Source organism: Neofelis nebulosa, chromosome 1 (genome assembly GCF_028018385.1).
Source record: "Neofelis nebulosa isolate mNeoNeb1 chromosome 1, mNeoNeb1.pri, whole genome shotgun sequence".
NCBI classification, from domain to species: domain Eukaryota; kingdom Metazoa; phylum Chordata; class Mammalia; order Carnivora; family Felidae; genus Neofelis; species Neofelis nebulosa.
Window position 1 is genome coordinate 120,923,403 of NC_080782.1, and position 144,179 is coordinate 121,067,581.

Below are 144,179 nucleotides of genomic sequence, written 5' to 3' on the forward strand. Positions count from 1 at the left end.
AGTCTCTCTGAAGAGCTCAATGGCCTGGGTGTGCAGACCAAGTCTTTAAATAAAGACACATGTGAAAAACCACAAGGGTAGAAGAAAGATATGAACAAAGGTCCTTTTTACCATAATAGCTGTGATGATGATGCTACAGATGAGCATTGACTATGACCAATCTGCTCACCTACACTCAATCAGATACTCCTTCAATTTCTTGTCTACCATTATGTTTCTTTTCCAAACTTTACACATGGTGTCTTCTTACATTCACAAAATTGACCCAAAATCTTGCAAAACTTCCACATATCTCCTTTTTCCTTTTCCTCACATCCCATACTTCTATCTAACTGGCCTCTTTTGGTGTTCCTATGGCCACTTATAACAACTGTTTGATTTCAGGCAATACCCATGAAGGTTGTACCCAAACACATTCAGTTACACCGATTGTCCAGTTGACAATACTATTTCCAAGTTGATTTACTATTCTTGATTTAATAAATGGCAACTTTAAAGAAATCAGATCAAAAGAGTAGCTTATTGGCTTTCACATCAACTCTCTCATAGCTGGTAAAGGATCAGTTCCTACTGCTCACTAAATGAATAGGTTATTTGATAGCCTAGTTCCATGCTAATTTTCCTACTTAGGTAGAGAACCACACAAATTCTAGGACAAGTACCTTTATAATCTAGAATATTCTTGAGTCCAACTGTGTAAATGTCAATTTGTGGATTTGAGAGTCTTTGCCTTTCTCTATAAAGATCAAAATGAAATGCATGATTGAATTAGTTATTGGGATAATTAAAGGTGAAAATGACTCTTAGCACAGAATATTCTGATAAACTGGTGAATTCAGAGACAATCAAAGTTATTTGGTCTTTAAAACTATACTTTTGGACAAGAATTATCTGCTTTGTTCGTGTGGATCATGTTAGCTACAAGGTTCCCAACTTTTGGCTTCACTTTGTGGTACAGACTTGGCATGGGACTACTTAATATTCTTTCCCCAACATATTCATTTTAAGCAGGAACTACAACCAGCAGATGATCCCTATTGAATTGCTCCTGCTTCAAAGATGAGGTTTTGCTGTACAGTGCCAACTCTCACTTTTTCCATATTACATAATTCTCTGTTCCCCAGAATTTCCATGCTGCCATGATATAAGTGGAACCAGGAGTGTGGTTTGGTTAATGCTTTGTGTTGATATTGATGGACTACGAAAAGCAGGTTCCTTATTGCCTGGCAACCAAGGAAAGTACCTCAGCCTACTGAACTCAGTATGGGTACCACTTGCACAAATGCAGCTCCATCACTGACTGGATTATTGTTGCCTTATTCCTGATGATCCCCAGTCATATTTAGTGCCTTCAGCCTACCCTGATGAAGCTTCTGATTGAAAGTAATGTTGTGCTGTTTTTCCCCTTTATAGTCTGAAGTTTCATCATAAAACCAGTGCCATAAATGAATCCAAAAGTCCTTATCTAATAATTCTGTTGTCAATGGATCTTGGATGAGACAGTTTAGAGTCACTGATGGAGAATGAGAGACCATTTGCTCATCCTCCTCGATATGTAGATGCAGTATTAAAATGTACTTGGTGCAGTATTTTTTTTACCATCAATTACCTTTTACAATTTGCATAAAAGTTAAGTTTCCACAAGAACAATTAACTTTCTTACTTTGTGCTAAGCACTTAATATATATTACCCATTTTAATCATCATAACAGTACGAGGAAAATATTAATATTATCCCCATGTTTAGATAGGAAAGCTGAAATTCAGTGAGATTTTGCTGTTAAGACAAAACTTCAAAGGTAGTTAAGTAAGTAACAGAGTGTGGATCAAATGCAGATTTACTAAATTGTAACACGTATGTACATTAGACCGCCTCAGGAGATTAAGAACCAATGCCACAAATAATATACTTATTTCTAAAAATACATCCTTTTCCCCAAATCAAAATAATTAGCAAAATGACCATCTTTCAAAATTTTCAGCTCCGAATGACCACTCACAATGATAAAACATTAGAACGTGTCAGGTCTCTGAGTAAACTAGAAGCAGATGATGGACCTCTGGTGCTATATTGATCACTTCAAAAGGAAATCAAAGAAAATGACCTAATGGGGATTCAATTTTATTTAATAATCGTTAGAGTAATATTACTGAGTGTTTACAATGTACCTATTCATCAGAAACAGGCTTCTCTGATATAGGTACCTTGTTATCCACATTTCAGCTCAATTAACTGGAATTCTACTGGAAGGAAACAAACTCAGCAGCTTTTTCTGTTACATTGTTAATAACCAATGAGATGAGTATTTTAAACCCGAGGTTGTCCAACTCAAAGGACGGTCTTTGGGCGTTTTTGGATTTACAAATCACAAAAGAAAATAAAAACTACTGGCAGGACAGTTTGACATTCGACAAAGAGGGAACCTTCTTAACACTCTTGCATTACCTGTGTAGCCACAAGCTGTTGCTAATAATCAAAACAATTATAATCGTGACCATAGGGGTTAACATTGGCCAGCTGTTTTACTGTCTGGTTACTTGGCCCACTGCTAAGCACTTGGCACATATCATCATTGCCTTGGAGTCTCACAGCCGCCCTGGGTTGCATGTACCAGTACTATCCCCATTGTATAGCTGAGTAGCATAAATTGCCCCAGGACACATGGAGTTGAGCTAGCAACCAGGTCAAGTTCAAACCCCAGCTTTCAACTTTGACACTCACCAGTCCTGCCCTCAGTCTACCTAAGTGTGAGGATATTTTTGGCTCTTTCTACTACCGAAAAGACACTTCTCTCCCAAGAATACTTTAGTCTGTGTGGACCCACCTTGGCACTGGGCACTATTTCGGGAGAGAGGGTAAGTGAGAGAGAGTATGCCTCTGTGGACAGGCAGCAGTCAGAGAGAGGGGCAGCCCACACTTGTTCGCATTAACCAAGGAGGGATGAATTAACCTTGGGCGATGGGATAACTTTCTCCAAGGGCCTGAGACGAGAGAGACTTAGAGCCAGTGGGAAAGAGGGAGTTTTACAGCCTGCTGTCTGCCCAATCCATCTGCAAGACGCAAGTTGGCAGGCACTCCCCTGATGTGGCTAAGTGGTGCCAAATACAATATCCAAACTGTGCAGCAACACTAGCTGAGCATAGTTAATGCTCTTGCAAACCATTACAGTTTGAAGTGGAATGAAAATTATCCTGAGAACACTTGCTCTGTTACCGTGAAATCATTTGTGGTTGACTCACTGAAGGAGGCTTGAAGGTCCCAGAGTTACATGACCAAAACTTACGTTTCAATTTTTCTGTCCCTGCTGACCCAAGGTGAGAGAACAGAGTGACAAAAGGTGACGTTACATCCCAGGAGCCAGGGGCCAGAGAAGGCCCTTTGTTACGTTGTTGATTCGGGAGAAGGGTAGCCAGATAGCCAAGCTTATTAAAATTGTTTGATAGAAAGCCAGAAGTGGTTTCTGGGTGAGACCTAAGGAACTCCCTTATTAGTTCAGTGTACAAAGTTCAGTGCTGAGGCTTGGTAACATTTGTTTTGTTGCTCTAAGAATCGTTATGCTCATTTCTGGATTCTTATTTGTTCAAGACCAGTAGTTTCAAGGGAACTTCTCAGTTCATAGGCGCTCCTGAGAGATGCTTACAGGGTACCTTTGGGGCTGGGGGTGCAGGAGTGGGGCTCCAGGCAGGCTCCTGCTACACCCACAGCAGCAAGCCCCTTCTGGTTCCTGTGTTTTATGAAATGGGGTCCTGTTGGGAAATAGCCGTTGTTATACCACCACCTTTCTTTCAGGGAGTACCCTGGTTTTCTTCTAGAAGTCTAACATTCTTTGTCCATATGTCTTGGGTGATATGGACTTCTCTACCGGATGCAGGTGCAGGGATGTACAAGACTCTAGCTTAACCAACCAGTCTCTGATTCATCTCATCTGACAGGCAGCCCAGGGAAGGGCACTTGACCTAGCTGGGGCAATGACACTGAACTTGCTCAAGTCCTGACCTAGCCCCACCCCTTTCCAGCTCACGGATAGGCCCTGAGCCACAGGTTCCTCATCTGTAACCTAGGCATGATGCTATTTATGTCTAGAAAGGTGCCTGGCAGGCAGTATACATTTTATAAAACATGAGCTATTGTTTGTGAACCCAGGATCACCATCTATTGCTCAGTTTTATTAGATCCTTCCTAATTTTCCACTGAACAGCCACCCTACATGCCCTCTACAACTTCCCCTCTCTGAAATGAAGATAGCAGCAGTTTCCTCCTTCTCAAGCCGTTTATGTCTCCACCCACCGAAACCCCTATCCAGTTCGCTTTCATTTCTCTTCTCCTCCTTCTCATTCCCATTCTTCACTCTGTGTGCCGGAGGGTACCCGGAGAATGTTTGCCTTCGGCTGGCCAGTTGATGCTCACGATACCACATTGGCCAGTGTGATGGTTCTCCATCATTTTGATGCCCCCTCTACCTCAAGATAAAATATTCCTTTTGTAGCCTCATCTTGCAGGTATAACCAGAGTTGGGTACAATGCCCATTTCCCTGGCCAGAATTCCAGCTCTTTCCAGTGTTTCCTTTGCTTCAGTTCACTTCAGTTTTGCCCTCTGCACATTTTCCAAAGCTCCTCCCACTGATCTTTTTATTCCTTAGTTGATGGCCTTTAGTACTTCCCTGCCTCACAGAGGCATACAAGGCAGAGAAAAACAGAAACCCTTTCAGAAAAAAGAGCTCCCTATGTGTTGCAGCTCTCTGAGGATATGATGCTTAATATCCTGACAAAGGAAGAGGCGGGTAGAGAAAGGAATGCATCTGAGGATGAGACAAGAAAAAGGAGACAGGTCTTTGAGCCTGGGAAGAGGAAAAGCCAGATGGCCATTCAAGAGCCAGAATCCAGTCACTCATAGGCCCCACCCCGAGGAGTTGGTGGGATGTAGAAGGGGTAGGCTACCTGGTTCCCCTGGGGAGGCTGATGCTGAGCAAAGATTCTCCAACCTTGGCAGACTTCCCATGCCAGGGATGGAGCAGGACAGTGCAGAGACTTTAAGAGAACTCCAGGCCTGGATGGTGAGGATGTCAGCAGCAAGCATGATGAGTTGGTGACTGCATATGAATTTAGTCTCTTGTGTTACCCAAGGAGGGGAGGGCCTGGACAATGAGTAACGTTAGCCTCCCTGCCACGCTGGCTGGGAGGAGCCAGACTTTAACTGAAATAAAGCACAGGCAAGAGATGCGGCCTTGCATACAGCTTGTACACTAAAACGTGCCCTGAGGATTGGTACCCGCGTGTCGGCACCTGCAGCTGAGTGTGAGGTACCAGTATGTGAGTGCATTTCAGCGAAGGTCTGCATCGGTGAAGGCGCCAGCCAGGAGCGTGGATACACAGAGCCTCTCTAAGGTAACACATTTTCGTCGGAGGTCCTGGGGTTAGCTTTCAGTGTGGGTAGGAGTGCCAATAGCCAAAATACGTCCTTTTGGGGAAAAAAAAAATCACTTCCCTACCCCCAGGAAATTCACTCAACATCATCTATCCGGAATTCTATGAAGCCAAACCCACCAATCAATGTCAAAATCAGAATGAGAGGAAACTTTCTGAAGAAACACCCTTCCATCCTCTCACATCATAGGTGAAAAATGGCTGGCTTTGTTTTCTTTGCTTGTGAAGGTGCAAAAAAAAAAAAAAAAGGGCAGATCATGATGCTTAGTCTCAAGTATCCTCATTTCCAGATGCCTTTATAGTTCCCAAGTTGTCCCATCAAACTGAGTTACAACCCTATTAAAATGCCACACTCAATATTTTTTGTCTAATCCCCTAATACTCCAATCCTTGGCTGTCAGCAGACACATCAGGAAACTCCCCTGCCCAGAGGATTCGGTTTCCGTTTGTTTTGGCCAGGGAAAGAAAGCACTAAAGAGAAGGGGAAAGATGCAGAAAGGCCGGGAGGCAGTGGGGAATCACAAGCCTTATTCATTCAGGCAGTCTCTTCAGTGACTGGCCCTTCGGGTGGCTGGCAGGCAGGCAGGCGGGGCAGGTGAAGTGCCATTTTGAAGGAGAGATGTGACCGGACTGAGAGAGCACCCATTAGCCACCAAGTGAAGGAAATGAAACCTGGTAACCTCGGCTTCTCACCGAGGAGAGGGGGAAGGTGGCCCTAGGGTAACTCGACCCAACAGATCCTGCCCAAGGACAATTATGGAACGCAAATATTTATAAATCCCATGGTTGTCTAATGCTCTTCAGAGCGCTAAACACACACACTGAGTCCCCACACCAAGATGAATGAGTTCTGCCTCTTAAATGCCCTGACCAGCAAGGACAAAAGGAAAGAAACTGTCAGATAAGGGTCATTTTCTCCGTCTTTTGATTATAAATCTCTGTAAACAGGCATTGTTTTCTGGTCCCAGTGTCTTCCTAATGGAGGCAGGTGGCTTTGTATATGGGGAGTTACCAATGTTCTGGTGGCTCTACCCTCTGCCCTCCCCAACCGTTATCTTAGGAAGGGATTTGAAGGGGAGCAAGAGGAGGAAGGGAAAAGGAGTAGACATTTCTTTCTTTCTTTTTTTAATGTTTGTTTATTTTGAGAGAGAGAGACAGAGTGGGGGAGGTTGCAGAGAGACAGGGAGAGAGAGCTCCAGGCAGGCTCTGTCCTGTCAGTGCAGAGCCTGATGCAGGGCTCAATCCCATGAATCATGAGATCATGACCTGAGCCCAAATCAAGAGCCGGATGCCTAACAGACTGAACCTCCCAGGGGCCCCAGGCGTAGACATTTCTACTAGATGTTGTCTTTCACTGTATACCTTCTCTAAAGGCACAGCATACATTTCAGCCCTGTGCTTGTCCCACATGATGTCTGGCCCTCTGCCTGACAAATGTGAGTGGGGTGGTGAAGGGCACCAGATGGGGTTAAAACAGGTGGTGCTGCTCTGTGGGAAAAGACAGCCAGCCTGGCTTTCCTCTGAGCACCACGTTTCCTTTTTTTTTTTGGAAAGGAAATACAGAATATTTTAAAAATTTTTTAATGTTTATCTCTTTTTGAGAGAGAGAGAGAAACAGAGCACGAATGGAGGAGGAGCAGAGAGAGGGAGACATGGAATCCAAAGCAGGCTCCAGGCTCTGAGTTCTCAGTGCAGAGCCCGATGTGGGGCTCGAACTCACAATCTGAGATCGTGAGCTGAGCCAAAGTCAGACATGTAACCAACTGAGCCACCCAGGCGCCCCAAGGAAATACAGAATATTAAGAAGTCTGAATAATTAAGGATTTATCAAAGGGACAAAGATGATCCATATTAGGTAATATGTGGCTAAAAACTACAGGAATTAATAACGTGGCTAGTAGGTACTCTGGAATTACTAGGATATTTCTTTTCTGATTAAATGCAAGTGGGGAACGAGTTGAAAATCGCCCAGGAGTCTTGAGTAGGAATCCTGAATGGGCAGCAGGAGCTCACCTGTTGTGTACCCAAGTAGGGAGGAGATAAAATGAAAGCTGGGGAAAATACCTCCCTGGAACACCTGGCCACACAAACGGGAAAACGTGACAAACTGTGGCTCCTTCCAGAAGCTACAAATGTAAAAATATTAAATGCTGAAAGCAAATGAAATCGGTTCCTGAGCTCATTGACAAGGTGCAGAATGGGTGATTGTCTGTCACATGCTGTAATTGTTATAATTGCTTGTGGCAATTATGTTGCCACATCCTGTCCACCGCATCTCCCCTAAGGTCTCTGGCAACAATGCTGTCTTGCTAGCCTGTTCTCTAACTTGCCTTGCATATTGATGTACCCAGATCCAGTATGCATTAGAAACCGTGTCATCATAAAATAAGAGAGGTTGGGATAATTGAGGATAGGAGTCAGGAAAAGTTGTATGAGCGGAGTCAGACTGCTTAAAAAAAAAAAAAAAAAACAAAAAAAACAAAAAAAACACCTCTCAGGATTGACAGCCAAGCAGTTAGCTGGCTTGATGGAATCAAAGTATAATATTTGACTCAAGAAGTGGCTGAAGTATGGTCCTGGACCAACAACATCAACATCAGCTGGGAAATGGGATAGAAATGCAAATTATCTAGTCTCTTGGCCCCACCTCCCATTGAATTAGAAACTGGGGGTGGAGCTCACAATGTATGCTTCAACAAACCCTCCTCACCCCCATCGATTTGGATGCCAGCTGATGTTTGAGAATCAAAGGACCAAGGACTGAGACTGATGAAGGAATACCACACAACGTCACCTCCTTATGTGTTTTCAGGGGGCCCTTGTTCTAGTGATGATTCTTTTGTTAAGCAGACCAACACTTCTCTTTTGAAAGTGTCTTCAGAGACTAGGTCCAGAGTGGATCTTGTTTCTTTATTTGTTTCCTTCTTTGGATCATTCTTTCCAAAAAGCCAAATCACACATGTCTTTTGTCAGGTTTTCAAACTCAACCTCAGAGGACAAAGCTTTCACATTGAGAGTGTTCAAAGGAATGTGCTTAAGGAGATTATTTCAGACAGGTTTACTGTGACTTTGCGCTCATTGTGCCCCTGTCTCTTCTCACTATTTTTTAAATATAGCACACATCTGGAACAGTCTGAGAATGTGGCTCTTCTAGGTAGGATAGGGCCCAAGTACAGAAGAACAAAGGGTAAACTGATAGACTACAGGAGACAACAGATTGTAGATCAGAGGCCATGTGCACCAAGAAATAGATGGATAAAGTTTCCAGTGCTGCTCAACTTGCATGATTTGGATTCTAAGGGTATTTTGACAGTGATGGGCCATGAAACAGCTGCCATATCCCAACAGAGACAGAGATGTGAAGTGGGGGCAAAATATCACTGAGAGCTAATGGGGTAGTTTGGGGAGCAAGATATCACTCAGGCTAATTCTGCAAATTCCACTCCAGCTTTCCCATTTGGCCATCACAGTGTTTTCCAGTGAAATGTAACCTGTGCATAAATAACATATGGGAAATATTGAGACTGTAATGACCTAAGGCATCCCCATACCATGCAAGTCAGGCAGTATGGCTGGATTTAAATGTAACTCAGAGATGTTTGCACAAAGCTCCCGTTAAAGCAATCATAATTGCCAATTTTTTAAAACCTCCTCATGTGGCTGTCCCTCTCCATTTTTGTAATAGAATAAGTATCAAGAAGGACAAAGGGAAGGGCACCTGGGTGGCTTAGTAGGTTAAGCATCCGACTCTTAACTTTGGCTCGGGTCATGATCTCATAGTTCATGAGTTCGAACCCCGCATTGGGACTCTTGGGATTCTGTCTCCCTCTCTCTCTGCCTCTCCCCTGCTAGCTCTCTATCTTTCTCAAAGTAAATAAAAATAAAAACTTAAAAAAAAGAGAAAGAAAGAAAAGAAAAGAACAGCAAAGGGAGAGGTTTGTGTTCTGATACTGACCAGATTTAACTAATTTCTTTGATAGTCCATGATTTACATATTCACCAAAACTTCCAGTAATGTAAATTTTATATCTCCCATGTCCCTATTTCTTATTGTAGAATGTTGTTAGTAAATGTTATTCTAAATCAATTACTTAGGGAAATAGAATTTTTGCAAAAAAGGAACAACCAAAAAGCCATTGGTAACACCTCATTCTATTCCACCCTGAGGAACCTCTGCCAGGATTAGTAAAGAGAGCAAATGCAAATTTGATCTGCCTGTCTGAATGATTAGACACTGGATTGGTAGGAAATGTGTTCAGCTCAACTGATAGCAAACTGATCATCATTTAAACACATAAAGATATGTTTATCTCTCATCTCCATTCACAGAGAAGCAATTTGCAGTCAGAAGTTTTCCTTCAAGGATTTAGATTTTTCTGTCTTCCTCATCCACCATCCTTGGCTTTTGCCTTTTGGCCTCATGATAGCAACTGAGCTGTAACCCCCACATTGTATCCGTGTCTCAGGCAAAAGAAGAGAAAGTTCAAGCAGACTTCTGGTTACGTCTCATTGCCAGAACTGTCACATGGCCATATCTGGCTGGAAGGGAGGCTAGAAAACCAGGGTTTTAGCATTTTAGACCTCTGAAGGAAAAAAGGAAAATGGGTCAACAAATCTAGAGTATATTATTACAGACATCATAATAAATAACAGAACTCTGGATTAATAGGTCCTAACATGTTTCAGCAAACATCATCAAGGGCTTTCTCCGGTTATAGGTTCATACAAGCAACTAATCATGATACAATGTGATAAAGACTCAATGCCAGGTGTGTAATTAGAGCCTTGTGTTTTGCTGGAGGGGCTCAGGGAAGCTCCAGTGCTTGTCAGGCTTTAATGGGATTTTGTTAAAATGCAGGCTTAGGATTCAGTGGATCCAGGGTAGGACCTGAGATTCCGTATTTACAGCAGGCTCCAAGGAGATGCCAGTGCTGTTGGCCCATGGCACACACCATAAAATAAATAAAGATGTAGGTCACAGTTAAACAGGGTCTTAACATAAGTAGGAATTCACCAAGTGGAGGAAAGAGAAGGGGGCACCTGAGACTAGAGAATAGTGTGCAAAATGCATGCGCACTTCCTCATTTATGCAGTTCTTTGCCATACTGTATGTATACGTGTGTATGTGTCTGTGTGTGTGTACACACACACACACATATATATATATATGAACTATATATATATACATATATATATACATATATACATACACACACACACATATATATATATATATATATATATATATATATATATATATGTATATATATGTAGTTTCTGTGACCTTTCCTTTGGTCATTTATGTTGTGATCTATGATGCAGGTTTGGCCCATTATGACCATTGAAAGACATGCGGTTTTATTATTACTGAAGCTGTCCAAGAAAACAAAGAAAGAGTACCATGTAAGATCTTAAAAGGTGAACTTCACTTCTTGAGTCACATCAAGAACTGGTCAAGGGCACAAACTATATAGATCATCTCTTAAATGTTATAAAACTAATCATAGTATAACTGTGGCTTGGGATGATTGACCAATAATTGTGTGACCCATGGCCTAGGAGAAACTATGGCCAGAGGGATGTCGTGCTTCGAAGGTTTTGAGAAAATCTGAGGAGCCACTGCCAGTGCATGATACCAGACATGCCTCTCTGGGGAGACCATATTGAAACGACCGCGTGTGCAGATGGTTCAAGTAGCATTTCCATTTCCAGAAGCTCATCCTCGACACTAAATGAGGAATGATACTATGGGGCACATTTAGAGACTAGCAAGTAGTTTTGATGTTTTGGAGTACAGGACAAGAGCGGAAGAGTGGTGGTAGATGAGGCTATTCTCGCGTCAGAATTAGATCGGCTTAGCCATGCTAAGTTCCATATTACCCTACAGGCTAGGGGAAACCATCAAAGTTCTTAGACAATGGAAAAACAAAGTCACATTTGAGCTTTAGTGGGATAATTTTGTTGACTATTCAGTGGAGAGATGCAGGGAGAGTAGAGCAGCTAAACTGGAGATAGGGTAGAAGGAGAGGTGGGGGGGAGAGGAAAGATGAGACCCTGAACCTGAGCAATGATCATAGCAAGTGAGAAAAGGAGCAAGATATAATGGTCATGTCAAAGGTAGGCTCACTAGCCCAGACTAAACTTTAAGGTGTGGGGCTTAGGGAAAAAGAGAAGTTGACGATGACCTTGAGACCAGAGAAGTTTGGACTTGTGTGTGTATTTTAATTAATTAACTAATTAATTAATTAATTCACATTTGAAGTCCTGCAGTCATTCACAGTCCCTTTATACCCATCTGCCTTATTCTTGGCCGCATCGTGTATCTTTGACACCTGCCAGAGACTGAAATCTTTTGAGATTGAGCACAAGAGGTTTTAGCTTGGTCAACAGGATGAATGATAGATAGTGCCTCTAACTGAGAGAGTTAATACAGGAGAGGAGCTGGTCTGTAGAACAAAGGTAATTCAGTCTATAGCTTCACCAATAAAAAGGAGAGAGTGGTTTGGCACTCATAGATTGAGAACTAGCCTGAACCTTGATTCACTTTTTCTGTGACCTTGAGCCAGTTCCCTTGGCCTTCCAGTAGCTATAAAGTAGAAGAAAACATCCACCACCCTGTGAATAGCTCCCCAAAGCCACTAGGCTCAAAACACTGATTCTGGCCAGTACACATTAATCAGTGTCCTCCCTCCCTCCTTGTAGGCATCTTTACAAGCCCTCATTTCCCTGCACACTCAGCTCTCTAGACTCAGAAAATATGTGTCGGTAACCGGGACTCACGGTGCTTCCCCAGAGCAATGCTGCCCTGTGGAATCAAACCTGAGAGGGGAAAATAACAAGTCAGTGTATCACATTTCTCTGGGACCCACCATCCGATTCCCAGTATGCAAGAATTTTTAGAAAAAGTTCAGTGTTTATTTTCATGGTTGCACTATAGACCTCTGGAAATACCACAGATAACCACAGCACCAATAACTACTTAATTTATTACATTTGTACATGCAGATGGAAAGAAACCAATCTTGGCATAAAGACAACTATAAACAAATGTAAATTACAAATCAGACAGTCAAATTGCAAATGGGAGTAGAGAAGATTCAAAATCTACCTTACGTTTTTCCATTCCCATGCAGCATTGTTATAAAATCTTTTTTTTTTTTAATTTTTTTTTCAACGTTTTTTATTTATTTTTGGGACAGAGAGAGACAGAGCATGAACAGGGTTGGGTCAGAAAGAGAGGGAGACACAGAATCGGAAACAGGCTCCAGGCTCTGAGCCATCAGCCCAGAGCCTGACGCGGGGCTCGAACTCACGGACCGCGAGATCGTGACCTGGCTGAAGTCGGACGCTTAACCGACTGCGCCACCCAGGCGCCCCTCTTTTTATTTTTTCCCCCACTAATATGAAGTCCCCCTTCAGTTAATGAGCTTTTGTTTTTTCCTCCTTATACATTCACGTAAAAAAAAAGAAAAACAGGCATGGTTCTAGGCTCTGGATATGCAAAGATCAAATAAAACTTGCCCCTAGTCAAATCATTAGTTAATCCTGTGCCTTGGGCAAAGTTTAGTTGTAAAAAAGAAATTTTTAATGGATGAGTAAATGGACTACTTTAACCTATTAAATGTCTCAAACTCTTTTTTGAAGAGTAAGGGGGGGGGGGGGGAGAAGAGAGCTTGCTCTTTTTAATGAGGAATTGTGACTAAACAATACTGAAGATGGAAAAAAACCCAGATTCTCTACTTTGTATCTTTTTAATCATTCCTTTGGTCCCTGATTATCTCAAATATGTGTTTATTTCCTCAAACTGGATGATCTTGATTCTATCAAATGTCTAAATTTAAATACCTAAACTAGAAGCCAAGAGGTAGTATTTTCCTTCCAAGAGGCACAGCTACTGTTTCTCTCTACCTGCTAACGAGTAGCCTCAGTAGATTTAGCTAAATTCATGGGCTTCTATTCGAAATCAGAACAGTGAAATCACTGTTTCCAGCTTCCTGAGACTCTAAACCTGGTTCAAGTGACTATTTTCACTTAGATCAATGCAAAAACCATCCGAATGGTGTCGGTACATCTTCTCTTGCCTCATCCATTCCATTCTCCACACCATGAGCAAAGTGGTCTTTTGAAAGCACAAGCTAATTATATTGACTCTGTGCCTAAAATATTCCCATTGCTCTCGGGATAAATACATGAATACATAATGTGGTCTTATACCCAGCGAGATAAACCCATCCTCATGTATCCAGAATCAGCCTCTACCACACTTTTCCCCCTATAATTGGCTGTTCTTGCCCCACATATCTCTATTTGAAGCAATCATCATAGGTGTAATTTTTGGTATTTTTAAATTCCTTGATGACTTGATAATAAACAACAAGAAGGCAGTGACTATCTCTTAAGGCTCCTAGTTATATCCCTAGTGGCTAGCATCAGAGCCTCACACATGAAAGACGTTAATACATATCCATTGTGGGGCATGTGGGTGACTTAGTTGGGTAAGTGTCTGACTCTTACTTCGGCTCAGGTCATGATCTCATGGTTTGTGAGTTTAAGCCCTGCATTGGGTTCAGTGCTGACACTGCAGAGCCTGCTTGGGATTCTGTCTCTCTCCCTGTCTCTCTTTGTCTCCCCACTTGTTCTCTCCTTCTCTTTCAAAACAAATAAATTAATTAAAAAAAATAGTATATATATCCATTGCATGAGTGAAAGAATATAGACCAAATGATCTATTGTTAATCACATGGTACTGATTTTAGTAGTCAAAAACTTATTTCAGGGATGAAAACTGTATTTTGTTTAATTTTACAGTAGATATTACCTTCAAAGTATTTCAAGTCTTCGAGGGTAGATATTCAAAGTGGTCATTGAAAGTATTTGTATTTCTCCCATTCCAGAATGGAGGGAGAGAAAAAACATAGTTATGATCTACTATCTCTGAAATTCTCTGTGACTGTCTGCATTTGAATGAATCTTTTCATCTTTAGAAAGAAAGTTTTGTCTGCAGAAATCATAAATGTTTTATAGAGTCAATCATTTTACAAATCATATTGTAGAAAACACTCTTGCTTCCTTGAATTTCATTTACGTATTGGCCCACCTTTCATAGTCCAATGCTTATGATACTAAACATTCTGCTACAAAGATGAATAAGATATCCAGCAAGGAGTGACGAACTCTTAAATAATACATAGAATAAAGATTGTAATATAAATGGATGCAAGTCTTAAATGAGGAGAGACTGATATGATACAAGAGTTTAGAAACTTATTCTGAGGTGTATGTGGCCAGAAAATCAAAGAAGTTTATCATACTTGGCCAGATGCTATTAATACTCAATGGAAAAGAATATCCTTTCTTTTGTGTTCCTAATTAAACATTGTATCCAATTATGGGGCACCAGCGTGGCTTGGTTAAGCATCTGATTCTGGATTTTGGCTCAGGTCATGATCTCACCGTTTGTGAGTTTAAGCCCTGCGTTGGTCTCTGTGCTAATAGTGCAGGGCCTGCTTTGAATTCCCCCTCCCTCCCTCTGTCTCTGCCTCTCCCCTGCTGGTTCTCTCTCTCTCTCTCTCTCTCTCTCTCTCAAATAAATAAACTTTAAAAACAGCAACAACAAAAGCATTGTATCAATTAAAATTTGCCCTGAATGAGAACTTGCTTTACCATTGCTTTCTATGTAACTACTGTTGCTCTTGAATGATTTTCCTCATCTCTGATCCTTGGCTCCTGTTACCAACTCTGTCTCTGGCCTTTTCCTTCAAATAACCTTCCAGTAGCCAACCTTGCCTACTCTGACACTTGTGCCTCCTGGACCATGAATAGAACCAGTCGATGAACTCTCTGCCTGTCCTCTTATCCACCCATTCCTTCCACATGATTTGTATATGCTTGTCATCTAGGTAGGGAAACAGACATGAACACAAGTAAACTGCTACACCAGAAAAATGAAACAGTGTTGTATGAGAAAGCACAGAGCTCGCACTTAAGAACATGGGCTCTAAAATAAGGAGACTGAGTTCACATCCTGGTGCTATCTCCTATTAGCTGGATGTAATGAAGAAAGTTTCTTAACCTCATCAGTAAATTGGAATAATAATGCCTATATCTTGAAGCTATAGCAAGTGTTAAATGAAGACATTTATGTAAGATGGTTAACACTGTCCAGTACATAGTAGACACACAATACGTGATAATCCTGACAGTGATGCATGAAAGGACAATAAACACATGTATCAAATGCTGCAGGAAATCAGACCAAGGTATGTCTGATTCTGTTTAAGAAGGGGTTCACAATGGGGCACCTGGGTGGCTCACTCGGTTAAGCATCCGACTTCGGCTCAGGTCATGATCTCACGGTTTGTGAGTTCGAGCCCCGTGTCGGGTTCTGTGCTGACAGCTCAGAGCCTGGAGCCTGTTTCGGATTCCGTGTCTCCCTCTCTCTCTGCCCCTCCCCTGCTCATGCTCTGTCTCTCTCAAAAACAAATAAACATTAAAAAAAATTTTAAAAAAGAAGGGGTTCACTGAGAGAAATATTTGAGCTGGATCTGGAAGGATAGAAAGAAGCGAGGAGGTAGATTGGGAGATTTATTTCAGAGAAGAGAAATATCATAAACTGAAAATAAAAGGTAAATTTAAGGCTTAAGAGTGTACAGAAGAAATAAACGATAAGCTAGCTTGAATCTTGGGCTCAGCTATGGATGATAGGGAAGAATCTGAATTAGATCTTGGAGATTTACCCAGACTGGCTTTCAATTAATGACATAAACTGAGTTAAAAGTCATGTGTGTGTAAAGTATATGCAATTAACAGCTTGAACATCATGAAATGGGGCCTTTATTAAAGGCTCACCCTCTTCTTTTCAGACATTTATATGGAGACCTCTAAGTGTTTCATGACTGTGTTTATCAGCTACTTCTCTTGTTGAAAACTCCTCTTACCATTTTTTTAATCCAAGTGCACATTTTCAGGATCTAACCAAAAGTTCAGATCCAAGTCATGATTTCTCTCTTTGCGTAGAGGCTACATTGCTCATCTGCACCTAGCAAGGGAAGCTCTTGAAAACTCTTACAAAACATGTTTTTGGTCATTACAGTGGAATCGAAAATTCTCCTAAAAGCTTGCCTTTTTGTGTCAATGTCTGTCTCTGTCTTCCCACCCCTTCTTAATCTCTGTGTCAGTTCAGCTTCTTTTATGATGGACACCCTCACTTGTGAGACTTTGAGTAATTTGGTATTTTGCCTATGATTGTTTTTAGCCCCACATACTCTATAAATCACCCAATACTTTCTATTTCATTAGTACCAAGCTGACACTTGAGAAACGTGGTTTGCTATTTTATTTTCCTCTCCCATTATTCATCCAGCCCCTCCATATGTATTTTTCTTACACATAAACCCAGTACTAAAAATACACATCAGTTGAAGGTTCTGCCAAAATACTTCATGAATGAGTAATACAACTTACCCGAGACCAGAAGAAGTGTGGGGGTCCTAAAATAAATCCCTTTGAAATGAATGAACCAATTTGTCTGGAACCTGACTTCATTAAGACATTATGAATAGCTATGTGGGATACAAAGCCAGCGGGTTGATATGAGGCTCAGCATACACAACACGTCAGCCTCCAAGAATTGGCTTCCCTCCCCAGATGTTGTAAGCTCAACCAGTGTTCTCAGGGCACAAGCATATTGCAGCCCCTGTTTTGTTTTGTTTTCATTCTTTCATTGTCCTAATCTTTATCTATAAATTTCATATGTATTTGTTTAGTTATATGTGACATATATGTTACTTATATGTAACATAAATCTGTATCTTCCTTCTAGATTGTAATTCCATGAAGGAAGACAGGACTGTTTTGCACTGTTTCCCACCGTGTCCCCAGCGCTAAATCAGTGCCTTGCACAGGGTAAATGTTCAGATTTGTTGAACTGATTTCAAACCCAAAGTCCAGGAAATCCAAACTAACAGCTAACTCCATTTTTGCTTATATGTCTCCTGAGAATAAAATAACAAAGATGGGTTTGGTTGATGAGTGCCTACTACAAGGCTAGTACCGTGCTACCACACTGAAATAGATTTTGCTTCATGGTCTCTAATCCCTGCAACCCCCCTGCATGATCCATGCTTGCATTGCCTCTGTGAATGAGATCGGTGATGCTCAGAGAGGTTAGCTGACTCACCCAAGGTCATATAGCTGGAAAGCAGAAGCCATAGGGTTTCAACCTACGACTACTTTATCACAGCTTCTCAGGTTTATCACTCTGCTACTCCTTACCATGTATCTTCTTGACATTATTAGGGTGTAACCCCTTTTGTATTGATCCTGAATTGAAGTTTGAGAAAGGAATTGTTGCTTTTAGTGGCTTGCTGCTCCTTATCTCAGTTGTTGCAGAGTTATACAGATGGCCACTCCTTCTCTGCCTCATCCCCTCTGGCTACTTCAGTCTTCCACATCCTTTGGGAAGAGCAAAATAAAACTGATCCCTTTAACAAAACTCAGCCATCTTTCCCAGGTACATTTCCAAGGAAATCTGATTGAACTCAAGCCTCACAGTAAAGCTCCACCATCAAATGAGCCCAGATTCTCTTCCTGCTCTTGAAGAATTTTACAATCCACATGAACTGTTTGGCTAGCTGCTTCAAGAGGGGTAAACTCTCCAGCTGAAAACAAAGCAGGAGGGGAAGTATGCCTTTTGCCTGCCGACCGGCATTCTTGTCTTCTGGATCCCATTCCAAGCCGATACCTGAGAGTTTTCAAGAGCTCTGGAACCATTCACTCCCCCAAGTGAGCCTGGAGTCATAGTACCATCCATCCAAATAAGGCAAAATGCTTCTTGTATGTATGTATGTATGTATGTATGTATGTATGTATGCATGTATGTGTGTATTTGCTTTAAAAAGGTCCCTGAGGGGCGCCTGACTGGCTCATTAAGTTCAGCATTCAGTTCTTGATTTTGGCTCAGGTCATGATCTCATGCTTCTTGAGATTGAGCCCCCTGTCAGGCTCTGTGCTGATAGCACAGAGCCTGCTTAGGACTTTCTCTCTCCCTCTCTCTCTCTTTCCCTCCCGCTTGCTCTCATGTACATGTGCATGCTCTCTCTCTCTCTACATAAAAAAATAAACATTAAAAAAATGTCCCTGCGTTCATGTACATATTTTATTTTTTCTAATTTTTTAAAAAATTTTATCGTAGAAAGAGAGAGCACATGAGTAGGAGAGAGGGGCAGAGGGAGAGAGAGAGAGAGACCCAGGCAGGCTCCACATTCAGGGCCGAGTCCGACATGGGGCTCGATTCCATGACACTGGGATCATGATCTGAGGTGAAAGCAAGAGTCAGACAAACTGAATGAGTCACCCACGTGCCCCCATGTACATATTTTAAATGTGCCTTATTCCGTTAGATCACCATTGTGCTTGTCTTGCCTTTATAGGATGGAATAAGTTCTGAAGAATTTGAGGAACTTCAAATTAATCAATGAGTTTGCTCCACATTGATATTTCACTCCTCTGTAATACTCTGAACCATTATTCAAGATACAGCAAGTATAACTTATGTGCAGTGTTTCCTGATTATCCAAAGCAGAGCATTGTCTATATACAAGTTTGCACAAACTCTACAGTGCACAAAATAATTATCTATTTCCCTGCTGTTTACAGATCACAGACTGTAAATACCCTGTGGTCAGGCATCATATCACATTAATTTCATATTCCTTTCCTGTCACCTGGTATTCAGTAGATCCTCAGTAAGTGTGAAATGCATTGTGTATACACACAGGTTTTTCATCCTCTTTTGAAACATTATGATTGACAGCTCACTATTTCAAGATCTCGCCCCTTCTGCTGTTACGCAGATATGGTTATAAGATCATTATTCTTTCTTGTATTGGGCTGAGCTCAGTGTCTCTAACACTTCCAACTTTGGTCCTGGTTTTGCCTTCTGGGCCTACCCAGGCGAAGCATGCTTCTCTTCAAATATTCGAAGACAGTTGATGTGCCCCCCTCCAGGCAGGCACCTGACCTGCCTCTACTGAGGGCCTTCATAGGACAGCTTCTGAACATTAGCCATCCTGGTTCCTCTTCCCAGGATAATCTAATGACCAAAATTCCTCCGAAAGAGGGCACCGTACCATGTCCCATATACGGTAGCACCACCGAGTGCTATGAAACTCTACCGAGCTGGACACTATAATTTTGAAATAACCTCAGTAACATGACATTTTTCAGTATTACACCAATTCTCTCACATCTTTTTTTTTTTTTTTTACCATAAGTAGGTCAGATTTCTAATTAATCCTGCTATACAATTCACTTTATAACCTTAAAAGTTCATATTTATCAGTGTCCAAAGATGTTTGCGATCTTAGGGTGTTTAGGTACAGAACACTGAACTGAGTCCAGTCATGTATTTTGGTAGTTAACTTACACACTATTTATGTAGCTGATACCCTGTTACTGATAAGCCTATAAATAATTAGGTTTTAAATAGTTGCATTCTGAGTACATTTCCAGGTATGTGCTGGCCTTCGTTCACTACTCTGGGTAAGTGCCAACAAATAACAACAAGAAAAACAGCAGGTTTTCATGCCCTGAACACCAGGCCCTGCACTAAGCACTTTCCATGCTTGTCAGCTAGGATGGGCTGGGTTTGCATGATGATGAACAATCCCAAATTCTTGGTGGTTTAAACAGCCTGTATTTTTTTTTTTTATCTCACTCTATGTCCAGTGTGGGAGAGGAGGGGGTAGAATCTTGCTCAACCTAGTCACTGGAGAGCCGGTTGAATGGAAGTTCTTTCTCAACACCTAATTCCTCATCATCATGAGAGAGGGAAGGAAACACGACAACATTTCTTTCCCTCATTGGTTCTAAAAGTCCCTTCCCAGAAGTGACACGTGCCATTTCTTCTCATATTTCATCAGCCTAAACAAAGTACATAATATACATATCTGACTTCATTGTTTGAAATTTCCATACCCAGAATGTAGTAGAGTGCCTGACCCAGAGTCACCACCAAGAAAATGTGTGTTGAATGCCTGAATGGATGGACAGATTGAGTCTTCAGTTAGGATGCCCCTGGTCCAACAAACCCAAGCTCAAAATGGCTTAAGACATGAGGAAACTTATTATCTCACATATTGAGAACTTCAGCGGGCAGCTCCAGAACTGAGTGAGTCTGAGGTTTGGGGAAGTCATAAAGGTCCCAGATCCTTTGGTCTTTCTGCTCTGCCATCCCCCAAGCGTGCTCTGGCCATCTCCCCACCCCACCCCCCCATGGTCATTAGGTGGCAGCAGCAGTTCAGCAACCATTATCCAATGACAATAAGACCCAGAGGAAGAAGAAATCCATTCTTTTGTGGGATCCTCTGTAAAAGAAAGGAAACCTTTGCAGAAGCTCCGCCAGCAGATTTCCTGTCATGTCTCTGTGGCCAGGGTGGTATCTATACCACTTGTTGGCAAGTGGCATGGGGCTGCTCTGATTCCTTTAGTCTAATCAGACCCATCTTCAGCTTTGGGATGGAGTCACTCTCCCCTGGAGTCATGCCAATGAGGAGGAGGGTGGATCCCCGAATACAGCTGGAGTCTTGTTAACAAGAAAGAAGGAAGGAGTGGATGTTAGGTGGAGCACGTGAAAAGTCCCCAAAGGTCTTCTGACATTGGCTGTTGTCACCATCAAGCTTTGATCCCTCCAGCTTTCTGGGTCTGTCGATGATCTGAGATTTTCTTTCATTTATTTCATCACCACCCATACCAACTTCAATTAAGTCAGAAGTTCGTTGTGACTGTGTTGGTTGTCCTTGCAAGGGCCAGATTCGTTTTATATAGAGTAACGTGATATCAGCTGTATAAAGTAAATTACTTCACATATATAAGGCATAAATGAAATATGATTTCTCCACAGAATCCTTGTAGACCTCCAGTCTACCAACATTTATATCACCTTAGTTACCACCTTGGCAGGGAGAAATCACTCAGCAATGTAATGGAGAGCATTAGAAAAAAAAGGCTGGCATGGATTCTCCATTACATGATCCAGGGCTCCTGGCCATGCCTCATCTGTGCTGAGATGAGATCACAGGCCTCCTTCCAGACTGTTCTCCAACTTACCGGGATGTCTCCCTAGAATCTGCACCTCTGTTTCATTCCCCACTGCTTCTGCTTCCCTGTCTGTCTCCTAATTACTCTCTGTGTCACCAATTAAATACAGTAGGCACAGTATATGCCCTGTTAGATTCTTTCAGACCACCAGAAGACACCTATCATAGTGCTTATCACACTATATGACTTGTTTCATTGCCAGTCTTTACTTTTTAAAAAATGTCTGTTTATTTTGAGAGAGAACAAGCAGGGAAGGGGCAGAGATAGAGGGAGCGAGCAGGTTCCATGCTGCCAGTGCAGAGCCTGATAAGGGGCTCGAACCCACAAACCACGATATCATAATGTGAGCCAAAATCAAGAGTCAGACACTTAACCAACTGAGCCACCCAGGCACCCAAAATACTTTAGATTAAACTTTGTTTGGAAGAGCCAAAAACTAGAAACAATCCAAATGTCCATCAACAGGTGAATGGATAAATAAATTATGGCACATCCACACAAGAGAATAATATAGTAGTGATAATTTATTAAAAAGCAGTAAAAAGGAATAAACTATTGATACATGCAATGGATGAATTTCACAATCATTATGCACAAACAAGGCAGGCAAAAAAGTATATATTTTTACATTAAATTCAGGAAAATGCAAACCAGCATGTACTGACAGAAAGCAAAACAGCGGTTGCGTGAGCGCGAGGTGTAAAAGGAGACATGGATTTTCAAGGAGCCTGAAAAAGGAAGTGACAGATACATTCTTTATTTATTTTCTTGATTTTGGTGATGGTATACAATGTGACAATTCTGACATGATCAAAGAGGATCAAGTTGTGTATTTTAAATACATGCAGGTCATCATAAACACGTGCAGGCTGTTGTATTTCCCTATTTCCTTACGGTTGTTTTTGAAAAGCCAGATAATGTAGGCCTGTGGGAGTCATTGGCACAAAGTTTAAATTAAACTCTGAATACAATGTGAGGCTACTAATGGGTTCTAAATAAAGAAAGGGCATGATTAGATTTAAAATTTTTTTTAGTATTTATTTAGTTTTCAGAGAGAGACAAGAGTGTGAGCACGGGAGGGGCAGAGAGAGAGGGAGACACGGAATCCGGAGCAGGCTCCAGGCTCTGAGCTGTCAGCACAGAGTCCGACACGGAGCTGAAACCCACGGACTGCAAGATCATGACCTGAGCCAAAGTCAGATGCTTAACCAACTGAGCCACCCAGGCGACTGGAACATGATTAGATTTGATACTTAGTGTGACAGAGGTGCTCACAGCATGTTTTTTAAATCTTAGGTGACCTATCCTCATACATCTCAGAATAAGGCAGCCACGCAGCACTCAGATAATACTTGTTTCTACTAATTGCTTTGGCTTTGGATTGGTCAGAGTATTTGCTCTCTTAAATGGATAGAAAGGTCAAAGCTGGAGTGGGGACACCACACTGATTTGGGTGCACACTGAGTAAGCAATGAGCAGAAAGTGTGAAACCAAACATCCCACTTCCCACAATAGATTGAAGAACAACTGACCAGCAGAGGCAGAGCGTATCCACTGGGTACTTCCTATACAAAGTCTGCAACATAACATGTGCTCTTTCTAAGTGTTCTCTGAGGAGAAATGACACACCCAGGAGACTTGAGGAAGCAAATCTCTGTTCCAGCCCTTTCCTAGAGGATGGGAAAGGAGCCAGGCAATGTTAGATCAGGAAGTCTGACGGTGATAGCAAGTGAGGATCCTAAGAGATGAATAAGGGATGAGATCACACCCCCAGGGGCTCAAGCTGGTCATCACCATTTGAGAGAGTGTGTGTGGCACATCCGAGAGCCTCAGTGGCCATTTTCGTAAAAGATGAAACACTAGAAGAAGGGATTGAGCATCTAAGATAATCAAAAACTTGGGATTTGAAAACTCCTCAAATCTGAAATCGCTACCCTAATGCCAACGGCTCGTTTAGGCCTCAAGTTTAACCATTAACGGCCAAGGGGTAAAAAGAAAAGAAAGACCGACTCTTTGTCAACTGCAACCTGTTTCTAAGGTACTTTAAAGCCCTTGAAGAAGCACTTTTGAACTATCTTAAACGAATTAAGTTGTCGCTGACAGAACCTTTTCTAACACCTGACAGCTAGCAGGCTGCTCTGGTTGGGGGAGAAATTTTACACATTGTTTTATCACTCACTTTATCGTGACACTGTATAAACAGTCTGACCAAACCAAGTATGTTGTCAATGCTGGGAAATGCTTCTTACCTCCCACTCTGACAGGAAGTCGCCACTGTTGGTTTAGCTAATAGAATGTCTTAAAAGTTCCTTTGACACAGCCACTGGAAGTTGTTTCTTTATTCTCCTCTTATTTGAAAGAGTGAGACCTTCTTTCCAAATGGTCACATTGGGGCGCATGTACGAAGTGCCTGCCCTGGGCAGGCCTGGAAGGACTCGGGGAGGTGTGCTTTCCGGCCAGAGCTATGAGGGTGCACACGGAGTCTCGGCTCGTGCATTGCAGTTGATATACTGCAGAATTGGTGAAATTTCACGGCTCTCCATGTCTGAACGATAAAGGCCAAAGAGAAGATTTTAAGTGGGGCCTATCTTTAAGTTAAATACAAATCCAGTGGAGAGAGAGGACCTAACTCAAGGAAAGGAAATAAAAATTAAAACATAGTTGCCTCCAGAATTGTTGTGACCCAGAGTAGTACTGCCTCCCTAAGATTATAAATTCCTAAAGATGAAGGGAGTTGTCAAAGTTGTTCCCCGTTCAATGCCCAAGAGACATTTTGTTCCTAGGAAAACAGAGACATAGACCCAGCTGCAGAAAAAAGTGAAAGACTGCCCTTAGGCTGGTTACTGAAGTCCTTCTTAGCTCCTCTCCCTCACTGAGAGATTGGGGTACAAGAGAAGTTAATTAACATAGATTTTCTCTGGCTTCTATATAAATACACTCAGAAAATGGGAAACTAAGTTTTGTGGAATTCTGAGTCATTCTCTGGTGCAAAATCATGAAAACTTAAGTTTCATAATGGCGGGGATCTTTCTGTGTATTATTCCTGACTGTATCCCCAGTGCCTGGTACCTCATAGATGCTCAGTAAATATTTTTGAATAAAATCAAGACAATTGATGTTCCAGCTTGTTTAAAAACATGAATTTCTGGAAATGTGTAAGAAAGAGGAGCTACTTCTGAGAAGTAATAGGAAAAGGAAATTTTATTTTATGGCTTTTTTTATGTTTAAATTTTTTATTGTGAGTTTGAATCATCTTTATAATTAGAGCGAAAGACCAGTAGTTAAAAATAAACCACTCTTTTGATGGGCACTGATGAGGGCACCTGTTGGGATGAGCACTGGGTGTTGTGTGGAAACCAATTTGACAATAAATTATATTTAACAAAAAAATAAATAAATAAAAATCACTCCTTGACTCCTTTTGAGAAATAGAAACAAACAAACAAACAAAAAAGGCAGGGGGGCAGGGGTGCCTCCTGGGTGGCTCAGTCAGTTAAACATCCAGCTCTTCATTTCAGCTCAGGGCATGATTTCATGGTTTGTGAGTTCCAGCCCCCGGCTTGGGATTCTCTCTCCCTCTTTCCATGCCCCTCCCCCCGCCTCAAAAAAATAAATAAACTTTAAAAAAAAGAAGAAGATCTTTCCCCTTCAACCTGAACAGCAGCCTTACCTCTGGGAGGATTAAGTTCAGTCTTTGAGGAGTGAGTCTCACAGGGCGTTTGTGTCGGTGCCTGTGGTTCCTAAAATCTGGTGAAATACTGAAGAGAGCTAGTTTGAGGTATATTGTGGAGTTAAAGAGATAAAATAAAAAGACTGAAGGCGTTCAGCATAAATAGGCGAGAATCTGGAGGCAGATTGCCAGAGTTTGAGCATTGCCCCTTCTCTTACTAGCTGCGTCATTAACCTTCATCAGTCAAACTTGCTAGATCTCAGTCTCCTCATCTGTAAAATAGAGATGTTGATAGAACCTGGTTCCTGAGGTTGCTATGAAGATAGAGCCAGTCGATACTATCAGGCACCTAGAATGGTGTCTGACACAGTAATCCACTCGGTGTGCATCAGCTTTTATTAATGCAGAGGAGCATAGGAAAAAAATGAAGGTAAAAAAAACACCATGTATATTGATGTAAATTCATATGCATCAGCCTGTCTGGGTTCTTTTATGAGAATACAGAAACCTAATAATACCCTTTTTCTTTCCTTTTGTGCATATTAAATTGTTCTCAATTAGACACAGGTACAATTTCATTTTTCAACTGGTAGATCGAAGGACAGCCCCAGAGGTGAAAAATAAAAGATCCAATGGTGAAATCAGAGTCTTTGCATTGAAGTGAGCATTGAATTTTCTTCTCCTTTTACTTCTAAACAAACACACGTAAGAGGAAAGACAGGGAAGCAAAAGTCCAAACGTGAAAAAAGTGACTACACTCCCATTGTGCATACAAATGACTTGGGCTGTGTTTTGTGAACACGCCTGTTTGTTCACTGAAAGGCAGATAATAATACAGATTTCAAAAGAAACGGCAGGGCTTACTCTAAATGTGGGTGGCTGGGTAGATTTCAGAGCCTAAAGCTTCAGTTTCTATCATCTGCCCACTTAGACTAATTTGAAGTCCTAGCCCAGTTTCCGTGATGGTCTCCTAAAGGAGGAAACCAAGAACAGAGCGGGCTTGTCCACCCCTCTTCCTGAAGCCACCTGGTATTCCCTCCATACTTTCTCTGCTGCCTGTCTCTTAAACATAGCTTTTCTGTCTGCTCTTCTCCCCCCTCAGGGAACATGATCCTGGCAAGTCTTCGATTCATCCTTCCCCTCACTTCCCAGTGGAAAGTATCTGCTCACCCTAAAGTAAAATCAACATTATGGGTCAAATCAATCCAAATGACTTGAAAATCAAACTCCCCACCCAAAGTCTTCCTTAAGTATCAGTTTTGGCTTTCCATCTGGCTGTTTTCTTTGGGTGCTAATCAGAAACACATTTCTACTGTGGCTCAGTCTTAGGGAGGAATATTTTAATCCTGGTTTTTTGTTTTTTTTTTCTTTTACTACATCTTTCATCACTGATTGTTTGGCTTTTCTTTTATTCCTTCCAAACAGAGACTTATTTGCACTATGATATATCACGTACTAAATAATTAAAACTATCTGGCCGATCTGTGTTCCTATCTTGTCTCATTCCCAGTTGCGTGCCCCGTGTTCCCAGCAGCCACCTCCCCTCCCCCTCTGCCAGAGGTGAGCACAGCCCCAGATCTCCCCTGAGTAACCACACAATCTGAATTGACCGTCTGCCCAGCAGCTCCTGCTGTCCCACTGGAACTAACAACCAGTGTGTTCACTTAATGGCTGTCCCAGAGAGAAATAAAAAGGAAGGTTGTCAGTGTGCAGAGCAAGAACAGCTCCAGCAAGCCACAGGGGGGTACCTTCTGTACCCAGTTTGAGATGAGTTGGCCCAAAGTTCATCTTTGCTTCTCCGTGAAACCATTAGACATCCCCATGAAATCAGAAGTCCTTGGACTTTTAGCCTCTAAGGGAATTAAGAGATAACATCAGGAGATAACCAGGCACTCTCTAAACACTTTACATAGATTAATTCATTCACTTCTCACAACAGCCCTATGGAGTAGGTGGCTTTATCACCCCCTATTTTAGAGGTGAGGAAATGGAGGCTCAGAGACATTAAGTAACCTGTCCAAGGTCACACAGTAGTAAACAGAGGCCCTGGGAGGAGAAGCAACTAGCCCACCACTTGAATCTCTTCTGATGTCGCCCACCTGAACCCCACTTTAGTGAGACTGGCAATTCTGTGCCTCTCCTGCTCCCTGCACACACTCCTTTCCTACCATTTGCACAGCTGTACTGCTCTTCTCCATTTGTCTCTCCCTTCTGGTCTTCTAGGCTGGGGACCCAGTCATACTGACCTGTAGATTCCCGGTGCCTAGCATATCCCTGGCACTTAATCCCACTGCAGATAGTTTTCTTAACTTATTTTATTTATTTTTTTTTAAATCTTTAATGTTTATTTTTCTTTTTGAGAGAACGAGCATGAGCAGGGGAGGGACAGAGAGAGAGTGAGACACAGAATCTGAAGCAGGCTCCAGGCTCTAAGCTGCCAGCACAGAGCCTGACACGGGGCTCAAACCCACTAACTGTGAGATTATGACCTTAGTCAAAGTCATACTTACCCAATGGAGCCACCCAGGTGCCCCACTTCTCTTATTTTAATTCTGATCACTGGGTAGCAAATACCAGGCATTCTGCACTGAGAATGCTTCTGAGGAAGACTGAAATCATTGGGGAAGGATTGATTAGCCATGGCTCTCTTGGGAAGGAGGGTGGCTGTACTTCCACCCCTTATTCACTGTCCCTCGTTCCAGGGCCAAGAACAGTGCACATTCAGCTTGTTTGGTTCGTTTGTGACTATTCTGAGTATTTTGAGTAGTTTTGAGTTGTCTATTCCAGTGGCCTACAGATTCAAGAATGTTTCACCCATAAACCCCAGCGCTTTCAGAATTACTGCTGGACTGTAATTCTAACCACACTGTCTGAGGGGGAAAAAAATCGCCATTCTTACAAGTCCTTTTGATTACAATACTCGGGAATATCAGTCTTTGGAAATTCTGCCATACTGTAGCAAATCAGAAAAAGACCAGGCAGGGCTATGGACAGAGATTTGAGAGTCTTTGTGCATGGCTAGACTTAGACGCCAGGGTAAGAGATGAGTGCGGAGAAAGGAGGCAGATCGCTGGAGCAAGTGTCAGGCACACAGGTAGGAGGAAAGTCTGGAACCAAAGGGGAAGCGAAAAGGATTAGAGAGCTTTAAGGCCAGTGCTCACCCAGTCCAAGTGCTGCAGAGAGTGGTACCAGGGCCCCATAATAAAAAGATCCGTCAGAAGCAGCCCCACAGCACACACCAACCAGGAGGGAGAGCAAGCACTGTCTACAGAGAATTTAAAAATAAAGTAACCAAATAAAATTTCATTGCCTTTTATTATCACCATGCACTGGCAATTCTACACAATGCCAGTGAGAAAATCGTCTTTCCCCCCAAAATCTCTTGTTGATCTAAATTGTAGTCAATTGTTGCACTTACTGTCGAGTTTTGATAATATATGTCTAAGATTCACATTAGCAGACTTTGACTTCTTATCTTTAATGAATGCCTTTGTATCATACATGGGAGCTAATTCAGAGAATTCCCAGGTATAAAATTGCCGCCTGCACTCTCTTCTTTTTTTAAATTTAAATTTTATTTTTTAAATTTACATCCAAGTTAGTTAGCATATAGTGCAACAATGATTTCAGGAATAGATTCCTTAGTGCCCCTTACCCCTTTAGCCCATCCCCCCTCCCACATCCCATCCAGGAACCCTCTCCATATTTTGTTTGTTCTCCATATTTATGAGTCTCTTCTGTTTTGTCCCTCTCCCTGTTTTTTTATATTAGTTTTGCTTCCCTTCCCTTAGGTTCGTCTGTTTTCTTTCTTAAAGTCCTTATATGAGTGAAGTCATATGATTTTTGTCTTTCTCTGACTAATTTCGCTTATGATGCCCTCTAGTTCCATTCATGTAGGTGTAAATGGCAAGATTTCATTCTTTTTGATTGCTGAGTAATACTTCATTGTGTATGTGTATATATATATATATATATATATATATATATATATATATATATATATATATATCCCATCCATCCTCTTTATCCATTCATCCATCCATGGACATTTGGGCTCTTTGCATACTTTGGCTATTGTGGAGAGTGCTGCTATAAACTTGGGGAGCATGGCCTGCATTCTCCTCTAATGTAAGTTTGTAACAGCTTAGAATTATTTGAATGTGCTTCAAGTGCAGCAGCGTGTCTCCAAACTCTTGCTACCACATATTCCTTAGTTTAAACAGAAGTTAGAAAAATTGTAAATGATAATACAGGGATCATAAAAACAGAGAAATACAATTTGAGTTTTTTCAGCTCTGCCAGTCTCTGTAAACACATGACATTTTTTTTTTTTTGTATTTAAAATTATTTGACGGGAGAACCATTTGGAGGCTGCTAGAACTGATCCCAAATAAACAAAGACATGGACATTATTGCAATTTCTGAAGTTTGTGATAAAGTAGTATTTTTATGAATGTCTGACAAATAGGTTTCAGAATTTTTCTCCATATCTGTTTCATACAAAAGTAACTTTTCAAAATTAAAAATTTTTAGTGTGTTCTTTTTTTTTTTTAATTTTTTTTTCAACGTTTTTTATTTATTTTTGGGACAGAGAGAGACAGAGCATGAACGGGGGAGGGGCAGAGAGAGAGGGAGACACAGAATCGGAAACAGGCTCCAGGCTCCGAGCCATCAGCCCAGAGCCTGACGCGGGGCTCGAACTCACGGACCGCGAGATCGTGACCTGGCTGAAGTCGGACGCTTAACCGACTGCGCCACCCAGGCACCCCTAGTGTGTTCTTTAATCAACCGTAAGAGAAGTTAGATCGGCAGATCTGCTTATCCATCCATAGATGGATGCAATATCTGACTGTAATACAAGGAAACAAACTGTAATACTTACATTTGTTTCTGTGGCAGGCCCATTAGTAGGTATGAGTTTTCCTTTTGTTCAAAAAGTACGCTGATGTAATAAAGATGCATTAGTCCATTTACCTTTCTGTGCATTGCAATACTATAATTTTTATATTTTTAACTGCTTTATGTATAACACTCTATTATACATAAAACACAATAACAGAAAATGTTTGCCTTCTGCATTTCTCTTCTGGCCACTATTATTCATTTTATTTCATGATTATTACTGAAAATAGGCAGTCATGTTGAGGAGGAAGAGGTTTTCCAGGGTGATCTCCGCAGGGTGTCAGGTATACTAGGTGTGCCTGTGGTGGTGGGGTGGGGGGGCAGCCTCACCTACAGGGACTCAACACAAGCAGATAAGGTTAATGAAAGGGTGCAGGCGATAGGGAAAAGAGTGTGTGCAGGCAACAGTGGGGCACAAGGTTGCCAGTACTTCAGGGGTGAGGGTTGGGTAGGAGTTTAGGGCAAAACTTGGTAGAGGGATTGTTATCTAGCTGTGGGACCTGGGGCGAGCACCAGGGCCACACTTCCTGTAAAGTGGTGAGGTGTAAAAGGCTGTTCCGACCTGTGATAAAGAATGCACTTTCATCCACCTACCAGCTATGAGCCTTGACCAAGTTATGCAATGTGTCTGGACCCGTACATAAAGTGAAACACAAGAGTGATAACAGGACATGCCATGTTCTACTGTTGGTAGAATTCGAGAACAGGGCTTAGATCAGTGCCTAGGCACAAAGAGCATGCTTCAGTAACAGTTGTGAGAATACCTTGGAGGGACTTCAGTGACGACAGCCTGTAAAGGGAAAGGAAGGAGTGGGAAGCAGGGATTCAAGTTCCAATCAATCCAGCCACACTTCTGGAAGGTAGGTCCTGAACAGATAGAGATGCTACCAAAAATGGAGATGGAGGGAGACAGATGTTGTGTAGCTGGTCGCACTTTCATTCTAAGTTCTCCAGCTCTTCTAGGAGGTCTCCTCCAAGCCCCCCTCAATGTATATCAACCCCTCTTATTTCCTATATCGTGCTTGACACTTGACTATAGTGCTTGACACTGACATGGTCTTGTTCATTGATTTGTTTACCGTCCTCTCCTTCCACCCTAGAATGTAAATTCCTGGAGAACAGCATTTTGACTGTTTTGTCCACCTCTGTGTCTGCAAAGCCTAGAATTATCCCTGGCCACTGCTCAATAAATATTTGTTAAATGCATTAATTGTTGAATTGATGTCATATACCCTCATTACCATGTAGATAAAGCAGTGATTTGAGCTCACTTTCCAGCAGGGAGAAAGAATCCAGGAGTAGGGGGCAACTTGACAACCTAGAGAGCAAGAATTATTAGGAGCTTCGGATCAAAAGCACAGGTGGAAGGTGAGAGAGGAGAGGATAGAGAATATTTCTTGCCCTGGATATCAGATTTCATCTAGAGCTGACTAATATCCCTCTAGCTTTCACTCTCAGACAGCTGGGCTCTGATACTTGTGTGATTAGGCACTTGCTGTAATTAATCATCTTTATAAAATAGCTCAGAGGATTATATCCAGCAAGTAGCCATCCAACCTTGTTAAAGCCTCGCAGCCTTTCATTTATATGCTGGGTTTGCTCCCTAAAATAAGCAGACTTTATCTTACTCTCTCAGCAACTCTAAAAGATTCAGGCATGGTTTGTGTGAATCTTGTTTAGAAAGCTCCATACGCACATGGAAAGAAGCTTTTTGGCTGAGATAAAACAGCTCATCTAAACATAGTTAGCAAAGTGAGTATTTGCATCTTCAGAAAGGAAAATGTCCACCTACAGGTAGGAAATTACAGCTAAGGAAGGACTGGCAGAAAAAAGAGAATTTCCCTGCCTTCTGAGTTTTAACACCAGTCATTATATACCATGAAGCACAGCATTTTGCCTATGGTGAAGGTCACACAGTTTACCCTGTATTTTAATGTATGCACATAGAGATGACACCTTTCTTGTGACATTTATCTTTAATATAGTTATTTACCTTTGGAAAGGAGTCTTATTGGAACACTTGGCAAAGGTAAAAATCAGTCCTTTATGACCATTGATGCAGAAATGAATAAAATTCTGGGATCTGCAGCAAACTACATGATAAACAATAGAGCCAACACTACAACAGTGATCAAAAGATCTTTTCCCAAATTTTGGCAGTGGTAAAGGATATAATTTAAACTTGTTTTTCAGTGTAGCAATTATTCATAGTGAAATAAAATTTAATTTGATAAACAATAAAAATGTCATGAGTGCTTTCTATGAAAAGTTAGGAAAGAAGACATCTGATTAAGTTACATCATCCCAATGCCATTAGGAGACTCACCAAGCCACCTCTGATGCAAAGGATCCAGATTTCATTTGCCTTTTTTGCATTGTAATATCATATTTTTTTTACATTTCTTTAAATTGGCATAACTGTATGTATGAAACACAACACAAAACTTTCACTTTCTGCATTTCTTTATTCCCAAAGAGTATTTGTTCAGTTGATTAATTTTTGAATTACTGCTCTGTGTCCTCAATTCTTTCTAATCAGCTTGTTTGTCAACAGTGAGAATCCAGGGATAGGGGGAAGCTTGAGCATACCGGAAAGCAAGAATCATTGGAAACCCTCATTGCCAATGTCTGCACTTATTCATTCAGCCAACATTTACCAAGCTCCTTTCCTGTGTGAGGCATTTTCATAGGGGGATGACCCCCTGGGGATGGAGGAGTCATTATGATGAAGACTCTGTGCTCCTGGATAAGCTCATCTAGACAGAAGGTAGATAGAGAAGACAGGAAAGCTGAGTACAGAGCAGTGGAACATGTTTAGAATCTGACAGAGCAATAGAAACAAGGGTAAGAGACTAAGGAGCACCTTGCATGACAGAAGGAACACAAGAAGAGCTTTACGTCATGAAAGCTTTCAAGATCGTGGCTTCAAGAAGAAGGGCATGGGCACTGGGGGCAACTGCTATAGCAAGAGACCAACCACAGGTAAGGAAAAGAATTGGCCTCTGGATTTGGCAAAATTCCAGCAGGCAAAGATATTGAAAAGAGAAAATTCAGTAGAGTTGTTGGGGACAAAAGCTACTTAAAGGAGAATGAAGAGAGAAATGGGAAATGAGAACGCAGAAGCATTAGGTTTCAACAGCTTTGATATAAAGGGAATTTTGAAAACAAAGCTAATCTATCTGGGAACTAACTGAGTCCACTTCAGAAGACACTAAGTCTGGAGACCCAGAACATCTCTGCTCAGCTCACCTTCAACTGTTTGTGGCCATACAGAAATTGAAGCCTGATACGTCAGATTTCCAATTTTTGAAGAAAATCTAGAAGGCCATATGTTTTTTTAACCCTTTTTTTAATGTTTATTTCTTTTTGAAAGAAAGAGAGACAGAGTGCGAGCGGGGAAGGGGCAGAGAGAGGGGGAGACACAGAATCTGAAGCAGGCTCCAGGCTCTGAGCTGTCAGCCCAGAGCCTGATGCGAGGCTGGAACTAATTGCGAGATCATGACCTGAGCTGAAGTTGGATGCTTAACCAACTGAGCCACCCAGGCGCCCCTAGTTTTTTAACCTCCCAATTGTACATGTTGACTCAAGTTATTTTAAAAATCCATGTGATAATCAAATCACATCTGTGAGCCAGATGGTTCAACAAATGAAAACCCCTGGTCTAACAATTAGAACTGTAGGGGAGGTTGGATGCCTGTCTTCTCCCGGTTCCACCTCTTTCTCTTTCTGAGTAATACCCACCTCACATACTTACTTTTCTGTATTCTGCTCTCAGAATGGTGGAAAGAATGTCAACCACTTGATTCTTGTCTAAGTTGTACCAAATAACTGCTTCCACCTTTCCTCAATTGAATTGATGAGTTGTTTTGATGTTTCAATTAAATATTTGTTAAACCAACAAAAAACAAGTAGAAAACTCAAAAAGCAATAGCATTTACCTTTTTTTTTCTCTTTGTGTTGAGAATACTTAAGATCTATTCTCTCAGCAAATTTCAAGTATGTAGTACAGTATATTCACATTGCTGTAGACCAGTTCTCCAGAACTTAATCATCATGCACAGCTGAAAATGTGTACATCTTGACCAAAGTTTCCCCATTTCCCCCTTCCCCAGCCCCTGGCAACCGCTGTTCTACTCCCTATTTCTATACATTTGACTAATTAAATTCCATGTACAGATGAGATCATACAGTATTTGTCTTTCTCTGAGTGGTTTATATCACCTAGCATAATGTCCTCGAGTTTCATTCATCCATGTAATCACAAGTGGCAGGAGGACTCCCTTCTTTTTTAAGGCTGAATAATATTTCATTGTGTGTGTCTCTCACATTTTCATTATCTATTCATCTGTGCATTAACATGTAGCTTGTTTCTTTGTCTTTGCTATTATGACTACAGGTGAATATTTCACAATGAATATTTCACAAAATAGGTGAATTTCAGAGGTCATCAGGTTGTACACCTTAAATACATGTAGCTTTTTATTGTCAATTGTACCTCAATACAGCTGGGGAAAAAAGATTGGTGGGAAATCACCCATAATATACATACACACTCCATGTAGGTAAGGGTACTTGGGCAGCTGCCGAGCATTCCAACAAATTGAAGATGCTCTACTCCTGTATCACATGCCCTGCACCATTCGGTAATAGTAAATAAATGTAACATTAGGTTAAAACAAAAAGCAATAACATTTACAGTAGCAGCAAACCAAACATCAAATACCAAAGCATAGAAAGTTAACAAAAGTTGTGTAAAACCTGCACACAAAAAAGCCCTCCAAAACATTATTAGCAGAAAGTGGAGATGATGTTACAGAAAGGAAGAGATATTCCATGTTCTGTGATTGGAGTATTCAAAATATAAATAATGTCAGTTCTTTCCCAATGGATCTATTGATTCAGTCGCTAGCCTTGAGGTAGTCAATCCCAACCAAAATTCCAAAATATTTTCCTTGCCAGAGATTTCCTGAAATTTAAATGGAAATGTAAAAGGCAAAGAATGCCAAAGTAGCACTGAAGAAGAACAAAGTTGGAAATCAAGATTCATTGGAAAGCTACAATAATTGAAACTGTTGTGTTGGTATTAGGCTAGACAAACAGTGGAAGAGAATGGAGAATACAGGAATAGATATATCCATGCATATATAATCACTTGAATTATGACAAGGGGCCTTTTCATGGTGCTAGGACAGTTAGATACTGAATTTGGGTCACAGCATACACAAAATTAATCCAGTTATATTTTCAATGTAAGCTTGAGAGACAAAACAATAAAGTATCTGTAAGAAAACAGTGGAGAATATCTTCATGATCTTGAGGTAGTCAAAGATTTTTAAGCAAAAAGCATTAAAGTATCATAAAAGAGGGGGCACCTGTGTAGCTTAGCCAGGTAAGCATCTGACTCTTGGTTTCAGCTCGGTCATGATCTCATGGTTTCATGAGTTCGAACCCCACATTGGGCTCTGTGCTGATGGTGTGGAGCCTGCTTGGGATTCTCTGTCTCCCTCACTGTCTACCACTCCCCTGCTCACGCTGTGTCTCTCTCAAAATAAATAAATAAACTTCAAAAAAAGTATTATAAAAGAAATGATTGATTAATTGGATCACATCAAAATAAGTTATATTTATCAAAAACTGTCTTTAAGAGAGCAAAAAGGCAGGCCAGAGAATGGGAGAATATATTTGCAGTACCTATACTATTTGAACAAAGCATTCATATCCAAAACACATACGAAATCCTGGAAAGGGAAAAAGGACCAATAACCCAATAAAAGGGGGAAATGGGCAAAAGATGTAAAAGGCACTTCACAAAAGAAGATATTTATATTATCAAAAGCAGGAATAGGTGATCAACAACATTAGTCATCAGAGAAATGCAAATTAAAACTGCAATGAGATATCAATACAGACCTACCAGAATGGCTACGATTTAAGTGACTGATAATTCCATGTTGCTGGCAAGTATGAAGAGAAACTGAAACTCATATAGTGCTAAGAGAACTGTAAATTGGTATAACCATTTGGTAAACTTTGGTAGCTCCTACTAATGCCAAACTATACTTTGGGAATTTACTCACAACCTACCAATCGCATTTCTAGGTATATTCCCAACAGGAATGTGTGCATGTACTCCCCAAAATATAGTCAAGAACATTAATAACAACATTACTTCTCAGAGCCCCAAACCCAAATATCTATTAGTGAGAGAATGAATAAATTGTGTTGTATCCATGTAATGCTATATAGCAAGATAATGAACAGATTTTAACTAAATGCAAGGATATGGATGAATCTCTCAAGCATAACATTGAGCAGGAGACCAGATGCAGTAAATACATACTATATAATTCCATCTACATAAAGTCCAAAATCTGGCAAAACTAATCAATGGTGACTAAAGTCAGGGCAGTGCTTACCCTTTGAAGGGTAGTGATTAAGAGGGGCTATAAGTGTCCTCTGGCATGCTAATAAAATATTCTTCCCTGTTCTTGGTGGCGGTGTTCCCGTTATGAAAATTCATCATGCTGGGGGCGCCTGGGTGGCGCAGTCGGTTGAGTGTCCGACTTCAGCCAGGTCACGATCTCGCGGTCCGTGAGTTCGAGCCCCGCGTCGGGCTCTGGGCTGATGGCTCAGAGCCTGGAGCCTGTTTCCGATTCTGTGTCTCCCTCTCTCTCTGCCCCTCCCCCGTTCACGCTCTGTCTCTCTCTGTCCCAAAAACAAAACAAAACAAAAAAAAAAAAAAAAAAACGTTGAAAATTCATCATGCTGTACACTTACAATCTGGGCACTTAGTGTGTTCTCATACGATAGATAGTTTTCTTTCAGAGACACTTAGTGAGCACCTATGATGCTCACATGGTAAAAGTGTAGTAAGTGTGGCACTAACAAGAGGAACATTGACATCATGGGACTTAGTACTCCGAGGGATTAAATGAGCAAGCTCTTTTAATGTAGAAATGACAGACCATTTTGAAGCTCAAAGACAGATGTACAGAAAACCCAAATTTGAGGACGATTCCTTCATCTGGGCATTTGTAAGAAATTGTGAACCTTCACATTCCCTGAGACTGCACTCACCCTTTCTTCCTCGCCCATTCATAAAGGCAGAGGTATTCTCTGCCCCATTCAAATCTCATCCTTCCACCTTTCCCCAGGTGGAGGAAATAATAATTTACACAAATTGCTATTTTTCATTTCCATGAATGTTTCCTCTTCTAGACTACATGTTTTGAGAGCACAGGAGTACTATCATATCCTTTAATCCTTGCCTAGCAGAGTACTTGACCTATAGTAGATATTCCATAAACATTAGCTGGATGGATGGGTGAATAGATACAAACATACAACTTCCATGTAGGATACTTAACATTCTCTCATTTTACATCTGATGTATCTTAAAAATACATTTGGGTAATCCTTCAGTCATTTTCTGGTATGTCAGTTGATTGAAGGCTGAGAAGAAGGGATATCTTCTGGTGATATAAAGGGTTCCTTTCTCATAATTTAAACACTGCCCACTATATGAAGGTTGAGTTATCTCAGTCACTAGGTGACTCTAAGTGACTCCAGCCTATGTGATCTGATTAGCTGTTGGCACCAAGCAACTACATGTACCTAAAGTCAGTACTTTATACCCTCAAAATGTTTTGTTTTTTTTTTGTAACCAATATTTCTGTACTACAAGTTCCTCACTGTGAACTTTCATAGCAAAGTAAATCAGGGCCATGACAAAAAAAAAAGTGAATTAATGACTTGGCACTAAAAATAACACCATCTGTAACCTAAGGACGCAGTCCTCCGACCTTGAAAAATATCTGATAGTCTTTTTTGGAATTATTTTTGGACTGTCTTCCCACAGTAACTTTCTTAACCCCCAGCCTGAATGGATCTGCAGCAATCAGCTGCTACCACAAGACCCCATCCCACTGGTCACTGTTGACTGGAAAAGGGCCTGGACACTGGGCACTAGCTGAGCCAAAGGGTTTGAAATTAGGATTAAGGGAAAGAGAGTTAGTCTCTCCACTTGACTAGTCTTCTAATGTCCAAGTTTGAGAGCCATGAGCCACCAGGTTTGCCATGAGGACTGGCAGTAGAAAAACAAGTCTACGGAGAGTAAGACTGAGATAGAAATGTGGAAGGAAGCAGAGAAAGAGCTGGAGAAAGGTCATGGCCTGAGTTCCCAATAGTTGGCCATTTTTTGGTATTTCTGAGGCCAGGCTGTGCTTCTTGCCACCAGGTTCCATAAGATAAGATTCTCTCATAAAAATATTCCTTTGTGTATAATTTGAGTTGGTTTTTATAACTTAAACTAGAATATCCTCAGTACTCTGTCTTCATTCTGTTGTTTTGTAAGGGGGCATTAGTGGATCTTGAATATTCTGTTAAATTTTGCTAAGTTTAATTTATATATGGCAAAGATTAATCCATGAACATGGCATAAGCATGTGAAGTGAGAGGTAAAAATTTGCCTCCATCTTCCGTCCCTAAATAACTATGCTTATCAGTCCCTTATATCTCTCCTAAGAAAGCTTTAATGAATACACAGGCAGATGTATTTATATACTTTTTTACATAAATAAAATCATTTTATAAATGTACTGTCACTTGTTATTTTAATATGGATATGTTCCAATGCCAGACAATATAGGTCTATCTTATGTATAAATTCCTAAATTACAGTTGCTGGGGCTCATGATTTACACATTTTTAAGGTCAGTGAGTATTGTTTAATTGCTCCTCCCAACCATAACTCTAACTTTGAAGAAAGGGGGTTTTAGAACCTCCTTTAAGTGTAGCCAGAAAGGATGTGGAGTAGTGAGTCAGACAAAGCACGGAAACACTCAAGTGTGAAAGGGAATACAGTTTTGTGTGACAGAAGCCAGAAAGATGTTCAATTCTTCCTCATCTGATAAAACCAAGGCCACTGAGTTCTTAATGGGCCGTATTGAGTCACCGCGGTATAGATTCGCATTCACCCACATCCTGCCTGCTGGAGTGAGGCGTGCCATTGAAAGCCCAAGCCCTCTGTGGCTGAGAATTCAGGAGCTCAGGAGATAGAGAGATGGGAATTCTCCCTCTAGCCCTCTGCTCCCTTCCAAAAGTCCTTCTGAACAAAAATGGGAAAACAGTAAGTTTGGCTCCATCATCTAAAGGTTAAATACGGCACTTAGTGGTTTAGAAAGCACATTTTTTCAGTCCTGATAGGACTCTGGGAAAGCTGAAACTACAATGCTTCTGGTTACAAAACAGGCTGCCTTTAAACAGTGCCACTTAGGTGAAATAGCTGATTTAGACCCCCCAAAATAAACCCTTTATTTGTAGCTAGTACAAGCCATTTGTTAAGCAATAATTAGCTTTTCAGTTGGGTATTTGGGAGTCATGGAAACACAGCTCCAGGGAACCAGCGGGGATCTATTAGGGTTTGAATCCTGCAGGATGCTCTCTCAGGTTCTTGGGTCAAAACCCACCATATCAGAGAAGAAGGAACTCCCCTTAGCTCAGAGCTTATTGAACATGGGCTCTTAGGAAAGAGATGAGTAAAAATTTCTGATAATCAATAAAGAGGTCCTAAATTAGCAAAGCTTTCTGCGAAACTTTGACATGTTAGAAAACCCTTAGAACTATAAAACTGGTTTTCTGCAACCACTTACTGCCTCCCTTGCGCATGCGCCTATGAGCGCATGCGCGCCCGTGCGCACGCGCGCACACACGTGCCACAAGTATCAAAGGTCATTCTTTTTTTTCTTTTTTTTTTTTTAATATATGAAATTTACTGTCAAATTGGTTTCCATACAACACCCAGTGCTCATCCCAAAAGGTGCCCTCCTCAATAACCATCACCCACCCTGCCCTCCCTCCCACCCCCCATCAACCCTCAGTTTGTTCTCAGTTTTTAAGAGTCTCTTATGCTTTGGCTCTCTCCCACTCTAACCTCTTTTTTTTTTTTTCCTTCCCCTCCCCCATGGGTTTCTGTTACGTTTCTCAGGATCCACATAAGAGTGAAACCATATGGTATCTGTCTTTCTCTGTATGGCTTATTTCACTTAGCATCACACTCTCCAGTTCCATCCATGTTGCTACAAAAGGCCATATTTCATTCTTTCTCATTGCCACGTAGTATTCCATTGTGTATATAAACCACAATTTCTTTATCCATTCATCAGTTGATGGACATTTAGGCTCTTTCCATAATTTGGCTATTGTTGAGAGTGCTGCTATAAACATTGGGGTACAAGTGCCCCTATGCATCAGTACGCCTGTATCCCTTGGATAAATTCCTAGCAGTGCTATTGCTGGGTCATAGGGTAGGTCTATTTTTAATTTTCTGAGGAACCTCCACACTGCTTTCCAGAGCGGCTGCACCAATTTGCATTCCCACCAACAGTGCAAGAGGGTTCCCGTTTCTCCACATCCTCTCCAGCATCTATAGTCTCCTGATTTCTTCATTTTGGCCACTCTGACTGGCGTGAGGTGGTATCTGAGTGTGGTTTTGATTTGTATTTCCCTGATAAGGAGCGACGTTGAACATCTTTTCATGTGCCTGTTGGCCATCCGGATGTGTTCTTTAGAGAAGTGTCTATTCATGTTTTCTGCCCATTTCTTCACTGGGTTATTTGTTTTTTGGGTGTGGAGTTTGATGAGCTCTTTATAGATTTTGGATACTAGCCCTTTGTCCAATGTGTCATCTTTTCCCATTCCGTTGGTTGCCTTTTAGTTTTGTTGGTTGTTTCCTTTGCTGTGCAGAAGTCAAAGGTCATTCTTACATTTTCTTGTGGTTTGAGTTTTGTTGCCAAATCAGCGGCAGTAAATGTTGGCACACAGAGGCACGCCACATTCTATGTCCGGTTGCCCTAGGTCTCCGTTGGGAAACATAGTTCCCTCAAGTGACAAGGGCTTTGCCTTGCAATAATGAGTGTTAAAAATAGATGTGTACCAGCAAAAGGAACAGCCATGGGAAGTGGGTTTTGGCATTTCCTTTGGTCATGTGTGCATCTGTTACCCGCCAACTGATTTCTAGAATGTGATTACGGATAGCTTACAGTAACCATTTTTACACCAAATAACCGAATTAATAGAAATATGTGACTCTTCAGAGGTATAAATGCAAACTATCAGGAAGAATCGAAGAAACTATCAGGATGATTTAGACCCTAAAATACAATAAATCAGCATAAGTTATAGGCTTAAATATTCAAGGAGTTTGCCTCCCTTCCTTCCTCCCTTATTAATCGACAGCCTTTCCATCAGTGATCTCATTCAGAACCGTAGAGGTAAGGCCATTATATGCTGGTGACTCCACAGCTCCATTTCCAGGCCTAGACCTCTCCACTGAGCTCAAAACTTGTGTAGCCACCTGCCCCTGACATCTCCAAATGATTGTGTAATAAGTGTCTCAAACTTAGAACTTTGTAGGGTTTTCTTCCCCCAAGAACCTATTTCTTTCCTGATTCCCCCCAGCAGAGTAATTGCGACCATTATTCACCCAGGTACTCAAGTTCACCCTTGATTTCACTTTTTCCCTCATATCCAATTCATCAGCAGGTTGACCTACCTCGTTCCATATCCACGACTCCTCTTCTAGCCCAGGCCTCCATTTGTCACCTGGACTGCTAAAATATGCCTACTCTGGCTCCTGACTCCTACCAACCCATTATCCCCTGCTAGAACCCTTTCATGTCTTCCCATCATGCTCAGAATCAAGTGCCTTAAGAAGACCTGAAGTAATATACAGTTTCCAGCTCCTACCTGCCGGCTGTCCCACTCCAGGGAGGCTCCATATGGTCCTGTGGCCTTGTTTCTGTTCCTCAGACATACCAAGCTTGTCTCCTAGGGCATCTGCTGCTTCTTCCTGGAATGTTCTTCACCCAGATCTCCACAGGGCTAGTTCCCTTTGTCACTGAGGTCTTATTACAACGACCACCTCCTTAGGCCTTACCTGAGCACGCAAATCTATATCACTCCTTCCATCCCTCACTCCTTATCACATCTGTCACATCACCATTTTTTACTTCCAACATGGTTCCCATCAGTACCTGAAATTAATTTTTCTTTTTTAACTTTTGTTCTCCATTTAGAAAGTGAATTCTTTGGGAATTAGGGACTTTTTCTAACTCCTTACTTAACTCCCAAAATCTTGCCTGAGTCGAATGAAACCTTGACTGACTTTGTAGACATGGGCAAAGACTGCCCCCGGCAGAATGAGGCCGTGCCACTCCAAATGAGAAGCATCATTATGTATTTGATCTCTGCCTCAGGTAGGAATTCTGGTTAGAGAAATGAAGGTTCCAGCCAGGGCAACCTGATAAAATGAGGCAGTTATGTCACAAACAGAAGGCAACTTGCAGCTTCATATTTCCAGACACATAAAGAACCAGAAAGCTTGTGACAGATTCATGTTTTCATTTATTTTGCAAACATTTATTGAGAGCCTGTTATATGCAGAGACTGGGGTAGGTAGTAAGAACTCAGTGGTAAATGAGACAGTGGTAGCCTCTGCTTTTGTGGAGCTCATAGTCTGATTGGGGAGACATGATACACAATTAACTACACAAGTAAGTGTGTAATTACTTTGTGATGGGAACTCGGAAGAAAACACAGGACACCATGACAGGGAGACCTGCATACTCTGGAGAGTCAGAGAAGGACTCCCTGAGGAAGAACTGCCATGCTGGGTTGGCACTGAGGCAAATTGGCAGAACAACAGGGCAATCCTTGTTCCTGTCTCGTTTCCCTTCTCCTTCCTTCTATTGCCAAACTCTTCACTGGAAAGGACAGCATTTTCTCAACATAAGCAGCACAAGGTCGGGTGACCCCACTGCAGGTGACAATTGGTCCTGTGTGACCTGCCTTGGGCAGCAAGGGGGAAGGCAGATGACCCACCTGAGTCAGCTTATCTCTGATAAGCTCACCCTTGTCCTTGCATATCCTCACTAAAAATCACTATATAGCCAAGAACTTTTCCAGTCAGGAAATGCCTCCATGACTAGGAAGGACAATATGGAGGACAATACCTCATTATTTTCCTCAGTGCCTGGCATTTACTCAGAGCTTCATGTGTACAAGCTAATGTCCCAAGCATTTACTTTCCTGACCTCTTTCCGTCTTCACCACTGTTGTGGTAGCTACAGGCATTCATGTCCCTTTTCAGAAGAGAAAACCAATATACCAGGAATTTAAGCAACTCACTCAAGGTCACATGAGAAAGTGACACACCCAAAATTAAAACCCAGGTCTGTTAGTACATGCTTAGCCACCACTCTTAAGCCATTTGCCTCTTGTAGAAATCAAACGCTGGAAGCTTTTCTAGAGCAATCTGATTTACTCAAGGAGTTGAATGAGATACATCTGGGGTCCTGCAATCGCTGATATAATTTGGAATGGAAGGAGAAGCCTCATTTTTATTCAAGGCTTTATATTACTTGATTTTACCGGATGTGAACCCTCCAGAGTTAAACTGTTTACTGGTTACATTTTGTACTTTCAAGGCACAGTGTACTTTGAAGATAAGACCTAATTTATTCTCAGAAAATTTATTTGAGTCAGAAACCATTGTGACCACTTTGCAGATAAGGCAACTGAGGCAGAGGAACAACAAACCAATTAGGGCCGAATCTCTTAAATTGTATCAGAAGCCAGTGAGAAACTACAGGTCCCATCTCCTGTGCTGGAGGCTGGCTCTCCAACATCTCCATGTCTGACCTTCCTTATTCACAGCATGAGGGACCTAGGCAAGGGCTTCTCTGCGAACTTCACTTTTCCCCAGATTCACATTACCCAGTGTCAGATGTTGTGGTCCCCAGTTAGCTCTGCCTGCCCAACAAGCATGCTCTTTTTGTTTTGGGGAGGGGGCTGCCCGTTTGCCAACATTCCTATGAGGACCCGCTCTCCCTTGAGAGCCCAAGGACAGCTCCCCATCCAGGGGGGTGCAGGCCCTGTGGAGCAGTACATGACCCTGCTGCCCCCAAAGGGACAGGTGTGGCTTCCCAAAGGAAAATGAAGGTGTCATTCAGCAAAACCCACCTATGCCTGCCACAAGGGATGTTCTTCAAGGTGCTGGAGAACTTACGCTTTCTCCAAACCTTGATGCAAGAGGCCCCAGGCATGGGTTCAGTAAGGTGAGCGATACTGTGACACAGGAAGGCATGAAAGGGCACTGCAAGGGAACAAAGGAAAATTTGAATTTGAGCATCTTGTTTGAGGTTCAAGGGGAGGCTCTGAGGAGCGGAAGCAGGCCATCTGGCTGTTCTTCCAAATTTTCTTCTAACTCTTCTTTGCTTTTGCTCCAGAGTCTGCACCAGGTGGCTATGTTCTCCTACTGTAAAAGGAAGGCTTATTTTGGGTTTTGGTTTTGAACTTTCCAAACGAAGCTATTTATAAGGAAGATCCCTACTGTTTCATCCTTCATTAGGGAATGAAGGAAAGAAAAGTGTGGACTAATTTAAGGCCACTTAGGCGAGAGGAAACAAATGTGACACCAAGCCAGAAAGGCACTGGTGAGGTTATGGAAGAGAACAGCAGAGGTTAGTCACAGAGGTGCCCAGAGGACCAGTTCAGGCCCTCTGACGTGTGTGAGCCAGCACAGTGGGTCTTCTTAATTAATTGCCAACATTTAAAGGTTAAAGTATTTCACATAAAAAGATTCTGCATGGTGACATTAGGCTAAACTTGAGGGGCATCTGTTCCCTCTGGACACCATCTACCTCCTCTGTCCTCCACATCTCTTTATGCCTACTCTCTACCGAGGTTGGCTGCTAGGCTCCCTAGAGCCATCTGTGGTTTGCAACCCCTGCTCTAGAGAGTTCTTCTACAAGGAACAGCTGCAGCCACCAGGAATCCATGTAGACATTTCTCTCAACTTTGATGCTCACCCTGGAAACTGAGCTACTCCTAAGACCGTTGTTAGAATCTGCATTAATTATCTTGTTATGCTTTGTGAGCCCTCACTTTGAGGAAGGGAGCTTAAATCAGTCCCCAGACTGGTTGGAGAAAATAAGATCCGTTAGAAATGGGGTTTACACTTCACTTAGGCTTCTGCCAGACCCAGGAGTTCAAAACGAACCTTAAAGAAAGGTGATTCGGTGTGTATGGCATGGAGTGAGGTCTGCCAGCCAGATGACATGGCCAGCTTCTAGGAAATGCCAAAGCCTGGATCAGGCAAGGTGGAAGAAAGGATGTGCGAGCTAAAACCATCAGCTCCACAAAGGAACTACAGAATAATACAGAAAAGTAACAAGAAAGATATCGGAAGTGTCTGTGCCCAAGTGAGGGGTTTAACATTCCTATTTCTTGGTGAGCTTAAGCAACTTTAGAAAGTTAGTAGCTAAATTTTAGATTACAGGATGAATGTTTTCAATAAATTAGTGCTTTCTTTGTATATTCATTCAGCAAACATTTATTGAATACCTACTGTGTGTCAGGCAATGTCCTGGGGTTTTGAAGGGCTGAGCATAGAGATGAGCAGGAGTTTAGTTTTAACTTGTTATTTTTATCTCTTTAGTTTATCGATATAAATTTTGGCCTAAGTTTCCCCTAAATCTCTGTAGCATATGACCATAAATTCCTAGAATAGTAATTTCAGGGTTCAAGTCAGAGTAGCCTTGGACACAGGTAGCAGGTTCATAGCATGGGAGGAAAACCACCCACTCAGTATACATATCACTGTATACAGATATTTGTTTATCAATTAGATACATATAGTGCATATAGTGTAACATATACTCTATAATATGTAATTAATATATTATATATATTGTACAATATAAAATATAATGTATATTAATATATAATTATAATTATTTATGTTAGAGTGTATTTTTATGGTATAAAATTTACAAAGAAGTGGACAATTTGAAAAGAATAAATTTTAATTTACTTTTCTTTATTTATTGACTATTTTTTTTAAGTTTATTTATTTTTGAGAGAGAGAGAGACAGAGAGAGTGAGTGGGGAAGAGGCAGAGAGAGAGAGAGAGAGAGAGAATGTCAAGCAGGCTCTGCACGGTCAGCATAGAGCCCGATGTGGGGCTCGAACTCACAAATCGTGAGATCACGACCTGAGCAGAAGTCAGATGCTGGACTGAGCTGCCCAGGTGCCCCATTATTGACTATTTTTTAAAATAGAAGCCCTAATATATCCCTGCCACTCTGCAATGAAGGGTCTCTGGGGTGTATCACCCCCTGATGAAGCCTGGATGAAGCCACCAGCTCCTAAAAATGTTGTGTGACTGTATGGTCAGATTATCACCTGTTCACATTCACAGGAATTTGGCTGGTCCTCACTGATCCAGTAAGTGGAGGATAGGATGTCAGCTCCAAACCTTCCCAAGGCTGATAAGATCCCAAGTAATCCTCTAATACACTATACTCACAGAGCACTGACTGATCTTCCCTAAAGTAAACCTGTTTATGGGATTCCACTGCTTGCAGCACTTGGTAGGCTGTCCTTGTGTTCAACCATAAAGCACAGAACCCAGAAATGTCCTTCAAGGCCCTGAGTCTATGGCTCCATCACCTCATCCACCCCATGGCCTCTCCCAGAGGCTCCTTCTTCCCCAAAGGTCCTTCACTCACTTTGCACCTTGGATGTCACTTCCTCAGCATCCCTTCCTTTACTTTCTCATCCCAAGTCCAGTCACCCATTAATGTTTTCTCATCATATTTAAATTTTCTTCCTTGACAGCAGTTATAATAATTTAAAATCACAAATATATTTGTATATTTCTGTTTGATGTGTGTCTCCACAATAAACTGTTAGCTCTCCAAAGAGAAAGAAGGTACTTGGGACATTTGTAGGTGCTGTGTGCCTAGCCCAGTAGATGGCATTTAGCATATGCTCAATGATGATTTATTAGAAGAAAAAGGGAAAGGAAAGAAGGATGAAATGTATTCCTTTATAAATATATAAGCACATACATATATATTTTCAGAGAACTGAGAAAGAATGAGAAACTTGCTAATAGATTCTGGCAAAAAATGTTGGTGAGCTTCCCTATTAATACCTGCCTGTGAGACCAACCACTAAATGTGTTTGTAAGTACAGTAAAAGAAAAAAATAGATCAACTAAGGTAGGCCAGCAATTTTTTTTAAGTCATTAAAAGAAGTAATTCAGGTGTTCTTATGTTCTTGGCTCCTAATATATACTAAAAAAACAAAACAAAACAAAACCGTTAAAAGACAGAATGATTCAATAAGGTGTAAGCAGCCAAGAAACATTAAATGCCTAAGTTATAAGAACAATATTCAATGATGATAAAAAAAGTTAAATAAAAATAGGAAAGAAGTGTTACCAAGATAGTAACATATTAGAAATACAATAGTAGTATTTATGTAATGATTCCTTTGTACCAGAAATTTTACCTATATTAATCTTATTCTCCTAACCATCCTTGGAAGATAGGCTCTATTTTTATCCCCATTTTATAGACAAGGAAACTGAGGCACAGTGACTTCACATTGCGCCCACAGTCTTGCAGACAGTAAGTGACGGCCTCAGAGTCCAGCCCAGAGCACCTGGGTCCCATCTTCCAAAGGTCTCAAGTATTGCACTGATACTGCTGCTTTTAGCAACATGGAAATATGTACACATACTGTAACACCTGTTGTTTCAAAGAGCAAATTTATTTTCACCCATGGCCCATAGGAACTTGATTCCAGATTTTTATTTCTATGATATTTTAAGAGGGCTGTTAATCTTTGAGGTTAACGCGTGTGTCTTGAAAAGGGAAGACTGCCCTGACTTTCTAGGGGTGGGTGGGTGAATGCCACCCAACAGTATAAATCTTTGGATAAGGGAATTCATGCACTTGGCAAATTTTGATTTTATATCTACTAAGTTGGAGTCACTGCTGGGACCTGGGGATTCAGCAGCCATCCAAATAAGCATTGTCCCTGTCCTCGAGAAGCTTCTGCTCAGGCAGAGGAGAGGGACACTACACAAGTAAGTCCTCAATGATGACTGTTGTGAGAGCAGTTAAGGAAGAAGGGTCGGGGTGCTGGGAGCAGGGAGAGGCCAGGCGTGGTGAGCAGCTAAGACAGGTGGTCTCTGGAGCATTTGTCTCGGCCCTCAGCATACGGCTGGCCCCTAGGCCAGAGAAGATGCTTCTTCACTCAAATCTTGCCCCTTCCTTGCTCCACCAGATGTGTGACCTTTGGCAAGTCAGGGCACCTCTCAGTGCCTCCATTTCCATGTCTATAAGATGTGGAGAGTACAATACTCATCCAATGAATGTAATGTGAGGATCAAATGAGACAATAATTGTATAGCACTGAGAGATTCTGGCTGCTATCATTATTCGGAGAAGTATAATAGTATTATCTGAAGACCAGAAATCTAAAGTGAATAAAATTGGGGAGATGTCAAAGGGAGTATCACTATGAGGGAACACTTTAAACAAACATCAATTTTCATACCAAATCACTAAGGGGTTTGCTGAAGCACTTGTAAGATCTACCAAAACAGCCGTCCCTGTATCTCTCCGTACTCATCCCGGCTCCAGATTCCCAGAGTCAGAGAGAGAAGGGTCTGTTTTGGCTTCTCCCTGAAATTTAATTGAGTGTTGTTGGTTTTCCAGACACCGCACATTGACATTTCAGAGTTTAATAAAGTTGCTTGGGAGTTTGTAGGAAGGGTCTTGGAATCCCCTCCACCTTTTGCCAGTTTTTCACCTATGATTATTAAGTGATGGTAATCATAATTGTAATTCTATATCCTTTGAAGTAAATTTGAAATTGAAATTTTTAAGTTTAGTATTTATTATTACTTTAAAACACAGCAAAGGCATACTTCCGTTTCACCGTGGCTCAGGAACATGTTGCCTTGACATTTATTTTGCCTGTGCCAGGTTTCTGGATCGAAGGTTCACTTTTCTGCATGAAACAGAAAAGACTCATAATGGAGGGAATCTCCCTGGGAGCACACCCCTTCCTTCCAGCGTGGCATCCCAGCATGTTCTTGGGGTTGTCACAGATGGCAGAGCTGGGGAAATACCCACCGCAGGGAACTACAAGGAGGCCAGGGTAGAAGAGCAGGGGGAGTAGATCCCCAGGCCTGAAGAAAGGAAGAGAAATATTTACACCTCTCCTCAGTCATGGAGTCAAGTCTCTCCAAGCATGCTCAGGGGGCCTCCTGAACCTTGAAACTTGGACTGAGTCCAGACACGAAGTATGGAAAGGCGCTTTCTGCAAGGTTTGCATGACCACCACTGTTTGGCCTCACTGTCATCTTGGCTGAGATATACAAGGCAGGTTCTGGTAACCGCTCCCTATGATTGCCATGCTAACAAAATTGTTTACATGGAAATTAGGAAGATTTCAGAATCAAAGGGCATGTGGACATTGTAATCAAGAACATGTCTTTATGTCCACAGCACTGTGCCCATATGGTAACGATTCCATCTGGATGCTAATTCTAAGTCAGTTCCTTCATGGCATGTTTCATAGCGCTCAGTGTTATTGTCTGTTTAGTGTGCAGTTAGCTCTCCATTTATATGAGACCACAGTATCAGCCTTCTGAGTAAGGAGAAAGATAGATCCTTTGTAGGGGTTGCCGAAAACACGCACGCACACATGTGCTAGTCAGATTCAAAAATCACTTAAGTTCTTGATGAAGAGACTGCCAACTCTGAACCAATAATCCTGAGCTCCCCATAAGGACAGATGTCCCCTAAGCAGTGGGGCTCATGCCAGCCCCATGCCAGAGACAAAGGGGCTAGAATTTACAGAAGGCAAAGGATTTTGTCCTGGGAATCACAATCTCTCCTCCTCAGGCTCCTGCCCCTTTAAGTAAATCCGCCCTACAAAAGAAAGATATGTTTATTTGTATTTTCAGTTAAGTTGACTATTTATCCACATTTCCTGCCGATGAGTCATTTATGCAGTTTACTGAGAAAAAAAAAACAACAAATTGAGAACTGAAGCACTGCAAAATTAAGGATCAAAGACGCAAAACTGACGTAAGCCCCAAATAGGTATGGGTTAAGAATTTAATCAGCAAACCGATCAGTCAGCACACCAGGACAGGATTGCCAGGGAGCTGTGTTTTCAATTTTTTTCTTTTTCCTGAAGTCAACACAGCCTGTCCCTATGGAGCACCTTTGTTGGTTTTGCTCATCAGATGCTTGTAAATAAAGGACATACTGGTATCTGGTCAAGGAACCAAATCACATTTGCCTGGGGTCCATGTGAGGAAAGACTCCAGGCTTACTGCATGTGATGCTTGTGTAAAAGGTGTATATGTTTGTCTCTGTAAAAAAGAGTCCTGAGTTGAGGGAGGACAAGAGAAAGATTGCTCTGTTTACAGTGTGCAAAGGCAGATAGAGGCATCCGTCCTCGGGGTGAGAGGGTTAGCTGTGCTTCTGGAAAGCAGACGCGAGATGCCCACATATACCCTAAGTGGTGAGGGCTCCATTGCACACGCACACTCATTTGTCATTTTCTACTCCAGGACCCACTTGACTGCACAGCCAGATGATAAGTGTTATTTTCATCTCTTCCTCTGGACCCATTTTATCCAACTTTTTAAAAAATCAGTCAGAGAGGCAGATACATATATCCACACAATAGCCTCACTAAAATATCTGAAATGATGAAAAACATCAGCAGAGAGCTTAGAAATGGATACACATAACATGTCAGCAGTATTACCTGTGTCAATCCTCAAAGCAATCCTGTAAAAGGCTTACCATTAGTACTCCCTTTTCATAAGTGAAGGAAACCGAAATGTGACTTGGCCAATGTCCACAGCAAGTAAAGGGTGGTCCATTTTGACTTGCGGTTCAAGTTCTTAGCCACTACTGCACTATGTCCCTTTGAAGACGAATCATTTCTGTCTACATCTCACTGTGTTATCATATCAAATCGTTTGTATTTTGAAAAAAAATTCTCCAAATTAAAAGCCTCTTAACATCACCCTAAATCCATAATCCATAAAGCACAGCTTTGAATTATCATTTACATTTTCTTTATAATGAACACAGGAAGAACTCTGAACTTTTCATTCAGCTGGTTGAAATGCTGTCACCTGTTCCTAACATAACAGTTGAAGTTACACAATCATTTTCCAGCCGCAGTCCTATCTCTGCTCTTATGACCTCCAGCCTTTAAAGGACCGTCCCCATGGAAAACCCACAAGGTTCTCTGGAACGCACACAATGCACCAGGTACACAGCTATGTTTATCAGGTGTGTTCTCACTGGTCTTAGGTGTTACAGATGTCTCAGCTTCCCCGAATGGAAGAGACACCTCTGCTCCATTCTGTTTCTCCATTTACAGAAACCACTTTCAATTATCCCCTCTGCCACCTGTTCCTTCAATCTCATTCTTCTCAGCTTTGCATACTTCAACAAGTGTAATACTATCCAACTGCAGTAAAAATTGCACTATTTTCCAAGGTCACATAGTGCCTCTGACTTCACCAAGGGTTATAGAAAAGGATCAGCTTTGAAAGTCAGTCCCTGTACTCTCTCCCTTCTTTGCATCAGCTTGGGCATCCCCTGTGCTCCTACTGTCTATAGACAATGACTAGTCTTGAAAGTGAGATAGGAGAATGACCTACATTAACCTTTATTTTCTAAAGCTCAGCTTAAAATATGTAGAATGGAATCAGTTACATGTGAACTTCCGGTTTGCAATCCAATAACCCACTCTTCTTAAATGTATATTCATCCAAAACCACCCTCCTCAGCAGAGCATTTTTTTAAGCTCTCAGGGGATCACTCTCTTCAACTCCCTGGGCCCCAGTTTGCCCACCTATAAAATTAAAGGAATGGATTAAACAATTTCTCAGGTCTTCCAGCTCTCAGGCACTTTGATTCTAATCTAGGTTTCCATTTTCCTACACTAGAGTTTTGATCCATCCATCCACCCATCCATCCATTTATTCATTCATTCATTGAAAAAAATGTAAATATGGAATGCCTGTTTTGCAGTAGACAATGTTCTAGGCAGAGGGATTTGGTGATAACCAGGATGAATAACATTTCTCCCCCATGGGGTTTATGGCCTTCTCTCTTTCATCTACCCCAGATAATATGAGAGTGTAAAGAAAACCCATAGTAGTGTTGACCCAATAATCTTGGATAATCAAGTGAAATCTGAGTTCAAATTCTCTGACTACATGTATAACCTTGGGTAAGTCACTTAAGCTCTCTGAGCTATTCTTTATGTAGAGAAATGGAGACCAAAGCCTATGTCATGGAGTTGTTATAAAGAATACAGATGTCTGCAAAGTGCCTATCACATAGTAAGTGCTCATTTATGATAGATGACATTGGTAATATTGGGAGAAGTAAGAGCCACTAATGCATCCTACAAGTTTCCCTTGGGCTACTCTCCTAGTTTTTGTTTAACTGATGAGATTGTTGCCAGACAGGACATGTCCTCTGAATTAATCAGAACTTTGCTGCCTACCTCTTTCGTTGAAGTACATGGCATTGCAATATAATTACCCAATGGGTTGTATCCTATACCACATTTCTATTGCTGTTGTAAAAAATTACCACAAATCTAGTGGCATAAAACAACATAAGTGTATTGTCTTATGGCTCTGAAGAACAGAAGTTAGAAATGGGTCTCATTGAGCTAAAATCAAGGTGTCAGCAGACCTGCATGCCCTCAGTAGGCACTGGGGGGAAAATCTGTTATCCTGACTTACCCAGCTTCTAGAACCCCTTCCTCTATCTTCAAACCAGCTGTTTAGCATCTTCAAATCTCTGACTCTGGAGTCCCTTCTACCTCCTTCCTCCATCCTGAAGGCCCTTGCAATGACCTTGGGCCCACCTAGATAATCCAAGACTTTATCTCCCTATTCTACATTAGCTGATTAGCAGCCTTAATTCCATCTGCAACCTTAATTCCCCTTTGCCATGTGACCCAACACATTCCAGACCCTGGAAATCAGACTGTGGACATCTTGGGGAGGTACCTTTTCTGCCTACTGCTTCTCCTCTCAAGGGTTCTCTCAGCCATCTCCAGCTTTGCATTTCTGTTGTTATTTCCCTAACTTTGCCTGTAGTCCCCACTCTGTAGAAACCATACCAGTATGGAGGGCCCAATAGGACCTTTCTGGGAAACAGACCCACTTCTCAGACCATGAGCCAAGGGGCCTGAGCCCTGGGCAATTCTTGGGTAGTAGGATGGATCTGCCCTGTTCCCGCCCTCCCTACTGAGAACTCATCTCCCACTGCTTCCTCCTGACTGAAGTATGAACACTTACATCATCCTGGTCTGGAAGGATGTGAAGAAGCCCCAGTGTTGCTGTGTTGCTGTGTTGCTGTCCTTCCTGATTTCCTGACATGCAAATTCTGAGCAAGATAAGTGGCCTCTGTCAGCATCTACGTTTTTAGGCGGTTGGTTCTGTAGCAATAGAAATTCCGCACAACTGGGAATTTCACTCTATGAGCATAGCAATTTTTGTCTGATTTGCTCACTAGTGTTTCCTAATATTCTAGAGCAGTGCCTGGCAATAAGATGTGCTCAATAAGTAATTGCTGAATAAGAGAATGAGTAATGAATTCATTCCACCCACTTTGCCTGGCCAACTTCCCTGCAAACTTCAAGCCTCAGCTTAAATATCACTTTCTCCCAAAAGGCTTCCTCAGACTGCCCACCCTCTTCCCATTAGATGAGATTCCTCCATTCTTTGCCTCTTCCTTCATTATGCTAATCCCTATTATAATTCACATAATGATTCTTTTAAGCACACGTTTAATCCCTGTCTCCCTTCTAGAATATGAGCTCCCTGAGAGCCAAGATGGGGTGTGTCATGTTCCCAGCTCTACCTAGCACCCAGCAAGTGCCCAGCACCAGTTAGGCACATAGTAAATATTGTTGCATAAAGGACAGAGGCTGCTCTACAAAAAAGATTTTATCTAGGAAGTTCTGTGGATCTGTAAAGATTCATCCTAAAGAGCAGCACATACCATCATTGTCCATGAAATACCAAAAAATCTCATTACAACGGCTTTTCTTCTTGACTCTTTTTTTTCTTTTTTTTTTGCTCAACGGCCTGACAGAGGTTTCTGCTTTCCCCACGCCCCAAGCATCCACACAGCTGCATGCTGAGCCCAACTTATTCAGAGAGACAGCTTCCTGTCACATGGGGGACTCCGGAATTAGTGTTCTGCCACAGCTGAGCAGTCACAAGGGCCCCGCTCATCCTCAGGTTGATCCCAAGGTCCAAACTCTCCAACACCTGTGTGGCCTCTGCACGTTCAGCGCCAGCTACCCGGTCGCACTCTTCCCAGTGGGAAGGAGATCAGTCTGGTTCTTCACTGGCATCTATAGGGATAGGTGATGAAGAGGGGGGCGGACTGGGGCTGTTACAAGACTTACTGCTGGGGATCTAGGAGAGAGGCCTGGAGCGCCAGTTGAGAGCCTGAGTGGAGAAGTACAGAGACCACTCAAGGTTCAGATAAATGCAACACTTCCTGTTAGTTCAGTGCTGTTTATCTCCAACAGGTCCATCACCATCTGCTAATGCCAGCTTCCCACCTCCATCAAAGGGATGGGTAAACTGTATCATTGGGATCGAGGATCTAATCTAACTGCATCAGGTTAGCTCTGCCACTTATGGCTTACTCATGTGAGTCAGGCATTTGAGAGCCCCGGGCCTCAGTTTCCTCACACGATGAAATGACCATAATGCCTATCGAGTGGTGCTGTTGTAGGGATCCAGGATTCATGAATAATAGTAATCACAATATTGACAGATAACAATGTGAGAGCACTTACTACTTACAGACGTTGTATGATAGCGTGATAAACTCTAGGTACATAAAATCACCGAATCCTCAAAACTCGCTTCTGAGAGAGAGAGCTTCTTCTTATTCCCATTTTGTAGATGAGGAAACTGAGGCTGCAAACAACGGTTCAGCCATTTGCCCGAGGCGCTCCGGCTGACACAGTGCCACAGAATCCATATGGCTTGCCATTACCCTCAGGGTTCGGAGCTCAGACTCCACAGCCCAAAAGCATAGATTAAAATCCGGGCTCTGCAGCATACCAGCCAGATGACCTTCCTCTGTCCACTCATTCCTCAACCTGGCCAAGCAACTCTGTGGAGTTGATTTCCCAGGCAGCATCCCGCTCATCTCGAGTGTTGCCCCGGCCACATGACTGGATAGTAATTTATAGGGAGGTCAGTTCAGCAAGAATACAGCCACCTTCATAAAGCTTTCATTTCTCCTCTCTGGATATATAAAGGCCCTGTTCTAAACTAGGCTTTTAATATCCTTCAGTGTTCCCCATACTTCAAGTTGGTCTTCTTCCAGACACAAGAGCTGAATATACTTTTTATACCTGCCCTTGTTATTCTGTGCTTCTGAAGAAGACCAGGAAGCGGGTGGGGTTCCCTGTGGCCCACAGAACTGCCGGGGGCGCTAACCCCCCAAAGGAGTCTCGCCACAGCAGCAGGAGAATTGGGAGGATTATAAAGTAAAATTGTCCCCAGTGGTAAAAAATTTGACCAAATAGTCAGTGCCTGCCTGGGTGTCTTCTCAGTAAACAGTCTGAAATCCTGTTTCCCCTGGAATTACCACCTTGTTGAAATTTGCTTTTGGTATTTACCAGATATTTTGAAGACCTGGATATGCTGCAGGAAACAGAACCCCACTAGGACACCCCAAGCTGTGCTGGCCCCACCCTACCCAAAAGCCAAAATGCTGGCAGCCTAAAACCCAAGACTTCTCTTGAGCCAAAAAACAGGCCTTTGCTCAATTTAAAAAGGCAAATGAGAAGGAAACTTCTGGACCAGGTGATAATTTCAGGGTGATTCTCCTTTAAAAACAAACACAAATATTTTTCCTCACCATGCTTATAAGGATACAGGAACCACATGGTAGGCTCCATCCTAGGTGGATTTAATCCTTAGGGACTGAATTGCAGAATACCCTCCACCTCATTTGCAGATAAGGAAAGTAAGGCTCAGAGAGGTCAAGGAACTTGCCCACAGTCACAGAGCCTGTGAGGGCAGACAGGACTCAGATGTAGGTCTGTCTGACTCCAAAGTCTAGTCTTCCTTTGTGCCTCTCTGAAAACTGGATTGATCGCATCTCTTGGGCCAAGAAACCCTTTAGCCCCCTCCACACTCCTGCCAAGAAGCCGCTTCAAAGATGGTTTGAACAAAGGAGAAGATGACAATGTACTCACGGAAGAGTGCCATGCACATTTTCACTATGCCTGCACAAGAAGGGACAGCTACTGGTGACAAAGGGAATGTTTCAATCTAATAATTGGGCTTACTGTCTGCATGACAAGTATAACTGGTTTGACTGATGTTGTCAGTGAGCTGTTTCAGGGAGGGATAGGCCCAGTTTTGTAGCTGAAGCAACTAGTTAATCTGCTGAGCTTTCCATTGTCACTGGGACACCACATAGAACCAAGGTGTTCAGCTCAGAGGTTTCACACCTTGGCATAAGCTTTGCCACGTGGCTAACCAACTGCCCAGAATTCTAGGTTTGACTTTAAAAGATCAGGTTGGAAGCCTTTTCCTTTGTAGGAATGTTCAAAATGTTCAAGGCCGCCTCTGTGCAGCTGAAACTTGCCAGCCATTCACCACTTCACTGGACATTATATTACTGCCTGATGCCTCCGGTGATATTTTGGAAACCATTGGATTTAAAAAAAAAAAAATTATTTGAGAGAGAGTGTGTGCAGGCTCCATGCTCAGTGCAGAGCCTAACGTGGGGCTAGATTCCATGACCCTGGGATCATGACCTGACTCGAAATCAAAAGTAGGATGCTCCATCAACTAAGCTACCCGAGTGCCCCATGGATACCACTGGATTTTAAAATATAATATTTATGTTTTAGCAAGAGTATTATGTGAATACATGCTTAGTGTAAAAATAAATTCAAATAGGGGCACCTGGGTGGCTCAGGTCATGCTCTCACAGTTGGTGCATTTGAACCCTGAAATGGACTCTGAGCTGAACAGCTTGGAGCCTGGAGCCTCTTTCAGATTCTGTGTCTCCCTTCCTCTCTCTCTCTCTGCCCCTCCCCTGCTTGCACTCTGATCTCTCTCTCTCTCTCTCTCTCTCTCTCTCTCTCTCTCTCTCTCTCCCTCTCTCTCTCAAAAATAAATAAATATTTTTGAGAGAGAAAGAGACAGAACACAAGTGGGTTAGGGGCAGAGAGAGAGGGAGACACAGAAGCAGAAGCAGGCTCCAGGCTCTGAGCTGTCAGCACAGAGCCTGATGCGGGGCTCAAACTCACGAGCTGTGAGATCATGACCTGAGCCAAAGGGCTTTTAAAAATTATCATTGGTATCATACTATATAAGTTATTCTAGAGCATGTTGTTTTTATTCAACAATCTCTTTTTATTCAGTATGTAGAGCTCGATATTATTCTTTTAAGCTGCTATACAGCATTCTGGAATTGATTGAACCATTTCCCTATAATTAGACATTTAGGTTATTTACAGTTTGTTACTGCCGTAAACAATGTGGTAATGAACTCACACTGTTATCCTTGTATATCTGAGGGAAGATTCCTTCATTGCAGGCACTGCAGTGTATGTTCATGTCCGTTTTTTATTTTGATAGAAAAATGACCAAATTACTTGTCCCTCTCCTCAGTAAAAAAGCAAAACCAAAACCAAAAACCAATACCAATTTCATCCCCAACCAACAGTACGTGAAAGAAAATGAAAATGGGCAATACTGACACCTCCAGCCACTGCATGAGAGTGGGTCTTTGCCAGCTAAAATGTTATTCTTCATACCAGAACTTCCTGGTAGCTGATAAGGGAAGTTACCTCTGGTTCCGCAGAGGCATTTGGTGAGCGGTCCCCTACTCTACTTTAGCTAGGCTCCACTGCCAGCTCGGGTTCCCTCCGTTTTGTGTTCTCCTGAGCTCTCATCTTTCCGTATCCTAACTGATGTATTCATATTGCAGCTCCTCAACTAGGGAATGACCTCCTCTGGGGCAGAAATGATGCTTTAGCTCCCTTTGTATCCCCAACACCTATCACGGTGCCTGACGTTTGTCAGTCCTTTCTGAGCTGTGGCTTGAATCAATGGTCCTAGGCAGGGAGGGAGAGGAAGAGAGGGAAGAAGAGAGAGGGAAGGAAGGTAGGCTGGTTCCCTGACAGAGCTGTGAGATAGAGTAAAGCTCTGTATCGAGTGGAGAGACTCCAGCTTGCTGGTCCTGCGGTACCCTGGAAATGTGAATGTTTGGAACCGGGGAGAGAATGTATTTTTTTTCTTTACCCAGTCACATACCTGACAGAGGTGACATGGCCCATCTCCATTCGAAAAACGGCAAGATAAATGCAAGATTGTTGAGACAGAAAAACCACATTCGTTTTGTTCTTTTGAGTTTTCCACTTTACTCTTTCCTTTTCCTGCAGCTGTGTCAGATTCTGGCAAAGCTGTGTGTGGGGAAACGAAGATCAGAGCAGTTTCTGCTTTGACGCCAAGGGTCTTTCCCAGGATCTGTTCTCTTAGCGCTCAGAGGGTTTCCTACCACCACGCTGTCTTCTTTCCCGCTTAATTTTCCAGGCATCCTGCAACCTTCCTGCCCACTCCCTCCTGCCTTAACTTTCTCTCCAATGCAAAGGAACCCCCTGAAGGGAATCCCATGCTCATTATTTAAACAGCTGGAGAACTGCTTTGTCTTTTCTCTGCCTACACGTTGTATACAGGACTTACAGGATATGTTTTATCATTGACTCTTGAGCTGACTGAGGCGATGCAGGAAATATTTAAAATTTCCCGACTGCAGTCAAGTTCAAGACACTGCTAGAGCCGCTCAGGCTGAACTTGCAAAAACCATATCCAAGGCCCATATCACTTAATGATCTCAAGTATAAGAGGAGAATCTATACATAAAGGCCAACATCCACACACAAGAGGAAGGAAAGGGGAAAAATGAAAGGAGGGGAGTGGATCCTAAAAGAAGGACATGAACCTTCTAATTGAGGACAAGGCAAAGCTGGCACATCTTATTTCATTCAACTATAATGATGGATCCGCAGGTAGCACCTTCTCTGGAAATCCCTCTGGCATGCTAGTTTAAATATGCTGCATTAATGCAAAGTAAGCTGCCTGTGTGTCTGGAACACTTGTTTTTCTGCTAATGACCAAATGTTTACTATATCCACCAGCTGCTTCAATACCCCAGGCCTCCGAGATGGCTGTAATGAAGCAGCAGCATTGGTCATCAGCTTCCCTCGGCAATGTTTAGTGCTTTCTGTTCATACCTACCACCTGCCACCCAGAGGGGCTTTGTCTTGTACGAGCATTCCTCTACCATTACCATTTCTGAATGGGAGCTTTGTGACTGGAAGACCCCTGTAGGAAGTCTCTATATTTGTTGTTGTTGTTGTTGTTGTTGTTGTGTTGTTTTCCTTCTTAAAATCAATTTATTCTTTTTTAATTTTATTTAAATCTAAGTTAGTTAACATATAGTGGGAAAGTGATCTCAGGAGTAGAACCCAGTGATTCATCATTTACGTATAACACCCCGTGTTTGTCCCAACAAGTGTCCACCTTAGTGCCCATCACGCATTTAGCCCATCCCCCCACCCACCTCCCTTCTAACAACCCTCAGTTTGTTCTCCGATTTTAAGAGTCTCTTATGGTGTGCCTTACTCTCTCCTTTTATCCTATTTTTCCTTCTCTTCCCCTATGTTCATCTCTTTTGTTTGTTAAATTCTATATATGAGTGAAATCATGATATTTATCTTTCTCTGACTGACTTATTTTGGTTAGCATAATACATTCTAGTTTTATCCACGATGTTGCAAATGACACATTTTCATTCTTTTTCACTACTGAGTAATATTCCTGTGTGTGTATATACACACACACACACACACACACACACACACGTGCACACACACCACATCTTCTTTATCCATTCATCAGTTGATGGGCATTTAGCCTCTTTCTATAATTTGGCTATTGTTGATAGTGCTGCTACAAATATTTGGGTGCATGTGCCCCTCTGATTCCGCATTTTTGCATCCTTTAGATAAACACCTAGGTTAATTACCTAGTAGTACAACTACAAGTAGTTCTGTTTTTAATTTTTTGAGGAACTTCCATACTGTTTTCCACAGTGGCTTCACCAGTTTGCATTCCCACCAGCAGTCCAAAAGTGATCCCCTTTCTCTGCATCCTTGCCAACATCTGTTGTCCCTGAGTTGTTAATTTTAGCCATTCTGACAGGTGTGAGGTGGTAGTATTTGAAAGCCAATTAGGAAATAAAAGTATTTTCTTATCTGGAATTTTTTTTCTGTCTTCTGTCTCCTATGCTGCCTACCACAAGCACTATCAGCTCTCCTATGCAAGGACATCTTACTAAATGCTATCCCCTGCTTTCTGGTTTTATATATGTATATTATATACATATATATATATATATATGTAATTGATAGAAGTATGTAATGTACAATAATATAGTAATTATAATTATCAGCACATTATGACCTATTTCATTTCTCCAACTAGTAACACATTTGAACTTCCTCAAAACCAGAAGTTCCTAGCCACAACATTGAAAGACTTGTTATGTGTACCAGTGCTTTTGGTAACATGTTGCTGGCACCCAACTCAAACCGGGTTAAATACTAAAAAGAATATATTAGCTCCTACCGATAGATAGATGATAGATACTTGATAGGTCCACCGTTGTGTGGACTTCAGACATGTTTATATATGGCTCCAGCCCCCTTAATCTGCAATTCTGTGAGTTGTGCTGGCTTTGCCTCTAGCTTACTTTGCTCATGGTAGCAAAATGACAGCAGCAGTCCCAGGCTTCACATCCACACTGCACTATATCTAGGAGAAAGCTTCTCTTCCTTTTCCCAGCCTTCCACCCCAAGCATCCAACCACAGTCCCATCTTTCTCTCCAGGGAAACACAGGTCACATGCCTTCCTCTGAGCAAACAGAATGTTCACAGGTTTTCTTAAGTCAATGGAGCCTACTCCTCAAGCTGGGAATGGATTAGTAGCAACCTAACCCCATGACTACTGTGCCCTGGGGGGGGGTGTGTGAAATGGGGATGAGAAGGCGGGCAGGAATGTCCCCCACACAGAAGGCACTGGAGGAAGAGGGGGAGAGATTCTTATCAGTGTCACAGTCCAGAAGTTTCCTTACTAATAACATGAGTGAGCTGAGCATGTGACATATTATCCAACAGGTATGACTCGAAAGGTTAAGAATCCCCGTTCTAAACCATCAGCTACTCAAGGGCAAGAATTGTTTTCTTTGTTGCTATAGCACATAACAATGGTGAACCGAGTTTACTCCTGGTCTCCCTTACCGCTCAGCTGCCCCCCTCTGTTTTCTCTCCTCTGACAGTATCCTCATGTTTACCCTCCTCTTTCCTAGACCCACATTCCATCTCCCCAAAGGTTTCTCATCAAGGAAAAGCATGTCTACTGTCCAGCCCCACCACCCTTCTCTGGAGAATGTAGTTTGGAAAGAAGATGATAAATGTTTAGATGCGTGATCAAGTGAAGTGACTTCATTAAGAGTGTCACATAGAGAAAGATGTGTTTCCTGTGTCAACAGCAAAAGGCACCCATCCATGAACTTAGATGCCATTTGTGAAGCCACGTGGCCAGACCTGGAGTTGCATTAGGCTTTGATGCGACTGGATTTTATAAAAGAAAAAGCTTTATTTAGACTGAACATGTGCCATTTGTCCTGCTATTTTAGGATATACATTTCCTATTATTTGTGTAGAGGTGATGAGTTAAAGCTGAGCTACAGGTGTGCTTTTTCAGTTCCCCTTGAGACAGGCACTTGGCAGAGACCTGTTTATATAGTCTGGGGTATAACCTGTGGCTATGGATTTCTTCATCTCATAGGAAGCTGGTCTAAATAGGACTACACTGGGTACCTGGGTGTTTCAGTTGGTTGAGTGCCCAACTCTTGATTTCAGCTCAGGTCATAATCTCAGGGTCGTGGGATCGAGCCCCACATTGGGCTCTGTGCTGAGTGTGGATCCTGCTCCAGATTCTGTCTTCCTCTGCCTTACTCCCCTACTTGTGTTCTTTCTCTAAAAAAATTAAAATTAAATAAAAATTTAAAAAATAAAAATAAACAGGACTAAATTATGATGTTTAGAAGTCATAAGCATGGACTGATGATGGTGCTCTCCCTTCTCTAATCAAAAACAAAAAAAAAAAGTGCTTGACTAAAAATATACAATTTGCACACATGCAGAAATCACAATGACTTCATTTTGGCTTTATGAATGGCAAGATGCTGAATATATTCAATTGATTTGAATTCTTTTCTCCCCTCCCTCCCCATGCCTCTCTTTTAGTGTCCTTGCTTTGCTGGTGGGATTTTAAGTACATACCTATTCTATCTTTTGAATATTCCAGCCATGGGTCTAGAAGGGAATCAGATAGCTACCTTTGCCCCAGTGAGGTTAGCTCTTCTAACCTGCTGAGTGAACTTTTCCTGGAAAAAACAAGAACAAACAAAAACAGAAGCCTTAGGGAAGCTTAGTTCTACCAAAAGCAGTGTTGAGTTCACCAAAAGAATCCAGCCTCCCAGACAGTGAACACTTCAGCTGCTGATGCGGTGACCTCATGGTAAGAGAAGTACCTTCTCTGACCAAGAAATATTAGGACTACTCAAGAGTCCATGTCCCTCAGCCCCACAGGATGGAGACCATCCAAAGCTCCATCGAAAGCCAGTCCTTCATCTTCTGTGCACTTGACCCAATCCCCTTTAGCTACTCAACGACAATGCTTCAGCAATTCTTCCCTCCCTTTCTTACATCCTCAGAACTCTCTCCTTTATACTGGGTCATTCCCATCAGCCAACAAACATGCCATTACTTCTTTTACCTTTAATAAAACTAATAACCTCCAAATCCTCTGAATCTACAGCCCATTTCTCTATTCTCTTTGGCAATCAAACTCCAAAAAACAGTTGTCTATTCTTGGAGACTAATTCCTTCTCTCCCATGAAGTCTTGAATCCAGTCCTGACATATATCCCCCACTCCCTCAAACCATTGAAAGAGCTCCCTTCATGGTTGCCAGTGACCTCCTGTTACTAAATCCAATAGTCGATATTGAGCTTTGACATTGGTTCATAGGACACCACTCTCTCTTGGTTTTCTTCTTACCGCCCAAGCTCTCCTCCTCAGTATCCATCGCTAGTCACTCATCTTCTCTGCAAAGTTGGGTTGCCCCAGGGACTCCATTACTTATCATTTTATACTCCCTCCCTTGGTGATCTCATTCAACTCATGACTTTAATCTTATGTTAACAACTCCAAGAATTCTATCTCCAGCTAAGACCTCTCCCCTGCATCTCAGACTCATAACACAGCAACTCAACACTTCCATTTGAATGTCTCATAAATATTTTTTAATTCAACGTGTCCAATGTGAACCTTTATTTTCTTCTTCCACTGACTCCCATCCCTACCAAATCTGTTCCATCCTCAATCTTCTCCATCAACTGAGATGGAATCCCTTTTTGCTCAAGTCTAACCAATCCAGCAGCACATCTATATTGAAAATAGAGCCAGAGTCCAGCCTCTCCAGTTATTAATACCTGGTCCAGACCTCCCCAGGATTACTGGCCACCATGCATCCACCTTGCCCTCTATAGTCTATTTGCAACACAGCAGCCACACCAATCCACAAAAATCATATCGTAGTACTCCAGTGGCAAAAGTGAAGGTCTCAAATATTTTGTCCCCCCTTTGCTTCCTGATTTCTCTCCTACTTCATTCCCCTGCTTAGTTCCACTGCAAGTACTCTGGCCTTCCCTCTCTCTCCCAAGCACATGACAATTTTTTCACCCCTGCAAATGCTTGCTGAAATGTCACCTTCTTGATGAATCCTATCTGAGCATCCAACTTCAGAGTGAAATCTGCCCATCTCCCCTGACTCCTAACCTTCCTTATGTTGTTCTGTTTTTTCCAAAGCATTTACCACTTTCTAACATGCTATATAATTACTTATTTTCAGTGCCTATTATTTATTGTCAGTCTCCTAACAACCTATGGAATGCAAGTTTGGAGGCAGGGAAGTGTCTGTTTTATTCACTTTATATCCCAGGTGCCTGGTGCAGTGCCTAGTACTTACTGGGTGCTCAGTCATTTGTAATTGATTTCTATTTTAAAATCAAATATTTTCACTTTATACATTGTGACTGTTTTCTATAATGAATACTTTCTTATTAAGTTCTTCATTTTTATTCTGGTATAGTTAATACATGATGTAATATTAGTTTCAGGTGTATGATTGAGTGATTCAACACTGCCTTACAACACCTGGTGCTCATCACAACATGTATACTCCTTAATCTAATTCACCTATTTAGTGTTTTTGTATTCTTTGGGTAAATATCCACTAGTGCAATTACTGGATCATAGGGTGGTTCTATTTTTAACTTTTGCAGAATCTCCATTCTGTTTTCCACAGTGGCTGCACCAGTTTGCATTCCTACCAACAGTGCATGATGGTTTCTTTTTCTCCACATCCTCACCAACATTTGTTTATTGTGTTATAAATTTTAACAATTCTGACAGGTGTGAGGTTGTATCTCATTGTAGTTTTGATTTGCATATCCCTGATGATGAGTGATGATGAGCATCTTTTCATGTGTCTATTGGCCATGTGTATGTCTTCTTTGGAAAAATGTCTGTTCATGTCTTCTGCCCATTTTTTAATTGGATTATTTGTCTTTTGGCTGTTGACTTATAAGTTATTTGTTTATTTTAGATACTAACTCTTTATTGGATATGTCATTTGCAAATATCTCTTCCCATTCAGTAAGTTGTCTTTTAGTTTTGTTGATTGCTTCCTTCACTGTGCTGAAGACTTTTATTTTGATGTCATCCCAAGAGTTTATTTTTCCTTTTATTTCCAGGAGACATATCTAGAAAAATGTTGCTACAGCTGGTATAATAGAAATTATTGCCTGTGCTCTCTTCTATGAGTTTTATGTTTTCAGGTACCACATTTAGGTATTTAATCCATTTTGAGTTTATTTTTGTGTATGGTATAGGAAAGTGGTCCAGTTTCACTATTTTGCATGTTGCTGTCCAGATTTCCCAACATTTGTTAAAGAGACTGTCTTTTTCCCATTGAATATTCTTGCCTCTTTTGTTGAAGATTAATTGACCATATACTGATGGGCTTGTTTCTGGGCTAACTTGTTCTATTGATCTGTGAGTGTATTTTTGTGTCATTACCATACCATCAAAAAGATTACGACAGCTTTGTAGTATAACTTGAAGTCTGAAATTGTGATGCCTCCAGCTCTGTTTTCCTTTTTCAAGATTGTTTTGGCTATTCAGGGTCTTTTGTGGTTCCATACAAATTTCAGGATTATTTGTTCTAGTTCTGTGAAAAATGCTATATTTTGGTATTTTGATAGAGACTGCATTAAATCTGTAGATTGCTTTGAGTACTATGGACATTTTAACAATATTTGTTTTTCCAATCCATGTTCATGGAACATCTTTTCATTTGTTTGTGTCATCTTTAAATTCTTTCATTGGTGTTGTATAGTTTTCAGAATACAGGTCTTTCATATCCTTGGTTAAGTTTATTCCTAAGTATTTTATTATTTTTAGTAGAATTATAAATGGGATTACTTTCTTAATTTTTCTTTTTGTTGCTTCATTATTAGTATTGACAAAAGCAACAGATTCCTGTACACTGATTTTATATCCTGCAACATTATTGAGTTTATTTACCAGTTCTAGTAGGTTATTTTTTATGAAGTCTTTATGGTTTTCCATATATAATATCATGTCCTGCAAATAGTGAAAGTTTTACTTCTTTGTTACCAATTTAGATACTTTTTATTCCTTCTTTTTGTCTTATTGCTGTGGCTAGGACTTCCAGTACTATGTTGAATAAAAGTGGTGAAAGTGGACATCCTTGTCTTGTTCCTCATTTTAGCGAGAAAGCTTTCAATTTTTCAGTATTGAGTATGATGTTAGCTGTGGGTTTTTCGTATATAGCCTTTATTATGTTGTGGTATGTTCCCTCTAAACCTGTTTTGTTGAGGGTTTTTATCATGATTGGATGTTGTATTTTATCAAATCCTTTTTATGCATCTTTTAAAATGATCGTATGGTTTTTATTCTTTCTCTCAGTAATGTGATGTATCACATTGATTTATGAATATTGAACCGCATGGCATCCTGGGATGCCACTTGACTGTGATGAATTATTTTTAATGTATTGTTAGATTAGGTTTGCTAATGCTTTGTTGAGGATTTTTGCATCTGTGTTCATCAGAGATATTGGCCTATAGTTCCCTTTTTTTAATGTCTTTATCTGGTTTTGGTATCAGGGTAATGCAGACCTCATAAAATGAATTTGGAAGTTTTCCTTCCTCTTATATTTTTTGGAATAGTTTGAGAAGAATAGGTATTAACTCGTTTTTAAATGTTTGATAGAATTCACTGTGAAGCCATCTGTTCCTAGACTTTGGTTTGTTAGGAGTTTTTCATTACTGAGTCAATTTCATTGCTGGTAATCAGTCTATTGAAATCATCTATTTTTGATATATGATTAATGCTTTTATGTTTGATTCTATGTCCCATCCTATATGGATAAGTGACATACATAAGACCCTAATTTCATGTCTTTGTCACTGTCATGTGAGTAAAAATATATTCATATTTTCTCTCTAAATGAGAAGGACTTTCGAGCCCCATCTCTCCATATCCATCCTAAGCATCATTCCTGTTTTGGAATACCACAAGGAAATTAGCAGGGGATAATGAAAATCAGAACAAAAACAACAATCTGTTTCTCTCCAAATTGCAGAATTTGTAGTTCAAGCACTTTAGCAGTGGCATAATGGTTAAGAACACAAGCTTTGGGGTCAGACTGCCTGATTTCTTTTCCTGGGCCCAGGACTTATGAGGCTTCCATTTTGTCTGTTGTAACCCTGTCATTACTCTTTAAATTGTTGTTGTTCCCAAAATAATTGGATGGAGGTATGGTAGGCAGCATCATGGCTCCCAAAAGATGTCCTCATCCTAGTCCTAAAATCTGTGACTTTGTTATGTTCCATGGCAAAAGGGATGTTGAAGATGGAATTAAGCCAGAGAGATTATCCTGGGTTATCTGAATGGGTCCAGTGTCATCACATAGGCCCAAAAAAGCAGCATAGGAGGAAAAGAATCAATGAGAAGAGGCAGGAAGAGCATGACATGCAAAAGATTCAACCCACTGTTGCTGGCTTTGAAAATGAAGGGGTGATAAGCCAAGGAATATGGGTTGCCTCTGGAGGCTGAGAAAAACCCTAGCCAGAGGCCAACAAGGAAACAAGACCCCATCCCTACAAGTACAGGAAATGAAATCCAGCAACATGAATGAGCCTGGATGTGGATTTTTCCCCTAACACATACCATTTATTGTGTACCATATACTCCTGCAGAACGGCTTTCAAGTGGGATGGTGTGACTATAAACAAGCACAAGCGCCTCAAGTTAGACACCATGCTAGAATCTTCACACGCATCATCTCATTTAAAAACACAGAGAGACTGGGGTACATGTATAGCAAGACCTTTACACTCGGGGTAGAACATCAAGAGTTGGATTGTGAAAGGGAAAAAATCACACCAGAAATCATGGCTGAGGTTACTTGATTTCACAATTACAGTACTTTTCATTAAAATCTATTATTTTTATTATAAAAAGATTTCAGGGGTGCCTGAGTGGCTCAGTCATTTGAGCACCCAACTCTTGATTTTGGCTCAGGTCATGATCCCAGGGTCATGGAATCAAATCCCTCATCAACTCTGCACTGAGCATAGGGCCTGCTTGGGATTCTCTCTCTGTCTCTCTCTCTCTCTCTCTGTCTCTCTGACTCTCTCTCCCTCTCTCTGTCTGTCTCTCTCTCTCACTTTCTCTCTCCCTCTGCCCCTTTCCCCCACTCACACTCACAGTTTCTCTCTCTCTCTCTCTCTCTCTCTCTCTCTCTCTGTCTCTCTCTCTCTCAAATTAAAAACAAAAAAATTGGGGTGGGGGGCATGCCTGGGTGGCCCATTTGGTTAAGTGTCTTACTTCGGCTCAGGTCGTGATCTCATGGTTTGTGGGTCCAAGCCCTACATCAGGCTCTGTGCGGACAGCTGGGAGCCTGGAGCCTGCTTCAGATTCTGTGTCTCCCTCTCTCTCTGCCCCTCCCCTGCTCGCTCGCTCGCTCTCTCTCCCTCTCTCTCTCAGAAATAAACATTAACATGTTTTTTAATTCTCAAAGATATAGAACAGAGACTAAGATGACAAAAATCAATTTACCCATCATCCCCATCAATCAGATGTAATAGATCTTACCATATTTTACTCAGATCAAAACAGAATAGCCCAGATATGCTGTAAGCCCCCAGGTGGCCGGCCAGCTCTCATCCCCTCCTTACTTCCTCAGAGGTAGCCTTCTTCTCTAAGTGGTGGAAATGCTCCCTGTTCAGGTTTTCACATTGTTACTACATATGCACATACCCATATCGCATTACATAGTGTGGGTATTTCAGCCTTACAAACGGTAATGTGCTGTACTTTGCATTCTGAAACTTGCCTTTTCTACTCCACATTGGTCTCCATGCTTATCTACATTGATATCTATAGATCTAAGTTATTTGTTGTAGCTGTTTGGACAGCATTCTATTGAATGAATTCACAACAGTTTATTTGCTCATTTACATATTAATAGACATTTAGCATGTCTCCCCGTTTTTTGCCATTACAGACACTGCCATAATCAGCTCTCTCATACAGGTATTGCTGTGCGCATGTGGGGACTGTCTCTAGTTTATATATCTGTCACTCACATCTCGGAGAGAACTCTTGCCACAGAGGTCACGTCTGTCTCTGCAGCTTCACACCTCCTGGCATTGCCAGATGTTCTGGAAAGTACTTGTCCCGATTGACCCGCCCAGAGCAGCACTTCAGAATTTCCCTACCTCGTCACAGCAGTCATTATCATCAGACTTTTAAAACATTTCCCTGAGAGTTATGGAATTGTTCTTTTACTTATACTTCCCTAGTGAGGGTGACCATCTTTCCATATCTTAACTGGCCAATTTCTCTCTTCTAGAAATTTCTTATTTATATCTCTTGTCCATTTTTTTTTAATTGAAAGGTTTGTCTGTTTCTGGTTCGTTTGTCACTCATTACATAATCCAGAAACACATTCTTTGCTCATTTATGCATTACAAGTATCAGAGCACTTGGGTGGTTAAGTGTCTTGACTCTTGTTTTCAGCTCAGGTCGTAATCTCACAGTTGTGAGATGGAGTTCCCTGTCTGGCTCTGTCCTGATGGTGCACACCCTGCTTGGGATTCTCTTTCTCCTTCTCTTCCTGCCCCTCTCCCCAACGTGTGTGCAGGTGTGTGTACTTACTCTCTCAAAATAAATAAAAATTAATAAAAATCGAAAACATAAGAACTACAAACATCTTCTCCCAGTTGATTTCTTACTCAATTTTATTTTGGGTGCCTTTTTTAAAACAAATGTGGAAACTGACTTAACACAGACAAATTTATCAATCTTTTCTTTTGTGGTGTGTGATTCCTGGGTCTTGTTGGTGAAACCCTCTCTATCTACCCTCAGAGGATTCTTAGAGGTGACTTTGAGAACATCAAGGAAGGAGAAAGGTGAGAAGGGGCCAGATTTGTAAGCTTTTCTGTCTCTGCTCCACTCAGAATAGCACCTCATATGTCTGTTTTATATTTGGACACCTGCATAGATTTGCATTGAAGAAATTTTCTTGCAGTTAAAAAAAATGTTTAACTTTGAATATTATTGCATTTGCACAGAGATTCCTGTCCACCAAGACAAAAAGAGAAAGATCATAAGTTACATGAACTCATAAGAGAAAATAAAGAAGAAATATAATGTGCCATGTAGCTTTTGTTTGCTGGGAAAAGGAGGACAATGTCCGTTTTCTTAGAGAAGGAAGCTGTTAGTACTAAGTCCTAAGCGCAATGCACCCTGTGGACATTGGTGAAGGAGGAACACAGAAATAGCATAAAGAGTCATTTTCAGAATGTTCAGGAAGATTCTCTTAGGGCCTTGCTAACTAGCAGGAGACAAAGAGTTCATCTCAGAATACAGGGTCCTGTCAGAGCTTTACTGAAATAAGTAATACGTGTATTCTGGCCACAGCCCAAGTCACAGATCTGCTGTGAGCTTCACATAAGACTGCTTATTGGTGCCTTGCATCTGGTAAATCAAAGGGTCTGGTAGAGAGAGCAATTCTCCCCTCACCAGGCATCCACCCTGATTTTCAGCCTCTGTTCTCCTCTTCCTTCACTCTGGTAGGAGTAACAGAACCTACTATTTAATGAACTCTAATCCTTCATGTCTCTAAAGATGTGTGTGTTCAGCAGGCTATAAAGGTACAGTAAGCATCCACAAATCACTTCTACCTTCCAGTTTATAAACCTTTTCCCAGCCACAACTCCACATTTGTGAATTTAGTTCCTGTTACCACATGTGGAAATCTAGCTCATTCTTTATTGGGTGATGGCTGGATAGCCTTTATTAGCTGGATGATCTTATTTGGAAATAAATACACATGTCTTCAGAGATATGTTTCTATGCCTAGCAAAAGTGTAAAGCCAAAAGAATAAAACATTTTACTTTAATATTAACCTGGTTTCTTCTTTAACTCTTTTGCTCCTCCTACATATTTATATTTTTCCCATAGTTTTTCTTTTCTTCTCTTTTCTTTTCTTTTCTTTTCTTTTTTTTTGGGGGGGGGGCTTGTATTATGGTCTCATTATACATTCTCTGTGCTTAGTCTCTATGATTATGCTTCACTTTGCTTTTTTTTTTAAATGTAATCTGCTTAGGTTTAAAATGATCTGTTTTGTCAAACAGGGTTAGCACACATGATAATATGTTTCCTGGCATCCTGCCACTTCCCCATCACCCAGCTCTGTGGATTTAAGGCTTGATTCTTCAGGAATGTGTGGAACTGTTCTGAATAAAGATAAAGTAAAGAATTCAAAACTCTTCTCCCAAGAAAGGCATGCAGAGTGATTTTTCATACCTGTACAGTAACAAGGCTGAGTGAGGCATTTCCTTTGAGCAGTAAGAATATTAGAATTAAGTACCACTCAGCCAGATTTTTCTGTCCTCACCCTGGGGTATGTATCAGAGGAACTTCCATTGTGTATTCATCTGTGGACATTTCCCCCTGAAAGTATTTGTTTCATGGGGCTGGAAACTGAACCAAGCAAAACGAACACAAAGATTTCTCTCCAAATTGTAAGAGACCTGTAGGCACAGCTCTAAACAACTCCAGGGCCAACACACATACAGCCTCATGTGTTTCCTCACAAAATATCATGTATCTCAACTTCTATGACTTTCAAAGTATAAGGGAACTAGATTCACTCATTACTGTTAAGGTCTTGGCAGGCAGGCAACAGAATTCCACTCATAGGGTTTCATCGAAGAGTGTTTGATAAAGGAATTATTTATATGGTAAATGGATCCCACAAAGGATGTGGAAGCTTCAGGGACTGCCAGTGAACAGCAAGGAGACATTTCCAACCCTAGAGCTGAAGAGGAAGGGAAGGCAAGGGTGTTGCGGAGCCTAGTGAGAGCAGGAGGACAGAGCTGCCTGGCAGGAGTTGTGGTCAAAGCAAGTGTGGCCAGTTGGCAGTGGGGAAATGAAGAAGGGGCAGTCACAAAATAGTCCAGCTCCTCTCCCTTTCTTCTTCTTGTCTCCTCTTCCATTGGCCAAACCCAATCAGCAAAGCCAGCAGGCTAGGGAGCCAAGTTAGGTAGCCCATGGATCAGTCTGCTGGGACACAGAAAAGGGTAGAGAAATGCATGGCAGGAAAGGCAGGGTTGCAAGTAGGCAGATGGAAAATGACCAGCACTGGGGTTAAGTGGGAGGAGGTTTGAAATTTGCTCAAGACTGTCTTTTTAAAGACAATCTGATTTAGTTCGTGAGGCTTGGGATTATAAATGGCTTAATTTGTTTGTGAGGAAGCACCTCAGTCTTCTGAGTGATCTGGCCTTGCTGAGACATAGGAGCTGAGAGTCAGCTAGAAGTCTACTGACCTGTCAGAGTGATAAGTGTTTGAGCTAGAAGGGACCTTTCAGAAAGCATCTAATTCAACCACTGCTCTTTAGAAATAGGAAAAAATGAAGTCTGTAATGTTTCTTCCTTCATTCTTTCCTTCCTTCTTAAGCAGACAAATATTTATTTGATTGCCTACTCTGTGCCAGGTACTATTCTCATGAGAATTCAACAGTGAGCAACACAAACTCACATCGAGCTCACCTTCTAAGCAACAACAGTAACAAAAATATATGATAGGTCAAAGGGGGATATGTGCTGTGATGGAAAATAAGGCAAGATAAAGGGTGAGAGAGCCATGGAGGACAGGAGATGGGGTTTCTCCTTTATTCCATAGACGTAGAAGACCTCTTCAGTTGGCATTATTTGAGCTAGGATCTGAAGAAGGTAAGGGATGAGCCATGTGGACATGCAGGGCAAGACCATTCCAGGCAGGTGGGGGGAACAGGAAGTGTCAGGGCCCCCTGAGTTGGAGCACGCTCAGCACAGAGCTTGGTGAGACAGGAGGGAGGTGATAGGAGGTGATGCTGGCAAGGCAGCTGTGAGCCAGAGCTGAGGAGCCTTGAAGGCTGTGTGGAATTTGGTTTCATTCTGGGGTGATGGGAAGCCATTGGAGGTATCAAGAAGGGCAGTGATATGGCCCATGTGTTGAAGCAGGGTGCCCAGTGACAGGTTGTTCACAGTCATCTGTTCACAGTCACCTGGGGGAGGGAGGGGAGACCAGCATGGATGTGGTGAAGGTGGTGAAAAGTCATTGGCTTCTGGATGTATTTGAAAACAGAGCCACCTGGATTTGCTTCTGGAGGAACTGGAGAAGAGTGGGACACCAGAATCAAGGATGACTCCAAGCTTTCTGGAAAGATGGTGCTGACATTGCTGAGCTGGGAGAGGAGAAAGTTTGGTGGGGCAGGGATATAGGCAGGAGTCAGGTGAGGGGCTTGGAAAGCTTTAAAGTCTTGTTTAGATACCTGCCCCCCCCCCCAAAAAAAAACCCTATATATGTCTACTAATACAGACGTGTGTGTGCTTGTGTGTGTGTATGAAGCTCAGGACAGGGGTTGATACTTCTATAAATTTGGAGATAGCATTTAAAGTCATGCGAAGATGAGGTCATCTATAGCAGAAGTGTAGCTATAAAGCAGAATAAAACTTAGTGCAGAGCCTGGAACACACTAATAATAATGTTAATATCATCATCATCATCATCATCATCATTATCATCACCACACTCAGCACTATGTGCCAGGCATGGTGTTAAGACTTCCACGTACATTGTCTTATTCAATTCTCCTAGAGACTCTATGAGAAAGTCACTATCATCCCCATTGTACATCTAACTAAAGTGAGGCTTGAGGAATTCATCAGCCTGCTGAAGTCACACAGCTAGAACATGGCAAAGCTGGGAAACAAGCCCAGTCTGACTCCAGTCGAAGCAGCCAGCCCCAGTGTCCAGAGCAAGTTTGTGGCAGACAGTGTCTGATAAGCTTCTCTCTGTGGTACGTTGTCTCTGCTGACAAAGTTCTTTTGCTTCCATGCAGTTACTCAAAATGCAGAATCACACTGGAGCATGGCAGCATCCAGATAGCAAGCACACCCCATGCTCAGCCCCACTTTACAGAGTTGATGTCATTTCTCCTTTCAACATTATGAAGTGCTTGACTGTGTTCTGAGGCCAAGGTTCTGAACCACATACCTTCAGCGTCTCGCTGATGCTCAGCATGGGACCTTGCCCACAGAAGCTGCTCTCTCATTGTGGACTGATTGACTCCAAGTCGTCTGTGGTTCCACTAGCTTGGCTTGGGTGGTGAGGCAGAGAGTGAGAAAGGAAATGTTATACTCATGACTGGGTTTGTACATGAGGGCCAAGAAGAAACCCACCTTCTGGTAGTCACATGAGACAGGCAACTTCCTAGGTATGTCTGTGATACAGTGGCCTGTTTGGGAGAAATAATCACGACGGAAGACATGAACTGATGGGTGGTCAGCGTCCATGCTAGAGGCTCCGTTTGGTACCAGCCTCCTCTGGGGCATGGCATTCCCTGCCCCAGTCACAATCCTCTCAAGCATGAGGTTTTTCTGTGTTTTGTACCTAAGCAGACAGCACAGATAGCATCACTGTGAATCTCTACCACCAGCCTTCTGAAATGTAAACGAAACCATAATTGGAACCTTTCAAAGAGACATTTGGGTGAAGAGACTCTCCGTCCTTGGTTGTAAATAAACTGCCATCTGAAAAAGACAAAATGATAGCAATGTACCAAAATGTAAAGAGACACACACCTCGAAACACCAATGTGTCCAACACCGGCTGCATGATATATAATTTCCTCAACCTCCATTTCCCAAAGTAATCAGGAGCATGGGGAAAGGGGAAGAGCTCAGGCTTCAGAACCAGGCAAGCCCAGGTCTGAATCTAGCCCTGATGTTCCTGGGTGGTAGGTTTGGGCTGGGTGTCTAATTCCTTAGTGCCTTGTCGTTCTCATTCATAAACTAGGGAAAGAGGGAGAATAACTCTTAGTTCATAGAGTTGCTGTGAGGCTATAACGGATAGCGGCTATAACGGTGCACGGATAGCACCAATACAGGAATTGGGCCATCATATGGTATGGGATATGGTGGCTCTAGAGCTGCTGCTGATAATGTTGATGGTGGTTGCTATGGTGATGATTGTCATGATGGCACTGGTAGGCAGCATCCAGCCTAGGAGAGGCCTGGCATCTGAGGGATACAAACTGGAAGTCTGAGAGAGAATTCCTGCTTTAAAGAAGAATGTTTAGGGGCGCCTGGGTGGCGCAGTCGGTTAAGCGTCCGACTTCAGCCAGGTCACGATCTCGCGGTCCGTGAGTTCCAGCCCCGCGTCAGGCTCTGGGCTGATGGCTCGGAGCCTGGAGCCTGTTTCCGATTCTGTGTCTCCCTCTCTCTCTGCCCCTCCCCCGTTCATGCTCTGTCTCTCTCTGTCCCAAAAATAAATTTAAAAATGTTGAAAAAAAAAAAATTTAAAGAAGAATGTTTAGTGAAGTTTAACTAAAATACTTGAAAACCTAACCACCGAATAAACTGTTTATTAGTATCAATGAGGATATTTAACATTCGTTCGCTGTTCACTTACGTGCCAGGTGTGGCACAAAGTAGTGTATTTATATTTCATTTAACCCTCATGATACCCGTGTTGAAGAACAGAGTGTAGTTAGTGCCATGTCATTTTGGAAACCCAAGGCTCTGAGATGTTAAGTGTCTGCTCCAAGGTCACACATAAGAACTGAAGGCCTGCCTCGGAAGAGCTAAAGCAGGAATTCAAGCCCAGGGCTGAATTCCACATCTCCAGCTCATAACCACTGTACCATATTGCCTGTATTCTGAGCAGATATACAGTACTGTTCTAAAAGTAGGGCAGGCAGGGTGCTCTGAGATAGTAGACAGTACGTAGGGCTTATGCTGATGGTTCTTTTGAGAAATTCGCACCCACTGATAGAAGTGTGTTTGGTATACATGTGAGGGTTTGAGCTAGAGAATGCAAAGAAGCAAATCAGAGAGATACCTTATTGACCCTGCATAGTATTTCTGCACTTACAGGCAGGGGATTTCACTTTGGAAATCCAGATGTGTTGCTTTTTTTTTGAAAGTGGGATGATCTAGAAAAACTGGATCATATTCCAGAATGCCTTCAATTAACTGGAAGGCTGTTACCTCAAGCTTAGGTATATTTTCTTCAGTTTGCCCAATGTCTGGAACTCCTTATTTATTTTGCCTGCAAATTTTGCTTGTTTGTACACCTGACCTGACCCTATCGATATTTGAAGAGCTCCTGCTATTGAAGCTCAAACATGGAGCAGGGCACAGCTCAAGTTGCAGTTAACAGAGAAGAGGTCCTTGCCCCGTAGATGCCAGCACTGAAGAAAGTGAGAAGGACCCAGATGTCCCATGGATCACCTCCATCAGGAGGCCATCTCCACCCAAGGAAGATCAATCTTTTGCCATAACAATGGGAGGGTGTTCTGATCATTACACCATCAGCCAAGGTGTCCTGGTCACCCAATGCCTGTGCCCTCTGCCCTCCTTGCTGGCTATTGACCATTGGTTCCTTTCTGTCCCTTTCACAACATTTCTGCTACTCTTTGTTTTTACTGTGGACTTCCTCCTAAGAGTGTTTTGGAAGGCTATTTTTTTTATTGTTTAAAAATACCTTGTTTTCAACTCTCCACAATTAGTTCCTGAGTTTATGAGTGAGCAGGTCCCTCACAAGCCAACGAGATAATATAAAACCTCCTTGTAAACCTTTTGTTGAAAAGATGCAGGTGCAAATAGAAGTAGAAATAAGACATCATCTTATCTATATCGCACTTTATGATTTTCAGTACACAGTCACATCTGCTCTCTTGTTTGATCCTCAAAATAATCCCGTGAAGTGGGTAGAGTGGGAGTAATGTGTTCATTTTTCAAAGGCCACAGCTCGGAAGTGATGTGCTCTGAAAGGCTCAGTGGTCACTAAGAAAGAGAATGTGGACAAGTGCCCAGGTCTGACCTGGAATGAAGCTCCATGGCATAACTCACCTCTTGCCTCACCAATTAGTTGACCACCTTATCACGGACCTTTGCTCCGAGGGAACTGAAAAGTGAAATGCAAAGGCCAAGGATCTACTCATTTTACCTCCTTCTTCCTGTCTTTCCTTTTTCCCCTCTTTCCACAAATGGCTATGGAGCACCCATACCAGGCCAGGTACTGAGCTCATCCCAGGCAATACAATGAAGTCTATGTGAATAACGCCAAGTGAAGGTGGCTTGAATGCTATAAGAATGCCACTTTGTGGTTGCGTGACTTTTATGACTTTCAAAGCCATTTCACAGCAACCCTGTATGCTGAGTGTGTGACTCTCTCACAGATAGAATTTAGGCCCTGAAAAGCCACATGACGTACAGCTAGTCAGCTACAGAGCAGAAACTCAAACCCAGCTCTTAATACTTTGTGCTCAATGCTCTTTCCACTACTCATACTAATAGCACCTAGTATTGCCTGGCACATAGTAGCTGTTTAAGAAACGTTTAAAAAACATAAATGAACATCACAGTGTTTCTCAAAATGACTGAGAACATCTAACATTAACATTCCTCTTTCAAGGCCAAGAAAACAAGGCCTTGCAGGAATCTTGCAAACCTAATACTTAGTCAAAGCCAACAATGCCTGAAATTAATCACTATTATTTTCACCTAAAGCAACATATGAAGCTACAGAGATAGAAAAACAAACACCTCAGCTGTGGCAGATAACTGCAGATAAAGCTTTTTCTTAGGTTTGTTGACATTCTTCTTTGCCCAAGGACAATCTGTTAAGAAGAAAATATTTTCCCTATCTACCTCAAACTACATTCCGGACTCAAAGTCCAATATTGGATAGTAAGTAGTGAAGCAAATTGCTTAAACTTCTCAGGCTTTTTTTTCCCTAGGTGAGTTTCCAGATCTACTATGGGTAGAGTCCCAAGAGCCTCCTCCCTGGTTTTTGTTCTCTTTTGCAAAGTGGTGGGAGACACATGGGGAGCCGTTTAGTAGAAAAACTTTAACTTGCTTGGTTCACTCATCAGTATAGAAGCATGACTGAGCAATTCAAGAGACAGTTCCTGTGGTGTGAACCTTTCCTGTTGGAGGCCTGGCTGAAGGCCACACCCTTCACCTTGGGTGGATCCAAGAGGCTCTGCTGCCTGGCACCACTCTGTAACACAGTCCACCCTTCCTTGCAGAAGCTGGAGCCAAAGTCAGTTTTCCTCTGGAAAGGGAAACCTGGATCCTGGCAAGAAACAGAGTTGCTGTCTCATTCCCCAACTTAACAGCCTCCTCTTCCTTCTCCACCAGTTGGTTCATCTTGCTTTTATCCCATTCACCCATCTCTCCGCCGCTCCCAGAATTAATAGCTTCCACATTGCACTAGGCATGGAAGTGAGAGACAACAAGAGCATGGAGCCTATAAAACACAGAATATGGAGCTATAGAGAATACAATCCTTATTTTATATTTAAGCCTCTGACCAGGTGTCTTTTTTATTCTCTATTCAATCATTCAGTGTTTCTCAAAGTGTAATCACTACACCAGAAGCAGCAACATCACCTGTGAATCTGTCAGAAATGCAAATTCTCAGGCCCTACCCCAGACCCGCTGAATCTCTCTGGGTGGAGCCCAACAACTTGTAGTTTAGCCAGCCCTGCAGGTGAGTGTGATGAACATTCAAGTCTAAGAACCACTTGTTTAAATCTTTTCTTCTTCCCACTGAGTATCATCCTCCCAGATGGTATCATTCACCCTCACAAATCTCTCTTCTAATATTTATACAAATGGACAGAGATTTTGTGATCATAATAACTGATACAGAGTCTTAAAACTATATAACCTTTTAGATAATGTCAGAAGAAATGTCAACCTCTGAAAATCCAGCTGAAAGTACTAAGGTGTGGTGGAAGGAGCATGGACTATGATATCAGACAACCATAAGTTCAAGTCCACCAGATGTTCAAATGCACCTGCTAGCCTTGGGGTTTTAGTCTAATTATTCACACCTTCTGTACATTAGCCATAAAATGAGGATAACAGACAAAAGTTACAGGGTTATTATGAACAATAAGCACATGTGAAGTGACTATAATACACATCAACCACTCAGGAAACATTCCCTTCTTCTTCACCCCACCTCCAGTATAATCACAGTAGACATACACACACCTGCACCTTGGGGTGTATTTCTATACCAAGAAACACCAAGGCTTTATCAAGGAGGTCAATATATCTCCTAGGGCTAGTCAAAGACCATAATATGTCTATTGTCTAGTCAAGATGCCCAGCATCTTTCCTCAGAATTAGAATGTGACCAATATAAAAGGTTATCACCTAGTTCTTTTATTTGATCTAGTCTTATGATGACTGTCATCAGAAGAGAGTGAAACCATAAGAGACTCTTAAAAAAACTAAGGGTTGCTGGAGGGGCTGACAGGCATTAAGAGGGGGCACTTTTCAAGATGAGCACTGGGTATCACATGTAAGAGATGAATCACTGAGTTCTACTCCTGAATCCAAAACTACACTGTGTGTTCACTAACTTGAAAATAAATTAAAACAAAAAGAAGAAGAAGAAGAAGAAGAAGAAGAAGAAGAAGAAGAAGAAGAAGAAGAAGGAGAAGGAGAAGAAGAAGAAGGAGATGGAAGTCAGCCTGAAGCCTAGAAAATGGAGATTTTGTGTTTAAGAATTTATTAGTTTTCATCCAAAAGTATCCAACAAAAAGAAAGTGACAGATACTTTATCAGAGGAGCCCTAATGATTTGGACCCCTAACAAGGCAGAGGGGTAGTTCAAAACTTTTCCACAGTCTGGGCAAAACAGTCCTTTAAAATATCCTATTCCCTTTGTGCTGAGCCTGCACTAATAATTCATTGTCTAACGACTTTTTCTATGTGACTGATCCTAAGTTGTTTTTTTTTAAATTTTTTTTAACGTTTATTTATTTTTGAGACAGAGAGAGACAGAGCATGAACGGGGGAGGGTCAGAGAGAGAGGGAGACACAGAATCTGAAACAGGCTCCAGGCTCTGAGCTGTCAGCACAGGCCCCCACACAGGGCTTGAACTCACCGCGAGATCATGACCTGAGCCGAAGTCGGGCGCTTAACCGACTGAGCCACCCAGGCACCCCCTGATCCTAACTTTTTAAACGAAGCATGGGACTCTGCACATTGAACCCACAGAAGTAATTACAGTTGCTTCCCCCACCCCTAATATCCAAATGAAAAGACCAAGATTTAGAAGCTAAACCCAGTTTTTCTGACATCACCAAGACCTGAGATTCCACCCCAGCAGCTGAGCTCTTAACCACTAAACCTCAGATTCCTGATTCACTTTTCCACATAGCTCAAGATGAGGAAGTGAATCTCCGAGTAGTGGAGAGCAGCGTTCTACCCACTGGCAAGTTCTGTACTCCCACTACAAATCAGTCAGCTGCCAGCATTCTCATTTATAAATCTGTCTCCAGTTAGTATCTGTCTGAGTCAGTGCCTGGGAGCTTGATAAACTCAGGGACAGCTGATTGAATAAAGTTTCTAAAAATACAAAGGTGAGGATTAGGTCCTGTCCTGAGATTACCTCACCAAGGAAACGCCTACCTGAGCAGACCTGTTGGAGGCAGACAGCTACCCAGCCAGTTAATTTCTTTCATACCGCCTTAAATGCAGTACAATTCAGTCACAGCTATATAATACTAGACAATTCAGAGAAAAATTTAAGATGATTATGTTGGAAGGAACAAGCTCTAGGAGCTTTAAGTATATAATAAAGTGCTTTCAGAAATTCTATATTAAAGAAGGCAAATAGTTTTTATTTTAAGTAACAGATCCAATCAACTGGCATTAGTAATTTCCTGGGACTCTGCATTAAGAAGGGTCCTGAGACCCCTTCCGGACAAAATAGTAGAGAATGTCGTGATTGATTAGTGAGGTCTGCCATGATCACAGGAAGTTGGCATGGAAGTTCTTGTGTCTTATATTTTGTCAACCTTTCCCTTAATGCTAGAATCTCAATTGATGTTGACAATTACATTGAATGCAGTGTCCAATTAAATCTAGGTAGAAAATAATATATCTTGAAAAATATTTAAATTGTATGAAATTATATTGGGGGGGGGGGGTTACTTGCTGGTATATGTGCAAAGTTAAATTTACTTTTCAGTACTTTTGTCCCCAGAGATTAGTTTCCACCTTCACATGGTAAAATGCAAAAGGGAAACTTTCTTTCAGTGTAAGAAATGTAGGGGTTCATTTGGGTGCTCAGTTTTCTTGAGGACAGAAGTAGATGTTGCTTTTGAGACATGGGTTTATTTATCCCACATAATCACATAATCGTAAGTTAAACATTTTAAGGGTATAAAAAGAAGTTTAGGTTTTATTTTAAATGTGATAGAAAATGAGTCTCTTTGGGGCACCTGGGTGGCTCAGTCAGTTAAGCATCCAACTTGGGCTCAGGTGATGATCTCAGAGCTCATACATTCAAGCCCTGAACTTGGAGTCTGGAGCCTGTTTCAGATTCTGTCTCCTTCTCTCTCTGCCCTCCCCCACTCATGTTCTGTTTCTCAGTCTCTCAAAAATAAATAAACATTAAAAAAATTAAAAATAAAGAAGATATGTCTCTTTTATAAAGTGGAAACATAAATAATTTAAGTCCCCCAAAACTGCACTTCAGCTGTCATTATTTGCAGTTGATAAAACTGTGTACATATAATTATTTTTAATTTACAGATTGAAATTAATAATTCACAGATTTACTGATTCAAATGAATTAACTGAATACAGTAAAATTGGTGGATACAAAGTCAGTGTACAACAAAACCAACTGTTTCTATATATATGCCAGCAACAATTAGGAAATGAAAATTTTAAAATACCATATATAATAGCATCAAACAAGCACAACAGAAGGACAAATCTAGTGAAGGATGTATAAGACTTCTACACTGAAAACTACAAGACATTACTGAAAGAAATTAAAGGAAATCTAAATATTTGAAGAGCTCTTCCATATTCATTGATTAAAAGACTCAATATATTTATGCCCAAATTGGTCTATCAATTCAATGCAATCTGAAACAAAAGCACAAATTTTTCCCTCTCTCTCTCCCTCTTTGTCTCTCTCTCTCTCTCTCTCTGTGTGTGTGTGTGTGTGTGTGTGTGTGTGTGTGTGTGTGGTGCATGTACATGAAAAATAAATTGGCAAGTTGTTAGGTAAGCTTTAAGAAGAAGAAACCAAGAAGACTTGTATTGTTACCAAATCTTAAGATTTGGTATAAAATTAGAGTAATTAAGAAAGTGCAATAATGACATAAGAACAGACAAATCAATGGAATAAAATCCAGAGAAGACGTCCACATATGTCGTTACCAGATATTGGACAGTAATGGCATTACTCTGCAATGAGGAAAGGATGACTTTTACAATAAATGATGCTGAATCACTTGAATGTTTATATGGAGGAAGGGGAATGAATCATGATCCCTACCTCACACCATTCACAAAACTCACCTTCAGTTGTGAAAGGAAAAATAATAATCTTCTAGAAGATAACATGGGAAAATACCTTCATCACATTAGGATGAGCAGTGATTTTCTTAAACAGGACATTAAAAGCACCTACTATGAGAAGATAATTGATAAGGTGAACCACAGTAAAATTAAAAACTTCTGCTCATCAAAAGACATTGTCAAGAAAATGAAAAGGCAAGCTGCAGAGTGGGAACAGATATTTGCATAATTAACAAAGCACATGTGTTTATGTTTTTTTAACTTTCCTAAATCCGTAAGAAAAAGACAGGTAATCCAACAGAAAAATGGACAGAAGAGTTGTCCAGTTCACAAAAGAGGATATGAAAATGATCAATATAAGGGCTTAACATCTTCTCTATCAGGGAAATGCAAATTAAAACTACAATGAGGTAATACTACACACCCACCAGAGTCACTAAATTAAAAAACAAAAACAAAAAACTTGTAATTACAAGTGTTGATGAGAATGTAAAGCAACCAGAGCTTTCCTGTATTGCTGGCACATAGATTGGCACAACACTGAGAATTGTTTGGCACTGTCTACTAAAAACACATTAGCATGCTACGATATTGCCAATTTCACTCTTAGATACATAAAAAAAAAAACAGAAACATGCATATATGTGCACTGAAAGACATGTACAAGAATATTCACAGCAACATAGTTTGGAGTAGCAAAAAAAACAAAAACAAAAAAACCACAAAAACAAAAAACCAGGAGCCACACAAAAATTCATCGACATAAAATATATTGTGGGCTATTTGTACAACACAATGCTATATGGCAGTAAGAATGAATGTCTGCTTCATGTAGCAACATGGATGGATTCCATGGGTAAACATATGGTTGAGTAAAAGAAGCCAGATACAAAACAGCACATACTGCATGATCTGTATAATTCCATTCATATAAAACCAAAACAAAATTTATTGTCATAGAAATCAAGAGTAGTTCTCTTTGGGTGGAATGGGAATCCATTTGGCTTGCTGAAACTCTTCTATATTTTTATTTGGTTGGTGGTTAGGACAATGATTTCACCATAAAAGCTAGTTTCTAGTGACAGGAGTCAGAATGGTGGGAACAGTGAGTTTGAAGGGGAACACAGAAGATTCTGGGAGCTAGTGATGCTACAAGAAGCTATATATCTTGATAGGTGTGGTTATGTGGGGCCCCCATTTTGCAAACATTCATCAAACAACTTACAGTTTCTGTCCCTTTCAGTGTGGATTTTTTACCTCAACAAAACTTACCTTAAAAAAAGTTATGTTTTTGAGGGAGAGAAGACAGGAAAAGCCCTAATTAATATGGACTGACCATCTTCACTGGTGATAACAATAACAGAAAACATTTACTGAGCATGTTAACATATGCCAGGCACTGCTTTATATGGATGCTCTGGTTTTATTCTCACATGTCCCATGAGGATTGGTCCTATTATATCCCCACTTTACAGATGATGAATCTGGGGTTTTGCAAGCTCATGGGATTAGCCCAAGGTCTTAGTTAGTTAGCAGCAGAGCTAGGATGCCAGCCTTGATAGTCTGTCAAGTGGAAAAATGAAATTCAAATGATGTTTCTTTAAAAAAAAAAAAAAGAAAGAAAGAAAAAGACAAGGATGTGTGTCGCCGATGTCTGGTCATATGTACTCTTAGAAAGCTACCCACCATGCACCTGCCCCGCCAATTCACCCTCAGCCTCTCAGGCCCAACAGAAGGATGTCGTCAATCGGCTTTTCCTTCACACGTCGTCAGCCTCCAGGACTGGGGAGGGGCAGTGTGTTTGAGTTGGATCTCAGGGAATTGCTGTGGCAAGCTCTGGCTGGATTTTTTGTAACTGGAGGAGTGATGTAATGGTATTTAACCAGGCTGGAAAACAGGCCTCACCATGAGCAATGTGTGAAACTGCCCTCTGTCATTCCAGGCTTCAGACAGACCTTCAGCCCATCCCACCGTGCATCTCTGGCACACATACCCTTCACACCTTCTCTCCTAGCCCCCTGGAGAATGCTCTCTCTCAGAACCTCATGACTGAAAATGTTCAAGCCATTCCCAAGCACTGCCTTTCGCCGAGAACTTGGAGTTGTTCATCAACTACAAGCATTTCTCTGGTCTGAATTGAAAGTAAGATGGGGCACTTGGCTTGTATAAATTCTGTAGAAGTTTTTCACAGACCTTGTGGTGAGTGACCAATTTCTGTCATTTCTTCAAGACTGAAACAAAGCCAGTTAGCAGGAGGCAATGAGGTGCCTGGAGTTAGGAGAGGGTTCTAGCATCTGCAGATCAGAAGCCAGACTCAGGAATGTAGACCTTCAGCTCCCCTCAGAACAATGAACATGATGTTTAAGCAGCAGAAGACCCCAATATCCACTGTAAGTTACTGACATGGCTGAACAGTTCTTTTCCTCCCATTGTGTTCCAGGGTGATTCCATGAGATTCTTCTTTTCCTAAGAAGGCTTTAAGTTCCTAATATAAGTTTATCAATATTTCTAGGAAAATCGCCAGCATCCAAAGGTTCTCCTCAGCTAGTGATTTTCATTGGGTTCCATTCACCTTGACACATTCTCATTAATTACCCACTCATATTTTTTTATGTTTCAGTTAATTGCAATTCTTTTTATTTTTTTAATTGAGCATGGTTTACCCACAATGTTACATTCGTTTCAGCTTGTACCCACTCATGTATTTTTCTAATTAATTAATTAACTAGCTTATTCCCTCATTCATTTAACAAATGTTTATTCATTCCCTACTGTGTGCTTTGGGAAATTGGCTGTGAGCAAGGGACATTGTTCTTCTCTTCCCCAAGTCACACAGGTAAGCATTCCCAATCCAATTTTTATATATAACTATACATCTAGACAGAATTTACTGAGAACCTACTATGTGCTAGGCACTTTTCTAATCATTTTTACATTTATTATCTCATTAATTCTCACAAATCCCAGGAGAAATTTCTCTATTGTAGATGAGGAAACTGAGACAGAGGAGCTAAAAATAATTTCAGCCCCTAGCTAGTAGCACACACAGCTGGGATTTAAGCCAGGAAGGCTTATTCCATAATCCATGTACTTACCCACTTCAATATGTAAAAATATATGAATTGAGAAAAAATCTGGAAGGCTACAGCCAAATGTCAGTTGAAGTCATTTGTTATTTGGAGATAGGGAGAGGGTAGAATGACTGGTAACTTTTACTTTATTCTTGCTCTCTATTCTCTATTATCATCGTGTTCATGCTTGCTCTTGCTGTCTCTCTTTCTGTCCTCTGATTCTATTTTACTCATACGGTGAGAGTCGCTAAGGGTATAAAAGCATTTTAGAGCAGATCTGTAGGAGTGAGGCAATGGAAGAGGTGACTGGGGGGCAGAAGCTTGCCTTTGAGTTGAGGTCTGGCCCATGAAGACACCTTTCCCTCAGGAAGTACCACACAAGAAGGAGATGGATGTTCACCTCAGGATTCTTTCAGCATCCTCACTTCTTTCTGCCTCACTGGGAAGCTTTTTTGGTAACATTGCCTGGTATTTGCAAATAAGAATATGCTAAAGTAGGTAGGATTTTTAGTGACCACGCCAGCCACCTGAGAACAATGTGTACTCAGGGAACAAACATGTTGCATAATCAATGGCCCAGAGAAGGTTAACTGCACAAAAATATCTGCTCCGGAGTAAGTCTTGGTGTCAGCTCAGTCACTATGACAGGTTACCAGTAACCCAGGCTGCAGATGCTCCTCGCCCCAACCACAGCCCCGGTGTGAAGTAAACAATTACAGTATTCTTATTTCAGAGACCTGCTCTTAGGCCAATACCAGTAAGTTTGCTTATTTACAACAGCAGAGGATGAGGGCTGCTTCATTTGCTCAAAGGGAAAAAGACATAATGCAGTGTTCATGTGGTAGCAGGTATTTTCCCCTCTAGGTCATTTAATCTTCAAAACAAATGTATAAAGTAAAATATGAGCATCCCCATTTTACAGATGAGGAAATTGAACTTTGAAAAAGGTTAAATCACTCATCATAGAGCCGTTTTCCAGGAGAGGAGCTGATCATCAAAAGAAAAACAATCTTTAAAAAAAAGAAGAAGAAGATGGAGAAGAAACCTAAGAAAGATTTTGGTACAAAACACATTGCCAGCTCACTCATGTGGATGTTGAAAATGAAGAGGTTAAGGAGGACACCCATTCTTTTGAGAATTCATTTGCTTTTCATAAAGTAGACCTGAAACACCATTTTCTCACCTAATGATATATTCAGACCAAAATGCTACCTCCTGTGGCTCAGCATAGGTTATATTGGAAAGTTGTGTTTTCTTCTGAGTGCAACCAAAAGCCATGGAATGGATTTTGTGGGAGAACTGACCTGTCTGATTTGTGTTTAAAGGTCATGCTGGGTGCTGACGGGATAATAGATTGAATGTCTGTCTTCCCAACTGGACAGAAGATGATGTTCTTATTTGCTTTTCATTCACTTATACATGTCTGTGCCCACTCAAGTGTCCTCTCCATGAACAGTGGAGACTGTGACTATTTTTTCACTACTGTGTCATCAGTGGATGGAACAGCATTTAATCCAGATTTAGGTTCCTGATAAATATTGGTTGAGTGAATTAATACAAGAATAAGACATTGAATGAAGTACCACATTGTGTTGAACATAAAGTATGTTGAGTGCTATGAGAAAGCATAGAGTGCCAAGAAGGCATATCAAAGGAGAAGTTGACCAGGGATGGGAGTGTGATAATATAGCCTGTTTCTCTATTAGCTCAGAGGCAAAAATGGAGAGAAGTAGATTCAAGGCATATTGGTGACATAAAATCAATGATGCTTACAGATGGACTTGATATGGAGGCTGGGGGAATACGCTAGGTATGAAGACGAGCTTTGTTTGCTCAGCCCTCTAAACTGGACATCCAATTCAATTCAGGATAAGTAAGTGACTGTTTCCCAAGTTGTTTATTAGCTATTTGTGCAGAAAAACTGCAGCATAGCAAGGCTGATTTTCCAAATAGTGAGATTCTGTCCCTGAAAATAGGATGATAAGAGGGGTTATTTTTATATTTACAGGAATCAGTTGGTAGCAGTCTCTCTATGATGCTTTCTTCAATACTCCCTCCCTTAATCTCCTGATATTTCTATAAGGTTTCCATGGCTAGGTTTCCATGACACCACAACAGTTTCATCCATTCTGTCAAAATAAATAAATAAATAAATAAATAACTGGTCAGGGAAAAAAAAAAAAAAAACAAGCGTGAACCTGAATGAATGCACCGTCTCTCCACCCCACAAAACACATGCCCACACACACACCGTTGCTCCTAAGCACAGAGCTAGGTACAGATATTTACAACAATCAATCGCCTTGAATGCTTAGGTTAAAATAGCTTTCATATTTTAAAGACGTTTGTAAACCATCTGATTAATATTTATAAAGAGCAATTTCCAAGTTAAGTGTTCTTCCACTCTGGACTCTGAAAGTGATTCTCTTGAGATTCGTTGCTAAAGGCAGATGCTATTGTTTTACAAATTACACATGAAATTCCTCTCATCTTATCATCCTCAAAGACCTGCTATTATTTTATTATCTTGGTTTCAAAAGCCAGTAGCAAAGGAGATTATTTTCAGAGATGTGTATGAAGCATAGATTTCCCCTTTCCCTCAACTTCCTTGTTTAGAATTTGTTGGCTAGATGGCCCTCCTGAACTTGCCTTGTGATGGGTTGTATGTGAGATTTCCAATTTTTTTAACCTTTTGACTTCCTTCACCCATTTCTCATACTCCCACATCCATCCTCCCCGTTCCTCCCACCTCTAGCAACCATCAGTCTCTTCTCTGTATCTATGAGCCTGTTTTTATTTTAGATTCCACATATAAGTGAGATCATATGGTATTTGACTTATTTTACTTAGCATAATGCCCTTTTGGTTGATCCATGTTGTCTCAAATGGCAAAATCTCCTTCTTTTTTATGACTAAATAATATTCTGTTGTGGGGTGTGTGTGTGTGTGTGTGTGTGTGTACATATACACAACAATTTCTTTATGCATTGCTCCATTGATCTTTTTCTCTGACATGAATATTTTGGCTGAGCACAGAGAGTTCACTCACAAGTTTCATATCCACTCTCCAGATCCAAAGTGTGCCTTCTGCAACATAGTGGGCTTTTGAATCACTGCCGTGGTGACTGGTGGATGTATGTCTATGTCAGCGTTTCCAAGTTGTAAAGCTTAGATGACTAAACAAACAGCATGTGTACCCAATCACTTCCTCCTTCCTCCTCTGACTGTAGCATGTTGGGTTTTCGTTACATGGGTGCACCCGTAGATGGTGCACAATTCTTGTGAAAACAGTTGAGAGGCTGTGCTATCTTCTCAGGCTAAATGCTCTCTACAAGGCAGTAGCCACATAAAATACATCTAATCATCAAAATTCTTGGGGATTTAAATAACAGGGTGAGAGTACAGCAGCCTCTCTGACACCAGAGGTGTCGTTCAGAGGTCTCACAAATACCCACGCTCGTTGCCATTGTTCTCAGTTTGCAACACATCCAATTTCTATTGATTTTCTCCTTTGTCTTCATAAGTGTGAAGTTTTATTAGCCCTATAAACACAATGAAAGCCCAAACCAGGCACTTCCCTGGGACAGCCTTATGGGTCTAGCTGGAAAATTTGTACCTTCTTGATGTCTGCAGAGTGGCCATATACCTTTATGTGTCTCAGTTTCATAAAGGGCTTGATGAAGGAGCTCTGTGATGCACAGATCCCAAAAGTAAATGAACATGTCATTGTGAAAAATCTCTGGAACTGTTCTACCACAGTTATGCTTGGAACCCTGAACAAGAATATGAGACAATTTTAATAGACAGGTGTGTAAAATATAGCACAATGCCCCAGTGGCTTTTGAGCATACGTTTCCTTTTTGTTTTTCTTGCATATAACATGTATATGGGTAGGGGGAGCATGTTTGATCTTGCTTAGAACTCTTCAAAGTTTGCCCGTTGCAGCTGTGTCTTGCCATAGCTTACAAGGCCCTGCATATTACGGGCCCTGCTTTTCTGCACTTTGTGCTCAGTTACTTGATCCTTTTTCCTCTGTGGTTCAGCCACCTGGCATCCTTTCATTTCCTCAACACCTTCATCTCCCTTCCCACCCCAGAGCCTTTATATACCCAGTTCCAGTTCTGGACAACTCGCCCCACAAGTACATGTACACAGATATTCACCAACCACACTCACTCATCAACCACACACCCTCTTCTACCCAGTTAGCACCTACTCATCCTTCATATCTTAATTCAAGCACCACTTTTGCAGGAAAGCAACCCTCCCAGGTTAGATTAGGTTCTTATCTTATACCTTGTCATAGAACCTATTATTTTCTTTCAGAGCACCTGACTCAGCTGGCAATTATATAACCATTTGAGTAATTCTTTATCAATGGCATTCTCCTCCCTAGATTTTGTAAACCCTGTGCAAACACAGACTGAATCTATATTTTGTTCACCATTGTATCCTCAGCCTTCCACATTGAGCCTGGCACATAGTTGACCTATAGTAAATATCTGATGGATGGATGGATGATGGATGGATGGATGGATGGATGCATGGATGGATGGGTGGATGGATAGACAGATATGCTTAAGTACATGTGTGTGTCTGTCAGGTAATTGGGATATTGCTGCTGTAACTTACCAAGAAGATTTTCAGTTTTCTTTAATTGAGACTTTTCTGATAAACAGAAAGTAGAAATGACACTACTCTTCATATGAATCAACTTGTTTGCTAATTCTGCTTACGGAATCAGCATTCACTCAGTCACATAAACGCCACAAATGATTCATGGGCCTCTGGTTAGCATTGAAGGAAGAAAAATCTATTTATATGACTTATGAAAATCATATAAATACCATGTCTTGTTAACTATGCATCGTTGTTCATTTCACCTTAATCACAAAACAGCAATCACTCCTCTTTAACACCATTAACAAATCGTAATGTGCCAGAGATAAGATACTCAATAAACACGTGTTTAAATACATTAACAGTGACCAAGTGAGTGTTCCGTTACACACCCTGCACGCTCAGCAGCAGCCGCCCTCCCTCCCCACCTCCCCGGTGGAACGGCCTGTGAAATTTGGGACAGTTCCAAAGAGATGGGATGAAGAGTACAAATACGCATGCTGACGCTTACAGAGAAATGACATGGGAAGGTCCCATCACCCACTACTGACTGGTACAATACAGCTGGGAATGCATTTTTCATTGTGTACCAGATAATTCAAATAGTTGCAGAATGGACAAACATTGATAAAAAGCACATTAGGGAATCAGAGAGCTTAAAATAGTCAAGATTGCATACCAAGGTCAGGTTGAACTCTGGCTACTAACTGCTCATGCCCATCCAAAAGCTGGCTTAGGGAGAAATGGCCATAGTAATATTCTGCTAGTAAAATTACATTTAAATATAGAAACCAAGGCCTTTTATAATTACCTTATACTTTGGTTTCCAAGTATGTTGTCCAGTCTTGCCTAAAGGGTCCAACAGTCAAAGGAATCATGGAAAATCAGTCTCATGATTCGTGAAAATGCGCTCTAACGTATCCTATAAAGACTAGTGGTGAGCTCTAGAGCAATATATGAAAAGTGTCCCTAATGCAAGCCTGATTATCGTTTTCATTCCTTTTAAAATTTTTAAACTGAGAATAATATTTTAAAGCTTGAATTAATCTGCCTGGATTTGTCATCATAGAAATAAGTCTCCTAAATCTATGGTTTGTGTTACTTTTAAAAATAAAAGCTATACATGCTCATTGAGATATGTATCTAGATTTACATATAAATACAGGGACATCTATATAGGTAACTGCATTAAGTAGTACAGCCATTTATAAATTTAAAAATACCCTTCATTTGCTCCTTCTCCTGCTGCCTGTCATATCCTGTTTCCCAGAAAAACTCAGGGCTAACAATCTTGATATATTTACTTTTATTTTTACACAAATAGGATCCTACCATAGACACTATTCTGCAATCTACTTTTTTCTTTTAAGATGTATTTTAAATACATTCCTTCCCATTGAAGGAAGCTGAATGAAGACTGCACAAGACTTTTTGTCCCCATTGTAACCCTTTTGCAACTTCTTTGAGTCCATTAATATTTCAGAATAAAATGTTTTTTAAAAAGTAATTAGCTTTGGGGCGCCTTAGTGGCTCAGTCAGTTAAGCGTCCGACTTCAGCTCAGGTCATGATTTCACAGTTCGTGAGTTCAAGCCCCACATCGCGCTCTGTGCTGACAGCTGAGAGCCTGGAAGCTGCTTCAGACTCTGTCACCCTCTGTCTACCCCTCCCCTGCTTGCACTCTGTCTCTCGCTCTGTCTCAAAAATAAACATTAAAAAAAATAATAAATAAGTAAAAGTAAATAAATAAAAAGTAATTCGCTTTTGATTTTAAAAAAGGTATCTTAGTTATGATGTCACTTCGGCACATTATAACTGCCTCACTCTGTTGACTGTGTTATGAATATTTAATTGGATATGTGATAATTCTTGTCATTCGTCTCCTTTTGATGGGTATTTACATTGTTTTCCACTCCTCTGGTGTTACAGTAACAATGCAGTGGACAACTTTTGCCTACTTTTGCCTTTTGTACTTTTGCCTCCAGCTGTAAGGTAATTTGACACCCCACCTGTTTCAATTCTTCTTGTGTATCAGACATGTATCTAAACTTTACAGTCTCAGGTAATTGTGTCCACTTGTGTCCAGGGAAGTTTTGTATTAGCAGAGTCACATTGTTGTAAGAATTATCTAGTCAGAGCAGACATAAACAAATTACTGGAAGGTTTGTGCCTACTCCTGCAAGCTGTCTTTGCTTTTTGGCCACGGTTTCTCCTGGAGGGGGTACATGTTCACCAGATCTTTCCTCTGTATTCAGACGACAGTCTTTAGGACACCTGTGTGACTGAGCAGCCGTCAACCTTGACACACTCAAGCAAACAAAGCCATCTGCAAGTTCGGCAAAGAAGAGAGAAGGAGTTTCCCTAAGTTGGTTGAAAACACAGGCAAAAAATAATGAACTTCTAAAAACCAATTGCTTAAAATGGTGCATTTGTCAGGCCTTCTAAACTTAGCACCAATTTCTATTTGACAACCAATGACAGACTTCATCAGAATTTAATACTTCATCCCTAGCATGATATCAGACTTGTCTTGAATGTTAATACTTGCCACCATTACGCATAATCCATGTTTATATGTATTAATGGAACAAATTTAGGAGCTCCTACTATTGCTGGGCACTGTAACATAGATATTGGAATACAAAAATAACTAAGGTACCGTATGTACCCCCAAAAAAACACTCTATCCAGGATAGCAGTTCTTAACCACCTTTGCAGCCATAGTCCCCCTTGAGGACCTGATGAAACCATGGAACTAGGAAAATGTGCACGTGCATATATACCCAGAACTTTACGAATGATCTCAGCTAGTACTCCAAGCTTGGGAGCTAACCAAGTCTATGGACCTAGTTTAAGATCTCTTGGTCTGCTGGAAGTGCAAGATGGGCAACGAGAAAAATTCGAGATCATCCAGCTGGAAGGGTCCTCTAGTGAAGAATGTAGTCAATACCTTATCATGCTTCTCATTTGCAGTGCTTCCTTCTATCAGTGTTCTCCTGTAGTAAGCTGACCCCATTTCTGTCAAATAAGGCAATATGCTCAGAGAAATGATGTGACTGGCCCAGGGCCACTCAGCTATAAGCTGGAAGAACTCCAACCATAATCCAGGTCTATGACATGTACTCTGTTTTGGCAAATGGAATAGACTACTAACATGAAATGCCATGAGCATAATTTAGAAAACAAAAATCCTGGTGTCCATAACAAGTTGAAAAGTTCCGATCAGTCATCAGGATTATCTTTTAAAAGTATTCCACCGTGCCAGCCCCCAGTCTCTTTCAATATCTTTCCCTTTCTTACTTAGTACTTATTTGTTATACAATGAGTCCCCCCCTATTAAATTTTGGATTCCTTGAAGACAGGGGCTATGGTTGGTTTATTTCCACTTCCTCAGTGCCTAGCAAAGTGCCTGCCATAGTAGCACTCATTGTTCATTGAGTGAATGAAAGTTCATTACAGAAAAAAAAGAGATTAAAGAGACTGGCTTCTACCAAATGTGTTCCTTGGTTCACGTCCTGCCTTCAGAGATTATCTCTAGGAAATGAAATGTGTCATCAGTTCATTGACATATTACAGTATTTTTCCAGCATTTTTCATTCTCTTTCCTCTCCACACCCCTTTTCTTAGCTATCTGTGATATTTGATAAAAGTGGAACCAAGCTGGGCCAAGTCTAGTTTAAACATTCAACACTAAGCAGTCTTTCACTTCACATAATCAAAATTTTTCGTTATATGCCAAAATACAAGAAACATTAAGCAATAATTTAATTATTTAAATTATTTGCAGGGTTTGGATATTTTTTAGCTGGAAGCTTATAGGAAACAAAAACAAAAACAACAAAAAAAAAAGGAAAAAGCCAACTGTAGCTTACCACCTAACCCAATCCAAATGACAACTTTGGAAGCATTGTGGTTGCTGAAACAGTAAGTGAATGGTTTAACCCCTCTTGGGTCTTAGAAACCATACCCAGCCTTGCCAAGAAGGTCTGAGGGATTAAGTCTGCATTCTATTTAGCCACCCTGAACTCCTTGAAGGCAGAGTCTATTTTCGATCTATCTTTCTTTTTTTTAAAATATCGTCTGGCATATAGTGAGCACTTGGTAGTTTTCTGCTAAATTAAGTTGGATTTTTGCAAAATGTATACATGTCTGTAATACATGTTTATGTGGGTATACACATTGTATAAATATCCTATGTGAGTGGATATCCTAAAAGGGCAGGCTATGCCCCATATCATCCCAAACACAAACTGTAAAAAGCCCATAGTACTTATTTGTGTGTGACCACAGCTAAAGTCAGTTATGTTGTAGAATTCTATCTAGTATGTGCCCACTCTGGTGAAAACCACTCTGCATAGAACCAATTCTTTACAATAATGTCTCTGAAACATTTTCCTAATTCAAAGTATAACATGCCCCTTTATACTATCTATTTAATGGATACTTTCAAACTCAAACCATGAGTGGAGACAGTAGTACCCTGCTTCAGCCAGTAAGTTACGCTGTGCCACGTCGACCACCCTCTCGGACACGGAAGGCTCCCCTACACCATTGTGAGCAGACTGTGGTTCCACGTAGTGAGTTGTAACCCTGTATGAATAGCCTCTCCCTGCCATTTGTTTTAGCCTTGCTGTACAGTCCTACTCCACAATGGCTGATGACGGTGGGCTCGTAGTGGAGCTAGACGAAGCTTAAAAAAAAAAAAAAATCAAAAAGCCATGCAAAAATGGCAGTTTTATGAAGGTTCAGTGTGCTTTTTATTTTTTTTTAATTTTTTTTAACGTTTATTTATTTTTGAGACAGAGAGAGACAGAGCATGAACAGGGGAGGGGCAGAGAGAGAGGGAGACACAGAATCAGAAGCAGGCTCCAGGCTCTGAGCCATCAGCCCAGAGCCCGACGCGGGGCTCGAACTCACGGACCGCGAGATCATGACCTGAGCTGAAGTCGGACGCTTAACCGACTGAGCCACCCAGGCGCCCCAGTTCAGTGTGCTTTTTAGGAAATGGTTAACACAAAACAGAGGGCTGAAATCAGCAGGTAATGGGATTTGTGGAAGTTGAGCCGCAGCAGCAAGAATCTAGGAAACATCACTGTAGGCTGAAAGGGTCACCTGCAGCTGGGAGCAACCAGGGTCCAAGGTAGGCCAGGACACAGAGGAATTGGAGGAACCAGGAGAGCGATTGTTAAAGCACAATACTGCGACAAGTCCCATTTTCAGACATACACTCATAATTCCACCATGACATTCTTGAATTTCCTGCTAGAAGCACCTAGTCATTCTAGGAACAACAAGGTGGGCCAGGAGAAAGTTCTGACCTCCCTTCCTGTCTAGGTGGCTTTTGCAACAAGAGACACTGAACTGGGAGGAAACATTTGGAGTTACTAACACTCAACACGCAATGATTCCACTTTCTCTCAAACTACCTCTCCCCATCCAGGGAGTGAAATCTGAGGGCTCTGAGGAGGGGGGCCAGGCCATCTCTACACCTCTATGCCTTGTACTCTCTGGACCCACACTGGGTGGATTTAAATGTGGTCACTCTCCACCATCACCTAATTTAGCACCCTGGCACTTAATAAATATTTAACACTATCAAATGTGCTTGCAGGAACCAGCTTGGAAATGAATTGCCTCGTTTTTAAGCAGCTGCTTGGGAATTGTGCGTTTTACAAAAACTGAATTGACTTGTTAGTAAAAACAAATGATTCCATGTGTTACACGATATTTTTTTAGTGTTAGTTTCAAAGCCACATGCCCCAGAAAATAGATCCCTTACTAAGAAGGAATGACTCAATTTTTTATTAAAATGATGGTGTTATTCATCTGTTCATTCGGCAAATATTTGAGCACCTATTATGTGTCCAGTACTATTCTAGGCACTGAGAATGCAGTGGTGAACAAGGCAGACAAGCTTTCATGGTGATTACATTCTAAAAAGCAGAAGTAAATACACAAATAGATAGCTACATGATGTCATGTACTGTAAAGAAAAAGAAAGTAGGGAAAGGGGATTAAGAGTGAGAAGAGATGCCATTTAACAAAGTAGAAGACATCCCAGAAAAGGTGACACTCAAGTAGGAGACCAAAATAGAATGAGAAAACAAGGCATATGAGTATCTGGAGAGAGTTTCAGGGAGACAGGAGAACAAGGGCAAAGGCCATGTGATAGGGACATCCTTGGAGATGCTCAAGGGACACCAAAAAGCCAGGATGTTTGGATGCTTGAGGAGGAAATGAAAGATGATGTTGAAGAGGGAGCAAGAAGTCACATTTACCAGGGTGTACAGGCTGTGCTGAGGGTGCTGGCTATCATCCCAAGTGTGATAGGAAGTCACTGGAAGCCTTTGAGTAAGACATGATCGCACAGAACTCTAGATCAAACACCCCAAACAACTTTCAAACCATCCAAGTAAAAACCTTCTCTTTCCAGTCAAAGGGGACTAGATATTTAGGGAATCCCTCATATAACAGTATATCAGAAAGTGATGGACATACACTCCAAATGTATGCTGAGTTGCTTATATACAAGACAGATCCTTGGAAGCTAAAAATATGAGTGAAGAAGGTTAAGTAAGCAATGGAGTGGCATTTGCCACAGGCTTATCGGCTAATTCCTGGCGCCTTAAAATCTGTATTTTAAAAGGCTTTCCACCTAAAGAATGAAAGCAAACCCTGAGATAAGAGCAGAGCAGTACAGTAGATCATAAGACTCAGAGTTGACACCCCATTGGTTAAAAAAGAAAGAAAGAAAAGAACCATCATATAGTAGGAGATGGTGGTAATAGATGCCTGTTTGGGTTAAGGCCTTAGGTGGCATGTAAAAAAAATTTTTAGTATGTCTGAAAATTCCTAAATATGATACTGCAGTCATATAGATTTGGGACCATAATTTATAAAACTTTTGTGGCAAAAAAAAAAAAGAGAGAAAATTTAAATTGGTATGAGGTTAAAATTTCCCAAGAAGCCTGCTTCTACCAACACAAATCCTTTTGGGAATAAGATACATCTCACAGATAAAGTGTGTAAAAAATATGAGATCACTATCAAAAAATGCATGCAGAAATAAACCACAATGAATGAGAGATGACCAACTATAAACTACAAAAAACAACTACAAACTGTAGAATCAGACAAACCAAAACGTCTAGTAATATACAATGTATCAACTATAGAACATAAGATTATTTGAATAAATGTCTACATAAATAAAAGATGGTACTAAAGTTGTAACAAGGAAATAAACTATGGGGCACCTGGGTGGCTCAGTCGGTTAAGCATCTGACTTTGGCTCAGGTCATGATCTCACACTCGGTGAGTTCGAGCCCTGCATTAGGCTCTGTGCTGACAGCTCAGAGCCTGGAGCCTGCTTTGGATTCTGTGTCTCCCTCTCTCTGCCCCTCTCCTGCTCACTCTCTCTGTCTCGCTCTCTCTCTCTCAAAAATAAATAAACATTAAGACATAAGAAACTATCAAAACTGATCAGGCAGATATGAAAAAACAAACAAACATAATTCCTAGACATGAAAATATAAAAATTAAAAGGAGAAATTCAATGTAGTGTTGGCAAAACAAATTAGACATAATTCAGGAGAAAATTAATGAACTGGGAAGTAGAAGAAAATATCCAGAGAGAAGCCAAAGAAGAAAAAAGGCTATAAAAATAAAAGAGGAAAAAAATGAGAGCATAAGAGACAGAGGAAATAGTGATAAAGTCTGGATATACTTTCATTAGAGTTATGAAAGGACATCATGGAATAGAAATATTTGAAAAGGAAACTGACTTAGAACTTTCCAGATGATGAAATCGATGACTTTGAGTGTTTATTCAAATTCGAAGATCCCAAGCATGATTTAGAAGAAGGAGGAAGAAGAGGAGGATGGGAGAAGAAAAAGGACCAATGAGCTAATGAAAAGAAATAACGCATGCTTAGACATATAATGGATACTGCATCACTGAAAGCAAAGGGGAAAGATCTGACTGTGTAGTTTTTAAAAGTCAGGAGAGAACTAGAATCTTTTCTAATAATAATATATGTACCACTACTTCTAAAGCAGTGGTTAAAGGGAAATATACTGCTTATATTAGAAGATATGAAAGGCTATAATTACCTAATTATCTACTTTGAGTGTTAGGGAAATTTTTTAAGGATAGTAGATAGAAAGAAATAATAAATATAAGAGTAGAAGTTAACAAAATAAAAAAAACATTCAGTAGAAATGTTTAACAAAACCAAAAATTGGCTCTTTTAAGTGACTAATAGAAGTTACAATACACAATAATTTACAAGATTGATCAAGGTAAAAATGAAAGTAGGCACAAATAATATTATAATTGCAAACAAGAACATAATTAATATATGGTATAGACATTAAAAAGGTAAGAGAGTTTGAAAAAGGATTTGTACCCAAAATATATAAAGAGCTCTTGCAATTCAATAATAAAAAAATCAAACCCAATAAAAATTAAAATGGGAATATACATAAAGTACAGAAAAATTATTTTAAAAACACATTACAGAAGAATGAGTAAAGGAAATGATATCCAGCATCATTGGTCATGAAAAGCACAATAAGATACACATATATTAGAATGAGTAAATTCTTTAAATTTGAAATGAATGAATGAATGAATGAATGAAAGGAAGGAAGGGGGGAAGAATGGAAGGAAAGAAGGAAGGAAGGAAGGAAGGAAGGAAGGAAGGAAGGAAGGAAGGAAGAAAAGAATGGGGGAAGAAAGAAAGGAAGGGGGAAGGCAGGAAGGAAGGAAGGAAGGGAGGGAGGAAGAGAGGGAGGGAGGAAGGAAGGAAGGGAAGAAGGAAGGAAGGAAGGAAAGAGGAAAAGAAGGAAGGAAAGAAGGAAGGAAGGAAGGAAGGAAGGAAGGAAAGGAGGAAAGAAGGAAGGAGGGAAGGAAGGCAGGAAGGAAAGAAAGAGGGAAGGAAGGAAGGAAAGAGGGAAGGAAGGAAGGAAGGAAGGAAGGAAGGAAAGAAAGAGGGAAGGAAGGAAGGAAAGAGGGAAGGAAAGAAGGAAGGAAGGAAGGAAAGAGGGAATGGAAGAGGGAAGGAAGGAAGGAAGATAGGAAGGAAGGAAGGTAGGAAGGAAGGAAGGGAAGAATGAAGGAAGGAAGGGAAGAATGAAGGAAGGGAAGAGGGAAGGAAGGAAAGAAGGAAGGAAGGAAGGAAGATAGGAAGGAAAGACAGAAAGGAGGCAAGAAAGAAATCTGATAACAGCAAGTATGGCAAGTATGTGTAGCAACTGGAATTTCATGTATCACTAACAGAAATAAAATTGGTACAGCTACTTCAAAGAACACTTGAGCAGTCTAAAACAAATTAAGCATATACTTCCTATGTGACCTAGGAGTTTCACTTCTCAGTGTCTACCCAAGAGAAATAAAATCATATGTCGCCAGAGTATTTGTACACCATGTTTAGAGTATCCATACTACAAAATAGTCAAAAAGTAGAAAGGATCCAAATGGGCATCAACAGGAGTTGATGGCAGGCATCTGACATGTGACAGGAATATTACTCAGCAATAAAGAGAAGAAGCTACTAACACAACAGCATGGATGAATTTCAAAAACATCATGCTAAATGAAACAAGCAGTGTACAAAAGACCAAGTACCATATGATTCCATTTATATTAAATTTTGGAAAATGTAAGGGCGTAAAAGAAATATATGGCTGCCTCATGACAGGGATTGAATAAAAAAGGGTATAAGAATTATTTCTCAGGTGACCAGAGTATTCTAAAGCATATTTAGTGATATTTGCATGACCGAACGCATTTACAAAAACTCATTTGAATTCACACTTAAAACGGATGAATTAATGGCATTTAAATTACAAAAAAAAAAGATGCTGAAAATGAAACAAGATGAGAGGATATTATAAAAACACTATGTCAAAAATTTGAAAATGTATATAAAATGGATTGTGAAAATTGCCAAAACCTAGAAAAAATAGAACACTTAAATGGTACCATCATCTTTAATAAAGATCAGACTGTAGTTACAAATCTTCCTTGCATATGACATAGGCTCCAGACAGTTTTACAGGTGAATTTTACCAAATAGTCAAGAAGCAGATCATTTTAATCTTAAACTATCCAGAAAACGGCGGGGGGGGGGGGGGGAAGGTGAGAAGGGAAACAGTCTCCACCTACTTTTAAAGACTTGTAGGGGCGCCTGGGTGGCTCAGTCGGTTAAGTGTCCGACTTCAGCTCAGGTCATGATCTCACGGTCTGGAAGATGGAGCCCCGCGTTGGGCTCTGTGCTGACCGCTCAGAGCCTGGAGCCTGTTTCAGATTCTGTGTCTCCCTCTCTCTCTGACCCTCCCCCGTTCATGCACTGTCTCTCTCTGTCTTAAATATAAATAAATGTTAAAAAAAATTTTTTTAAATAAAGACTTGTATAACCTTGATAGAGAAACTGACAAGAGAAATTGGAGAAAGGAAAGCTACCCTCTAATCTCGTTCATTAACTTAGATACAAGAAATCCTAAGCATTATGTTAGCAAACCAAATTAAGCAAGGTATAAAAAACATAAGTCATAACTTAGGTTTTGGGCTAATTCCCAAAATGCAAATTTAGTTCAAATTTACAAAAATCTGTTAATGTCGTTCACCATATCATCTAGTGAGAGGGAGAAAACACGTGATCATTACAATAGATCAGAAAAAGGAGTCAATAAAATTTAGCACCCATAGTGATAAAACCTCTTAGCAAACTAGGAACAGAAAGGAGTGGTCTTAACCTGATAAACAGTAACTATAGAAAACCTGGAGCCACCACCATGTTCAGTGGAGAAACATTACAAGCACCCCTATTAAAGTCAAAATCAAGACAATGCCCTCCATCACCACTTAATTCAATGATATATTGGAGATCCTAGACAGAATAGCAAGCAGGAAAAAAGAAATAAAATATATAAGCATTGAAAAATAAATACAACTCCCAACCGATATAATTATCTACATAGCACAGAAATATCTACAGGCCAATTCTTAACATTAACAAGAGTTTAACAATCCTACTGGATAAAAGATCAATATACCAAAGTCAGTTGCAAGTCTATAGTTGCCAGCCATAAGCAGGTAGAAAATATTTATTTTTAAAAAGATAGCACCATTAAGCTACTAAAATACAAGGTATTGAAGAATTATTCCCACAAAAGATGTAGAAAATTATGTAGAAAATTATAAGCCTGTTGAAAGGATATTTATTAAGTGCTGACAATGTGCCAGGCACTCTGCGGGTAGTAGAAATACAAAGGCTAGTAAGACGTACTGTTCCCATTCTTCAGTGCCAACAGGCTGGTGACAGAAACTGTGCCCAAGCAAATGGATGCCACACCTTGGAACAGTGCAAGGGAGGTGTGTTTAGATACGATAACAGGGATGAATCATGGGTAGGTGGATCAGAAAAGAAGCATTCACAGTTGGAGACACTTCAATGCTTACTCTGCAGATGAGTAGGGATTTTCCAGGAGAGCCAGGAGAGAGAAGGAGTAGGCAATGCTTGCAAAGCAGAAGGAACAGGATGGGAATAGGAAAAGGCAGGGGACAAAAAACCCTGTTCTCCACAGTCATAACCAGCTCAACAGGGATTTACTGAAAATGCCATCAGCTGCCCCTCTTCTGACCTTCTTGGCTGTCATATCCATCCCATCCCATCTCTTCCCTCCACATCTGCCTGTTAAGCTATTTCCTGGACCTGAAGACCCAATTCACCTTGCTTTCCCTACCCTCCCATGTCACCCCAGTGTGATCCATCTCTTCCTCTGTTCTGATAGTAACTTGGACCTCTAATTTTAATGGCACTCCAGCTGCATTCTTCTCTTTTACCAAATAACGACTGAAGTATTTCTACTGCCTTTGCAAAATATCAAGCTGATAGAGTGGGCACTCAACATACATGTTTTAAATGGACTGTCATTGCTCACTTCTGTAGAGTTGCTCTTTGCAGAAGATTGTGATCTGCAGGAAATCTTCGTTGTTACATGACATCACGGTGAATGACCTCTGTCGAACTTACAGGGGGACCATCTAACACTTGGCCTCTCAGATCAACTCAACACTTTGTGCTTTAAAACAGTATGGGTCTCCTACCTTCTCACTGCTCCGTCCTCTCTCACCCAAATCCCGTGTGGGAATGCAGACAGGTTATTGACTACTGGGCTGCATTCTGCTGGTTAAAATGTTAGTTTGCATATCAGCTTGTTTCCACCTTTGCACTACAAAGCACCCTCACCTACACATGCACGGAAATCATTTGATATTTCCTGCTGCTGTACAAACTCTACATCATTTTTTAAGTTCATAAGTTTGCACACTTCATTGTAAATAATGCTGTTCCTTTTTAGGTTCAGAGGAGGTATGGAAGTATGGAGTAGTAGGAGGGGCACTGGATTTGCAGTTCCAGGAAAACACTGCTGTGAACTTGGGAGAAATGTCTAAAATCTTTAAATCTCTAATTTTTTAGGGCTTCTGTTTCCTCATCTTCAAGGAGGTGATAATGTCACTCCATGACCTATCTCATTTGGCTGCTATGAGGATCAAATAGGCCAGGTGATTGTGCTAGAAGTTTGAGAAGTGTAGAGCTCCCTTCCAGTCCCATCACTGTTATGAAGAGTAACCAACACAAGTTGGTAATCATTTCCCTTATCATGAACTTAAATCCTTTGAAGCTAGTGTTATCTACTTCAGCAAAATCAGCTGTGTTGAGGCATGCTCAGAAAGTTCATTGAGGACATCACCATTTTTAGATTGCTAAGATGAATGCATGAGTGAAATTTATCATCTTCCTTCAGCACCTTTCAGGATCACCCAAAGTCTATCGTTTTTTTTAATTGAGATATAACTGACATATAACATCATGTAAGTTTAATGTACATAACATAATTGGTTGGATACATTTATATTGCAACATGATTAACACAGTAGCGTTAGCTAATACCTCTATCACTTCACATAATTATCATTTCTTTTTTGTAATAGAACATTTAGCAACTTTAAAGTTTATAATACAGGATTGTTAACTATAATCACAATGTTGTACATTGTATCTCCAGAACGTACTCATCTTCTAATGCAAGTTTGTACCCTTTGACAATTCCCCCACCCCCAAGCATCTGGTACCACTGTTCTATTCTCCGTTTCTGTAAGTTAGGCTTTTTTAGGTTCCACATATCAGTGATATCATACAGTATTTGTCTTTCTCTGACTTCTCTCACTTGGCATAATGGCCTCAAATTCCCTCCATGTTGTTACAAATGGCAGAATTTTTTTTCTTGTGATTTAATAATATTCCATCGTGTGTGTGTGTGTGTGTGTGTGTGTGTGTGTGTGTGTGTCTATGTATATACCACATCTTTATTCATTCCTTCACTGATGGACACTCAGGTAGTTTCCATATCTTGGCTGCTGTGAATAATGGTGCCATAGACATGGGAGTGCATATATCTTTTCTATACCCTATTTTCATTTCATTTGGATATATAGTCAAAATTGGAATGCTAGATCATATGGTAATTCTATTTTTAAATTTGTTGGGGAATCTCCATACTATTTTCCATAGTGGTTACATCGGTTTACATTCCCTGCAACAGTGCACAAATGTTCCCTTTTCTCCACCCCTTCACCCACACTTGTTATCTCTTGTCTTTTTGATGATAGCCATTTTAACAGGTATGAGGTGATATCTCACTGTGGTTTTGATTTTCATTTCATCACTGGTGTTTAGTGATGTTGAACACCATTTCGTGTACTTGCTGGCCATCTGTATGTCTTCTTTTTTTTTTTTTTTTTCAACGTTTATTTATTTTTGGGACAGAGAGAGACAGAGCATGAACGGGGGAGGGACAGAGAGAGAGGGAGACACAGAATCTGAAACAGGCTCCAGGCTCTGAGCCATCAGCCCAGAGCCTGACGCGGGGCTCGAACTCACGGACCGTGAGATCGTGACCTGGCTGAAGTCGGACGCTTAACCGACTGCGCCACCCAGGCGCCCCGCGTATGTCTTCTTTAGAATAATGTCTATTCAGTTCATCTGCCCATTTGGTGATCAAAGTTTTTGTTTTTCTGTTACTGAATTGTGTGTGTTCTTTCTATATTTTGCATTGTTAGTCCTTTAACAGATAGGTGGCTTGCAAATATTTTCTCCATTCCATTCCATTCTCCTGTTCATTTTGTTGATCATTTCTTTTGCTGTGCAGAAGACTTTTAGTTTGGTGTCGTCCCTCTTGTTGATTTTTGGTTTTGTCATCTGTATTTTGGGTATCATCTCCAAAAAAATCACTGGCAAAATCACTGGCAAGCAGCGTTTACCCTACTTGTTCTTCGAGGACTTTTATAGCTTCAGATCTTATGTTTAAGACTTTAACCCATTTTAAGTTAATTGTTATGAGTATGTAGGATAGGAGTTAAATATCATTTTTTTACCTGTGGTTATCCAGTTTCCCAATGCCATTTCTGAAGAGACTATCCTTTCCTCACTGAGTAGTGTTCTTGGCTCCTTTGCCAAATATTAACAGACCGCATATAGGAAGATTTATTTCTGTGCTCTCTATTCTGTTCTTTTGGTCATGCATCTGTTTTTATGCCAGTACCATACTGTTTTGATTACTATAGATTTGTAGTATGGTTTGAAATCGGGAAGTGTGATGCCTCCAGCTTTGTTCTCTTCCCCAAATTTGGTATAGGAGGAACAATCCTCAACATAATAAAAGTTATGTGACAAACTCACAGCTAACATTATACTCAGCGGTGAAGATCAGAAATAAGACAAGGGTGCCCACTGTCACCACCTTTATTCAACATATACAACTGGAGCCATCAGTCAAGAAAAAATAAATAAAAGGCATCCAAATCCAAAAGGAAAAAGTAAGTCTCTTTATTTGCAGATGATATGATCTTAAATATAGAAAATCCTAAAGACTCAACCAAAAAGGAAAAGTGTTTATAAACAAATTCAGTAATGTTGTGGCACATAAAATCAACATGCAGAAATCAGTTGCATTGCTATACGCTAACAATGAAATATCTGAAAAAGAAATAAAGGAAATAATCCCATTCAAAATAGCATCAAACTCAATAAAAAACTTAGGGACAAATTTAATCAAGGAAGTGAAAGATGTGTACAATGAAAACTACAAGACTTTGATGAAAGAAATTTAAAATGCCATAAATGGAAATTTTTTTCACATCCATGGATCAGAAGAATAATATTGTTAAAGTGCCTATACTACCCAAAGTTTTATAGGTTCATTACATTCCCTATAAATTCCAATGACATTTTCCAAGAATTAGAAAAAAACAACCCTAAACTGGAACCACAAAGGATCCCCAAATAATGAAAGCAATCCTGGGAAAGAAGAAACAAAGTCTATTTTTTAAAAGAGAGCCATTGCTTTACATATATATATATATATATATATATATATATATATATATTACATATATATATTATATGTGTGTATAAATATATACTTATATATATTTATAATTTATATATAAATTAGATATATATAAATAATATATCCATTATCTGGTGGCACTGTTTCCAGTAAAACAAACCACCAGAATACATCCTCTTCATATTTCCAGAAAGATTACATAATAGCTCTAGGTTCCCTATCTGCTAAATGTTGTCAAGAGTCCCTCCTCAACCAACACCTGTCTGACATGCTAGAATCTTTCTTTAATTTCCTATTAAATATCTAGCATTTGAAGCTAGAAGTCATCGTCATCTCCTACTATTGTAATCCTCCATCATGCATTCAGACAGTGAAATACTATGAAGCTTTTTAAAATGAGATTTAAGATCTGCATTTACTAAGTTAAAGAGATTCATAATATGGTTAAATATTAAATGAAAAAAAAATAGTATGTTATGAAGCAGTACTATGGTATGATCTCATTCGTGTAATAGAAGATATGAACTTGTTTTATCACATAGCTAAAGGTCTGGATGGAAGTCAAACTAGGGTAATGATTAAGTGCCTAGACTTTAGTGTCAGACCCATTCTCTATTTGACTGGATGATGGTGGACAGGTTGTTCAATCTTTTTCCGTCTCATATTTTTTCTTCTTTAGAGGAGGTATCAAAAGAATTTGCCTTCTGAAGTTATTAGAAAGATTAAATGCGTGAAGTGTATAAAACATTTAGCACAGTGTCTGGCCCACAGTAAGTAGTCTATAAATGATACCCATTATTATGATGCTGAGTAAAAAGATACAAAAATGTCATCCAGTATTATCTCTGGTATAGACTTAAGAATGATCTTTAGGTACTTTTTTGGGCCCCATCCCTACCTTAGTCAACCATTCTAATGTGTTGACATGTACTTTTTGTATATGCATATTATGAAATAAGATTTTATAATGAGCTATTTTAATTATGTGGAACTATCATATTATATGTCTCATTGACATTAATTTTTTCACCAAGCATGATGTCTTTAAGACCCGTCCATGTTGCTATTCATACCTTTAATTCATTCCTTCTCGATGCTTTTAGTACTCCAGAGTGGGTGTCCTCAACATTTTATCCAACTGCTCTCTCAGCAATTGGACTCAGGGTGCTTCTGACTCTCCACTGCTACGGATAACATTGCAATGAATCTCCTCAAGCACATCCTCTCAAGGATCCATGTGAGATTTTCTTTGAAATACATACCGAGGGGTAGAATTGCTGTGTTTGGGCTATGTACATTCTTAATTTGCCTAAGTAGAGCCAGATGCTCTCCAGAAATGGCTAGTAGTCTTGCAATGATGAAGTTCCTTGTATCCCCACTTCCCCACCAACACTCGGCTGTATCCATCTTTATAACTTTTACCAGTCTGATAAACATAAAGCATTAACTCATTGTTGTTTTACTTTTCTTGGATTACTAATGATTTGAGGCGTTGTTTCCCTTCATATGTTTAGTTAGCGATTGAAGTTTACTCTTCTATAAATGTCCTGTTTGTATCATTTGTGTATTTTTCTATTGGTGTCGCTGCCTTTCTCTTGTTGATTTATAGAAGTTACTTGTGTTATTCATTTAGTGAGGTCTAGACATTGTAAATATTTTTCCAGTAATGCCTTCTGTGTGACGAATATGTGCATGGTGTCTTCTTTGAACAAGAAGGCTTAATGTTGATGGACTCAAAGTCATCAGCACTTTGCCTGAGATTTGTGGCTTTGAAATTCTGTTTGAAAAGCTTTTCCTTGCCCTTAGGTCACCAAGATATTTTCCTGCATTCTGCTCCATTAATCTTTATAGTGGTACCTTTACTCCTTCAGTCTTCACTTCATGTAGAGTCCACATTTGTATGGTATGTGAGGCCAGGATCCAGTTTTATTTCTGTCTCTGTAGTGAGTCAGTTTTCCCAATGTAGGCTGCTAGGTACTGACTTGTGATATCTTTTTCATCATATTCAAATTTCCACATATACATATGGGTCAGTGTCTGAACTCTCTGTCCTATTTTATTGGTCTATTCATCTGCTTTTTGTACCAGTACACCACTATTTTTTGTTACTATGGCTTTGTTGTGTGTTTTCATAGAGAGACCAAGCTCCCTCTCTATTCATGCTTTTTAAGCTTGACTTAGCCATTCACAAACTTTGTGAACTTTTTTCCCTCAATCTGTTAATACACTAACAGATTCATCCAAATAAACTTTAAAGCAACTTGTTACCATGTTCCTCAAATACCCCTAAGAAGAATTTTTTTAGGGTTGTATTGAATTTATCAATTAAGTGAAAGAATTGATGCCTTTGTAGAATAACATTAAGTTGTGTCATCAAAAAGCATAGGGTTTTCTTCATTTATTCAGATCACCTGTTATATCCCTTACTAATATTTTTTTAAAAATTTAATCTTTATTTATTTTTGAGAGAGAGAGACAGACAGAGCGTGAGCAGGGGAGAAACAGAGAGAGAAGGAGACACAGAATCCAAAGCAGGCTCCAGGCGCTGACCTGTCAGCACAGAGCCTCATGCGGGGCTTGAACCCACGAACTGCGAGATCATGACCTGAGCCAAAGTCGGACACTTAACTGATTAAGCCACCCAGGTGCCCCAAAGAGTACTTTTCTGGGGTGCCTAAATGGCCCAGCCGGTTAAGCGCCTCACTCTTTTATTTTTATTTTTTTTTAATGTTTATTTATTTTTGAGAGAGAGAGAGACAGAGTGTGAGCAGGGGAGGGGCAGAAAGAGAGGGAGACAGAATCTTAAGCAGGCTCCAGGCTCTGAGCTGTCAGCACAGAGACCGATGCAGGACTCAAACTCACAGACTGTGAGATCATGACCTGAGCTGAAGTTGGATGCTCAACCTACTGAGCCACCCAGGCGCCCACCCTTGCTAATATTTTAAAGTTTTCTGTTCTCTCTGTAGATACGTTATACATTATTCTATTAATATAATTAACTCCTAGATACTTAATACATTTCTTGATAGTGGGAATGATGTATTAGTATTTATTCCATTTCTCATTGGCTGTTGCTAATGCTAAAAAAAAAAAAAAATCTCATATTCAGTAAGCTTGGTTTTCTCACCCGTTCTAATAGTCTGTCTTTGAAATCTGTTGATTTTTCTAGGTAAAAGATTATATCATATGTAAATCAATACAACATTATCTCTTACCTTCTTTCTCTGTTAGTCAGCTTTCACTCAGTTATGCTACAATAACAAACAGTCCCCAAATTTCAGTGATTTATAACAACAAAACTTTCTTCCTCACTCATGTAACACATTGAATATATGTTGGCTTCAGCTCTGCTCTGTATGTTTTCTTTTTCCGAGATCCAAGATGAAGAGGCAGCTCTAATTAGGACCATACCATTCTTGGAGCAGAGGAAAAGCTCAAGGGTGCCAGCTAATACACACAACAGTTGGGAAAGCTTCTGCTCAGAACTGGCACCCTGTCAAATACATTCTTATTCACCAGACAAAACAAATCCCTTGGTCAAGCCTGGTGACAATAGGGTTAAAGTTTCCTCCTCCCAGAGGAAGGTCTTACAAATTACATGGCAACAGACAGTGAGTGTGCTTTTTCCTGCAGGGAAGGGGTTAGTGAATAATTGTGAACAAGAATATAACCTACCACCCCTCTCACTCTCATTCCTATTGTTTCTTTGTCTTTTCTTTAGCTTCAGCCAAGACCTCTAGTGGTAACAATGAGCATCCGTGTCTTAACTTCATCTTGAAGAGAATGAATCTTAATTTTCTCCATCAAGTGTAATACTTAATATAAAGAGTTTTTTATCAAGTTAAGGAAATTCCCTGCTATTTCTAGTACTAGGAGTTTTGATCATAAATTTGTGTTGAATCTTATCAAATGTGTTTTTATCTTGATTAATTTCATCACAATTTTCCCCATTAATTTAATACACTAGCATTTATAATAAATTTTCTCTGTTGAACCATCCTATATGTCTGAGAAAAAGTCTGAATCTTGATGTATTATTTTTAAATTAGCAGTAAGTTAACTAATATATCATTTACAATTTTTGAACCCATGTTAATAAGTACAAATGGCCAATTGTTTTCATTTATGTGTTGTCCTCACTTAACTTTGAATAATGCTATGCTAGCCTTGTAAAATGATGTGCATACATTTTGCCCTTTTTCTTTTTCTGAAAGCATGTGTGAGGTAGAGATTAATATTCCTTAAAAATTTGGTAGAACTTTCCAAAAAACCACCTGGGTTGGGAGTTTTTTGAGAAAAACAGAGCTTTTATCATTTTAGGTTACTTAATACATACAGGTGTAGTCAAATTCTATATTTCTTTTCTGTGTCAGTGTGGCATTTAATCTTTTTTTCTAGGAATTTATCCATTTTAACTAGGCCTTCAAAATTATTAGGCTATAATTGATCTTAAAATTCTCTATTATGATGGACAGAAATATACCAGAATGTTTGAAATTATCACCAAGAGTAGGATTAAGGATTATTTCTATGTTTTCATATGTTCTATGTTCTTTTTGTTATAGTCTGAATGTTTTACACTAAGATATTGCTTTTATATAATCAGAAATAACTTTGGCTCTTTCCCTTTTGAGTTGAAATTAATACGTAAAATTTACCTAGTCTCGAGTTATTTTCAAACACTCATGCTTCATCAGAAGAAGGCATTTGGTGAATCCTTGGGCAGACTTTGTTTCTCAGGCACTGATTTCATCTCTAAACAAGGGGAAAGGATTTCCAGGGGAAAACATAAACTGTGCGTGGCCCTGAATCTCCCTGTGCACTTCCAATGTTTTCTAAGCAATAATAATTAATAGGCACTATCTGGCCCTCTTGGATTTATACCAATTTGGTTTATATAAAAGGACATTTTTACCTAGCAAGCCCTGGGTACATTTTTTGTTTCTTATTTGTAACTGAACTCTTGGAACATCCATTGTTTGTTCTGTTTGCCCTTGTACTGCCTTCACTCTCCACTCAAGTATGGGTTTTATTAAGCAGTGTATATTTCATTTAAGGCCTCGGAAATGTACTTTTTGAGGAAACAGCTTTTCTTGGTATTTTGTGGTGAGTGGTGACTTATTTCTGTTTGGTCTTTAACATGTGTTGTGTGTGGGTCCTGACGATTCAATGAAGCTGTTTTCTGTTGAAAAGCTGTCAGAAAACACAAATCAAATCCAGTAACTGAATAGACACAGCCGAACAGGTTCAGCTAGTTCACATGCATTTTAAGACGAATGAAAAAGGGGTAGGGAGAGTATGTGTAAGGAGGGATTTTTCACTATCCTCCCTTTCAATTAAATGTTTTTAGTTCTCTAGAAAAATGTCTACAGTGTGTATGTGTGTGTGTGTGTGTAGAATGATATATTCAGAATGATAGATTCTTCACCCATCTTTGTGTTTCAGTCATACTGAAATAATCCTAGCCTCATTAGTACATTTTCTTCTCTTTTTAAAAAAAATTTTTTAATTTTTATTTATTTTTGAGAGAGAGAGAGACAGAGCACCAGTGGGGAAGGGGCAGAGAGAGAGAGGGAGACACAGAATCTGAAGCAGGCTCCAGGCTCTAAGCTGGCAGCACAGAGCCCGACGCGGGGCTCAAACTCACGGACCAAGAGATCATGACCTGAGCCGAGGTAGGACACTCAACCAACTGAACCACCCAGGTGCCCCTCATTAGTACATTTTCTTGACATCAATGAAGGAGACCACAGGACTCTGGAGTGAATTAATTTGGGAGGGACTAGAAAGCACACACAAAAAATTGTTTTCATTCACAGAACTCTCCGCCCTCATCTTCAAAAAGAGGAGGAGACCATGGTTTGGGAACGTGGCACATGGCAGATGTGCCCTCCTCCTCATTAGATGGAGGTACAAAAAGACTAAGGGAGAAAGAGACTGAAGGCATAGACCCCGGCTCTGCTAACCTTAAGCTGAGTGACCTTGGGCAAGGTATTCACCTCTCGGTTTGGGTTTCCTAATACAAAAACAGCACTTAATTCATGTCTTGTCCTAAGGATTAATGGAGATAATATATAGTAAAGCCCCATACTTGATATGGTTATGTCTATAACTTTTGTTTGTTTCCCCACTTGCCTCATCAGGGCAAGAAGTTTTGTTGGCTTTGTTTACTATAATATCTCCAGCAGCTAAAATAGTGCCAGAATTATAGCAGGTCCTCAACAAAAGCAACATTTGTTGATTGAATGCTGAATAAAAAGAACAAGCATTTATTTTAGTAACTAGAACATATCTGGCAGTAGGTGTTTAATGAATAGTACTACAATGACAACTATTATAGGCTGTAGAAATGGTGGTGGTGGTGGTGATGATGGCAGAAACCTGGGAGTGAAGTGCTGTGGTTCATAGCGAGGCTCTGGGGAGCAGGCTGCGTGTATTTGCTTCTGGAACATAAGTATGGACTCCGACGTGGATCTCACTTTGCTCATCTGTAAGATGGGTGTCATAATAATGGTATCTACTTCGTAGGGTTATTGTGAGAATTAAATTCGTTAATATTTTAAGCATATTTAGGATAGTGCTAGCCATTACTATCACATCTACTACCTATGTAGTAGATAGTAGGTAGTTACTAATTAGTAACTGCTATTAGGGGCTTAATTTTAAGGGAGGGCATTGAGGGAGACTGCCTCATCAGGAAGATACTATGTGAAAGAAAGAAAAATCGTCAAAACAATGGAAGATGCCATTTTCAATAGCCAGTAAATAAATACAAGAATCTTTATACCTAACAAGTAATCAGAGAATGGTGATAAAAACAGGGAAAAACACATTTGACCCATTAGATTGCCAACATGAAACACTGATAGCACCCAATGTTACCAAGAGGTGGGGCAACAGACACTTTTGTACATAACTAGTAAGAGCACAAATTGGGACTGTCAGCTCTCTTTCTCAATCTTTCCTCTGTCAGTTCGGCCAAGCCAGAGTAGAAGCCCCTTTGAAACCCAAAGAAGACTGGCTAGCAGAGAGATGCTGCAACCAGAGCTCCCAAGACACTGTCATCTCAAAGTCATGTGGCTGCCACGATTCCTGCAGTGGGAGTGAAGGCAAGACCCGCAGAATCATGCCAGAAGGCCATTTTGACTGTGAGGTGGGAACAAAAAAACATCCAGGCAGTTAGTCTGTGGCTATAACCTAGCTGTTTTAATCCACAGCCTCAAGAATAACACTGACAGCCATAGATCTAGACTGTTTTAGGAATTAGCCACTAATAATGACACCTTGTATTGACAGAGTGACTTATGCATTCTCAGAAGATTCTCTTTGCTCTGTTCTCTCGTAATGGGTTTTTCTGCTGAGTTAAGTGTCCCCCATGGCTCAGATCACTTTGGCTGTGATTTAGCTGGGCTCTCCATGTTCGTTGAAATACTAGATGCAGCCACCTGTGAGCCAGGTGTTTTGTGTTGTAAGGCAGTTTAAAATGCTCCCTTAAAATACCCATGACCTCATCCAGTTCCCCCTGGACATGGAAACTAACAGCTATCGAACCTGTATACGTCTGGCATTGTTCAAATGTTACCTGACACTTAATCCTCCCTGAAACCCAGGGATTTATATCCCCATTACACAGATGAGGCCACTGAGACTCAGAGAGGTAAAGCAAATTGCCTGAGGTTACTTACCTGGTCGGTAGACCTGAACTTCAAGCCCAAATCCATATGACTAAAAATCTGTGTCCTCCCCACCACACACACACAATTAAACCACCAAAGCCCAACCTTTAAAACAAACCAACAAACAAAACTATTTCTGAAACTGCATGAGGAAAAACCCATTTTCCCATAGTTGACTAGGATTAAATAGATTTGTGTAGCAAGCCTATTTAAAAGTTCTATCAAATTAGAAGCCAAATTATGTTTTACACTCATATCCAAGCAGTTAGGTGTAAATGTGATGATGACGTGAGGGGGGTGTTGGTGGAGGTGATGTCTTTTATTTGTGGAGCGCTCAACCTGTGCCAAGCACTGTGTATGCTCAGTGCGTTGCATTCTTGCCCTGACACTTTCCATTCTGACAATAAGCCAGGTGTGCTGTGTTGTATGGCACAAGCCAACCCAAGAGCCCAAGCGTACCCAGAGAGGACACAGCAGTCCCGAGATTTGGCCCCAAGCCCCCCGACTCCAGAGCCTTTGCTTTGAATCACATCTCTGCGCTTTGTCTGACATAGGGCACCGGTACAAGAAAACAGACCCTGGAAATATTCCACGAGTTTCCACTGCACTGATGGCCCATTTTCAGATTTATGTATTTCATTCTGCAAGGCTCAGACATATTTAGACACTTTAAGCTAATCATTACCTGTCACAATTTATCTGAGCTGTTCATTGTCAGCAAGCACATGTAGACTTCAAGACCCATTTGCCTTCTGCTTTATACCATGTTTTTTTTTTATACAGCCATAATATTAATAGATGGGCTCTATTGCTAGCAGAAGGCCATTTTTGTGGACTTCAATATCATATAGGTAGATTCTTGACCTAAATTAATGGGATCATTGCCTCAGTCTTCAGTAATTTGGGCTCATGGTCTTGCGCACAATTGAGACAAAAGTCGGTCAGGGCTGAGATGACACGGTGTCCTCCAAGGAATCGAAAAAGAGCTGAGCTGAGCCCTGCCCAAGGCCCGTAGATTCCAGGAACCTGAAGTTTAGATCCCCACCCACGCATCACCACCCCTGACAGGGAGCAGGGCTGCCCACTCGGTTACCTGACTCCTCACCTCGCGCTCAGAGGTCGTTACTATAGTGATGTGTGCCTGCTGTGTGCCCGCCAAGTTGGCGGCCACAGCACATACCTGTGGCATGGCGTTTCTGCTTGACTTGACAGCAGGCTTTTATACAAGTGGAATTGTAAGCTCTTATTAACAAACTTACACACAGTCTCCACTCTTTTCCTGCTAGAAGCAGCGTGACAGCCAGCTGTTGAGTCTAGTAAAGCATCCCTTTCATTGGGCCATTTGTGAACTATCCCTTCACTGAGGTGAGGTAGTTCTTTCTAATTCTGCCCAGTATATTAGTTACATGGTGGAACTTGGAAGGATGGCAAGGCGAGGGAGAGACATCTGCAAGTGTTGAAGACCCAAGTAGACCCAAAAGATTACTGTCTTTTCTTGAATAAGATGTTGCTTTCAGTCCACCCCATACCAGCCCCACATCTCCAATACCAAACTAAAATGAGTGAATAAAATTGTGAGCTAAAAGTCTGTCGCTGAAATAGAACAGGGGACTTTTGCAATTGCACCCTGGAGTATAATTTCCTTGAGGGTGGAAACTTTTAAGATTTGGTAATAGCAGTCAAAGAGACAGGAACAATGGTTTATGACTCACATCCAGCCAACAAGGATGGCAAACAGTATAATTTGAGGGGCACCAAAGGGCCTAAAATATGACAACATATCAGCTCCTAAAATTCCCACCATTAACTTCACTACCTACAGGCCTAGTAGACATGCTCATGATGTTTTTAGTATTACTCTTTAATTTTAAAATTAATACATGCGCAAGATTTTAAAGAAAAAATATTACAGAAAGTATACAATGAAAACTAAACTCTTTCCACTCCCTTGAGCCTTGATTCCATACTCCAAAATTACTATTAATGTTTCATAAGTTGTATGTCCTTCCAGAAATTGGGTAATGTATACTAGATGGATGGATGGATAGATGGATGGATAGATAGATAGATAGATAGATAGACAGACATATATGTATATATGATTCTGCATAAAAGTTATTCAAACAAGTAATATCACCTTATTCATATTGTCTTTACCTTACTTTTCTACTTAATACATTCTGGGCATCTTTCAAAATTAGCATTTTTTTTAATCTTCTAAATTCTTCTAAATAGTTGTATGGTACTTCCAAAGTCCCTCCTCCTCTAAGTGTGCTATAATTTAGGGGCACCTGGGTGGCACAGTCAGTTGGGCGTCCGACTTCAGCTCAGGTCATGATCTCGCAGTTGGTGGGTTCGAGCCCCGCGTCGGGCTCTGTGCTGACACCTCAGAGCCTGAAGCCTCCTTCAAATTCTGTGTCTCCTCCTCTCTGTGCCCTTCCCATGCTCATGCTCTGTCTCACTCTGTCTCTCAATAATAAATAAATGTAAAAAAATTTTTTTAATGTACTATAATTTATAAACATGGTCCCTTAATTATGGGTATCTGGATAATTTTAATTTGTTGCTCTCGTAAATAATATGGAAGTCAACATCCTCAAACATATCTCATTGCATATGAGGGCCTATATCCACAAGTATATCCATAAGATTGTTTTCAAATAGTGGAATTGCTAAAACAAAGAAAATATACATTTTGAATTTGAAAATATTGCCAAATTTATACCAAACCAGTTTATGCTTTTCAGTAGAATGCCATTCATACTTAATAGCATTCAATGCCATTCAGTATAATGGCAGCCATAAATCTCCCACATCTTCACCAACACTGAGTCTTATCAAACATTTTAATCTTATTAATTTCATTAAAAATCATTCATTTTTATATTATTTTTGTCAGTTTAGTTGCTTATAATTGCTTTGCTTTGTGTTTCTTTTATCATGACGTGGTAGAACCTCTTTTCATGATTATTAGTCACTTGTATTTTTTTCTGCAATCTTCCTCTTTGTAATCTTTGCTCATGTCTTTACTTTTTTCTCTTTTGTGCATTGAATGATACAATCTCTAAAGATAGCCTTTGTCACATGTGCAGCATATATTTTCTCCTAGCTTGTTATTTATCTTTTTACTTTGTGTATGGCATTTCTTACAATTTAGAAGTATCTCATTTATGTAGATAAATATACATGGATAAAAATTGATTTTTTTGTTTATTTATTTTGCGAGAGAGAAAGAGAGTGATCAGGGGAGGGGCAGAGAGAGAGGGAGACAGGGAATCCCAAGCAGGTTCCACACTGTCAGTGCTGATGCAAGGCTTGAACTCATGAACTGTGAGATCATGATTTGAGCCAAGATCAAGAGTCTGATTCTTAGCCAACTGACCCACCCAGGAACCCCAGTTTAATAACCGTTGGAATATATGTGTTCTAGTTAGACATTTGATGATCCCTTTTTCTGACTCCTAGAACCCATGTGATTCTTACCATGTATTTGACATGTAACTTTTACTGAGTTGTATTTTAGCTAACATCTGTGTATGTGTGTAGTGTGTGTGTGTGTGTGTGTGTGTGTGTGTGTGTTAATCCTTACAACCAGATTAAAAGCAACTTGAAAGCCTGGAGAAATGAAAGATTCTTTTTCATTCCCCACCCCATAGTGTCCAGTATCTAGAAAAGAGAAAGTTAGACTTGGGGGATTTCAAATTAGAACACTGCTAAGAAGAGTACCGTGTGAATCTAGAGACACAGAGGCCCTAACTTAAACAATGACCCAAAGGACAAGTAAGAGATTTCCCAAAGAAGGTATGAATGAGTCTCAAGATTAACCCAGTCTCCTTCCACCTTTTGCCTAGAGTGAAGATAGTTCCTAGTGTTTCAGGCTTTTGCCCCCACCTGCCTTCCCAAATTTATCTTGTACCACTCTTTCCCTTTTTCTCTATATCCTACACCCTGGTTTTCTATCTATGATTCAAATGCATGTCAAGTTTGCTTTTACCTAGGGCCTTTGCCCGGAATATTCTTCCCCTCAATTTTCACATTCCTGACTTCTCTTGTTGTTCAGACCTGCGGCAGACTGGGTTTTCCACAGTTGACTGCATTAATATATATTCTACAATGTGAGGTTGATACTCTTCCATCAAGAAACGGGGATCTATGTTGCTCCCTGTTGAAACTAGGTCAGTTTTTGCAATTACCTTAACCAACAGAATGCAGCAGAAGTGACACTATGTGACTTTCGGGCTAGGTCATAAAAAATAATAGTGTTTCCACCTGGCCCACTCTAGCTTGGGACACTCACCCTGGGAACCCAGCCACCACATTGTGAGACCAGGATACCTGGACAGACCCCATGGAGGTGTGCAAGGAGCAGTCCCAGTTAAGTTCTCAGCTGGCGGTGAGCATCAACCAACAGCCATGTACTTGAACAAACCCTGAAATTCTTCCAAGCCCAACCTTTTGAATCTTCCAGCTAAGCTCCAGACATGGTGACCAGAGACAGGCTGTCTCCAGTATGCACTCTCAGAATTCCTGACCCAGAGAATTCCAAAAGCATAATAAATTGTTGTATTAAGCTACTGAGTTGATGGGTAATTCATTATGCAGCCATAGTAACCAGAATAAGACCTCAGCTTAAATGAGCACAGAAGAGGGCTTCCCTGACCTCCCAATCTAAAGCTGTGATCTGCTTACTGCATCACCTTACTTAATTGTAGTCCTCAACACAACATTCTCTGCTGGTTTCCTTATTTGTTTGGTCAGTTTGCTTCTTGTCTGCCTGCCTCCACTGGAAAGTCAAGTCCAAGTGCACAAAGATCCTAATTCTCTTGTCTACCCCAAAGTCTTCAGCACCTCCAACAGTGCCTGGCACCTACTAGGTGATCAAGGAAAGAGAACTCTTTTCTTTGGGGATATGTTGTAGTTTCCTTTTCTGTGGCTGTATGTATACTTCAAAGAGTGGTTTAAGACAAATACAAATAAAAATCAGTAATAACCAGGAGATAAATATCTGAGACTTTTTAAAATCAGGCTTACAAATGACAGAGAGGGAAGAAATAAAGGAAAGTAAGGCAAACTCTTTAAACATTAAAATAGAAAAAGGAAGAAAAAGATCTTGCCAAAGAAAGTGATGTTTATCAGCCACATACACAACTGAATTCTACCCTTATGATATGGTTTGTAATTTCTTAAAAACAGTATAATCCTCCTTGTTTACTCAAAGAATAGCAGCATGTTGGTCAGAGAATTCAGTAAATGATGTGGGAAAAGCCAGCTCTTTGAAATCTGATTTTTTTATGGTTACATAGAATGTTAAACCAAAATTTTTCTCCATTCCCCTACTCATTTACCACTCTTTGCCCAAAAGTGGTTGGAATCAGTGACCAAACCGATGGAATATGAGAGAACCCATCGTGTATGAATAGAAGTCAGGCTCTTCGAAAAGCTTGAGTCTAATGGTTCTTAGCAATTGTTCATGAAGTAAGTCTGGGTTAGCCAGCTACCTAGGAAACTTCTTCCTGAGACAGTGAGTCTTAGAGCATCTAAAAATGTCTTGTTTCCTCCCTTGAACAGCACATTTATACTTTTGTTTTTGAAATCAAAACCACCCTTGCTATCTTACAAATGTTGGAGCCAATTAATGGTTTCATTGGCCTTTAAAGAAAGTATTGGAATCTCAGAAAGGAGCATAGAACTAGAATATTATACAGAGTTGCTAGGGTAATAGGTATTTTTGTGACATCCTTGGGAAAATGAACACCTAACAGCCATGAACTCGCAACTTGCTTGTGCCTATTATATCTTACAGCTTACAGTGATGACTTCTTGTCGCTAAAAAATGTTCAAAGTTCCTTGGCTAAAAAAGGCATAGGAGATGAGGCATGGCCTGTTTGAAGCTAACTATTCCTCTGGAATAATAATATATAATACATAACAAATAATGCCTTCCAGAGGATGCAGGATTAAAATGAAAGATGCTTAATCCTCTTCTCTTCCCTGCTATCCAACACTTAAGCATGACTCCATGGACCTTCATTATGTACCCACTTAAAACACCCAAGTTGATCTCATTTACAACTGCCTTCACCTTTCCTTCTTATTTGGCACCAATTGTGGAATTTTTATCACGAATCTCAGTTTCACTAAGATTCTTCACAGCCCTCTCCTTAAGTATCGGTTGAAAGAAGTGAATTCAAAGATTATAAAGTAAAATTACTTACCCCTCTCAATCATCATCTGTTGAATCAAAAGATAGCTGGGAAACTGACCTGAAAACAGGACTTGACCAATCATTAGAGCATGTCTTAATAAGACCAAAATAGTAGATACAAATATACCCATGAGTTAATTTTACTTAACTATACAGGATGCCTAAAAATTCCCTTCTAGCCTTTCTTCATGCCCTGATAGGAAGGCAATTAAATGAGGAGAATATTAAAATTAGTCAAAAAGCAACAATACTTGCTATGCAGCCATTGGGACCGTCTGCTCCATCCTGCATTTCCTAAGTTAGGTTAAGCCAGGTCTCCATGTCCTCTTGTGACTTGGATGTCAAACAGATGGTCTCTGGATAGGAGTTACCAAACCAACTGTTGGCTTCCCAATCTGGAACTTGCCTTCCTACAAGGAGACTAAATGGGAGCTAATTAGATGTCATTTACTTATAAATTCTAGTCACAAATTAGATTTTCTGCCTTCAAAGTTAATGTCCTTTAAGTGTTCCAATGCTTTTAACCCAACAATCCCTGTTTTCTAAATTTCCCTTCCAGTTCTTTGCCTTCTCTATTTTTACACAATTATTAGGAAAAAGTTTGTTTCAAAAACAATCAGAAAAGAACCCAAACCCAATCAGCCAAATAACCACAGTCATTGTCGTCGTCATCGCCGTCATCATCATCATCATCATCATCATCACCATCATCATCATTATCTTTATAACAGGATGCCAAAGGCCAGCCTGGTTTTAAAAGAACAGATTGCAATAAGCTTAAGATTCTTGAGAGTTCTGTCTGTACTAAATTGAAGCTGAAAAATGCACACTTTCCTTATTCCTTTGACCAAACTCTGTATCCTAACTCAAGAAAATAAGCTTTCAGGAGCTTTTTTGGAACAACTTAAATGGCAAGTTGAAAATCAAATAGCTCTGACACCACAGTGATTTTGATGAGTTAACTACCAATGTATATACCATATGGATGAAATTCTTCCTGAAATGCATGTGGGTGTGTTTAAGGGTAGAGTGCTTGGGGCAAAACACATTTCAAGCTTTTCAAAAACCCATTATTTGCAAAATCATTTGATGTACTTTTTTTTTTTTTTTTTTTTTTTTTTTTTTACTGATTCCAAATCTGGCCTATTTCAAAGACAAAGAGTTCCTGGTCTTTCTAGGCACCTTTCCTCTTTCTATATAAGCACATTCCTTCCTATCCTCAGAGAGAGAAAATGTCCAACTCCAAAAGCCCAGACTGTACCCACACCCTCAAGTCTAACAGCAAAGCAACACACTAGAAAAAGAGACACTGAAATTCACTTCCAGTGGAGTAGCTAATGGTGGGCTTCTCTATTCAACTCCAGCAGCCCACCATCACTATAGGATGTTTTGTAGCCACACCATCCTGTCAATGCATATGGAGCTTAGGGTTGAACCTTCTTTCGTGGATTGCTTTTTTTTTTAAGTTTATTCACTTATTTTGAGAGAAAGAGAGAGAGCACATGCAGGAGGGGCAGAGAGAGAATCCCAAGCAGGCTCTGAGCTGTCAGCATGGAGCTGGATGCAGGTCTCAAACCCACAAACCATGAGATCATGTCCTGAGCCAGAACCAAGAGTCCAACACTCAACTGACTGAGCCACCCAGGTGCCCCATCATGGACTGCTATTAAGCCAAGTTTCCCCAATCCCAGAATGTATCCCATCACTGAATTTTGAAGTTAAGTGCAGGGATATACAGTTATCTTTATGAGCCTTCACCTTGTTGATTTTGATTCATTGTGTAGTATTTTAAGATTATTCTGAATCCTGATTCAGTCAAATGCTCCAGTGGAGTTACGTTATACAAGAGGATTGCAGTCTAGTGTCAGTGTGTTTAGTGTTTAGTCAGCTATCACTGGTATTCTAGATAAGGCTCAGAATCCTTCTCAAATAGTGTTCCAACTCCTGCTACCAATCAATCTAGTTGGCATTTGAGATTACATCTATTCACTCTGCCTCCTGCTTTAGATGTTCCCTTTTCTCTTCATTAGAATTATTCACAGTGGGCAGTCAGAATTACAGTCTTTAATATCTACATGTGTCTTGAGCTAGATCTATTTTAGAATTTCTGCCTATGACAAGCCTACCCAAGTCATTTGAAAGCCATCTTCCCAAAACCTGAGACACACATGTGAGTGCCTAGAATCTCCTCACTTAATGGCAGGGTCACCTTCTCCAGGTTCTCATCCTTTCCACATCATCAACCAGTGGCCTGCTGGTCACAGGAAAAACAATGGTAAGCTCTTGGGGGTTTTTCCCATACTTTGACAAAATAAAAATAAATCGATAATTTATCAAGGTATATAGGGAAAAAAGCAATAGAAGATTAACTGTGGTTGCTATTCATACCAAACCACATGAAAAATGTGGAAAATACTTTCCTAATGACAGATTATATAGGCCAAAGGCAAGAGAGCACTGCTTGACCCATCAGCTAAGGGTCTCAACCAACTATGTGTCAATAATACCTCTTCTTGCTTTCTTATGTTCCAATGTCAAATTGATTTCATTCATCACCTCTAAGAATTTGTATACAGATTGTAAATCTAGTGAAGGCAGGGGTTTTAACTTATTCACCTCCACAACCCCAGGGCTGGGCATGGTACCTAATGTATATTAAATACTCAGTAAGTATTTTAAGAATGAATGAAAATGAAATTTAAACAATTACTCCCTATTGTTTCTTTCTGAAAAGTATTAAGTTCTTCTTCTACCAGAGTTTTTACATAAAAAGCAATTTGAGTAAGAATGAACAAGTTGCTCTATTTATTGAACTTGATTTTCTGAATTTAGCAAATCAGAACTTTTGAAAGCAAAAGTAGGAGTTACTGATTTCCTATCTTACTCACATCTCTCCCCACTCTTAATCTTAAAACACAGCACGTGCTCATGCACACACACACACGCGCGCATGCACGCACACACACGCACACACACACACACACACACACAGAGGAATGATGGAGACAGTGTCGAGAGCATATTATAATATTTTCTTCAGCAACTAAAGTGGATTTGCACACAAAACTATCCACATTGCCCCTTCTATCTTTCTTGTATCCAGGAATATTTTTGCTAACTGACTGGTGTGAGTTTGGCCTGCCAGTCAGCTCTGGAACCAAAGAGGAGCTAAGTGGCTCCCATAAAAACACAATCATCAGATTAATCTTGCTTGGCCGGGTACCAGTCCAGCTAACCATCCATTGACAATCTCATAACCTTCTGCATTCATCCAAAACAAACAAAACAGTGCCTGATTCTAAAAGGAAGAAGAAGAAGAAAAAATGAAATATTTCTGTCCCATTTACCTTTCAAATAAAAGACAAAATGTAAGCTAGGGTGTAATATGAAAAGCATGGGTTTAGTAAGATCACAGTAGCTAAGTCACCTTGGGTACAAAGTGTATATTTTTGAGTGTACCTGGTGCTTTCAAATCAGGACATTATAATAACTGAAAATTATAGGGCAGTGATGGAGCTTCGTGGCTCAGAGCACAGCCTTTGAAGTTATGCAGACCTGAGTTTCAGTTCCTGTTTTGTCACTTTCTTTCTGTGTGCCTTTAACACATTATTTAATCTCTCTGTGCCTCAATTTCCTCAGCTGCAAAGAGGATGCTAACAGTTTCTATTTCATGGGGTTGTTGTAAAAATTAAATGAGGTAATCCATGTAAAGCACTCACAAAGTGCCTGACATAGAGAAACACTTAATAAATGCCTATTATTATAGCCATGATTCTTACATTAATCCAAGAGGAATTGATTTGGCAGGAAGGTTGAAGGATGGCATAGAAATAGCATAGAAGTGTCGTACCACTGAGAACATAGCCTTTTTGAGAAATAAGCTACCCAGCAAGCCCAATCACTAATTACAATTCATTTGGAATGAAACAGAGACAAACATACCATTGTAAGAACCAGGATAGAAAATTGCTAATGAGGATTGAGACAGTGGTTTGAGGAAAAGGCAGATCAGTCTAGTGTGCTGTGGACAGAACCCTCTGGCCGGTGGTCCCAGACAAGAACGTACTGTGAAAGTCTTCACCATTCCACCCAAAAGCTGAATCAGAGTCCTGAGAAGCCAGATCAGTCCTGTCTTACATGTGCCTGCCCTTTGGTAGGCAACAACCTGGTGCGTGGGGAGGTAGACGTTTTACATGGGAACTAAAACCCTTCCAGGACATGCTATAAGGGAGGGTCAGGAGGTATGCTACACTAGGGGATCTCTCCATGGTGCCTGAAGTTGAGTGTCTGCATTAGAGGTCCTTGCAGTGGAAGCTTATGCCGCATGCAAATCTATGTTTCATTAATGTCTTTCACTTGAGATCCTACAGAGACAAGGTGGAGAGGCCCAGACCTCATGGAGCTCACAGCTTAGTTAAGTGGGCAACTGGACTGTGTGACAGTACGAGGTGATGAGTGCCGTGGTAGAGATATATACAGGGTATTTGTGGAGCTCAAGAAGGAAACACGTAACTAATCTTGGGGGGTGAAGTGTCTGCTTAGAGAAAATATCAATGATGGGATCTGAAGAATGAATAGGGTTAGAAAGGCAACAGGGGCCAGAGGGGGAGAGAAGGAAAGAGGGACGAGCATGGGCAGAGGTCCAGCGGAAGAGTGAGAGCATGGCATATTTGAGGGATTAAAAAATGGTCTGTGCAGCTGCAGGCAGGGAGCATGGAGCACATTCATTTTTGTGATGGATATCCAACATTAATTTGCACTTACTCTATGCCAGGCCCTGTGACAAGCAGACCCATTATGAGTATTAGCTCATTAAATCTGCACAGCAATCCTATGAGCTAGGGACTGTGGTTCACCTCATTTTACTAATGGGGACATTGCAAATGAGAGAGGTTGGGACTCAGATATTAAGTCCTGAGTCAAAGCCCTCACATCCTGTAAGTGAGCTGGGTTTTCTACCCAGGCAGCCTGGCTTGAACGTTCACACTGCTCCTCCCCGGGGCACAGGGTCCTGCCACTGCAGGGTAGCTCACCACAGAAGTTTTAAGACACAGGGGATTGGAAAGTACTCTTGTGGAGAAGCTCATATCTATGGTTTACCTAAAGCTAAATCAAAATAAACCTGCCCCCACCACCAAAATCTCCAAATATGCTTCTCAGTGATAGAAAGTATGACCACAGTTTTTTTACTTCTACAAATTTTTAACAGGTTTTACCTCTACAGGCTCCCATTCTTGCCAAGTCTCAGTTGAGACTATTTTGGAATCCTTTAGGTAGAAAAACTGCCTCATCTGAGAGGGATGTTCCATCTGGGACTCAGGCAAAGTTTCCAAGCGTGCCTGAGGCTGGATTCTCTCCAGATACCAGGGGAAGCGCCCAGGTAGCCATTCGAGAAAGAATAAAAGTCACTGTAACTTTTCTACACACAATAGCCAAATCGAATATCGGTCACTGTCAAAGTCCGACAGCACCTAGCCTAATGTCTTGCACATAGTAGATGTTTTAAGAAATATCAGTCATTAATGAGTAGGTAGGAGCATAAATAAATAAATGAAGGAAGTTTCTGTTGCTTATTTGTTTCTTGGCTTTCTCCTTAACATGGGGTATGATAGCGTAAGGAGAAATATGTCTGTCTGGGGCCAGAAGTTGTAAGAACAGATACAACTCTATGACCACAGAAGTCACAGCATCTTCAAGAGATCTTTGCACACCCATTTGACAAAAGCATTACTCACAATGACCCAAAGGTAGAAGCAACCCAAATGTCCATCCATATATGAAGGGATAAACAAAATGTAGTGAGTACATACAACAGAATGTTACTCAGCCTTGAGAAGGAAGGAAATTCTGACACACACATGCTACCACACGAATGAAGCTTGAGGACATTATGCTAAGTGGCATCAGTCAGTCACCAAAAGACAAATACTCTACAATTCCACCTTTATGAGGTACCTACAGTAGACAAATTCACAGAGACAGAAATTAGAATTGTTACCAGGCATTGGCGGGGGGTGGGGGGGGGGACGAGAGAATGCAGAGTTATTGTTTAAAGGTATAGAGTTTCAGTTTTGCAAGATGAGAAAGAGTTCTAGAGATGGGTGGTAGTGATGGTTACCCAACAATGTGGATGTACTTAGTACCACTCAACTGTACACTTAGAAATGGTTAAGATGCTAAATTTTATGTTATGTGCATTTTACCACAGTTTTTAGATTTTAAAGGCAAAATAGAGATGTTTTCAGATACAAAATAATTAAACTATTAAGCCTAATTTTAAGTATTGGCATATGATATTAATTATTGTATTAAATAACATGTTTTATATAATATGTAAGCACACTATAATATAGTAATTCACATAGCTGACACCTACTTTGCACACCATATTGTAATGTAATGATAATCTAACAATAACAATAATTGTGATTATAGTTAACATCTATTGAACACTAACCAGGTGCCAAACTTTATTTTAATTATTCTTTGCCTCATATGTTTATAATAATACTATCAGACAGCTGGTATTATTTTCTCCTATTTACAGATTAGGAAACTGAGGTCCACAGATGTTAAATAAGTCTCCAAAGGCACATAGCTGATAAATGCATAGCTGACATAAATGAATAGCTGACAGGTGGTAGCTGCTTTGACACATTCTAGCTAGACCAAGATGTTCAATGCACCTGACCAACAGTTTGGATTAGATGGGCCAGAGGTCCCAGTAATTCACAACCTCACACCAAAACTCTCCAGCTACAGCTGATCGATAATAAGAATAACATAAAAGGGGCTCCCAGATGCCTGGCACCAGAATGAGGAGTTTAGATGCATCATCTTGTCCAGTCTTCCCAGTAACGATAGGAGGCAGGTGCCACCTATTGTGCCCATTTCACAGAGGAGGAAACTGTGGCACAGAGAGGTCAAGAAGCTTTCCCAAGGTCATACAACTAATGAGTGGTGGAGCCAGGACACAAACACATGCAGCTCATGCTGGACTCTGTCCATTGACCATAATGCCAAGTGAGATGCCAGTTTCTTAAATTGTGATCTGAGATTTAAAATTTGTTTATTTTGAGAGAGAGAAAGAGAGCATGAGCAGAGGATGGGCAGAAAGAGAGGAAGAGAGAATCCCAAGCAGACTCTGTACTGTCAGCCCGGAGCCCCACACAGGGCTCAAACCCATGAATCGTGAGATCATGACCTGAGCCAAAACCAAGAGTTGGATGTTTAACTGACCGAGCCACCCAAGCACCCCATGATTTGAGACTTAACTTCTTGGCATTAGTCATAACAGTTACAAGAAGAGTTCATCTTAATTGAGCCCTCACCATAAATCGGGCTACATGCTTCCCATGTATTTGTTACCTCCTAGGTACCCCAAAAGGAACCTCTGAGGAAGGTCCTCTCATTGGTCCGGTTTCATAGGAAAAGAGAGCAGCCTAGGTCTCCCCACTAGCAAGGGGTGGAACCAGGATTCAATTCCAGGTGGTCTGATCCCAACTGTAGTCTTTAGAGACAACACCCAGAATCCTCAGAGTGTCAGAGCCTGAAGCATCTGAGACAGTTAGATGTCTCTAACTGTCTCTAACAGGAGACAGTTAGAAATGCAGCCTGTTAGACCCTACTGCAGAATGAATGAATGACAGTCAAGATGTTAACAAGCTTGGGTGACTGGTGTGCATACTGAAGCTTGAGAGATGCGGGACTATATTTCACTCCCTTCCTCAAAGGCAGGCCACAGGGATACAGCAGGAAGCAGTGTAGACCTGATCCTGCCTTCCAACAGTGTCCACAGGGTTGGAGGGAAGCCAAACAGACCACCAGACCGGCACTTTGAGTCTCAATCTCAGGGGACAGGTCTTGGAAATCTGTATCTAACAAGGCAACTCGTATGCTCTCTATAGTTGGAGAGCCACTCTTATCCCTGGTAAGGCTCAGGGGCAGAATCAGAAAAGGGAACACCAGCATCTTTCCTCCTTTTCCTATCACCCCAGTCCGTAGGGTCAGAGAGGCAGACTACAAGAAACCTCTCCAACAGGCTGCACAACTGGCAGATGAGGAATTGAATTTGTGCCCTCTGTGTGCATTAATTTAGAACATTGAACCTCAGGGATCCATGCGATGCTACTTAATGTGGCGCCTGAAGCTGCAGGCACTCCCGATTGATCCTGGGGGTATTGACTGGTCCCTATGGAAACACCTCTTGCCTCTGAACCTGCCTTGCCTGTCTGCCACACAGTGAAGGCCATTGCCCCCAGCACTCTTGGGACAGACAGTTCGAATATGACAGTGGTAGCCAGGCCCTAGGCAGACACTAACCAATACCACTAGCACATCCCAGCTGGGAACCAATTCCCGTCTGAGGTGCTGGCCCGATGCCTGGCTCCTAAAGAGTTCGTACACAGATCACTTATTAGCAATTCTCTGCCATTACTGAAAGCTCCTAACGAGCCTCAATGGAACGAACTAGGGGAAGAAATGCAGGCAAACTGTTCCCAGGACTTGGAGTTTGAAAAACAAAATCAGAAGAATGGAGAGGAAAGAAATAAGAGGGGTAACTTGCTTTTTTCCAAATAGTACTAACAATCGTAACTAGCACATAGAAGTGCTTTTACATGCTGCACTAAGGAATCAACATGTCTTGCTGAATTCTCCCAACAGCCTTGTGAAGTCAGTATTGTTTTAACTATCCCCATTTGACACAGAGAGGTAATCCTGTCACTTTATAGGAAATGAGAGAGAAAAGGACGAAAAGGAAGGAAGGAGAGAGAAGGAAAGAAGGAAGGAGGACAGAGCTCTTAGCTTTCTTCTGGGGTAGAAAGAAGAATAACTATGGAAGGCCTAAGGCAAAAGAAATTTCTCTGAGGATCAGGAATAGTGTAAAGAGAAACTAACTTTTTTCCTTAATTTGGAACAATTGAAATACTCAAGAGATTGATTCGTTTGTTGTTCTGTAAACTCAGACAAAAATAAGTTGGCTGAATTTAACCACCCCCAAGTAATACACACACACACACACACACACACGCGCGCGCGCGCGCATGTGCACGCACACACACACACGCACACCACATACATACGCTGTTTGTTTTCCTAATTATGACTTCTTGGGAATGAATGGAAAATTTGGCAATCCGATTAACTGTAGCTCATAATAAAATAGCACTAAATGGGTGTTTTATATGCTGTTTGTTTCTCATTCTCCTTGGAAGATTGTCAAGAGTTTAATGAAACTAATACTTTGGGATTTAGATCTCTCTTAACCAGAAACCAGAGCCTTTCCAAACTAACAACTGGAAATAACTCAAGTTCTTTTGAGCCTGTGGGATGTGCCAGGCACTGAGCTAAGTACACTGCCCTACTGAATCCTCTCAACAACCCTATAATCAAGATATGATTAATAATTCCATTTCACAGATCAGGTACCTGAGGCTCAGGGATTGCATAACTTGCCTAAATGCTAAATGGAGGAGCTAGAGTGGGTACCCAGCCAATTGTACTCCAGAGCATCCCTTTTTAAGCACTGTGTTGAACACTAAGCTGCAATAATGTTGGCACAAAAAAATCTTTCTTTAAATTAGGCAGATTGGTTGCTTGGTATGCTGTGGAAATACAAAAATATAGTTTGTCTAATTGTTTTTAATGATTGTACAGACTATGCTTCTGAAAGATATCATACCTTTCTAATCAGAGTGGTTTGACCACCCAGGACACTGAGGGAATGTTTGTTATTCTAAAATATTATTAAGGAGTCATTGTGCCACTCATTCTTTCAGCCTTCTCCCCCCAGCCTCTATGGGAAGTGCACAGTTCCCACCTGGGTCCATTGGGTATGGCAGATTGCTCCACGGGGCTGATGCCTTCATTCATCCAATAGATTCCAAGCACCTGAATGTGCTTGCCATGTACCAAGCAACATGCTGAGTACCCCAGGAGCTATTCATTAATTCTCCCAAAGGCCCTGTGAGGTGGGTGCCAGTATTATCCCGATTTTATAGATGGAGAAATAAAGATTCATAGTGGTTAACTATAGCTGGGTTTCTCACCAGGCCTGTCTGTTGACTCTGGAGCTCGCTCTCTCAAGCTCTATGTAATAGTGAGCAGGAAAAGATAGACACAGTACCCACCCTGAATAAGCTCTCACAACAACAGAGGAGATGTACATGAAACCACTAATTACCCAATTAATTCTTTCATTACCCAAACGGAAAGTACTACCTAGTTGAAGTAGAGTCCCCTGTGCATGTGTCGAACAGGAGCAGCTGACCTGGGGAATCAGTAAATCTTCCCGAAGAAAGTGATCGTTCCTTTTAGAGCTGAAGTGAGTAACAGCTTACCAGGAAAGGAGAAAAGGGAAAAGCATTTCAGACTGAGTAGAACAGCATATTTGAAGACCCTGATGTATTAAGAAATATTGGCATGTTGGATAAATACTGGCATTAGAAAGGTATGATGTCTCCTCTTATAACAGGAGATACAAGAATCTATTGAAACAACCATCCACTGTCCTCATCCTTTCTCTCATACCTCCTTGTGTTATTCTCTCTACCAAGAGAGAAGCTAGCCTCAGGTTAAATCCACCCACTATCAAATTCCTCACTGTGTGCCCTGTGTTGCCCAATAGAGTTTCTACACATCATTGATAAAGAATAAAACAAGTGGACAAGTGGGCATGAAAACTGTTTCATCCAAAGTCAAACAATGTACTAGGGAGGAAAGAATCTATAAATCAATTTTTCTTATCAGGTATCATATGTACAGATAGGTTTCGTAGCTGATTTCTTCAATATTTAGCTATAATTTTTTAAAGTATATGAACTAATGAGGAAAGACTAGTCTTTCCAACAAATGATGTTAGAAAAACTGGATATCCACCTGTGAAAGAATAAAGCTGGACTCCTCCTTTACATTATACACAAAATTAACTTAAAATGGATCACAGACTTAAATTTAAGAACTAAAACTTTAAAACTCTTAGAAGAAAAAAGTGTACATCTCTGTGACATTAGAATAGGCAACAGTTTCTTACATATGGCACCAAAGCTCAAGCAATCAAGAAAGTAAACAAATTGAACTTAATCAAATTTAAGAATGATTATTAAAAATGGTTTACTACAAATAGTTTGAGTTATCTCAAAGGATACTATTAAGAAATTGAAAAACCATTCCCTTAAAATGGAAGAAAATATAGATTGGTAAATCATATCTATCTGACAAGGAACACGCATCCAGAATACAAGAACTCTTACAACTCAACGATAGACAAAGAGCCCAATTTTTAAATGGGAAGAGGATTTAAATAGACATGTCTCCACAGAAGATAGACAAATGACCAGTAAGCACAAGAAAAAATGCTCAGTTAACATAATTAGATATTAGGGAAAAGAAAATCAAAACCCCCATGAGATACCCCTTCAGTCTCATTAAGGTGGCCATAGTGAAAAAGACATAATAACAAATGTTGGGCAAAGATGTAGAGATTGAAACATACATTGCTGGTGGGAATGGAAGATGGCTTGGCAGTGCCTCAAAATGGTAGACAAAGAACTACCATGCGACCCACCAATTCAACTGGGTACAGATTCCAAGGTATCTACCTAAGGGGAATAAAAACACATGCCTACATAAAAACTTATACATAGGGGCGCCCAGGTGGCTCAATCGGTTGAGCTTCCAACTCTTTATTTTGGCTCAGGTCATGTTTCCAGGGTTGTGAGATGGAGCTCTACATCAGGCTCTGTGCTGAGTGTGGCGCCCGCTTGAGATTCTGTCTCCCTCCTTCTGCCTCTCCCCTGATCACACATGCTCGCTCTCTCTCTCAAAAAAAGAAAAATTTAATTTTTTTATGCTTATTTATTTTTTGAGAGACAGAGACAGAGTGTGAGTGGGGGAGGAGCAGAGAGAGAGGGAGACACAGAATCTGAAGCAGGCTCCAGGCTCCGTGCTGTTAGCACAGAGCTTGATGCGGAACTCGAACTCATGACCTGGGAGATGATGACCTGAGTCAAAGTCGAAGACTTAACCGACTATACCACCCACGTGCCTCAAATTGTATACTTTAAATAGGTGAATTTATGGTATGTAAGTTATATTTCATATATATATTTTAAAATTCATATGTACCAGAAGTAGTGTCATAACCCTCAAGTTTACTGGAACAGCATTTTTTCTTTTCCCTTTTTACTCTCAGTTCCTAAGGAAAGACTCTGTTACTAAGTGTCTTTCTGCCCCTCCCCCTCCCGTAAAAGGTACTTCTTCCAAGATGGATGTATTTGAATGATGGTTAGGTCCTGTCTTCCCAACTTTCTGCATCTTCAGGCCTGCCCAGTCATAGTCATCTTCCTCCTAAGGAGCCCTGAAGCCCTGGAGAGTCCTGAATTATTCAAAGAAGGTTAAGATATTTTCCCTGTACTGTATTTCCATGGCTTCTATGCACCTCCTAAAAAGTCTGAACAGAAAGCTTGAAATAAATTTTTTTCGTAGGCCAAGCTAAGCAGAACAGCAAAAACAGCAACAATAAAAGCAATCCATTCTGAAGAATTCTAGTTATGTGAGTTTTTGGGTTTTTTTCTGTAGTCGCAACAGCAACTTTTAGACAGACTTGGGCCGCAGTGTGAGGAATTTAGGTTACACAAAAGTCATTTTCTTAGAAGCATTTCTGAACAGTGGGCTATTGAGCAAACATGTAAGTTGTCCTTCTATGGACATCCTTTGTTTGTCTGTTTGTTTGTTTGTTTGTTTGTTTGTTTAAAGATTTTTGTCTGCAAACTCCAAGCTACAGTAGGGTTAGTCTTTCCTTGAGTTAGGAGGGTGAACATAATTTCTTACATTCCCCGTCCTCCCCCTATTACCTCTATTTAATGGTTTCCCTTCAACTCTTTCAGCTCTCTGTATCCATTCTCTGTTTTACTGTTGTTCATTTTTAGCTTAATAACCACCTCATTCTATGCATCATCTCTGAAAATTTCGGGGAATAGCCATGTAAGAGAAATGCGCTTTTTGAATTTAGAACAGTACATCATGTGTATACTTTTATATTACGTCCCATTTGTGCTTCTCCAACAGCATTGGCCGAGCTCAGTGGCAAACTAAAATGACTGATGTTTTCCATTTGGAAAGGTTGGCTTATTTAGCAAATACATAATAGCGTTTATTTTAGTTGCCATTAAACATAGTTTGGTGCCTTTGCCTCCCAGACCACTTCGAGTCTTCAGCCTTCCAAGTTTGAGCTGTTTACCGTGGCCAAGAAGATTATAACCTCAATGCTTTTGCTTTACTTTAAAAAAAAAAAAAAAGCCTCTTCTTAACCCTGAAGAACTGATGAGCTTATCAGAAAAGCTCTGTCTTTAAGTTTTACAGGACAATTTTTTTTAATACCAGTACAGTCTCTAGCAGAGTAATAATAGGAGGTAATATTTCTTGAATTCTTGCAATGGCCCGAGGACTGTTTCAAGATATCGAGGTAGATGTAGAGAACACTGATTTATTTAACCCCACCAGTGACCCGATAAGACAAGTACTATTATTATCCCTGTTTTACAGATGAGGAAATTGAGATACAGAAAAATTAAAGCTTTGTCCTAGACCACACACCTGGTCAGTGGCAAAACTGGGATTTAAACCCGCTCCCAAGCCACAATGCCTGGTAGCAGGAGCTTAATAAACCTCTTTGAGTGAACAAGTGAAGGATAGAGGGTAACAAAAGCAATCTATGACAGCGAAATTCCATCCACTCACTCCACCCATCTTTTCCAGGCATTTGCCCTCCAGGAAGCCTCCCCAGATTACTAGAATAGAAAGGACATTGTTCTGTGTCCCTCCTCCCTGCTCTTTCACCTCCTTCCTAGTCCTGGGGAGACCTTGACAGGGGATGTATTTGTAGAGACAAATGCGTGCTTGCAAAGCAAGCCAGTTCCCAGGAACCCAGACATCAGTGTGTAATACACAAAATAAATCCATTCTTTGACTCATTATGTCCATAAAAATAAAACAGTAGGATTCTGGTGAAGCAGATAGGGATAGCAACAATTCTGTAGGAATCCCGGGTTCTGACCCTGCATTTTTAACTTTGTCTGTTACTAGCATTTGTAGGAGACCAAGATTGTATGACTAAATTGGAAACCCTCTCTTTGGTGCCTTGCTAATTAATCAGACAAATGAACAAGGTGGCTCTTTGTCAGTTTGCAAACCAGAAGTCAATCATTTCAGGTCAAAACTTGGTGGTAGTGGCTGCATTCTTTGTTGCTCTTAGCATACCTTGGTCATTTTGGGGAAAGTGTCAGTATGAGAGCTGAAGGTCCTGACAGAAAGCCTGCACCAACACTTGAAAAAAAAAAAAATGAAGGGGAGTTAAACTGAGCTGAGATCACGTGAGCGGAACAAAAGCCCAGCAACCTTGTCTCACCTTTTGGGAAATTTCCACTGAGCCTGGTTTTGAGCCACACGCTGAAAGCGCTAAGTGTGCTGCTTTACATACGTGAGTTCATTTCATCTTCCCTGCAGTCCTACAAGATTATGTATTGTTCTAATTAAAGGGAAGTGAAGTCAAGATTTGAACCCATGTCTTTTGAATTCCAAACCCCTCGTTTGAACCATCACACCTCTCTTACTTCATCATGCATCTGAGCATGAAGACACAACCTTGCAACAAATACCTTTCTGGAACCAACTCAACTCGTTTCAACTCTGGAACCAACTCAACTGTCTCCTCAGTAGAACGTTATAGGCAGTGGAAACCCATGGGTCAAATCAGATTTCCCTCAAGAGTCTGATTTTCCCACAGTCTGTTCTTTGGGAGTAAGGTATTATTTCTAGAACACTCCAGTTAATGTGTGTAGAGGATAACAAATTTATAGGAAGTGATAAATTATTTTATATTCTTACTGCAATGTTTTATTTTAACTCTTTTGCTATATTACACCTGAGTAATGAAATCTGGCTATGGATGCTCTGATGCTGCATAATACATCAGGTTTCCAAAATCCTGGGGGACCTGGGTGGCTCCATCAGTTAAGCATCTGACTTCGGCTCAGGTCACGGTCTCACAGTTTGTGAGTTCAAGTCCCATGTCCAGCTGTGTGCTGACAGCTCGGAGCCTGGAGCCTGTTGGGGATTCTCTCTCCTTCTCTCTCTGTCCCTCCCCCACTCATGCTCTGTCTCTGTCTCTGTCTCTCTCTCTCTCTTCTCAAAAGTAAATGAACATTAAAAAGTTAAAAAAAAAACAGAAAAGAAAAGAAAAACTCTTTCAGCAATGTCATTTCATTGGATCATTGCAGCAACCTTATAAGATAGGTAGATGGGAGGCTATTATTCCATTTCTACAGAATGAAAACTGAGACTTTGTCTTCCCAGTGTAGCCCAGCTGCTAAGGAGTTGAGTGGGCCCTGGCATCCACCACCTCTGCTTGACTCCCATATCAGTGTTCTTGTCACTCTTCCACATTGCCCCTCAGAGGTCCGTTCATAGGCATCTCACACAAACATAAATTGGGTTATCCAGTGCCCTGCCTCTGGCATGGCTTTCACAGACCAAGTACAGGTCAGTTTGACAATGAAAAATGAAAAGATCCTGCATACTGGTGGGAAGAAGTATGCATACTTCATACTAAGAGAAGAAAGTACAAGGACAAGGACACTTGTGGCACTTTGTAACAGCAAGAATTTAGAAAATACTCCATCAGTAAGTAAACGGATTCATAGTAGGGTAGTCATGCAATGGAATACTACACATCAGTGAAAATAAATAACCTCTAGCCAAATGCAGTGGTAGGAATGAATAACAAAAAGTTGAAAGGAGGCAGCGCGTGGGTGGCTCAGTCGGTTAAGTGTCCACCTGCTGGTTTCAGCTCAGGGCATGATGTCACGGTTCACGAGTTCAAGCTTCACATCAGAATCCGCGCTGACAGTGCAGAGTCTGCTTGGGATTCTCTCTCTCTCCTTCTTTCTGCCTCTCTCTCTCTCTCTCTCTCTCTCTCTCTCTCAAAATAAATACATAAACTTTTTTTAAAAGTTGAACGAAAGATCCCATTTGCGGAAGGATACATAGAGTACGACACTTAAAGTATGAAAATACAATATTATACATTTGTGTATATGTTTAACGAAAGTATTAAGAAATGTATAGAAATAGTAGTAACTAAATTCAGACTACTCATTGCCTCTAGAGAGCAGAGTGTGATCAGGGAGTGGGAAGCAGGGACTTAACACTTGCATCTGTAACCGATACCGGGGCTTTGTAATATTTTTCTTTATGCATTGATGCATGTCTTAAATATCTTGTAATACCTTTTTCAGAATGGAAATGAAGAAAGCAACCATTCACTCTATGAGCTTAGACTGAGGGCAGGTGGCATGCCAGGCATTGGGCTGGGTGTTGGAATACAGGGGGGACAGGAGGGGCGTTGCACCTGCCCTCGGACCCTCCAGTCCTGCAGACGAGACAGAAGCACGTTTACTGCTAGGAAACACAGGAGCTACGGGAGCTTGTGACCAGGAGGCTAATATAGATCGAATGACCTAGGAAATCTTCCAAGGGAATATGAAGCTCAAACTGGAACTAAAGAATGAAACGTTTTGGTTATTAGGAAATGGAAGAATAACCCACATTAATTCTACTCAAAATATCTGTGTCTGAAGCTCAGCATCAGAGTGAGCAAGGTGGAAAGTGGCCCGAGATAAGGCTGGACAATGAGTAGGAGCCAGATCAGACGGGACCTCACCCTCACTCCTTGCTAACATTTTCTTATTATTATTTTGTTACATGCCGAGTATCTTATGAATCCAGGAGTCTTTTACACTGCTACCCAAGAGGACTTGTTTTTAGTATAGCTGACAATGTTACATTACTTCCAGGTGTACCCCGTAGTGATTCAACAAGTCTACACGTTATGCCTTGCTCACCTCCAGTGTAGGTACAGACTCTCGCCACACAACTCTATTACAAGACCAATGACTGTATTCCCCATGCTGTGCCTTTTATTCCTGTGGGTTATTATTTCTGTAATATAGGTGGAAGCCTTTGTCTCCCACTCCCCTTTACTCATTTTGCCCATCTCTCACACGTCTCCTCTCTGGGAACCATGAGTTCTCTGTATTTATAGGTCTGTCCTTGCAAACATGTTAACTTGATGGAGCGCCAGTGATGTGCCTGATGTGGGGCTGCACGTTGGCAAGTATAAAGTGGGGGTGGGGAGGAGAGGGCAGGGAAGCAGAGCATCCTGACATGTTTCAGTGACTGCACTCTCTTGCTTGATCCAGAACTGTACCCGTATCCTTTCCTAAAATAGAAGCAATGTCAGCAGGCGAGGGCAGGGAGCAAGAGACATGGAGGCAGAATGTGTGAGCTGGCTGGGGCTTCCCTCCCCTTCCTACGAATGAATTGCTGTGGCAAGTTTCCACATTGTAGGTATTTTACAATTTGTCATAGGCAAGTTACACAACTCAGTTAGTGATTAAATTACCAACAGAGCTGCTATTTGAGTAAGAGAGGTTCAAGGTTGCTTCTGGCTCCTGTGGTCTGGTTTAAAGGGAATTGAATTAATTCTTTCCTAATCTCCTTGGTTAGAAGAGAGAAACACAAAAATCACGTCCAGTGTGCAGTAGACAGTGCAAAAAGTAGCATCCAACCTCATTCATCAACCACTAGGGTCTCTGTGTCTAACCTTGGTCCCATGTTTAGATTTATAAAGTGTGAGATCATTGTCAGTTTCATTTATCTCTGTTATTAAATTTACTGGGCCTCCTTCAAATGGCATTATATCTTCTTATCTAATTCAAATAAATGTCTTACTCATGGCTAGAATGCAGATGGTGAAATCTCATTGTTAACTCAGTATTCAAGATAATCTCGGTGGTTTGCTTTCCTAATAGAATCTTGAATTCATTACTCATGCCTGGGATTCCACTCATTTTCACCAACCTTTTCTTAAAACTGTTCATCTTAAGCATTCTCTCCGTCTCAACGTTTCCACAAGGATGGAACATTCTTGCTCTGTTCTCTCGCATTTATCTTGATCTGTTTATCTTACGTAAAATAATCATTCATCACAAATTTGACAGTTGTGTTTATTTTCATTAATTATGATTAAATATGCTGGTGGGGTAGTTGCTAAAATCACGGGCTTTGGAATAAATCCAGAGTTTGGATCCCAGCTCTGTGACTTTATGGTGGCTTCACCTCAGTTTCTTCATCTGTAAAATGGGGGTAATAATAGTCGCATCCTAAAAGTGTTGTGGAAATTAAATGAGATTATTTTCAGTGCATTGCCTGGGCCAGTTATTCATAGTAACCATTTAGATGTAAGTCAAACAGGGAGCGCCTGGGTGGCTCAGTCAGTTAAGCATCCAACCTTGGCTCAGGGCTAGATCTCATGATTCCCAGGTTCAAGCCCACATCATGATCTCACAGTTCACGGGTTCAAGCCCCACATGCGATTTTCTGCCATCATTGCAAAGCCTACTTCGGATCCTCTCTCTCTCTCTCTCTCTCTCTCTCTCTCTGTCTCTTCCTACCCATCCTGCACACACACACTCTCTCTCTCTCAAAAATAAACATAAAAAATAGATTTTAGCCAAATGGAGTAAGAAAGATACTGTACTCTGTATTTGTCTTGACTAGAAAAGCAGTTTATCATTTAAAAGTTTGAACCAACCTTCTGAATTGTGATTTGTGAAAGGGATTTTCTTTCTGCTTTATACCATCCTGTACTTAGATCATTTGTATCTGAATTATTGGTTTTTGCTCTATCATGTATACAAACCAGTATCTACATTCAATTTGTTTAGTTTGGTTCTGTTTTCCTGGTGACTTCTTCAGCTGCCACAGGAGAGCCCCTTGGTATGGAGAAGGCAGCAGGGTGCCCTACTGTGACTATCCCAAAACAGAGCATCTGAGATTCCCACCCACATCAGCCAGGGATGCCTGGTAACCAAGAGCAAGAGCCTGCAGGGCTGGAGGCAGCTCAGATATGGACTAGGGTTACGTCCCACAATCCTGCCTGAAGCAGCCACAGCTTCCACCCCACGCCCTGTGCACTGTCCTACATCAGAGGTCTTTTACCTACTCTAACCGCTGCCTGGAAGTCTTCCCTACTCTCTTCCTTCATCAGACTAATTCCCGTTCATTTCTCAGGTCCCCGCTCGCATATCACCTTCTCCAAGAAACGTTACCTCACTCCACAGGCTTCACAGAAGCCTCTATGATGTTCCCTAGCTGTCTCTATTGTGTGGGCAGTCCTCATTCTACAGAGTTCTGGTAAACAAACTTTGCTTACGACGATGTGGTCATATAACATCAGTCCTCCAACGACAGGGTTCAAACTTAATTACCACAGTAGGTAAACTCTAATTGCATAAAGGAGAAATTTCACTGCTTGTTTTTCGGTCTATCAAATCACTTCATGAAAAACAGATTTGCACCACGATCAGTGACAAATTATGTCACTCCTTCCAAAGTGTGTTGGCGATGGGTCACTGCACATTTGTTAGTTCATGTGCAGGCAGTGACGGCGGTAATTGTGTTGCCTCTTTGTCTCCCAGTGATAAACCCATGTGACATTTTACAGATATGGATAGTCAAAAGGGGAAATTAGCCAGAAAAGATGAAAGTGCAGCGAAGAAATGAAATGTGGTTATCCTGGAAGTCAAATTCAAACTGAATGTAAACGGAGTTACAGAAGAAATAGCTGACCAGGGAATGTATACATCATGCCAGGGGGATATAATCCATATATATGGCCAGAGGGACTTAGTAAAGGCAAATGTATCGACAGCAATGAGCACGGTGGTTGTGACCAAAAGGATGATGACGTTCCAGAAGAGGTGCTGGCAGACCAATTCACATCAAAGGCACTCTCGGAGATACCTCACATTGACAGACAGAGAAGAAAGGGTAAAATGGTGGACGCTCATCCACATTTACAAAGGAGTTTGATAGGGGTGCCTGGGTGGCTCAGTAGTTGAGCGTCCGACTCTGGTTCAGGTCATGATCTCACTGCTTGTGGTTGGAGCCCCGCACCAGGCTTTGTGCTGACAGCTCTGAGCCTGGACCCTGCTTCGGATTTTGTGTCTGTCTCCCTCTCTCTCTCTGCCCTTCTCCCACTCTCTCTCTCTCAAATATAAAATAAAACATAAAAAATTTTTTAAAAAAAGAAAGGAGTTTGATAATTTGCCCAGACATTGGTAGGGTGTCTGCACTGTATTGTTATATGATGGAGAGGGCAAGCCCTATTCAAATGACTCTTGGTAAGTTTTTTTGCATTAATTATCAATGTTTCTAATGCTTTAAATTACAGCGTGCTAGATAAATAACAGTTTTACTATCTTTTTTATTTCCCTGTACATTTATGAGTGACAGAGAGTTCTCAAAGGTCACAGAACAACCATAATTTTTCCCCTCGATAACGATGATCACTTTGCATGGTGTCAACCTACATGGCAATTTTCATGGTCCTGCAATACTGTGTGAAGGGAAAAGGGCTATCGCGCAGTCAGCACACATACTCACACAGATAGAATTTTAAGTTGGGATGAATGGGTGAGTGAGTGACCGAATTCTAATTGGGCTTCACTGACACCAAACACTGGGATGAAAGAGGATATTCTTTTCCTCTCTTGCCAGTGTGATTTGCCATAGTTTCTCCCCCACCTGGATGCCTATATTCCAAGGAGTAGATATGCTCTCTGTGCTCAAGTTAATTCGGTAGCCCTAATAATAATGGCCTGGAAGCTTAGAGTAAGCTCCCAACCAGCAGGTCAGTGAAGCAACTTGCAATTGACTCTACCGGGTCCAGACCTAACCCCAGCCAATCATAGCGAGTAGCACCACTGTGTCAACCTGGAGTTGCATTTTCTGTTTCAGATACCCCCAGGTTTTGACTATGGTTGTGAGGCAGAAGAACATCTTAAATAAATGAAATTTACTATTGTAATATAAACCTCAGTCCGGCCAATAACTTTCTTTTTATTGAGGTAAAATTGGTACGTAACATTGGCCAATAACTTTTACAACATCTCCTCCCACATCTTTACTAGAACTGTTAATAAATATCCAGATTTTACACGCTTTTTTTTTCATGCTGAGCAGTAGTGATGTGGCCAAGATGTCAACCTTGCCATGACAGTCCTTCAAAAGCCATAAATGTACTCTCAGGATAATTGAAAACCAAACTATTCCTGTATTTTCTCAGTACTTTTGTCATTATAATCCTGTTGGAAGTACAACTGGGAAGAGGCAGCCTATGAAATAGGCAGTATCCCCACAGCTTTTGGATGTCAGATGGACGATCTCATTAGGACATTTCCAGGAAATTCCACAAACCAACTTATTTATGTTTCTTTTACTCCTGGGATTCTTCTACAAGAATGTTTTAAAAACTGAACTAACCTCTTTCCAAAGGCTTTTAATAATTCTTTGCTCCATGGGTATATTGGAATTTTCTTCCAAATCTGTTGCCTAGGGGGTGGCTGGGCATTTCATTCCTTCCTTTATTTATTTGGCAAACATTTATTGAACACCTACTCTAATCTCAGCTCTATGCTCTTCACTGGAATCAACGCTTAAACGGTCAGCTATGCCCTTGTGAGATTTACAGATTGATGGCAGAAACAGGCACTCAACAGATGAACCAAGAGGAAGACTTGGAATTAAACTCACACCACATGCCATTAAGGGAACAAACAAGAAGGAAGGCGAGATACCAGGAAAGACCTTCCTCAGGGAAGGTGGGCAGGGAAAAGCTCTCAGGAGGTGAGGCCTGGAGTAGGAGTTGAGGGAAGAAATTTCCATACAGGGGAAATCACAGGTCATGACTTCTGACACAGGAAGCTTGTGAGGGGCGTGCAAGGAAATATGAGGGAGGAACTGGAAATTCTGTGCAAAGCTGTACATGATTGCAGCCCATTTAAGGCCAGAGTAACTGGTACCATGGTGAGCCAGCCTACATCCCCTGCCACAGCCTGGTCCTCTCAGGCTGAAGGGGTGTCCACAAGGGAGACTTCCTCAGAGAGCCTCGGCTTCACCCCATCTGTTTCCTATTTGCATTAGGGCTGTCCTGATGGAAAAGTCATGCTTGAGGCTCCATCCAGGCCCACAGCTCAGAAATTTGCTGACCCTGACTTGAGCGATAACACCAAGCTTGTTAGTTTCAGGCCAGTCTTTCCCCATGTGCTTTCTCTTTTAACAACTTCAATACTGAAGTTCTCTTCATCATCTCCCCCCCTCCGCCCCTGCTCCCCACAGCAGGAGGTGAGGGTGAAGGGGCCCTCCTGAAGGAGTTTTCCTCAGGTTGTGGGAGGGGATAGCTGGCCTTGGGTCAACTCCGCACAGGAGGGAACCTTCTTGGTAGGGGCACAGAAAGTCAGGAAATCGACTTTCCCCATCCTTTTTCTTCAGGGTTTCAAAACAAGCAGGGCCCTTCATTTTTAAAGCTCATTATAGCCCATAATTGAGAAAGTCTGTGATTTGAACTAAGCCAAGAAACTACTTACCACATGTCATCATGTCATACAATAAAACTGTAACTATATGTAGAGCAATTTTTAAATAATCCATTACAGAAGTTTGTCGGCTATTTAGTCCAGCTCTTCACAATATATCTCTTATTAACAAGGTTTGGGGAAAGGGGGATAACAGAGAAGGTGATAAATCCAACAAGTCACTTCTCTTGAGCTTCTTAGCTTCTTTTTTAATCAAAAGGAGATAAATACTTGGGGCGCCTGGGTGGCTCAGTTGGTTGAGCATCCAACTTTTGCTCAGGTCACGATCTCATGGTTCGTGGGTTCAATCCCACGTCCGGCTTTGCACTGACAGCTCAGAGCCTGGAGCCTGCTTTGGATTCTGTGTCTCCCTCTCTTTCTCTTTCTCTCTGCCCCTCCCCTGCTCGCACTCTGTCTCTCCTTCAAAAATAAATAAACATTTTTAAAAAAAAATTTTTTAAGGAGATAAATGCCACTGTCAATCTCTTAGGATTGTTGTGAGGACTGAATAAACTGATGGGTGTCAGCAATATGGCCTAGGCTAAGTCATAGTTAGGGCTTCTAAACAGTGAGTATTATCATTATTTTATGATGAAATACCATTTCTCTTAAAAAAAAAAAAAAAACAACTATCCTGTACTTGGCTTTTTACCACAAAGACAAATTCTTCCTTCTAGTAAGATGAGGCAAGGGTTTATTCTTTATGCTAGGGTGATTATTTTTGTGAATTTTCCTTATATTTCTCAGTTTTGTTAATAATTTACAGATTATAGCTGGATCATTCCCTCACGGATAGCACAGTTCAGTCCCACAGAGGGCGAGTCTGAAGCCACATGGAGTCTGGCAGGTTGCTGGTAAAAAATAATCCACAACAGTAGTCTCGACTTCATTAGAACTCTTGACATATGGTATACACCATATTTATTCTACTTCCTAAGCAAGAGACACTTAAATACTCATTACTCTATGAAGTAGTTACAGTCTAGATGTAAAGGGCCTAATCGGTAAACATTGTGATTTTTGACACCAGTAAAATAATAGTAATAAAATTGTATTTCCTGATTCTTTTTTAAAATGTATTTATTTTTTTCGTTCCAGGGTAATTAACATAGTGTTAAATTAGGTGTACAAGATAGTGATTCAACAATTTTATACATTACTCGATGGGATTACCACTGGGTGTCATATGTCAGTGATGAATCACTGTATTCTACTCCTAAAGCCAAGCCAAAGTTAACACTGTATGTTAACTAACTTGAGAATGAATAAAAAAATAAAACAAAGTACGAATTCCCCTGGCGGAAAAAAAAAATAAAAAATAATTCTATACATTACTCGGTACTCATCTCCTCATCCTCGATAGATTTCTTGGGTGCTAACCATGTGCCAGTCACTGTGTTTAGTGTTCTATATGAATTGCCTCATCTACTCCACCATCTGTAAGTTAGACACAACATCCTACCCTCGTTTTAGGGATGAGAACACAGAGATGTGGAGTTACCACGTTTGCTACCCAAGGTCACTCAGCTAGTTAGTGGCAGACACAGGACACAAACACTGGTCTCTGTCATCCTGACTGTGCTCTCCATGGGAGAAATTTCCACATCCTCTTCAAGCTAATTGTGATGGAGAAGAGCAGACTCCTGGGGAAGTCACATCACCTCTCTGTGCCTCAGCTTCTTCGTTGGTCAAACAAGGACAATATTCTGCTTCCTCAAACAGCTAGTATGAGGGTTAAATGAGATGATGAATGAAAAGCACTTAACCAGGAACAACCTGCCTTGCCCTTTAGGAACCCCGCTGAACCCCCTGGAGTATCACACTTTACTCGGTCAGAAGAAATTTCCCCAAATGGCTTGGCCTGACAGTCCATTGTTCCTAGCTAGCTCCATCCCCCTGTTTCCTCTTGTGCAGTTGGAAGGTTAAATTCTTATAGTTATTACAATGTTCCTAATCAGTACACTTGATTCCAATCTAAGGAATATACATATTTCCACAATTCTGTTGATTTCTGGGCTAAAAGATTCAACTCCAGAAATTCTTCAGAGTCATAGGCTTCTCAGTTCCCAGCCTTCCTCTTCATAGAAATGAAATCTTAAAGAAATTGATCAGGCCATCCTTGTCCATCCTTTGAGGTTGTGCCTTGCAGGAGGACAGATTGACATTGTACCTTTGTTGTAGCGAAGCCATGTGAATTCATAAATGCCACACACCATCATATTAAATTCTATCTCTGTCTCTCTTTCTCTCTCTCCATTGCCTACCTGCCTACCTACATATCTACCTATCTTTTCACTATCAGTTCTCATCATTATATGGAAGTCCCTTATGAAAAAGTGGGGTTTTTAAAGTTTATTTATAGGGGTGCCTGGGTGGCTTAGTCGGTTAAGCATCCAACTTCAGCTCAGGTCATGATCTCACAGTCTGTGAGTTTGAGCCTAGCGTCAGACTCTGTGCTGAGAGCTCAGAGCCTGGAGTCGGCTTCGGAGTCTATGTCTCCCTCTCTCTCTCTGCCCCTCCCCTGCTCATGCTCTGTCTCTCTGT